The following is a 144179-nucleotide window of genomic DNA, read 5'->3' as shown; positions in this document are numbered from 1 at the left end:
ACTGTCCAAAATTAGTTCCAATTTTATTATGGGCACTGAAAACAGGTTATGTGGCTGATGGATAGCTACTTACATCCTAAAGGGATTGTCATCACAATCTCCCAGGACTAAAGTCTTGTTCCTGTTCTGTTTTGTAGTTTATGTTTAAATGATCTTGCGCAGGACTATAACAATACATGAGCAATACCGTAGATCTTCACCGCGTTCTAATTTATTGGCCAAAAGCACAGAGCTTTAGCTCCATTCCTCAAAAGCTCACTGAATACCATCTTTAAAGAAAGAGGCTACAAGTTGTTCATCATTAACTGTACATACCATCAGATTGTTAACAAAGTTACACCTGCTATTGTTAAAATGAGGAGAAAAAGAATCAGGATAACGATACCAATGTTCACCTTTGAAATTCATATTCATCAGTTGAGTTCCCAAACAGACCAGGGTCAGAATCTTTCCCTTGTCGGGCGGGCTCAGCGGGAGTGAGCGGGGGCAGACAGGAACCCAACCGCTGCCCACCATCAGCTCCGCCCCGCGATTTTACACAGGTGGGCCAATTAAGGTCCGCCCAGCGTAGGACGCAGCTGCGGAATGAGCAAGAAGAGGCGGGCGGGGGGCTTAATGTCCTCTGGGTCAAGCTGATTCATATCCGGCCACGGCAGCCATTCGAAGGCTGCCAGCGAAGGACGTTGACCTCATGGGGTACAGCGCTGCGGGTGGACACGGCAGGCGGGAGGGCAGGTCGGCGGGGCACTTGGTCCCGCGTTTCTCTGATGAGTGTCTCTCTCCGACCTCCTGGAGGAGGTGGCAGCCAGGAGGGAAACACTTGTCCCCAGAGACGGGAGGAGGAGGCCCCCCCACTGTACCAAACATGCACGGGAGGAGGTGGCACCCAGGGTGAGCTCCCATGATGTGGTGAGGTATACATGGGTGCAGTGCCGCAAGCGCTTCAATGATCTCCTGCGATCGGGAAGGGTGAGTACCGTGTTGGCATGGGTCACTTTGCAGAGCAGTTATGATCTGCCCATCCACCCCTTGGACCTCAGAGGTCTTAGAGTGTGGGTGGCAAATGTCAATGAGGCAGCAGCTGGCCAAGGGGGTGAGCCCTGGCTGCTTGGACTGAGTGTCTTGCGGCTCCAGGGTTACGAATCGGCTGAGCCCTGCGAGGTGTTCCTCAGGTGGGGTTGGCCAGGCTGAAATGGCGCTGCAGGTACAGGGTGGACTAATCAATGCTCCTCTGTCCTTTCAGGAGAAGACAATGCTGAGAGGCTGCGGACTGGCGGGGGTCCACCCCACCTACTAATCCTCACTCGGTACGAGCAGGAGACCCTGGAGCTGGAGAGGCGCCGTGCGCCTGGGTCAACCGGCCACGGTGAGGTTGGGGTGCCACAGGGAGGTAAGAGTGCAGTCCACTGAGGTCAGAATGTCTGTAAGAGCAACCATTCCACTGTAGCTTCTATATTGATATGAGCCTCGAACATGGAATCCCCACTGATAATGGAAAGACGAGGGCACCCTGATCCGGGTGCCAGGCATCACAGTAACAGTGTAATGACTTCAACTAATGACATGTCTTTCTCTTCCTGTCAGGCTCACCAGCCGCCCATCGGGGTGAGGAGCCTGAAGGCCCAACTCTGACCCCAGAGGACATCACAACGCACCCACGTCACACCCTCTCTGCCAAGCAGGCACCAGCGCAAATCCCAGCACCTCAGTGGGCTTTAGATCAGAGGCTGGTATCTCAGTGCACATTGGTGAGGGCACTTCACACTCGGTTGAGGTGCAGGCGGAGACAGAGAGTGTGCAGGGCACCGGCAGTCAGACGATTGCTGAGGACCAGGAACATGCTCAGTCGGTGGCTGATGATGTGTCTCTGGAGTTGTCCCTGAGGCAGCAGATGCTGGAAGTCCAGCAGGGTGTGCGGGAGGATCTGGCAGAGATACATGAGGGAATGCATGCCATGGTCTCCGATATGGAGGAGTCCTTGTGGAGCATGAGCAATGCAATGACCCTCATGGCCAAGCGCACTGCCTCCTCCATAGAGAGAGTGGTGACTCTCATGGAGAGGCTCATCCAGGGAATCAATCAGGGATTCCTGGGGATGTGGTCGGACCTGCAGCCCTCACAGCGGCAATGACCTCAGCTGGCCAGTGACAGTGTGGGAGATGGATTGGGTACCCAGTATCCCAGCTCGGTGCCCATCCAGCAGGGAGGTCCACAGCAACCTCACGTTGGCGCATGAGCTGCCTGTTGTCTCTGCGGGCTCCTCTCAGGGCGCTCCAGATGATGGCAGCAGCTCCTCCGCCCCTCTGCCAGTGACCGTGGCATCCGATGAGGCTGCGGCGACTGTGGAGATGCCAGCTGTGGCACTGGCTGCTCCGGCCCAAGCGGGGCCAGAACAGGCTCCACTGGCCAGAGGACAACCACCAAGGTCATCAAGGCCAACAGGGCAGCAGAGTGAGCAGTCTGTCTCCAATGCCGGTGCCAGCGACGGGGAAGTGCCTAGACGTAGCACCCGTAAACACTAACTTAAAGCACCTTAATCAGAACATGGACTGACCATGGGTGATATTTGTTTCCTCCACTTTTACGTTAATTGTTCAAAGGTGTGATGGACAAAACCTCTCAATTTCATTTGTATAATGTATGCCAGGCACCATAGCATTAAATGTGTTTTTGTACAACAAGCCTCTGGGTGCTTTATTAGTTCTGCAGGTGCAGGGTAACCTGCATGGTGTTATAATTGACTTGTTTCTCATTAAACTTTATTGAAATGGCACATAGTGTATGTTGTTGGCCAAGCAAATGTTCCTGTCAGGAATTGAGCATGGAGCCTGCAGCATCCTGGGTGTCCCTGCCTCCCTGGAGGTTGCCCGGGTTGGTGTCTATGCCCACAGTGTTCTCCTCACCGTGCTCGTCTTCGGACTCACTACTGGACTCATCATCTGTTGCGTGAGCAGCTGCATCAAGATCTTCTTCCTCCATTGCATCCCCCCCTTTCCAGCACCAGACTGTGGAGAGCGCAACATGCAACCACTATCAGTGACACACGATCTGCGGGGAATTGGAGTGCACCCCCTGAATTGTCCAGGCATCGGAAGTGCATCTTGAGAAGACCTATGTCCTCTCTACCACCACCCTTGTGGAGACGTGGCTCCTGTTGTACCACTGCTCCACCTCTGTTCTTCGCAGAGGAGCGTCATGAGCCACCTTCTGAGGGGATAGCCCTTGTCACCCAACAGCCATCCATTCAGTTGGGCTGGAGCACTGAAGAGCCCCGGCACCTGGGAGTGTCTCAGGATGTAAGCATCATGGGAGCTGCCTGGGTACCTTGCACAGACTTGTAGAATCAGCATCCTGTGATCACACACTATCTGCACGTTCATGGAGTGGAAGCCCTTCCTGTTGATGAAGGCACTGGGCTCACCCACTGGCACCTTGATGGCCACATGTGTACAGTCTATAGCACCCTGGAGACGGGGCAAGCCAGCAATGGCTGCGAAACTCTGGCTCGCTGTGTCTGGCTGGCCTTGTCTGTGTGGTAGTAAATGAAAGTCAATGATGCCTGAACAGAGTGTCTGTCACCAGCTTGACACAACTATGGACAGCTGATTGGGAGACTCCACAAAGATCCCCCACTGACCCGGGAAAGGGCCAGAGGCAGAGAAGTTGAGGGCCACCATGACCTTCAGAGCCACTGGCATGGGGTGTTCACCCACACAGTCAGAGCTGATCTCAGGCTCGATCCTCTGACAGATGGAGGTCACTGTCTCCCTTGAGAGGTGGAGCCTCCTTCAGCGTTGAACCTATTGAGGTAACTGCATCGCCGTCTGTAAACCTGGCAGCAGGATAGTGGCGTCTTCTGTGGCCCCTTCTGCCTTGGACTTCCTGTTGGTCCCGCACCCCTTGTGCCTACGCTTCTCCTCCCGCAGGTCGCTCCTCTGGAGGCTGAATAGGGACACAAGTCCTCCTCCCCCTTCTGGCCCTCTCTCCCTCCTCAGGGGAGGTGCCTCCAGCGGAGACCACAATCCCCATTACCAGAGTAAGGGAGGGCTGTCTGATACCTGAAAGGCCCCAAGTGGTATGAATCCTCCGGGGGCCTGGGAAAAAACACTGAGTGCTGAAATGAAGCCTCTTATTTCTGTCAAAGCAGCTCTGAAGCGAAATGAGGATGTCCTGTTCACACAAGCACGCAGCAGCAAGTTTTAAGCTAAAGTACAAACTACTGACATCAATAAGCCCACTCACCCCTCTTATCCTGCTCGAGGATGAGGTTTTTGAAAATGCGGCCTACCCGCCTGCCTATTTAGCCCTTGCGATTTTCAGGCCATAAACCCTGGAGACAATTGGTGTCTCAAGGGCCTTAACTGGCCACTTAATTAATAGTGGACGTGTCTCCGTCTTCAGTGCGTGCTCACCTAGTGAAACATTGCGAGGGTGCGGGTTGGCGTCGGCACGCTCAGCTGACGTCAACGCGCTTTATTTCTCGCTCGGACGGACGTGTCGGCCGCACACTCGCACGCCAACCGAAAAATTCTGCCCCAGAAGCTTTTAATGTTTTTTTAATCAGGTAAGTGGGACAATCAGTGGGAAACGTATACAACCAAAATATATTCCAACGAGTTTTCGTGAATTGCTCAGTTTTCAACAGGGTGAAATACTTTAAGGTCAGAATCACATGTTGTCTTTGCAGAGGGTGCTGTGTTGTCATATTAAGTAATGCAATGTGTCCCTTCAAGAGATCTAACCCTACTTTTCAGAGGCATTACTGTTGACATGAAGTCTCCTTGATGGCAGGGCATTAGACGGGGCTCACTAGGTCATGCATCTAATTCTTTGCATGCGACATCATTTGAGGGCTGCAGATACCTGGGCTCCCATTCTGAATTACACGAATTAAGATGAGGCTCCCCATACCCCCCTCACCGCACCACCCAACCCACCCCTCCAACCCCCAGCATTCAACCTCATGTGGCTGGCCTGGTTTGGAATAATTCTCAAAGCAAGTTTGCGGCTGCTCCTATAGTCTTTGCTATTGAAGTGCACCTATTTTTTTTTAGTGGGGTACATCTCTCTCCTTCTGCATTGACCATACCCACATATTTTAATCTTCTTCTATTTCTTTCCGCATTTTTGCCAAAGCCTTTGTTTAGCAAAGCCCACATTTGCTAAAGTCTTGCCAATTACTTCTGCATTACATGTTGCACCGAACACAATTGCAAGACAGGAAATTCCTTTGGCTGTTCCCTTGGTTCTGTCTAAGTTGGGTGAGGAAGTGCAGTTCCTGAGGGCAAATGACAGTTACAAATCCAAAGACAGCTCACACATCGTGCTCACTTCCCTAAGTACCCAGAGACCTGTGTTCAAAGGCTGTGTAACTGATTCTGGGTGTCTCAGTTGGCCCCTGCCATCTCTGATTCACTCCAGGCAGACCACAAGAATGTTAAGCAATAGTTCCGTTGTCTGGTTTGCTCAGACCTTTACATCCTAGTCAAAATCCCCAACATCGTCACTGTCTGCTGTAGCTTTGCCATCCTAAAAGGCGTGGACAGCAGTTTATGGGTTGTGAGCTCACAGGAAGAGGGCAAGGAAGAAGAACACAACATGGATATAATTATAAGACCAGAAGGCGATAAATTTAGGAGCAGGAGTAGGCCATTTGGCCCTCGAGCCTGCTCTGCCATTCAATAAGATCATGGCTGATCTGACCTGCTTGAGGCCTTGGTTCCACTTTCCTGCTTGTCCCCTTTAATCCTCGACTCCCTTGCTGATCAAAAATCGGCCTAGCTCAGCTGTAACTATATTCATTGATCCAGGTTTCACTGCTCCGAGGGGAAGAGAATTCCAAACGCTAACGGCCCTCTGAGAGAAGAAATTCCTCCTCATCTACGTCTTAAATGGGAGACTCCTTATTTTTAAACTGTGCCCACTAGTTCTAGATTTCCCCATGAGAGGAAACATCTTTCATCAATCTTTGAGCCACGCATTCAACTTATTTACCCTACGTCAATTTGCTTGTGACTTGGGTAATAATCGAGGGATTATTATCTTTGTGGTTCTGCTTTTTAATTTAGCCCTTTAGTTGCTCATGCACCCTTGTCAGAAACTCTTTCCTATTCCTTTCTATGTCATTAGTACCCAAGTGGACCATGAAAACTTGATCCTTCCCCTCCCATTCCAAGTTATTGTCCAGCCACAAGGAGATGTCTTTAACCTTGGCACCAGGTAGGCAACAGAGCCATTGGGACTCACACTCTCAGCTGCAGAAAACTGTATCTATCATCTTAACTATATTGTACCCTACTGCCACTACATCCCTTTTAACTCCCCCTACTTGAATGGCCCCCCTGCATCATGATGCTGTGGTCAGTTTGTTCATCCTCCCTGTAGTCACTGCTCTCATCTGCACAAACCTCAAACCTGTTGGACAATTGCACGGACTGATGTTCCTCAATTGCTACATTCTGGATTCCCATACCTGCCTCTCTTACAGTCACACCCTCCTGTCCCTGACCATGGGCCAAACCTGAAGTACCTAACCTAAGGGATGTGACTGCCTCCTGGAGCAAAGTGTCCAGGTAACTGTCCCCTTCCACAGTGTCCGAAACTCAGACTCCAGCTCATGAACTCTGAGCCACAGTTCCTCAAGCTGCAGGTTTTTACTGCAGATGTGGTTGCCAAGCATCACTCAAATATCCACCAGTGCCCACATGCTACAGCTGCAACACATCACCTCCCTGCCATCTTTATTTTGTTTCCATTTAACTAATCAGCTTTCAAGTTTAGAATATCACTCAACAATTATCTATAGTTATATTATGAACATAAATAGTTGCCTATAAATTTAATGTAATACTTATATAGCTCCCCAGTGCCAGTTTAAACTACTTCTCCAGTTTGGAGGGGAAAAAAGGTTAAAACTCACCAATCACCTACCTGCATCCTTAATTAATGCCTGCAGGTAAGTGGATACACAAGCAGGAAAATTGGGGTAAATTCTGTGTCCAAGAACTACTTTTCTTAATGGACACTTCCTGCCACTTTAAAAAAAAATCTACTCATGGAATGGGGGCGTTACTGGCTGGGCCAGCATTTATTGCCCATCTCTAATTACCCTCGAGAACTGAATGGCTTGCTAGGCCACTTCATAGGGCATCTGAGAGTCAACCACATTGCTGTGGGTCTGGGATCAGGCCAGACCAGGTAAGGATGGCAGATTTCCTTCCCTAAAAGGACATTAGTGAACCAGATGGGTTTTTACAGCAATTGCCGATGGTTCCATGGTCATCATTAGACTTTAATCAAATTCAAATTTTGCCATCTGCCTGGTGGGATTCAAACCCGGGTCCCCAGATCATTACCCTGGGTCTCTGGTTTACTAGTCCAGTGACAATACATCACCCCCTCCCCACTTCAAAAGCAATATTCTCAAGATGTGGGCTTCACTGGCTAGGCCGGCATTTATTGCTCATCCCTAGTTATCCTGAGAAGTGATAACCTTCTTGAATAGCTGCAGTAGTGGCAGGGAATTCTGAAAAATTAAAGTCAATGCATCCACTAGCTCTCGGGCTGTCAGGTCAGGTCTAAAAATGGACGACCTGCGTCCTAGACTTTTAAAAGAGCTAACGCCAGAGATTGTGGATGTATTAGCTTTTATCTTCCAAAGTTCCTTTGACTTGCAGAGTGCAAATGTAATCCTGCTATTCAAGATAGGAGGGAGTGAGAAAATGGAAAATTATAGACCAGTTCACCTGACATCAGTTGTAAGGAAAATGCTGGAATCTACTGTTGCATGGTAACGGCGCACTTAGAAAATCATGAACTGATTAAGCAGAGCCAAGAGGTTTATGGAAAGGAAATCATGTTTGGCAAATCTTTTAAGGGTTTTTGAGGTTGTAAACAGCAGGGCAGATAAGAGGAAACCAGTGGACGCAGTATATTTGGATTTTCAAAATCATATGATCAAGACATTATTGTACAAAATTAGAGCTCATGGAAGTGGGGAAAATATATTAGCATGTGCTAAGAACTGGTCAATGGACAGGAAACACCATCTACTCCCTCAGGTACCATGCCCCAAGAGGGCACTAACAACCATGGACTTGTCCACAATTATGCTTGGCAAAGCACTGCTGTGCAGTACCTTCTGCAGTATGACTGACCATGAGACTCTCCCACTCTTACCACAAGGCATATTGGATTTACAGGCTGATAATGAACCTGTTTGGCTACATTATGAACACACCTTCTGTGGCCATTAAATCCTGAAGTGGGACTTGAACCCAGGGCTTTTAACTGCAAGGTAGAGACACTACCCACTGCGCCACAAGACCTCCCACAGGCAGAAAGCAGAGAGTAGGAATAATTGGGTCATTTTTTGGGTTGGCAGGAATGATTTTCGCTAGAATTTTGAAGGTGACAAACTCAGAGAGAGTGAAAAACTGATAACTAAATGCTTAACAGGAAGCCACCAAACTACAGGGTGGATACAGCTCGAAAAAAAAGGCCAGCAAAGTGTCTGTGGTTTAAAAAAAAAGATCTGTTTAGCGATTAATGTTCTAAAAAATGAGCTTGTCACATTGTAACAGTGTTCTCTCTCCAGTGCAGAGCATGGGATGGTACCTCTAGGAATACGTCTGGCCAGAGCTGGTCACCCTAGAAGTTGGAACACTGGAACTTTTGCCTTGATAGATATTTTTGATCATCTTGTCACCAGCTCCTCCAGCATGTTGATCGCTCTGTAGAAGTGATAGATAGGATATGATGGTAATGAATTTACGTGTTAAGGGAACTGCAGTTTTATTTTTACACTATATGTAGGTAAACGTACCGTTTATGATAATCAGAAATGGAGATAAGAAAGGTTTCTATGATATCTGGTTTTTACTGATTTGACTGATTTCAAGTAGGGTGCTATAAAGTCTTAGCTTGCAGAGCGAGGAAGAAGAAAAGTCATTCAAGATTCCTTTCTTCTTGATGCTGGTGATCGCTGCTGCGCAGCAGTGTTCCTGACTGGGATTCCACCCGTAGTCAACTTCCATATGGAGAATAATTACTTGGCCGAAATAGATAGAATTTTCATTCCACCAAGATTGCCAAGTGGTTGCCAGGAGACTTGACTGCTGTAAGAAACCCAGGAAATACAATCAGAGAGACAATAAAACATTATTCTTTGCTCGTTTATCTCAGAAAGAAAAAGCTGGGAGACTCAGAGTCAAAAAGAATTCAATCGAGCAATGATGAGTCTATCTCCTCCTGTTCGGTAATGGGGCAGTGGTGCCCAGTTTGGGTGGAGGAGGTTAGGCGGCCAATGGCAGGAGTGTGGAGTTGGGGCAGTTGGAGGCAGGAGCTCATGTGATGGTCCCTCCAGAAATATGTCTGGCCAGAGTTGGCCACTGGGCTGCTGGAACTGGAGCTCATTGCCCTGCGTAAGATCGAGGCGAACAGGAGAGAAAATGGGCAAGGGAATAGAATCTCCAAGAATGGGAACTAGATTTAGAAAGAGCTAATGAACTTCGACAGTGCTTGAGATGAGACATATGGACTGGGAGTTATAGCTACGAAAGAAAAAGGTGATTGAACATTTTGGTGAATAGATGTGATCTCCCATGGTATTGCACACAAAGTCATGGCCATGTGAAATCTTCAAGGGAAATGGGGAAAAAGAATAGGGAATTTTGGACCAGGGCATCATTTTTTGCATTCCATTCATAATTCCTGTGTTTACATTTGTAATGGTACAGCCTATGCAACCTTGCCATGCTGCCATTACATGCCCCAGTTAGCTCAGTTAGTAGTGCTTTAACCTCGGAGTCATAATAGCCTAGATCTTCCAGGCTCTGGATGGCCGTACCCCAGAGTTACCTCGGAAGATGTGCTAGGGGACCCCTCAGACGTCCCAATGAAAGGACTCTGCAGGAAATGTCCAGGAAGTTTCAACATCTGGTGGGAAATTCCTGTGCATTAGGAACCCTCCAAAAAAGTCTTCAACTCAGAGTTAGAGTCAGAGACTTAGAAGGGTTTTGACTCACTTGACTGGATAGTTACCCAGGAAATGTCAGACAGTAAAAAGAAATATCTAACTCCTGGGTGACTATACAATTGACATGTCCCCCCACAACTCACTCCCAATCCTCTGACCCCTCCCCGACCCTTCAACTCTCCCTCGACCTCCGACTCTCCCCTAATCCTTTGAACCCCTAACCCTCAGACTGCCCCGATCCTCCAACTACCTCCCGTCCCTCTGACTTTCCCCCAACCTGACCTGACCTCACCCACCCATCCTGCCACCTAGCACCCTGCCCAGGCTGCCACCCTACCCACCTCGCCACACTAATAACCATAGCACCCTACCCAGATGGCACCCTACCCACTTACCTCACTCACACTCATTCTCTAGCACAGCGAAAAGCTAATTCAATTGCCCAAAGCTTTCCTCTGTGTTAGTGAATGGAGCCTTACCAAAATACAGCAGCTAGCACTGTAAAAAGGCGGCGTTGTTTGGCTTCCCCTGACGTTCCTGCCCAACGACGAAGGAATTCCAGAAGAGGGGTGCTCCGCATTTCTGAAGCGGCCTGATTCGGAGCTCCGGGTGAGAAATGCAGAGCTCCGGCGCTGTTTAAAAAAAATAGAAGTGGGGTGGCAATCCATCGGTGTTTGGCACTCCTCGGAAGATTCATCCCAAGGTTCTAGGATCAAGTCCAACTCCAGAGCTTGACCACCAAATCTATTGCTGTGCTGTTGGAGGCGCTGCCTTTTGAATGAGCTGTTTAAAACTTGGCCCCATCTGCCTGCTTGGATACAGGCAAACGAACCCATGGTGCAATTTTGAACAAGAGCAGAGGAGTTCTCCCTGGATTCCTGGTCAATACTTACCCCTCACTCAACATCACAGAAACGGTTTATCTGATCATTATCACATTGCTGTTTGTGGGAGCTTGCTGTGCGCAAATTGGCTGCTGCATTTGCTGCAATGACCACACTTCGAAAGTACTTCATTCACTATAAGGCGCTTTGAGACAGCCTGTAGCTGTGGAAAGTGCTAAATAAGTGCAAGCCTTTCCCACCACCAGTGCTAATGCAGTGCTTTCACTGCAGTCAGATGGCAATTAGAGCTTACATCTCAGTTTTTCTCAAGTGTAGAAGAGGGATTTATAATGGAAAGAGCTGCCAAATGTTACAACAGAGAAAGACATTTTCGTTCGTTCCTGCCCCCTTCAATTTTGACAGTCTTTTTATGCAAGGCTTAGACTTGCGATGCAAAGCTGAATGGAGAGTTGGAGGACGGGGCTAATTATGACAATTTAAAAATACAACTCTTTGAAGTCGGTTGACCCAGCTCCTATTGTCATTCCAATATTTAGCTGTGCAACCTTTGGCTCAGCACCATTTGATTATCTTGTACGCCAGCTCTCAGGGGAATCAGCAGTACAGGGCCTGCAGTCAAAGGTACATTTACTGAAGAGAGGTTGGCTAAAGACTGCACTTGTCATCATCATGTGGCTAAGACCTGGGGACATTATTACAAGGTTTTAGGGATGAACATTTGGATTGATCTAGACTTTAAGTTCTGAATTGGGTTAGGGAGTCAGCTCCCCGGACCACTAGGGAAATCAGAGACAGATTAGCTTCCTTCCAGGGCCATCAGAGCGATGGAAGCCTCGGACTGAGATACTGTCCCTCCCCCACCCTCCATGCCAGGTGACCAAAGGAAGTGATTCTTTGCATTTACAACCTTAAACCACTAACAAAAGAAGCGATTGACCCATCGGACCATCACCAATTATCACTGGATAATTGATTTGCATTGTAATTATTAATTCTTTTTGGGAAAAATGAACAAAACTCTGGGCAAGATTTCCTCTGCAGCTGTTGGCAACAGGAGTCTGTGAGGCCTCTGAAGTGAGTTACTAATCGATGTCCTCACAAGTGAATAAAACGCGTACAAGTAAAGCACGTGCGACACAAAGAAGATCTTTAGAACGGGAGGGAGGGAAGGGCTTGTGTAGTGACAGTTATTATATGAGATAACACTTTTCCTGATGCCATTTCATGTAAGGTTGCAGTAGGGCGGGTGGAGAGGCGGGTGTTGTGGGTTGGATGAGGGGATGTGGCGACTGTATTAATGTCAGAAGTGTCTTCATTTTGGTCAGTTCAACTTCATCAGCAGTGCTGTCAGCATCAAGAGAAAGGTGATCTCCAACCCCCTGGCAAACCTTTCTGATGGTTTTATTGCCTTTGCTGGGAAGGAGGTGTAGGTATTTGCTGTTCCCTGCATCTGCAACCTGGGCATGAAGTGCCCCTTTCAATTTCTTGCATGATTTTAAACTATTCCCTGCCTCTTGCAGTTGTAATTTTGTTACAATAGGAAGGCAAAGCAACTGCAGCAACCAATCTCAGCTTGGTCATACTCCGCACGGTTACTTTAGCTGCCCTGCTCACGGAATTACACTTTGGGTCACTGTAAACCTCAGTGCAAATAACACGTAACTCTCTTCATTTCCTCAGTATCACTTTCCCATTACTTCCCTGAACAATCGAACCATTTGCGAGAGATAAAATGTTATTCGTAGAATAGTAAAATTACACGTAAGATACTAGGGGAGTAATTGGTGTGCATCGTGCCCGCTTTTCGGAATAGAATGGGCACAAAGCAATGGGTCAGTCTGTGCCCGATCTGCAGAAGCACTGCCCAAACTCCACAAGAATCAGGATATCTTCCCCCACTTCCCCACCAGAGCCCGCACCAACATTAATATTTCAGGCCTTAACTGACCAGTGAAGCAAGTGGCCCAAAAGTGAAGCCTTTGCTAGGGTGAGCTATCTGTGAAGGCATTGTGGTATAAGGGTCTGGTGTATACAGGGTTAATGGGGGACTGGGTACAGTACTGCCCACACAGAATGCTATAATCACTGCTTCAAAGCCATTCGCTGTACTTGAAGTACCTGGCGATGTTTGGACACTCAAATACATCCCAGTTTTCCTCTCTTATTGAACTATGAGTCAGCATGTGTAAATTTTTAAAACTTTGGGTGCAAATTTCCATGCCCGCTGGCGCTGAGTGTGTTCGGGGGTGTGAGCGGACAATTTGGCAAGGAGGCCAAAAATTGGTTTCATGATGTCGTGAAGCCAGTTTGCGATTGCCCGCTCAGCCTGTCGATGGCAGGGCCGCGTTTCCCAACATCAGACGTTGGGAACCTCATTGTAATACATCTGCATGTTATTATAAGGCCAGCCTGCTGGAATCACTTCCCCCCCGCCGGCCACACTGGATCATCTGCCCACGTCGGTGGGGAAACACGCAAGTGCAGAACACGTCTCGGCAAGTGAGACGTGCAGAAGTCAGGACTTATCGCCAGGGCCTTGCTCACGTCGCGGACATCCGAGGAGCAGAAGATGCTGGAGCCCGATGCCCACGGCACACTGGAGGAACGTCCACGGCAGGCTGGGTGGATTCTCATGGACACGGCTCTGCTGTGAAGCAGCTCACGGGAGTTGGGAAGTCACTGTTGAGGATCTGCTCACAGGGTCTGGAGAGGGAGGTCCAGCTGTGTTTGGGAGAGGAAGATGTACTGGGAGGTGGGAGAGGAAGGCCTAGCATTGACTGGGAAAGGAAGAGGTGTCTGGAGGGGGCAGGTGAGGTTTGGAGGGAGGGAAAGAAGGTGTTGCGGGCTGAAGTTCTGGGGGGGGGAGTAGAGGGGAGGGTGTACGGGGGAGGAGGGGCTAACAGGAGAGAAGATGGCAACTGGGGTGGTAGATGTAAGGGGGGGTGGAAGGTGTAAGGGAAGGAGTTTGGAGTGGGAAGGAATGCAGAGAGGGGAGGGAGTCCAGGGAGAGGAAGGAGTACAGAGAGGGGAAGGAGTAAAGGCGGAGGAAGGAATGCGGAGATGGGGTGAATCCAGTGGGGGGGAAGGAAGGAGTGTGGAGAGGGGAGGGAGTCGGAGGGGAGAAGGAGTGCAGAGAGGGGAAGGAGAAAGGGTGCTGGAAGAAGTAAGGATGCCTGAAGGAGGCAGGAAGAAGGACTGAGCTGGGGGGGGGATGTCTGGGGGGAGGTAGGTGTTACAAGGGGTGAAAGGGTTCTGGAGGAAAGGGGTTCCCAGGGGTTGGGGGGGGTGGAAAACAGATTTCAAGGGGGAAGGGGTTCTGGGGAGGTGAGGGGTCTGGAAGGGGGGATGTTCAGGCGAATGTGCAAGGGAGGGCTCCGATGAGTCCATAATATCCTCCTGGGGAGTGAACTGAGGGTGGGTGCCCAAGAGGGAATGGAGAGAGAGACCGAGGGCAGAGTGAGGCGGTATGTTGGGAGGGCGAAAGTTTGACGATATCGGTAGAAGGGACGGTGTGGATGGTTGATGGGGACCCGGAGGCAAACACGGACCCGGGGGGTGGGAAGGAGAAGGTCAGAGAGGTGAATGTGGGTGGATGTGGGATTTTCAGGAAGGAAGGGAACATGCATGTTCACCTGGACATCCCCGATAGAAAAGGATTGTGGCTGCTGGGCCAAGGAGGGGAGGTGGAAGGTGATGCTGAGGTGGGGAGCGGGGAGGTCAACTGTAATGGGGGAAAGGAAATGGGTGGCTGGGGGAGGGGAAAGGATGGGGAAGTGAATGAAATACTGTATCACCACCATGCTGTCCAAATCGAAAGTGAAATGAGAGTTGTGGTGGGTGAGATCAGGTGCTGCATGGGAGATCGGTGGGTTGGTGGAGATGCAGGTCAGCTCAGATGGACAACTGAAAGGGAATCCCAGCAAGCAGCATTGAAAATGCTCTGGTCATTGAGGTGAGTGTAATGGAGGAAGGATCCGTGTGCGTGGGAAAGTGCTTGCACGAGGCTCCAAAAGGCCCTGCCACATACAAACTTCTCCCTCCAGAATCACTCGTTGACCAGCTGCCCCCTCTGTGGTGACAGAGGATGAGGTTGAGGGGTCACAGGCAAAGGAGACTCGGAGGGAGAGGGCAGCCTCTGAGGTTCCTGAGTGGATGATCCAGGGGTGTCCAGCTGCTGCTCCTCCTCCCTTCGGGTGCCCGGGGGCCCCAGCCTGATTCCTTGAGAGGAAGGAGCATTAAGGGAGGGACGTTGAGGAGTCCCATTTTCTTCTTGCATTGCTACTGCAGGAACTCACCCATGGCTCCAGTGATGGAGTGTAGGTCTGCACAAATCTCTGCGTTCTGCCGGACCAGGGTCTCCATGGCATCAGCCATCCTTCCCATGGAGACCTCCATACGCGCACATGTGGGCACCACTTCATCAGAGAGCAGGCGGACGCTCTCCTCTGACTCGCGTGCCACTCTGTTGAGGGCTTCCAACAGCTTGATGTTCTCTGCGTGATGTTCTCTGCTTTCTGCTGACTCTCCAGGATGAGTTGGGAGGCCAAACCCAGAGGCTCCTCGTCTGACTCAGACCCCACAGAAGCTTCTTCCCCAGCAGTCTGCCGAGTCCCGGGGAGCTCGGCTGAACCTGCCTCCTCCTGCTGCGGACACATGTCCGTGCAGTAACCATCAGATTGTGAACCCGAGCCTGCTCTAGATCTATGTCCCACTGAGGTGTGTGTTTCTGTGCTGGTGGAGGGAGTGGGTAAGCGCTGTGTCAGGTCTTCCAGGCTGCTTATTTCCAGCTCTTCAATGGAGGAGGTGTCCTTTTGGCTGGAGGTGAGGATGTGGATGGAGCTGAGGGACTGTGGCTGAGGGTGTCAGTTGCTTGGCAGTAGAGATAAGTTGTGCATTGCAGCAGAATCAAAAGCAGGAGAGAGAGAACTCACAGTTGTGTTGAGAGGGATGATGTGGTGCAGGATCCCCACGAGGGTGTTTGCCGCTGACTTCACTGTCACCGCAGGCAGGGTCCATGTCCTCACCAGTCAGCATGATGGCACACTCCTCAAAGTGCCCACTCCACCCCCGGTCTGGGCTGATGTGAGCCAGTTTCTCCTGCATGAAAACAGATGGAGAGAGTGTGAGCAGGACACATGGCACTGAGTGGAATGTCTGTGTGGTGAGCAGAGCCATGGACGGGATAGGACATGAGCTTGAGGTGATGTGAGTCTGACAGAGATGTGAGGGTGTGTGTGAGAGTTAGTGGCATTGTCCCTTGAGGTGTGAGATCCCTGTGGATGTGTGATGGGTTTGTGGGTGTGTAAGTTGAGTGTAATGAGGAAAGTGACTTACCCTGGTGGAACGGAGACCATTCACCCTGTTGCGACACTGGGTGGCTGTCCTCTTTTGCAGGGCATTGGCGCTGACCACCTCTGCCACCGCCTCCCAAGCCGGATAGATGATGTTGCTGCCCATCCTGCAGCCAGAGCAGGGGTACAGGACATCACGGCGAGCCTCCACTATGTCGAAAAGCTCAGGGCCATCCTGTCTGCTGTGCAGCAGTCCTGGGCTTTAAGCACTGAGAGGTGTGCGTGCGGCCGCACTTTAAACGTGGAGCCCAGTGTGGTGAAGCGACGAGACTATGGCAGGGTGGGTGAATGAGACTGTGCCCACCATTGAAACGGTGTGTTTCCTGGGAATGTATAACCAATGCGCCGGGTTTGGGACGATACGGCGTGAGAAGCCGCCATTGCGGCTGACGGGTAAAACATCGTTTTACCCAGCTGCTAACGCATTTATTGCAAATCTGGGATGATTCCGCCCTTCATCTCCATTTTAATTTTATAACACACTAATTTCCTAGATGGCTTGTTGCATCATTGAGATGTAGGGACCAGGATGATTTCAAAGTCGGATTCCTATTCTAAATTATCTGATCTCAACTGGGACATGTCAGTTGATTTCAATTGTCTGCCTCAGACTTGATCTTGGGATAGTCAAAACTAACTTTTTAATGTTTGTTCTTGGGATGCGAGCATCGCTGGCTAGGCCAGCATTTGTTGCCCATCCCTAATTGCCCTTGAGTAGGTGGTGGTGAGCTGCCTACAACTGAGTGACTTTGCCATTTCTGACTGCAGTTAAGAATCAACTGCATTGTTGTGGGCCTGGAGTCATATGAAGGCCAGACCAGGTAAGGACGGCAGGTTTCTTCCCCTGAAGGACATTGGTGAACCAGATGGGTTTTTGTAACAACCTGGTAGGTTCATGATCATTATTAGTGAGACTAGCATTTAATCTAGATACTATTCTGTATTCTTGGTCTTGATATCCAGTACATTGTCCTCTTGAGAAAGTGTGCATCTATAGATACCAGGTGAAGACTGCAATATAGCTGCCTGCAATGCTATCCTAAAATGGTCGATGACATTGTGTCAGGGCTCTGACATAAGGAATGGCCGGTTGGATGAGGCAGCAGAGGGTCAGGCCAAACCATGGAAACATGTCCAGCTTGAGAGAGGGAGGAATAAAATTGGAAGGGGACAAAAAGCTTTTGAAAAGAGCAATATTTCAAAATGGTACATGGTACACTGGGCGTGAGGGACTGAGAGATTGATAGTATGAGATAGAGTGAGTTCTGACGGGGACATACTTAGAAGTGGGATTTGGCAGCAGATATTCTGGGGCTAGAGCCTCAGGAAGTCAAGCTGACTTTATCATGCAGTGCATGCTCTGCAGGGTTTAAACAACAGGCAGGCTACTTGTGCGATTACTTAGGGGTCTACTTGGTACTTGGTAAGGTTTTCCTTTGTATTCTTCCACCAGGGAATTCTCACAAGGGGTGCAGAATGAGTGCAGTCGATAGTCATGTTAATTAAAAAAGTTCAACAGATTTTCCTTAAATGAATCCTCAGAAGGCACGGAGATTAAGGTATGTGCAAGATTGTTCAGTCTTTAATTGTTCTTAGGGAAAAAGGAGTTAGCAAAGGAAATAGGTTGAGGTGGATACATTGGGGTCTACTGGTTACAAACTCTTCAAGCTTGGTCACATTTGAGCTTAATGTACCGCTTAGAAATATTTAATTGTTCATTCAAAATTTTATATAGGCATGTCAGCCTATGAGCTTTTCTTCAGTCCTGGAGACTGTGCCAGTTTAGAGACGTGACGAAGTGGTATCATCGATGGTAGACCATCCTGTTTATGTTTAGCCTTCTGGGAGAGAAACAATGAATGTCAACAGCAAAATACTCAGGCAAGCTTGATCCCACTTGTATATGAAGAAAGGTTTAGCCAGTCCAGTGAAAACATTAGAATGCTGGTCATTCTTTAGTAATCTCGGAGGACAAAAATTACTCAGCAACCTGTTGCCCTCTGATTTCATTCATGAAAGATTACAGACCTCTGGAGAGATTTAGCAAGCAATTGTAACCTTTTAGTAACTATTTTGTCATTTTCCTGTATTTGCTAACAGTCATATTTAAGAACCTACTTCTGGGCGACATCAACAGAAAACGTTGATATTATTAGCACATTGTGTTTCTCAGACAAGATGTTAGTCCTAGATTCTTCCATCATATTCACCTGCAAGGAATAACCTTAGTGAAAATAACTTACTTTTTTGCTAATATACACTTTTATTCCAACCTCGATCAAGATAGCTTCAAATTGGACGGATGCAGAATGCACAAAAGAGGTTACAAGCTAAAATCTGGAAATTGAGGACATGTAAAGTAAAAGCATGAGGCAAATCGACATGAAGGAGCTCGACTGGTTAACATTTCAGATGCAAACATTCCCTGTACGTGCAGAATTTGGAGGCGTTTCTGAGGCACTGACAAAATACCAGCTTTTCCTTCTTTTCGAATGTGTCAGCATGCATCATTATTTTTTTAAAAATTCGTCTCCATTTTAATTTTATGCTAAATACAAGTAACATTTTAATTTTCTAGATGGCTTGGTGTGGGGCACTGAGAGGTGGGGGACCAGGAAGGTTTCGATGCTTATTCTGAATTAGCAGATCTGAACTGAGACATTCCGGCTGACGTCAGTTCGCCTGTCTCAGGCTTGGTCCTGTTGTAGCCAAAACTAATCTGTATTCCTGATTCTGATCCCCAGGATGTGACATTCCCCGTAATGAAAAGGTGGCCTCAAAAAACATTAGCCCCTTCCCTCTTTCGAATGCTGACCTAACCACGATATATTTCCAGCATTTCTCATTGGTGATGCAGAAAATCTACAATTACAAGTGTTTAGGGAATATAGTTTGTCGATAAAAGTAACAATTTGTAAGGTGTAAAGCTCACGCCAAACGCCAGCCTTGCATGAGTCGCTAGACAACTGGACACATGACTGTAGCCTGTTAGGGAAGGGAGTTTGCCGTTTTTCAGTTATTTTTTGACACATGTCACTACTCGCTGTCCTTTCATATTATGTCTTAACCATGTTAAAGCAGCTGGTATTTTTAACCATGGTCTAACGCTGTCATAGCTGCATAAACACTCACAGTTATGCATAATTACCATATTATGTGTTTCAATCCAGTGAAGTTTTAAGAGGTAAAATAATTATATGATTAATCACCCTTCATCAACAAGTAATCCACTACAATATGTTAATATCAAGAAAACCTAGTGCCACCTACAATATTTCTTCCATAAAACAGCTAGTTCCTGCACTACACTCCAATCAACCTAATACAATATTAATTTCAACATTACCCACCTCCTCTCTCTCTCTCTCTCCCTCTCTCTCTCTCCACTTCTGACATCATTGGTATGCATGATGTAGCCTTGAGAAACAGTCATTGATGTTGAATGCATGTTTGTAACTGACCTGAAATGCTCAATGAAATTCCTCGATGTGATTCCTAACTGATCAAGCGTGACATCAGGAAAGCAGCCAAAAGGATTTCGCCGTTCGTTGTTCCTGCTTGCGGATACAAGGGCTAAATGTTTAATGGGCTGCAGCAGTTGACTGGGATTTGTTGCAGCAGATTAGCTATCCCATTATTACTTGGTGGTTCCTGTGATGCAGAAGGCATTCAGCTACGTCAATCCTGTGGGAATCGAGCAAAAGACTGTTGTATCATTTGAAGAAAACAGGTTGTCAAGGAGTAGGGGGAGGGAGGTCTAATTGGTATGCTATGGAGTCCTGGGCAATCTGTTAAGGATTTCAGAGTCAACCCTATAGAAGCCTAAGTTCCGACTGTATTTACACCAGAATAATGTTTTTTTTTCCCCCAAATCCCCGTTGTGAATTCATTACAGCAAAAGTGCAGTGATGCTAAAGGTTCCAGTTTGAAACTGACACCTGCTTAGACTGCAAGACCTAAGTTATACTGCTGGCTCTCTGATCAGACGAGGTGAAGCTCTACTGGCGAAATTGTGAAAATCCCGGCTCACTGACTTCCAGATGCCGATTACGTTTTCATGTTAAGAAGTAGCCAATGGAACAATGTCAGTTAAAGTCAAAAGTGGTGTGAGTTGATGCTTAGGGAGTTAAACTGCCCCGGAAGTTCTTAAAAAACACTTATCAGTCGCAGATGTAATTAAGCCACTGTGAAACTGAGTTATCGTGAGACTTAATAGCTTATGGTAGTCTTGCTGCACTTGTCTTACGTTGATATGGTGACATTGAATTTTCGTTTCTCTGGGCTCCAGTTCATTTTAATCCACCCACTCACTGACAGTGTTACGAATTGCACTGGTCAGCGATAGATATTATCAGTGTCATTGATCATTCCCACAAGCAGAACTCAGATGCCACACAAATAGGAGTTCACTCTTCTTGCCTAATATTTAACAAAATAATAGCACAGGACAATGACTGGATGTTATGAGTTTTGCAGCTTCTGACATATGCACTCTCCAGCCATAAAGTAGCTCAATTGAAAAGCACTCTAGTAAAATGACTTACAAGTATAATCTAGCAAACTGGTTTAGGTTATGTGAAATCTATGAATGAACTGGAAACGGTTTTCATAGTAAGATTCAATGCATTCAGGTGCCTGTACTATAAAGGTCTAAGAATAAAGTCTCTGCTTTTGGGCATAATCACTGATTCCAGTGTACACTTTGCCCAGAATTTTGAGAAGTGTATATCCCCATGTTTCTGCTCGAGCAGAAGGTAAAATCTATCATTTAATCAATAATTGGCATCATAAGCCAGAGTTTCTTTCAAAAATCAAATTTATTTCAAAAATCAATTTTGCTTTAAAAAAAACTTCCTTGATATATCCAAGAGTGATAATGGTGATGTTTGATTAACACCACTGAAAATGACTTTACCTCAAGATATTTGCATTTTAAACCACAGTCGCTACTCCAATACCCAGGAATAACCCAATTTTAAATAATAAAATAATGACTTTTAACAAATATGCAAAACTACTTTCTAGTTAGATTAACCAGTAATAGTAACCAGTTACTTAAAATGTTTAAAAATAAATATTCAAACCTTTGAAAGTGCACCAGTTAGTGTCTTTGCTATCAAAAGATCCAGTTTAATCTTTAGAGCTCCCTCGGAGGCCTGTATAAGAGTACAGTCTGTGGCAAATCCCATTGGTAATTAATTCCAGTATTCGTGGATGGGGCTTGATTCTAGCCTGATGTTTCTAAAACTAACGCAAAAGGTCATGGAAACTGGATCATGCACTTAATGAAATTTATACTTCTGCAATGTTTTGCACCAATTGCACCTACAATTCGATGAACTGCATCGTCAAAACCAGTGCAAATCAGCAAAAATTCCAAACTGTAAGAAATGATACATCCCCATTGGCATTCTAGCCAGAAACTCGCTTTTCAAGCTTGTTATCCTTAAGCCTCATCTCCTCTGTTGCAATCCATTGATGGCCATGCTAAGACATAGAGGGGTGATTTTCAAACGCGGGCTGACAACTTCTTGACTGAAAAACTAAGCAAGCAGCAGAGGAAAATGGGATGGGCACCTCTGACCCCAACTAATTTCTTCCACCCTTGAAACATATGACTTGCTTGATTCCATTCTCACTCTGATTTTTAAATGGGCACCCAGCACTCCAGCCCAAGACTGGTGGGAAATGGTTAAAAATGCCAACTGGGGGTTCTACTCTGGTTTTAGTACCCCAGTTGCAACTTTCAATTACATATGGGAAGATCCATGTATGCTGGGCCATGTTGTGCTAGACATTACGTGGCCTAACCTTAAAAGGGGCCTTTTTTAAAATTCCTTCACAGGATGTGGGCTTCGCTGTCTAGGCCAGCATTTATTGCCCATCCCTAGATGCCCTTGAGAAGATGGTGGTGAGCTACCTCCCTGAACCGCTGCAGTCCATGTGGTGTCAATACACCTACAGTGCTCTTAGGGAGGGAGTTCCAGGATTTTGACCCAGCGACAGTGAAGGAATGGCGATATATTTCCAAGTCAGGATGGTGAGTCTTGGAGGGGAGCTTCCAGGTGCTGGTGTTCCCATGTGTCTGCTGCCCTTGCCCTTCTAGATGGTAGTGGTCATGGGTTTGGAAGATGCTGTCTAAGGAGCCTTGATGAACTCCTGCTGGAGTCTGGTCCATAAAATACCTTGGAAAGTTTTGGGAGTCGGTTTTAGTAGGGCTCAGCAAGTAACAGCTCCTTTGGGCCCAAGACTATGACAGCAATTCAGCTGTGCTAGCTGGTTTTTGGCCCCTCTTGGTCTCAGCACCCTGCAACTAACCCCCCCCCCCTCAACACCTCACAACACCCACCCCCACCGCTGCCCCTCAATGTTGGCTGGTTTTGTATAGAAACTGGCTGATTTCTGGTCTGCCAAATCTGGCTCACCAGTTAAATTCAACCTGAAAATTGATAACATATGAACACCGGAATGTGAACAGGAGTAGGCCATCCAGCCCTTTGAGCCTACTCTGCCATTCAATTAGATCATGGGTGATCTTCTATCTCAATGCCATTTTTCCCACATGATCACCATATCCCTTGGTGACTTTACTATCGAGAAATCTTTCAATCTCTGTCTTGAACATACTCGATGACTGAGCCTCGACAGCCCTCTTGGGTAGAAAATTCCTCTGAGTGAAGAAATTTCTCCTCATCACAGTCCTATATGGCCAACCCCTTATTCTGAGACTGTGTCCCATGGTTTTAGGGCCCCCCCCACCCCAAACCAGGGGAACCATCCTTCCTGCATCTACCCTGTTGAGCCCAGTAAGAATTTTGAATGTTTCAATGAGATCACCGCTCATTCTTCTAAACTCTAGAGAATACAGGCCCAGTCTCCTTAATCTCTCCTCAAAGGACAATCCTGCCATCCCAGGGATCAGCCTGGTGAACCTTTGTTGCTATTATTAGATGGTGTAAAATTAGACAGTGAGATGATCACATGAATCTTTAATGTGCATTTACCGAATTCTCTTCTGCAACATTTAATGGAGGTGGGTAAGTTAACGTCTCCATTAAAGAAGTGGAAACAAGAATTCTGTATGGATAGATTCAACATTCATACAATAAGGTTACTCAGTTGTTTCTTGTCTCATTTTAATGGGAATGGTACTTTTCTCCCAGATACCTTTTGGATCGAGGTGTTTTTGTTCCTCCACCAAAAAAGTTAATATTTAATTTTAAAGGCTTGACCTAATACCCCAACCTCTGTTGGTAATGTTACAACTATGGTTACGGTACCAAGAGATGATATGATATCTCACTTATGCTTCCCTCCCAACAGGTACAGAGAGAGCCAGTTGCTCACCAACAGTGGAGCAGTGATGGGAAACATTGACAGGTTAAAACTTAGAATCAATGATCAACTGAACTTCACCTCCATGGCATTCCTGAGGTAAGGAGGGCCTTCAGCAATGGGTTTGGGTGATCACCGTGGACACACTGTCAACTGCACATCCATTTCCTCTGTCCAGAAATGGACCTAATTTTCTCTAGAAGACATATTTGCTGTCCATTTCTAGAGTCTTTCCTAGATAGTTAACCTTTCCAAAAGCCTGCAATCTTTTGTACAAATATAAGTTTGTCAGACTTTCTTTTAGATAAGTTTCAGATTTTTAGCATAACCATGGGCAGAATTTTCCCTCTGGCATGTGGGGGTGGGGCCCTGCACGTCCGCGCGTAAAATGACGCACGGTGACATCGGGCGAGTGTCCCAACGTCACTGTGCGCCATCACAATATTTCGTTGGGCGGGTGCGCAGCGGATATCATCGCGCACCCGCCATTAATTAATGGGCCACTTAAGGCCCTTGACTCACCAATCGACGCCGATTTTTCGGCGCCCGTGCAATCTTCGGGTCGGCGCACGGGCGCAACGGGCAGGCAGGTAGGAGACATTTGTATCAACCTCATCCACGGGCGGGATAAGAGGGGTCACTGGGGTCGCGAGTGTGCACTGTCAAGTATTTATTTGTGAAAGTCTTTGAAACTTGCCTGTGTGATCTTCAAAATGCATCCCAGCTGCTATGTCTGGACTCTTCACCCTCAGGTCAGCACTCTGCAGTGAGGAATCTTTTTTGGGGCCTGCATGTTTCAGGAAGCTTTCCCTTAGCCTGGGAATGGGAGCTGAACTGTCCACTGGAGGCACCTCCTCTGAGGAGGAAGGGAGGGCTAGAAGTGGGAGAAGACCAGGAGTGCACAATCAGCCTCTAGGGGAGCCACCTTTGGGAGGACAGGCGCAGGCACAAGGGGTGCATGGCCAAGAGGTGGACCAAGGTGGAAGGGGCCACAGAAGACGCCACGATCCTGCTGCCAGGGTTTACAGGCGGCAAAGCAGCTACCTCAATATGTCTGAGGTGCAGTGCTGAAGGAAGCTCCGCCTCTCAAGGGAGACAGTCAACTATATCTGTCAGATGATTGGGCCTGAGATCTCCGCTAACTATGTGGGTGGACATCCCAAGCCAGTGGCTCTAAAGGTCACAGCTGCCCTCAACTTCTATGCCCCTGGCTCCTACCAGGGCTCGGTGGGTGATCTTTGTGGTGTCTCCCAATCAGCTGTCCACACTTGTGTCAAGCAGGTTACAGACGCTCTGTTCAGATGGGCATTGACCTTCATTCACTTCTGTTGGGACCAGGCAAGTCAGGCACAGCGAGCCAGAGGCTTCACGGCCATTGCTGGCTTCCCCCGTGTCCAGGGTGCAATAGACTGTACACATGTGGCCATCAAGGTGCCAGCAGGTGAGCTCGGTGCCTTCGTCAACAGGAAGGGCTTCCACTCCATGAATGTGCAGATAGTGTGTGATCACAGGATGCTGATTCTACAAGTCTGTGCAAGGTACCCAGGCAGCTCCCACAACGCCTACATCCTCAGACACTCCCAGGTGCCGGGGCTCTTCAGTGCTCTAACCCGGCTGGATGGATGGCTGCTGGGTGACAAGGGCTATCCCCTCAGAAGGTGGCTCATGATGGCCTCTCCGCCATCCAAGAACAGTAGCTAAGCAGCGGTACAATGGGAGCCACCACTCCACAAGGGCTGTGGTAGAGAGAACCATCGGTCTTCTCAAGATGTGCTTCTGATGCCTGGGCCACTCAGGGGGCGCACTCCAGTACCCCCCAGATCGTGTGTCGGTGATAGTGGTTGCATGCTGCGCTCTCCACAATCTAGCGCTGGAAAGTGGGGACGCAGTGGACGATGAAGATGTCGACGCACTGTCTGCGGCTGCACACAATGAGTCCAGCAGTGAGTCCGAGAATGAGCACGCACAGGGAAATGCTGAGGGGGTAGACGCTGACCCGGGCATACTGCAGGGAGGCAGGGACACCCGGGAGGCTTTAATCCAACAAACCTTCAGCTAGCACACCACAGATGGACCCCTAGGACAAGCCTGGGCTGTAGGCTCCATACTTAACACCTATGTGCCAAATCTTCCAGGTTAGGAACAGTAGATAAGGGCCTGGTTAATAAAGCTGAATGTCCCACCAAGCACGCCTAACATTTTTGGAAACCATACACATGCAGAAGAAAAGAGGCACCCTCAGCCATGGTCACATGTCTGAATTTAATATCACAGGCAAAGATACTTAATTAACCAAAATGACAAGGATGTTCCAAATCAAAGCAAATCATAAAGACCTCATCTCGGGCCAACACAAAAGCACCAGTGATAAACCTGTGGTGTGTCTAAGGTGCCTTATGTTTACGTTTCCAGGTGCTACGTTTTGGTGCTGCCCCATCACTGGGAGTGGCATCTGAGCCAGCCTGCTGACCCTGCTGTCCTGTTGGCCTCGATGATCTTGGTAGTCGTCCTCTGGCCCGTGGAGCCTGTGCTGGCCCTGCCTGGGAGGGAGCTGCCAGTTCCACAGCTGGCATCTCCCCAGATGTTACAGCCTCACCGGATGCTACGGTCACTGGGAGAGGGGCGGAGGAGCTGCCGCCCTGACAGGAGCTTGCAGAGATGCCCGGCAGCTGCTGCACCGATGTGAGGTCGCTTCGGGCCTCCCTGCTCACCGTGGATGGATGGGCACCGAGCTGGGAAACTTGGTGCCCACACCATCTCCCAAACTGGCACTGACCAGCTGAGGTCAATGCCGATGTGAGGGCTTGATGGTCAGTGCACATCCCCTGACGGGTCTCCTGGAGGAGCCTCTCCACGAGAGTCACCCTCTCTCCACAGAGGACGCATGGCGCTCGGATGTGAGGCTCATTGCTTTGGTGTAGACTCCTCCACTACGGAGACCAAGCCAATCATAGCCTCATGTGTCTCCCCCAGATGCTCCCACACACCTGGCCGCATTTCCTGCCCCTGCTGCATCACGGACAACTCCAGAGGAACATCATCAGGTACCGACTGAGCATGTGCCTAGTCCCCTGCAGTCCTCCGATTGCTGGCGCCATGGGCACTCTCTGTCTCTGCCAGCTCCTCCAGCGACTGTGAAGTGCCCTCACCACTGTGTCCCGGGACACTAGCCGATGTTCTAATTCCCACCGAGGTGCCAGTATCTGCGCTGGTGCCTGCCTGGCAGAAATGGTGTGACACTGGTGAGACTTCAGGCCCCTCAGGTGTGAGAGGGGGCCTCTGCTGCTCCTCCTCCCGGCTCTGGGAGCATGGGTTCAAACCACATCCTGCAGCTGGAATTTATGATGGGCTGAAGGGCCTTTTTCTGTGCTGTAGGCCTCTATAACCATTGCTTTACGCTAATGCCTCTTTTGTACCTTTACACAGAATGAAAAGGTTGAACATGTTAAAAAGGTTATTCATTGAGGCTGGAGGGGATACTTCCAGATTCCGATGACAATCCACTAAAGGTGCACCAGCCAATAAGGAACTGTCTCATTTTTCTTTACACTGCCTCTGTTCCTGAACAGCAAGATGATGATGGGACTTTTGCGAATGACTGTGCAGTTCCGCACAAGCAAATGTTTTAGCCTCTCTGGGAGGAAATATGCTCCAATGTCAGCATTCAATGGATTTATCGAAAACTTTCAACTCCCTTTGAGGGAAGGCTCAAACCACTTCATAAAGTGAAGTTTAGATGGTCAATGATTCTAAGTTTGAACCTTTCAATGTTACCCATCACTGTTCCACTGTGGTTGAGCAACTGGCTCTCTCTGCACCTGTTGGGAGAGAAGCATGAGTAAGATATCTTACCATCTCTTGGCACTGTAACTATGGTCATAGCATTACCAACAGAGGTTGGGGTATTAAGTCAAGCCTTTAAAATTAAATGTTAACTTTTTGGTAGAGGAACAAAAACACCTTGATCCAAAAGGTATCTGGGAGAAAAGTACCATTCCCATTAAAATGATACAAGAAACAGCTGAAAATTACTATGTGATCTTATTGTATGAATGTTGAATCTATCCATACAGAATTCTTGTTTCTACTTCTTTAATGGAGACATTAACTTACCCACCTCCATTAAATATTGCAGAAGAGAATTTGGTAAATGCACATTAAAGATTCATATGATCATCTCACCATCTAATTTTACACCATCTAATAATAACAATAGAGATGACGAAAGCCTTAACTGCAAGTGGCCAATGTTGGATGGTAATGGACAGTCATTACACATTGAACTCATCACATTAGAGAGGCCCAGTACAGTCCTCAGCAAGCATAAACTGGACAACCTTGGCTAACATTAGAGCCTCCAACCTATATTGAGTGATGTGATGGCACATCATGAGAATGAGGGGAGCTCTAATTTCATCAGATGGAACTGGCAGGGAATAAACAAGGACTCATGCCTGACTTTAACACTTCACAAAATGCCCATCAAGAGACCAGGGAATATTTGACTTGTGGCCTGCAAAAGGCAGTAAGTCCCAGTGCAAGAGCATAAACCCAGACTACAGCCTTGTGCAGATCATGATTGCAATATTGTGGATGAGCTCAGTGCTGTTAGTATTGTGGTCTCTCGTGGTCTGCTGTCACCATATATGTTGAAGGTCTCGATGTAGACCTCAACAGATCTCTCTCTATGCTATCCATGCTAAGCATGATATTGAGAATAACTAGGGTTCTGGTTGAACACAATTACATGAAGTTTATTACTAGCAGCGACTATATACAGCTCTATATAGGCCTTGATCTAGCCTGGGCCCTAACAGTTACACAGGTTGGTTACTTGGCTATATGCCTGACTCATAGGGTACACATGAAGTTTCACTGATACAGAGTCACAGAGAGTAGTGAACAGCTGTAGCAGGTATCACAGGCAATAGTGAATATCTAACATGGAAGCTGTACCTTTTGTCCTCCAGCCTTACATATAGGGATGGCATAGCGATGTCACTGTGCAGCTTCTTAAAGGTCCATGTCATTGTCTGTATTGGCATGCATACAATATCACAACAGTTAGCAAGATCTTTTAAACCATCCATAGAGTTAGAGAATCTTACAGCACAGAATGAGGCCATTTGACCCATCATACCTGTGCTGACAGTTAGAAAGAACTATCCAATTAGCTCCACTCCCCTGCTCCTACCTCATAACACTGCAATCTTCTCTCATGTTTCCAAAGATCATAGAGTGTTGTAGCACAACCTTAAACCATTTGACCTGGCTGGACCAGTTATCTCCATGTGAGCCACTGGACAAATGCGAGGTAATGCATTTTGGAAGGTCTAATACAGGCAGGAATTACACAGTAAATGGCAGAACCCTTAAGTGCATCGACGGGCAGAGGGATCTGGGTGTACAGGTCCACAGGTCACTAAAAGTGGCAACGCAGGTGGATAAGGTAGTCAGGAAGGCATATGGCATGCTTGCCTTCATTGGCAGGGGTATTGAGTATAAAAGCTGGGAAGTCATGCTGCAGCTGTTTAGAACCTTGGTTAGGCCACACTTGGAATATTGCGTGCAATTCTGGTCACCACATTACCAGAAGGATATGGAGGCGTTGGAGAGGGTGCAGAGGAGGTTTACCAGGATGCTGCCTGGTCTGGAGGTTATTAGCTATGGGGAGAGGTTGGAGAAACTTGGATTGTTCTCACTAGAGCGACGGTCATTGAGGGGCGACTTGATAGAAGTTTACAAAATTATGAGTGGCATGGACAGAGTAGATAGTCAGAAGCTTTTTCCCAGGGTGGAAGAGTCAATTACTAGGGGACATAGATTTAAGGTGAGAGGAGAAAACTATAAAGGTGATGTGCGGGGCAAGTTTTTTACGCAGAGGGTAGTGAGTGTCTGGAATTCGCTGCCAGAGGAGGTGGTGGAAGCAGGTACGATAGTGGTGTTTAAGAGGCAGCTTGACAAGTACATGAATAGGATGGGAATAGAGGGATACAGACCCCGGAAGTGCAAAATGTTTTAGTTGACGGGCAATATGATCGGTGCAGGCTTGGAGGGCCGAAGGGCCTGTTCCTGTGCTGTACTTTTCTTTGCTCTTTGTTCTAGTCTCATTTCACTCCCTTGTTTGATCCCATAACTTTTTTTCTAAGTTCCCATTCCCGTTGCACTACTTTTTAATATTTGTTGATGGGATGTGAGTATCGCTGACAAGGCCATCGTTTATTGTGCAACCCTAATTGCCCTCGGGAAGGTGGCTATTAGCTGCCTTCTTGAACTGCCGTGGGCCATCTGATGTAGGTATACCTACAGTGCTGTTAGGGAGGGAGTTCCAGGGTTTTAACCTGGCTTCATGGCCCTAATGGCTATTTCTGACTAGATTCAGACTCAGAGCTCAGCAATAATTTTTACTTGACCCTTGGAATGATGTACTTGAGGTCAGGAGGTCAGTTATATATTGACAAGGATGGGCAAGCCATTACAGAATAAGTCATCCCACAGAATGCTGAATGCCAGATCAGTGTCACATAAATATGGTTGTGACATTGAATTTTAGAGAAGTACTGAAGGATATATTCTGCGTAACAATCTCACCGACCGCAAATTCTAATGCAACACCGAATATTCCTCACCACAATGCTCAACATCAGTAAACAAAAGCTGCATTAAATCCTTTCACATCCTCTGACTGGAGGTTTCTCTTCTTAAATCAAAACACATTCTCACAAGTTGTTGTGGGATCTTATCAGATGGTGCAACATTGAAATTATCATTGCTATCTCCATGGCAATGGGATTTCTTCAGTTTTAACACTTATTCTCCTTGTTTAGAGTGCTATTTCAGTGCATGTGACAGGAAGTACGTTGAGAAATACATTAAAGCCTCTCGTATAAAAAAAATATGAATTCCAGCAATGTTTGAGTGTGAAACTAATAAAAGGCCTATTTAGGGCTGATAATAGGTGGGTTGTCTCCGTACACAGCATGATGAGTGCTCTTGAATATTAAATATGCTAAGAGGATTAAACACAGAGGGTAGGCACAGAGGCCGGAACCTTCCATGGAGTAGCCGGATTGTCACTTTGCTCCTAGCTACTTGCCTGAAAATGAAGCCGCACTTTTCTTGCCCCACCTTCCACTCAGGACAGTGGGGAAAGTTGCGGTGCGTGGGTCACTAGGCCTTGTGTCAAGGGCAGCTGAGTTGGAAGAAAATCAAGCCACGCCCCCTTTTTTTTTTACAACGCTAGCTGCCGTAAAGCAGGTAAGTTTAAAGGTCCAGTCACTTTGAGAAGCCAGCGAGGAGGTAAGTGTATAAGGTAAGAGGGCAGGATTGGGGGTCGGTGGGGTGGGTAGAGCAGTCGCTGGGGGTGAGGTCAGGTGGTCGGGGGGATTCAGTGGGGTGGTGGTCAGTGTGGGCGTTGGGCAGCCATTGCAGTGTCAGCTGGGTCGGGCAGTCAGTGGAGGGGGGATTGGGTGGTCAGTGGGTGGGTCAGAGGAGGCGGTGATCAGTGGGGATGGTGACCAGTGGGGGGGCTGTGGTCAGTGGGGTGTTTAGGCGGTCAGTGAGGCACCAGATGGTCAGCGGGGTAATCATTGGGGGGCTCAGGTGATCGTTGGGACAGCTAGCAAGGGTAGTCAGGTTAGGGTGGGTAGTCAGGGGGGTAGTCGGGGGCGTGGTGGAATTGGGGGTGTGAATAGTCGGGGGGTTGGGAGGCCAGTCAGGGGGATTGGGGGTATAGTCAGTGGGTGTAGTCAAGGGGATATAGTCGGGGTGGGGTAGTTGGGGGAAAGCTAGAGGGTGGGGAGGCAGTTGGGGGCATCCCTTGGGGTGTCGGTGGGATGGTGTAGTCTGGGGTGTGTCAATAGGGGAGTAGTCGATGGGTTCCGTGGAGTGTCCGGGTGAGGGGGGCACGAGGGGAGTCCTGTGGGGGGTCCGGCAGGGAGGGTGGGATAGGGTGATGGAGCCAGTGTCAGCACTATAGTTCTATAGTCACCCAGGAGTTAGAAGTGGTTTTAATTCTTCTAACTTTTTCAGGGTAACTATTACTGTAAGACTGTCGGAAGCATCCGAAGTTTGAAATTTATATCGTAGTTTCAGATGGTTCCGATCGCAGGACAATTACCCAACAGAAGCTCGAACTTCCTGGACAACTGTCTTGCAATCCTTACGTGGGGGCTTCTGGGGGTGGGAGGATCCCCCCCAGCGCATCTTTGGGGTAACCCCAGGTTATGGCGCACAAAAGCTCGGAAATGATGGGCCAGAGAAACAAGGTCCTCTAGTGATACGATCAAGAATGAGGCAGGGAGGAATAATCTTAAAAATTAGAACTAGGTCATTTAGGGAGGAAATCAGGGAGCACTTCTTCACACAAAGGACAGTAGAAATCCGGAATAGTCTCCACACACTGGACCTTTAAAAACTGAGATTGATAGGTTTGTTTTAACGAAGGGATCTGGAGGTATGGCAAAAAAAATTGAGATGAGGCATAGAATCTAGTTGAATGGCCGGCAGGCTTGAGGGGCTGAATGGCCTGCTCCCATTCCTATGGCCGGGATTTTCCGCTCCCGTTGGCGATGGGCATCATGGTGGGCGGGAGAGGAAAATATCGCGAGAAGGCCAAAAATCGGTTTTACGGCGCCATAAAACCAGGTTGCGATTGTGCGCGCTCCAGCCATCGATGGTGGGCCGCATTCCCCACCGGAGCAAGTCGGGAATGTCGGTTCAATATCTTTGCCTGTCGTTATAAGGTCTCCTCGCAGGGATCATCCCCCTGCGTTGGGTGGTCCGGGCACATCGACGTGCTTTTGGAATGACGCGTTTTACAAGGGGATATAAGTGACGTGCAGCAGGTAACCTGCACTCCACTCGTCACTTTGACGTTAGCTCACCTACCTCGCATGGCGTGGCGCACCCAGGAATCAGCGCCAGGCTTCGCTGGCAGCACCGCTTTGCTTCCAGGGGGTTGTGACAGGCGAGTCTCTCGTCACCGGGCCGGTGCTAAGGCAAGGGTGGCTTCTCATGTGCTGCAGGGCTAGGCCTGGACGAGGGAAGGCAGTGGGGTTGGGGTGGGGGTGCAAGTGGCCTCAGGCAGGAGGAGGGGCTGCATGGCTAAGGGCTGTACTGGGGCTAATGAGTGGGGAAGGTTGCACTCAGACACAGGGCTGGGGAGAGGGTGTGTTGCAGGCTGGGGGTGGGGTGGAGGGGGAGGGTGGTGGAAGTTGAACCGTGTAGGTGGCCTCAAGATGGGGATGGGTGAGAGTCCACATGGGTCATAGGCACATCCATGTCAAAATGTTCAGGGGCTAACAAACGGGCATGCACCATAAGCACGACGGGATCGAGGAGTACAGGGGGTGGATGGGAAGGTCTGTGAGGGAAGGGAAAGCAGATCATGGGACGATGGGAGGGGTTTCCATACTCGCACAAGGTGGGTGCAAGCTGGTCTGGCAGTGAGAGTCCTGCACCACCATCTGCCAACCTGCAGTGATGACGCGGTGCAAATGAGGAGAAGCTCTACTGGTGACGGCTCTGCGGACGGATTGGGTGACAGATGCATGTACTGGGTGTGTGTGGGGGGGATGAGCAGGGGCTGATTACATTGGACACAACTGGACTGTGCGTCCCCAAATGAGTAGAGAGGCACATCTCAGACATGGTTAGGAACCTTTCAATGACAGCGCAGGGAATCGGGGAAATGAAGCGATGATGCCCACTCATGCGAGGCCTAATCCCTCAAAGTGACACTAATCGATCTCCTTATTTTAACCCTGTGCTCGCAGTGTGGAAATTCCCCAGGGTAATAATGAACTCCAGAGCAATTGGATGAATGGGCAAACTCCAGAAACCTGTTCGAAAGTTGGCGCCGGATGGTTCACTGAAGAGAAACTTCAGGCCCCCCCTCAAATCATCTCATTTCCTGAATGAACATTTACCCTCATGTTTATTCCCTAGAGTGTAGTATTCGAGTGCAGTGACTGAGGCTCCCAGTACCTAGGCTGAAAGCAGCACATCCAAGCATCTGGCCAAAGCAATATCATAGCGTCCAGTCATGTTGTGGGGGGGAGCTTGATATGCACTGGCCATCATTTCAGGGCTGATACCCTCTGACATGAGAACAAAGCCCTTGAACCCACATTCACTGATGAGTCATTGACAGAAAGAGGACCCTTGGAGATGCTATGGACTCTTCTCCTGCAGCCTCAACTTCCTCGAACTCAGCATCCTCCTCCCCTTCGAGCTCTATCTTGTCAGAGGAGACATGCAGCTCCTCCATCTGCCAAGGTCCCCCCCACCCCCGCTTTGCAATGTCAGGCTGTGCAGCAAGTCAGGATAATCCGTGAGACCCTCTGAGGACTGGACTGGAATGCTCTGCCAGATCTGTCCAGGCATCGGAATCACACCTTTAGGATCCCTATATTGTGCTCCATCAATCCTCAGCTAGCGGCATGAGACTCCTTGTGCCTCCTCTTTCCAGTAGTCTGAGGCCTCAGAACGGGCATCATCAGCCACTTCCTTTGCGGGTACCCCTTGTCACCGAGAAGCCAGCCCTGGATCCTGGGTGGTCCCTCAAAGATGTCCGGTCTACTCAAGATGTCTGAGTCCTGGACACTTCCTGGGTGTCTGCCACAAACCTGCATGATAATCTTCTCGTGGTCACAGTTCAGCCGTACACTGAGTGAGTGGAAGCCTTTCCTGTTTATGTATAGCAGTGCCTGTGGTCAGGAGCTTGTATAGCCACACGGGTGCAGTCGATGGGACAGTCCTGCACCTGTGGGAATCCGTAAATCTCAGCAAAGCCCAGTGCTCTGGTGACCTGGCTTGCTTGACCACTGTCGAAGTTAACGTAATTGTGAGCCTTGGCCAAAAGGGCGTCTGTGACCTCATGTATGCATTTGTGCATGGACGCCTGAGAGATCCTGCAAAGGCTGCCATGGAGTCCTGGAAGGAGGCACTGGAATAGCGGTTCAGAATGGCCATTACCTTTGGAGCCACTGGCAATGGATGACCTCCCAGTCCCCAGTGGCACCAGTTCCTGAAGAATGTGGCAAATGTGAGTCACTGGATCCCTGGACATGTGGAGCTGTCGGTGACACTGGTTCTCACTCATCTGCAGTTAAGACTTGCAAATTTTGTAGACCCCGGGTCTGGCGAGACACCTGCACACAATGTCTCTGTGAGCGTCAGCCCCTGTGTCCGGAGGAGGCCTGCTGGCCCTTGGTCTTGAGGGGGTAGCTCCCCCCTTTGGCGATCTAGGTGCCTCCATCTCAATCTTCTCCTTCTCTCCTGCCTGGAAGCAATAACGCAGACAGTGCTAAATCCAGGATCCATCTTCCAGATGGTCTCCTCTCTGTAGCATCATTGAGGAACAAACGAGTGTCAGCATTAGTGTCCAAAGGGTCCAAGGTGTAATTGTAATTCCTCTCATTTCACCCCATGTATTTCAATATAAAAGTATCATCATACTCACATTGATAAGTATCACCAGGCTTACATTATCCTGATCCTTTGAAAGATGATGAAGCCTCGGCAGAATGCGTCCTTGCTGAGATGAGGTACTAACTGGAGGAGGGAGTCCTGGCATCAGACATCAGAAGGTGCTGCCTCTTTCAAGCGTCTCTCCGGCATCTCAGTCACAATGGCAGCCTACAAGTGCCAGGAGCTGTTGCATGGTCCTCAGTGGTCTCATAGTTGTATGCCTTCAATGTCAAGATCAACAAGATCCATCTCAAACAAAGGAACTATGCACCCTGTGTAACATCGATGGTGAAGCAGATAATTCACACTTGGGACAAGGCAGCCAATGACATTCTGCTGCTGTGAATCCACTTAGAAATGACTCAGTCAACTGTGATGCATTCTTCCAAATCACACTGTCAGCCAGCACTCTCAGTTAGGGATCCTGGGCTGCATTTACCGTCATTGATATGGATGCGGACCACTTGAGCATGACAAGGTCAAATACTTGCCTGCCAGACATTAAAATGGCTCTTCTTTAACACTGATATTGTGCCATCATGACCAGCCCTCATCCTTGCCAAGTCCACAATGTGCACACGCCATGAAGCCCTCACGGGCATGCATCATTGCTAATAAAGAGCACACTTCAGCTTCACTACATCCTTGCTCCTAACCCATTGCTCCCTCCACGTTGTCTAAAACAACCATGTTGCTTCCAGAGCCTGTTCAAAGCCTCTATTGGCCACCAGGAAACACCATTTGGAATTAGCATCAGTGGCCTCGGCAAGTGCTCAGGGGAGGGGACGCAGAGCGCTGCACCCCCTAGTTTGTCACAAGATCCTTATCCCCCCCAGGACACACTATGGCAGGGTGAGATACGTTCAAGGTTGGAAGGTTGAGCGCCAGGGCAATGATGTGGCTGAGAGGGGCCGAGCTGTGTCACCTTGAGGTGGCCAAGCGAGTTATTGGTGAGCTTAGCAGATATACACCCTGAAAGTCCAAAACGCAGTTGGCCGACATCAGCGCACACGAACTCTGAGTATGGACTCATAGCACGAAAACCCTGCGGAGAAGAGAGCACACGGATTTGAACAAGATTTGATGCCTCTCCATGTGTGAACACATGTTTCCTTAGGTGCTGCACCTTCACCTTTCCGACGAGATAGGAGGACGCCTCTGCCTCAATCTTACTCAGCCAAGAATAAACATGACATGACCCTGCAAAGCATGTGAACGAGGTTCCTCCCACAAGCACAATTAACATTAAGGTTGAGACATCACTGATGCTGAGAATGATGTGCAAAAGGGACACACGTTGTGGTGATATGGAAGCACGCTACTTAGATGAGGGGCCAAAGATAGTGATGTGAATGATAAGTGGGGTGAGGGGCCATGGTATCTCACCCGATTGACAGCAACACAGCTCATAAAATGGAGGCAGACAGAAGAGAAGATGTGAAATGGGTACATTTGTGTATGTTATATACATGTTGTGAACACCCATGCCACCGCTGTGCTCCTGAATCTTTTTAACTTTCTTAATCCTACCGCCATGTCTTGGTGCAGCTCTGACATCGGTAGCGGAGGTGGAGGCAGCCTGCTGACTGCTACGTCCTGTTGTCTGTGATGACCTTGGTGAACGTCCTCTGGAGGGCCGAGAGCTGGAGGGCCCCAGCCTGCTTTGGGTGTCCAGCTGTGGGGCAGTGGCACCCTTCTTGGCCTGTGGAGCTCGAGCTGCTGGGGTCACAGGAAGAGAGGATTGGGATCGGGCTGGACCCTCCTGCGGTCACCTGGCTGGGTGGCCCCTGGGTGGCCACACCTCGGGGTGTGCAGCTGCTGGTCCTCCTCCCTGTGGGTGTCTGAGGGACCCTGGCTGACTCCTTGAGGAGAAGGGGCAGCTGGAGTGAGATCTAGGTGCTCTGCATCCTTCTCTCGTCTCGCCCACAGATGGATGCCACCAATGGCAACAGCGATGGGATGCTGCTCCTACAGCAGTGCAGGACTGATGTCCTGGACCAAGGTATCCATGGTGGCCACCAACCCGCCAGTGTTGGCCTCTGTGCGTTGGCATGCCGGCGCTATCACCTCAGACTGAAGGCAGGCGCACTCCCCCATCGTACGTTGCAATCTGAGAAATGCAGCCGACATCCCTTCCTGGTATCCCCTTGATTGTCACCGCAGCTCCAGCAACTGATTTAGGACCAAGTCCTGTGGCTCTTCATCTGACTCGGACTCAGCCGAATCGTGGCCTCCAGCAGTGCTCCAAGTGTCGGGGACCTCGGACATCCCTACCTCCGCCTGCTGTGGACCAGATTGTGCGCTGCACTCACCAGGTCATGACCCCCAAGCCTTCTCTTGAACTATCTCCCACCGAGGTGGTTGTCTCCGCGATACTGGAGGGCGTGGGTGAGCGCTGTGATGGGTCTTCTATGGGTGTTCTCCTAGGGGTTCCTCATCTGATGTGTTGTCGGGGCTGGAAATGAGGCTTGTGGATGGCATCAAGCACTTTCCAGAGGTGCCTATGAGAGAAAGAAGAGATTATTAGTGCTTGGCAGGAGACTCTGTGTTATTTATTATGAGGAGTTGAACATAATAGGATATTATGCTTTAGTTGTACAGGGTATTGGTGAGACCACATCTTGAATATTGTGTGCAGTTTTGGTCTCCCTATTTAAGGAAGGATGTAAATGTGTTGGAAGTGGTTCAGAGGAGGTTTACTAGATTGATACCTGGAATGAGTGTGTTGTCTTACGAGGAAGGGTTGGACAGACTGGGCTTGTTTCCACTGGAGTTTAGAAGAGTGAGGGGTGACTTGATTGAAGTATATAAGATCCTGAACGGTATTGACAAGGTGGACATAGAAAGGATGTTTCCTCTTGTGGATGAGTCCAGAACTAAGGGGCACTGGTTTAAAATTAGGGATTGCCCTTTTAGGACAGAGATGTAGAGGATTTTTTTCCTCAGAGGGTTGTGTGATTTTGGAACTCACTGCCTCCAAAGGTGGTGGAGGTGGGGGTCATTGAATATTTTTAAGGTGGAGGTAGATAGATTCTTGTTAGGCAAGGGAATGAAAGATTATCAGGGTTAGATGGGAATGTGGAATTCGAAACACAAGAAGATCAGCCATGATCTTATTGAATGGAGGAGCAGGCTTGAGGGGCCGAATGGCCTACTCCTGCTCCTATTTCATATGTTCGTATGTATGTTCATATGATTCTAAAACAGGACAAAGCACTCACGGTGTGGTCGTCTGAAGGATGAGCTGGTGTAGGATATTCACTTGGGTTTGTGCCGCCAACCTCACCATTGGCGCAGGCACTGCCGATGTCCTCTCCGGCCAGCTCGATGGCTTCACTGTCGAACTCTGCGAAGACCTTGATGTTGGGCACTCCGCCCCTGGTGTGGGACCACTCCCTTTTATTACAAGCTGAAGCTTGCCCTGAATAAAGACAGACAGAGAGGGTGAGCAAGACACATGCCAGGGCAGATGATAAGGATGCCTAGCATGTGTGGGTGGTGAGGGGACCCATGGACAGGATGAAGATGCGATCTTCATAGTAGCTGAGCCCAGATGGAGATGTGAGGGTGTGTGTGAGAGAGTGAATGGTATTGTCCCTTGAGCTGGCAGTGAGATGCCAGTGAATGGTGTGATGGGCAGGTGTTGAGAATGATGAGCTGGTTGACTTACTCTGGCAGGATGGATGAGTTAGTTCATCCTCTTCCTGCATTGGATGACTGACCTCTCCTGGACCACGTTGGCACTGACGAACCGTTGCCACCGCCTCCCAAGCCGGATTGGGCACCTTGCTGGACCTCCTGCGGCCGTCACACAGCGGGCGCTCCAGTGAGGCATCACTGAATTGGGGACTGCCAAATCCTTGGGGTTCGGGGCCATGCCTTCAGTGGAGCAGCCCTGGGCAGCCGACGTTGCGAAGGCTGCGCGCGCCTGCACTTTAAACATGGCGCCCGGAGTGAGGGGGCGCTGAGCTGACAGCAGGGCGGGCGAATCAGAGGCTTCCCGCCAGCGACCTGGCGTGTTTCCCGCGTGCTCATAATTAATGAGGCGAGGGGTGAACGATGAGGCGCGAGAACCCGCCATTGCGGCCAACGGAGGAAGAGCGCCATTTTTCACACCCGCTCCTGCAGTTAGTGCAATGGGGGGGAAGGTCTCGCTCTACGTGTTTAGTCGCATTCTCAGAAACAGCAGCGGGGGTGAGAAAACTTGTCATCGTTGGATGCTGACATTGGAGATGTGCCAGTGTTTCAGGCTGAATTATAAATGGCTTCTGTCATCTCAAATTTTCATTGCAATATTTAATCAGATGGATTTTGAGAAATCTCCCACTTTGGATCCCAAATAAAATTAGCATTTCTGCAAATGATGTAAAATAAAAAAAGTGAATATTTTTTTAATGATGTGTTAGTAAACATTGAAAATTCAATTATTGGACTGTCGGTGGTTCTTAATGTTTGCTATTTTCTTCCTACATGAGTTTGCTATGTACTGGATACGAGCTTCATACTTTCAAACCCATGTTCTTTCTTAAAAGGAGTCTGGAAGAAAACTTGCAGAGTGAAACCATATGGGAACTCTGAAGCTTTCTCTCGAAAAAAATGGGGAAATTTGAGAATGAATCAGATTTGTTGCTTTCTCTATGTTATTTACTCTGTGTACTCCTTAGAATGAAGCCATCTGTATTCTTAGTCAGCCAGCTCCAGCAAGCCGTGGTTTGCCAGCAGGGAATGACTTTTGTAGTCACTGGTCAGGGAGAGCTAGACAACAAAACGTTCTGAATGAAAAGGAAACACATTGAAAATGCTCAAAATTTGAAATAAGAACAGAGAATTCTGAAAGATTCTCTCGACCTCTACAACGAATGAAAGTTTCAATGTGGACCTTCTGAGGGTGTGCCTCTGACAATATTTTCAAACATTTTACTGTCCATGCTTTCCTTTTATATATTCTTTAATGAGACGGGCTGGGCCAGCATTTATTGACCATCCCGAATTGCCCCTTGAGGAGGTGGTGGTGAGCTGCCTTCTTGAATCACTGCAGTCCATGGGCAGAATTTTGACCTCGATGGACGGGTGGGCCCCACCGGCTCAGAGGTGGGCAGACAGCCAACCCCCGCCGCCGAAATGGGCCCCGCCGCCATTTTGAGTGGGCGGGCCAATTAAGGCTCACCCAGCGGCCTGCCCGACGGGAAGCGCTATGCACTTCCTGTGTGGGGTGGGGAGGGAATCCCCAACTGCCAAAGTGCGCTCTCTCACGCATGCGCACACTGCTCCCTGAGACTAAATGATGTCTCAGGGAGATTAGTGACAGTCTGAAAAACTTTAAAAATAGAAAAATAAAAATATTATTAACATGTCACCCTCATGTGACAATGTCACATGAGATGGGACATGTTAATAAACTTAACATGACATTTATTAAAGTTTTTAAAAAGGTACATGAAACTTTATCCTGCCAGTGGATGAGGTTTCATGTTTTGTCAGAAGCCCGCCGGGGCTCCTGGCCTGCCCGCCAGCCTTAAGGTTGGCCGGGCAGGGCCTTTAATTACTTTGAGTGCCTTGTCAATGGCCTCAATTGGCCATTGACAGGTCGGCGGGCAGACAGCTGATTTCGCTGTCCGCCCGTCTTCCTGAAAATTTAAAGGGACCGGGCTGACATTGGGGGTTCCTCCCGACATCATCCACGTCATTTTCCCGTCGGCGAGCAGGCCCCGCCCCCAAATCGCCAACGGGAAATGTAGGAACACCCACAGTGCTGTTAGGGAGGGAGTTCCAGGATTTTGACCCAGCGACAGTGAAGGAAGGAACGGCGATATATTTCCAAGTCAGGATGGTGTGTGGCTTGGAGGGGAACTTGCAGGTGCCTTCAATTTTAAGGTTCTGTTATAATATAGGCCCTTGTCTGAGTGGTACAGAACTGGCAGGTTCGAATGATAGTGTAGACTCTGAATTTCTATAACCACTTTACAGTGTAGTTGGCCCCTAAGGCTAAATAAAAGAACTTACATTTATATAACACCTGTCACATCCTCAGGACTTCCCAAATCACTTCAAGGCCAATGAACAACTTGAAGTTCTCACACTTCACTGGCTGTGAAGCACTTTGGGATGTCCAGAGGTCATAAAAAGCACTAAGTAAATGCAAGTTCTTTTGAATGTTAATTAAATGTTAATGGCATTGGGAAACTGCCAGGGCTGATGGCACTTTGCTAATATTTTAATGAAGGTTTAAAAATGTTTCCAGGCTGTTCAAGATAAAGCATGACCTTTGGCACTTGGATTCCTAATGAGCAATCCTGGTAGGTAAAGTTTCACACCAGGCATCTTCCTTATGCTGTGTTTAATCAAGGTATGGTTGCCTACACTGGTTGGGCATATTCCTGGGCTTTCAACCACGTGATGAGCCAATCCTTTTCCCTATCTCCAATATTTTTATAAATTAATATAAATTAAACCTTACCTGAGGAGAGGACCAAAAGGAAATTTGGCGCACCAGGGAAAGGTTAAATTGAGGCCTAGGCTTGGGGCTTATTACTTACCTGAAGAGAGAAATGGGAGCTGGAGTAGGCCTGGACAGGCTGGAGTTTGAAAAAGTGAAATAAAAATCAAACTGTGACATTGTAGGAAGACTGTGAGCTGATTGGTTGGTGAGTATTGCTGCTGTGTTTCTCTTCCTTCAAAGTTAGTCTCAGCAGCTGGGAAATTACCAAAATTATTTTTTTTAAAACTAAGTGTTAAGTAAAGCATTCGATTCTGCTATATTTAAGCAACATTGTCAGAAGGGAAGTGAGTCCTTTTTTTAATTGTAAGGTTTTTTAGTACTAGCAAGGTTCATTATCTAATAGATGGAGGAATGGCAGGGCAGCTCCAACCTCTCGAGCGCACATCTTGTGCTATGTGGGAACTCCAGGATGCTTCCTGTGTCCTTGGTTAGCATCAGTCATAGCAGCTCAAGCTCTGGGTTTTGGAGCCTGAGATGTCACGGCAGTGTATCCATGAGGTTTAAGGCTTCATGGATAGTACTTTTATAGATGTGATCATCCTACAGGAAGTGAGGGAACGAGAAGACGAGAAGAAACAGCCAAGTAACGCAGGAGTCCTCGGGTGCATCTCTCTCTCCAATCAGTATTCAGTCCTGAATATTGATGAAAGTGATGGCCCATCTGGGGGGGGTGCAGTTAGAACAAAGTCCTTGGTACCACAATTAGCTTAGCTATACGTCGGGTGGGGCAGGGGGAAGGGGGGGGCACAAATAAGACTGGAAGAATGATAGGGGATTTAATAGCTAGGGGAACCGACAGGTGTTTCTCCAGTTGCAGACATGAACCAAGGATGGTATGTTGTTTCCCTGGTGCCAGGATCATGGGTGTCACTGAACGGCTGCAGAAAGACTCTGGGAGGTGAGGGGCGGGGACAGTGGCTGAATAGCCAATGGTTGTGGTCTACATCAGTACCATCGACGTAGGGAGAAAGATGGATGTGGTCTTGTGGTCAGAATTTGGGGTGCTAGGTAGAAAATTAGCAAGCAGCTCCTCAAAAGTAGCAATTTCCAGCTTACTCTCAGTGCCATGTACAAGTGAGTATAGAAATAGGAGGGTAAAGCAGATGAATGCTTGGCTGGAAAGATGGTGTAGGTGGGGTGGGGACTTTAGATTTGTGTTACACTGGGACAAGTTCTAGGGCAGATGAGGCCTGTACAGGCCGGACAGGTTGCACCTAAACTGAGCCAGAACCAATTTCCTTGCAGGGCTATTGGATCGGGTTTAAACTAATTTGGCAGGGGTATGGTAAGCAGGAGGTAATATTAGAGAGGAACACCAAGGAGCACAAAATATTGGGAGAGATAGGTAGCATGAGAGTAGGAAATAGTCAGATATCATTTTGGGTTCAGAGTAAGGGGGAATATCATGAAAGGTCTGGGCAGAGTAGATAGGGAGATACTGTTCCCATTGGTGGAAGAATTGAGAACCAGAGGGCACAGATCTAAGATAAATGTCAAAAGAAACAATGGCGACATGAGGAAAACATTTTTCATGCTGTGGTTAATTAGGATGGAATGGAGTAATTCGAACGCGAATGGAAAACAGTTTCCAGTGGCGTTCCACAGGGCTCAGTATGGGGGCCCTTGCTGTTTGTTGTGTATATTAATGACTTGGACTGAAATGTGGGAGGCATGACCGGGAAATTTGCAGATGACACAAAAATTGGCTGTGTAGCTGATAGTGGAGAGGGTAGCTGTTGACTCCACAATGATATCAATGGCTTGGCTGAGTGGGCGGAGAAATGACAAATGGAATTCAATCTGGATAAGCGTGAGGTAATGGATTGGGGGAAGGCAAACAAAGCAAGGGAATACTCAGTAAATGGGGAAGTTGAGAGGGGCTAGGATCTGAACTGCACTGCCTGAGAGTGTGGTGGATCAATCGAGGTATTCAAGAGGGAGTTAGATTATTAACTGAAAAGGAGGAATGTGTAGGGCCACAGGAAGAAGGAGGTGGAGTGACAGTGGGCTCTTTCAGACAGCCAGTACAGACACAATGGGTTGAATGGCTTCCTTCTGTGCTGTAACCATCCTGTGGTTCAAAGAGAGTAAACAATGAACACCCAAATTATTTTTAACGCCCCTGTGATTTCTCTCCCAGACTTTGCTCACAGTAGTTTCCAGAAGGTTAATCTAATCCCTGGAGACTCCCGGTCAATCCTGGAGGGTTGGCAAGATTGTTACAAGGGCATAACCCATCTTGGGCCCCTGACGATATTGAGAAGCTGCTAGCCTTTCTTTCAGTGATTTGTGAGGTAATTGACGTCCTGATCTGTTACACATCCCATTACACTCCACTTTACCCTATATGAACAGCTGTGCTCAGGCATCAGGCCCACTGGTACTGCCAAAAGGTGCACCTTTTCATGGTGTCAATGGAATATTTATTGTCTGCATTTAATATTAATGTCTGAATTATGAAAAATAATGGAGTGTAATGTATTTATTGTGAGCCTGGGTAAGGTATAAACTTATAGATTTTAATGATTGCATATTAATATAATTGGTTAGCTAAAATGGAGAGAATATTTTGCTTAAAAGTTCTTTCGTACTACACAGGAGCAGTCTCCTCAAAACATTAAAGGGAGACGGGCTGGGAGTCACATCACCATTAAGATTTGCATCATTGCATTAAACATTCATAAACAAATGAGAACATCTGCCAATTTTCTTTTTGATGATAGCAATGCTCCTTTAAGGGCAATTAGAGCCAAGCAACTTGGGATGAGGGGAGGTGGTGGCGTAGCGGTATTATCACTGGACTCTTATTCTAGAGATGCAGAGTAATTCTCTGGGGAATCCCACCATGGCAGATGGTGAAATTTGATCCCAATAAACATCTGGAATTAAAAGTCGGATGATGACCATCAAGTCATTGTTGATTGTTGTAAAAACCCATCTGGTTCACTCATGTCCTTTAGGGAAGGAAATCTGCCCTCCTTACCTGGTCTGGCCTACATGTGACTCTAGACCCACAGCAATATGGTTGACTCTTAAATGCCTTCTGAAGAAGGGCAATTAGGGATGGCCAATAAATGCTGGCCTAGCCAGCGACGCCCACAACCCATGAATGAAAAAAATATTCAGTTCAGGCATAGGGACTGAATTTTTAAAATTCATTCATGGGATATGGGTCTCACTGGCTAGGCCAGCGAAGGTTAGAAGGTTACCCTTCTACATGTAGCTGATGTAGATGTCAGGCTTTGAATTTTGAATTTTTTTGACAACTTGTCTCCAGTCATTAGTTACCAGCAGAAGTAGAATCTTTGCAGTATTTTTAAGGCCAATTTTCAGCATGGTCTAAATGTAGCTCTCTGAAAACCAACAACTGGAGCTTATTAGAGAGAAGCTAGCTCTTGGGCTCTCTTCAATCGAGTAGAATGGGCCTATATTCTCTGAAGTTCAAAAGAATAAGAGCTGATATCATTAAAATATATAAAATTGTGCTTGACAGAGCAGGTGCCGAGAGGTTGTTTTACCCTGACTGGAGAAACTAGCAACCTAGTGTTGGGATGAGGGTAGTCCATCTAGGACTGAGATGAAGAGAAATTTCCTCACTTAAATATTTACGGATCTTTGGAATTAGAGGGCTATGGGTGCTCAGTCATTGAATATATTCAAGAGTCAAATCGATAATTTTTGGACAAGGAGTGAAAGGATATGGGATTAGAGTGGAAAGGTGGAGTTGAGGTAGAAGGTCAACCATAATCTTATTGAATGGCAAAGTAGACTCAAGGGCTACTCTTGTGCTCCTGTTTCTTATGTTCTGATGACTGTTGGGGTTTGGGATAATCTCAAATAGGGATGACATAAAGGCAAATAATATGCATTAATAATAATTGCATTTTCTTCTGGTACTTGTAAGCATAGACATTACTTTCCTCACAGCACATAGGAACAAAGGATTATTAACCACAGGAGTGGGCCATTCAGCCCCTCAAGTAGATCATGGCTGATGTGTAGCTCAACTCCATTTACCTGTTTTAGCTCCATATTCTGAGACACACTTACCTAACAATAACCTACCTCAGTCTTGAAACTACAATTGTCCTCACATCCACAGCCACTGAAGAGAGAGGGTTCCAGATTTCTACTAACCTTTGTGTGTAAAAACTGCTTCTTGATTTAGTTGCTGAATGGCCTAGTTTAATTTTAAGATTTATGCCCCCTTGCTCTTGAACATACAAGTAAGGATTTAATGCTTTAGTAATGCAGGGCATTGGTGAGACCACATCTCGAATATTGTGTGCAGTTTTGGCCTCCTTGTTTAAGGAAGGATGTAAATGTGTTGGAGGCGGGTCAGAGGAGGTTTACTAGGTTGACCTGCAATGAGTGTGTTGTCTTATGAGGAAGGGTTGGACAGACTGGGCTTGTTTCCACTGGAGTTTAGAAGAGTGAGGGGTGACTTGATTGAAGTAGACAAGATCCTGAACAGTATTGACAAGGTGGACGTGGAAAGGATGTTTCCTCTTGTGGGTGAATCCAAAAATATGGGGCACGGTTTTAAAATTAGGGGTTGCCTTTTTTGGACAGAGATGAGGAGAAATGTTTTCTCTCAGAGGGGTGTGAGACTTTGGAACTCTCTGCCTCAGAAGGCGGTGAAGACAGGGTCACTGAATATTTTTCAGGCGAGGTAGATAGATTCTTGTTAGGCAAACAGATCAAAGATTAGCGGGGGTAGATGGGAATGTGGAACTCGAAATACAAACATAGAAACATAGAAAATAGGAGCAGGAGTAGGCCATTCGGCCCTTCGAGCCTGCTCTGCCATTCATTATGATCATGGCTGATCATCCAACTAAATAGCCTGCTCCCACTTTCTCCCCATATCCTTTGATCCCTTTCACCCTAAGAGCTATATCCAACTCCTGTTTGAAAACATACAATGTTTTTGGCCTCAGCTACTTTCTGTGGTAACAAATTCCACAGGCTCACCACTCTCTGGGTGAAGATAAGTCTTCTCATCTCAGCCCTAAATGGCCTACCCTATATCCTCAGACTGTGACCCCTGGTCCTGGAATCCCCCACCATCGGGAACATCCTTCCTGCATCCACCCTGTCTAGTCCTGTTAGAATTTTATAGGTTTCTATGAGATCCCCCTTCATTCTTCTGAACTCCAGCGAATATAATCCTAACTGACTCAATCTCTCCTCATATGTCAGTCCCACCATCCCAGGAATCAGTGTGGTAAACCTTCGCTGCACTCCCTCTATAGCAAGAACATCCTTCCTCAGATAAGGAGACCAAAACTGCACACAATATTCCAGGTGTGGTCTTACCAAGGCCCTGTGTAATTGCAGCAAGATATTCCTGTTCCTGTACTCGAATCCTCTCACTATGAAGACCAACATACCATTTGCCTTCTTTACCACCTACTGCACCTGCATGCTTACCTTCAGCGACTGGTGTACAAGGACACCCAGGTCTCGTTGCACATTCCCCTCTCTCAATTTATAGCCATTCAGATAATAATCTGCCTTCCTGCTTTTGCTACCAAAGTGGATAACCTCACATTTATCCACATTATACTGCATCTGCCATGCATTTGTCCACTCACTCAGCTTGTCCAAATCACCCTGAAGCATCTCTGCAGCTCACCCCCCCACCCAGCTTTGTGTCATCTCCAAATCAGCCATGATCTTATTGAATGGCAGAGCAGGCCCGAGGGGCCGAATGGCCTACTCCTGCTCCTATTTCATACATCCGTATGTACGTTTATATACTCTTGATACCCCAACCAGAGGAAATAGTTTCTCTATGACCATATGATCAAACCCTTTTAATATTTTGAACACCCCTAAATCTTCAATACATAGGGGAATGCAAGCTAGGTTTACACAACAACGCATACTAAAACATCTCATGATTAAATTCAGCAAAAATACCAGAGTGAGCAGATGTGAACTGATTCAAATGCATTCAGATTGTCTGTTACTGCTGCAGGACACAGGTGTTTGCATTATTATTAAACTCTGGTGCACTATATAACGCCTTCAAGGTGTAACCACATGAAAGAAGCATCTCCATATCTGAAAACTAGTGCTCAAAATCTGTCATGACCCAATTCAGTCAGGAAGTGCTTTGAAATGTGATTTTCAAAGATACTTTAAAGAATATTTCTTGATCTATTTAAGAGCAGTAACTTGGTGCAGTTCAGTTGACACAGCCAAAAATTGATCTATTACAGAAAAAGCCTATTTAATCAGTGTCAAACTATCAACTGTGAGTGACCCGATTTTAAATCAATGAAAATCTTTCTTAAATTGTACAAAATTCTTGTAATATTGGGGTACATTATTCAGCTTTTTAGCAAATTGAAAAGACAGTTATATTCAAAAACTTTTAAAATTTTCCTGTTTACATTTTTGCACCTCAAAGAACCAGATTTTTTAAAAAAGCCATTTTACCGTCTCCTCGATCCAAAGGCTTGTGAATGAGCACAATTAGTAGAAGCTTGTAATGGTGATTAATTCACTTAAGGACATGGCCCAAGGTTTGTGGATGGGGTCTGGTTCCAGCACAATGATTTTTTTAAGCTAGCTCAAAAGATCATAGAAACTCGATTTATGTTGAATGTAATCTGCGTTTGAAATTCTGTTACCCTTTGTGCGCCGATCTTGGCTGAATTGCATCGACAAAGCAAACGCAAATGAAACACCAATAGTTTGGGATCAAGAACAGAATAAGAACAGAAAGCAGCACAAGAGTCGGCAGAGAGAAGCAAGTTGGGAGTGGATACTACGGGCGTGTTAGTATAACCTCAGATGTCAGAATAGAATTCCACATGTACACAACTGAAAACGTGTAACAGGGGCCCTCGCGTACAGACACCCCTTCCTCTCCCACCACCACACATCTCAAATTCGGATGGAGCTCGGGTTGCCAACTCTCCGGGATTATTCTGGAATTTTCCGGAATTGAACCTTAATCTCCAGAGCACTGCTGCCGGGAGGAGTATTTAACAGAGCATTTGACAAAGTTCCTCCCGCCTGCCTCACCTCAGGATTTCCTGACCCCCGGGAAACTCGTGGAGCTCCAGGCAGTTTTAACTCGGGGTTACAATTGGAATGTAGGAGCTGGATTTAAATGTGTGAATTGGGTGCCCTGCTTTTTCACAGGGGGACACTCGGATATTCCAATATCATAAAAATGCTCTGTGTCATGTGTTGGGGATGTGTTCCCCATTTTTAATTCTTTGATCAGCACCACCTACTTAACCCACCACCCCTCCCCCTGTCCGACATCTGACCCTCTCCGCCCATTGTGGAGGAATTAATATTGTGGCTAATGTACCAGTAGAAGCAGCATGAATATTCTCAGAGACAGGGCCAGCGGGATTATGAGTTTGTTGGTAAAATGAGTCAGTGCAGGAACTTTGCCTCAGCTTAACTTATTCCCACATGCTGATGAATATCATGAGTTTATTAATTTGACCCATGAACCAAGAAGAGGAGATTGATTCAATAGCAAAGAACAGAAGAAGGGCAGACAGAGGGGAAATAAAACAGATGAGGGTAAAAGGTGAAGGAAACAATTTTTCAGAAGCAGTGCATCCTTAAAAACTGTAATTCCACTGGGGACAAATATATGTATAGATATATATACATTAATACCGTAAAACAATTTAATTGCTATGACAAATTACTAAGCATTAAATAATTTAAATTTGTAATACATATTTTAAAATGATTATACACAGCCCTGGTATTGTATGTAAATACTTTGTAAATGTGGGCAGTTGGAATTAATAAGTTATATTTAGTGTTATGAATCGTGTACCTTGAGCTAATCAGTAGTAATAGGTATATTTAGGATTGCAATCTTCCTCAAACCATCTGATTATTAATGGAAGATTAAGAAAGAAAAGTGAAAAGGAAACCTGTGCCAACACCTGCATCTTAAAGAAGAAAGCAGCTCAGGTAAAGATTGGGTTTTAAAGGAAATAAAGGAGTCAGACTGTGATGAAAAGGCCCATTCTAATTGTCCTTATGAGGCTGTCCTGCAAGTTTTCAATCACACTTTATCTGTACAAGCCTGACAAAGCTGGATACATGTCCCAAAACCACTTTCCACACAGCCTATCTCGATGGTAATTGATGATGGTGTCGAAGGGAGGGTCAATGATGGACATCTCAGTGGACACCTTATGCCCATTTTAAACACTGGACTTCTTCTGTGACTGGGGCATCCGCTTAATGGAGTAACATAGCACAACATCCTGCCCTTTGGCACTTTGTGTCCTGCAAAGAGGCCTTTCAAATCAATGACTGTCTCCAGAAGAGAGTAATCCAGTCAATCAAGTCACTTCTTTACCTTTTTTAAATTTTCCCCCTTAAAATCCTCAATGGCCTCGAATTTGTTGGAGTGGAGCAAGTCCTGATGAGGGCTTGAGTTGGACTCTTTTTAATCACACTTCAACTGCAATTATTTTTGCATTGTAATTGCTGCAAGTGTGAGTCATGGTTTTTTGGACTTTGCTGAGTGATGTCCTATCTCTTTAACCAATAACATTTCAGAATAGGCTAAGAAGCAGGATGATTGATGGAAAGCAAATTAGATACAGAAAGAGAAATAAAGAAAGGGAAGGAAAGGCTGGATGAAGTAAGAGAAAAAGTTAGAAAGGAGAAGTTAAAGAAATTTTCACAAATTTAAATATAAAAGCTGCAGGAACAATTTACCACCTTCAGGAATGAGACTTCACAGCTTTAATTGTTCCCTTTCTGAATTCCAGAGCTTGGAGCCCAGGCAGTTGAAGACACAGCCTTCTGTTGGAGTGAGGGAAGAGACTAGAATTAGTGAAGAGCAGAGATCTCGGAGGGTTGAGGGCAGGAGGCAGGTTACAGAGATTGGGAGAGTGAGGCCATGGAGGCGTTTGATCACAAGGAGGAGAAATTTAAATCCGGGGGGTTGCTGGACTGGGTGCCAAAGGTCAGTGGGATGGTCAAGGGTGATGGCCGAGGGAGATTTAACATGACATGGTGTATTTATTCACTTCAATCGCTGCACAACACTTTGAGCAGCTCCCTGCTCCGAGGCAGAACGATGACTACACCTCAAAGGCACAAGGTGGTTGAGGAGTCCACATTAAGGCGGCAACGCTCACACTTGCTACAATTTGCCATAAAATTCAACTTGGACAGGCAGGTGGACATATTATCACCGCCTTCTGAAATACCCACAAACAAACAGCCACACAATCTTTCTATAAGGTTATCCTTTAATTATATGTGAGTTCAGAAACACTTAAACACTAATACTTAAAGAGTTGTTTGTGATGGAGGAGTTTATTATCTTTTTTAATAGTGAGTAATAACCCAAACTAGAGTTGGACAATTTGCATTCTATCTTTATGTACACATTTATACGTGAGATCCAACATTATAAATCACATATTATGAAAGTGGAATTAATTAATCCCGATTCGGATCATGAGCAGAGCAGTACAGGTAACATAAATAAAAAAATAGGCGGTGAAAGCAAAAGGAGGTTGAGGTTGGGGATGGGAATGAGGCCCCTTTGCTGTGGGAAACCTATTGTTACCCAGAAGGTTACTGGCGATGACTTAGAAAAAGATCCCTCTCCAAAGCCCAAGATTCAATGTAACAGAAACAGAAAATGCTGGAAAAACTCAGCAGGTCTAAAAGCATCTGTGGAGAGAAACTAAGTTAACCTTTCGAGTCCGTATGACTCTTCATCAGAGCCAAACGGACTCAGAATGTTCACTCTGATTCTCTCTCCACAGATGCTGTTAGGCCTGCTGAGTTTTCCAGCATTTTCTGTTTTTGTTTCAGATTTCCAGCATCTTTGAGCTTAAGATTCAATGTAAATTGTGTCAAAATATGTTACAATACAGCATGTTATGAACGCCACACTTAGCTCATCGGAGAGCGGGAGGCTGGGAACTCCAAATCCCGACAGGCCTCGGAGTTTCCGTGCATGCACTGGATCAGGAGTGGGCTACACACGCGCAGTTCAGCATTTTTTGAGTTCCTTCGGCCTGGTGAGCCTGCGCCTAAAGGAAAATGGTGTGAAAACCCAGGTCATGTGACCGGGTGCGGCATTCCATTGAAGACAAGCATCCAGGCAGGGTTACTGGGAGAGGGGGGGATCCCAAAGAGGGAGGGGACAGGGAGAGGTCCCAAAGGAAGAGTCCCAGACACGGGACTGGGACATCCACAGGCCCCAGTTCAGTTGAAAAGATCTCCTGGATAGCAGGCTAAGTTTTTCTCACTGGAGTTGTGTCAGGGGCCAGGTGTATAATGTGAAAGGGCTAGGATGAAAAGCGCTGACTACTGAACACTCTACTGCTCCATTCAGGGTTTCCTGTTGTAGGTGACAGGAGGATGTAGAATACTTCCATTACATTGGCGTGAAAATGTGGAAATAAGCTATCCAATATATTTTTCCATCATGTGGCCAGTACATTATTGGCATCTGGTGTTGGTATGGTAGTGAAAGGGTTGTCCAGGCCGGAGCAGGAAAGCTTGTCCAATCTATCGCAGGGCAGGTCCCCAAAGCCTGTCACACACATTACTCACCAATGAACCAGGAAAAATTCCCTAGTAAAGGCTGGGGAGTTGGATTAATCTTTACAGAGTGTATTAGCCCTGGTAACTCTGCTGGACTTGGGGGCTATCACTGTGGCCAGTGGAGCTCTCAGTCTGTCGAAGAGGCAGCAGCAACTCCAATTTTGCATCGACCCAAACTGTGTACTGACACTTGGGTGTGAAGCCAGTCACATTGCAAGAGACGTGAGCAAGTTTTCAAGCTGCATACCCCATGTCCCCTGGTGCGAAACAACATTTAAAAAGCTATCATAGAATCATTGTTGTGGGGTGGGTGGGGTGGGAGGGGGCGGGGGTTGGTTTTAACAGGGGTGGGTGTGTGGATTTGGGAATAGCCAGAGCAGGAGTTAAGTCATGGAAAATTACATGTGCATCGGGAACATGGTCCCAACTCAACATCATCTGGTTTTACCTCTCGTTGTGTTAGGCTGCATTCACGGAACACCCATGGGAGAGGTGAGTCACTCAATTACAGTGATATTAACCTGGCTTGCAATTTAACTGTAGGCCCATAGGTTTCCCTAGCTTCCTAGAACTCATCAGTAAAGGCAAGAGGAAAGTACAACAGCTATTAGGGGCGCTGAAGACATGACAGGGAAATATGCCAATCAACTGCCCTGTAAAGGCATGTCAGATTCATAATTCTAACCACGGACTGTATCCAGTTCTGAATTTTCTGGTATGCCCTTTTCTTTAAAAATGGATAAAACAAAAGATTGCTAAGATAGCTGTCAAGGACCAGATGACTTTTGCAATTATTGGACAAATCTCTGGAAAGTTCCTAATTGAATGACTATGGGTGGAGTGCCAACCCCTTGACTGGACAACCAAGTCGAAAGCATTTGTGGAATTCACGCTTTGTATTACATGTGGACTTACCCAAAACACAAGTTTAGACTTCCTGTCACCGAATTCGAAACTCAACAGACAGCTGTGGAAACCAGTTAATCATAAGCAGGTGTGAATGGCCCCCATCCACCTTCCATTGTGCAGCAATATCTTTTAGTCATTCTGGGTGACAATAGCAGTAGTGATCAAGTGATTAAAACTATCTTTAGATAATGATTCTTGTTATCTCAAGAACCAGGGAAGAAACCAAGTCAGTCTGTGAATGAGTGCAGAAACAGCAGCAGCAGAAAAGGACAGCAACATCTATGCCTTTAAAACCTGGACACTGCAATATCTTAAAGTCTCACAGCCTGTTCCTTTTCAAGTCCACCAGTTCAAAAACTTAACCTCCTTGTAAGCAGAATACAAGTAACTAATTTTGTGACCAAAAACAGAATTACCTGGAAAAACTCAGCAGGTCTGGCAGCATCGGTGGAGAAGAAATCAGTTAACGTTTCGAGTCCTCATGACCCTTCGGCAGAACTGATTTGGATTTCCAGCATCCGCAGTAGCTTTTAGCTTTTTGTTTTTAATTTTGTGACCTGTTGAACAATCCATCTCTGAGTGAATCCTGCAATAATCCTGATATATGACTCCGGCAATTTGACTCCACCTAGGCTACCCTTCAGGAGTGAAAACACCTTCTTCACTGGGCCTGCAATATCTGCCCCTCTCCTAAGGTGAGCCAAACAGGTCAACTATGAACTGTTCCTTCCTTTGTAATTGGTAAAAGTGAACTTTCCTCTGAAACGGAACTTTTCTCAGGTGTGCGTGTGTGTGTGTGTTTGTGTGGGTGAGTGACATAGCATTAGAGTTTTGGGGTGAATGAACGAATAAATAATCCTCTTTATTTAAACCCACAAAAGCTTGCTGCTAGTTATTCCATTGACCCCCAAACTCCAGGAGCAAGAAAGATCCAAATCTCCTGTTTCAAAAACGCGCCTTTTCCAGATAGGGAAAGGAATTGAGATTTCAGTTTTCTCTTATCCCTGTCCATAACACAGCTCACAATTTATTTCTTATCTGCTTGTGACCACAGATGAGTGAGATGAACAGCAAGAGCAGCCACAAGCTGTTGCTGATAGATCTGCTTCCTGAATTCTTAACACCTCCAAGCAGAAATATGGTTGGCTTCTCAGAAAAGGAATATCCACTTAAAACGTGGCTGATGGCACTCATGGGGAACCCAAGCAAGAATGTTACAACAAAAGCCATATGACAACCAGGTGTGTCAGCAGAAGAGCCATCAACATGCAGAAGTAATGCTTCAGGTGCCTGGAAAGATCTAGAGACACCCTTCAGTATGCATCAGCTGTTACCTCCATGGTGGTCATGGGTTGCTGTATGTTGCATATTTTACATCTCTCGTCTATGCAGAGATGACACTAGCTTCACAGGTTTCACTCACAATGCTTTAAAATGTCTATTCTATGTTTCTAGCTTGAGGTTCTAGCTATTTATTCTGAGTCCACATCCAGGCTTAACTAATCAAGAGCAGTGAACATTAATATTACACAGACCCACATAATCAAACACAGAACAATTGAGCGTAACAGCATGCTCTGCACAACATTGTACAGCAGTAAATTTTGGACCTGCAGCAGGAACAAAGTGCAGAACACAGACCCTCTTCAGAAAATTCCAAGGAGGAGGAGGATGCAAAGGAGGAATGCAACACCTAGGGACATAAGAGGAGTAGGCCATTTGGCTCATCAAGCCTGCTCTACCATTCAACTAGATCATGGCTGATCATCTACCTCAACACCACTTTCCCACACTATCTCCATATCCCTTGATCTCAATAGTATCCAGAAATATATCAACCTGTGTCTTGAACATGCTCAATGATTGAGCTTCCACAGACCCCTGGGGTAGAGTTCTAAAGATTCACCACCCTCTGAGTGAAGAAATTCCTCTTCATCTCAGTTATTAAATGGCCTGCCCCTCATTCTGAGACTGTTGCCTGGTTCTAGACTCGCCAGCCAGGGGAAACATCCTATCTGCATCTACCCTGTCACGCTTTGTAATCATTTTGTAAGTTTCAATGAGATCGCCTCTCATTCTTTTAAAATTTAGAGAATACAGGCCCCGTTTCTCAATCTCTCCTTGTTATGACCAGTGCAGTCGGTAAAGCGGAGTTATTTAAAATTCACAGAGGAAAACTTTAAACAACTGTCATAACCTATAATTTTAAATGTTATGTTTGAGGTTTGACTCTAAATTCAGGAATCAGACCACCAGTTCTAGAGGCTTTACATTAAACTAATTGAAACATTTTATTAATTCACGCTGGTTAAAATATATACACATGGCTACAAGTTACAACTATCATAACTTTTAACAAATTCCCAAACGAATCTCCAATTAAGGCAGCAGCAACCCATAGACTTAACCAGACACCAGGCAAAGCATTTTCACCTGACAAACACAAAATGAGGTTCTTTTCACTGTGGAGCCAATTGGAGGCTTGCTGCTGCCTTTTGATCTTGCATTGCCTCTGCTGTGCACACCCGAAAACTACTGAAATTGTACCTACCACCACTGATTGAATTCAAATTCTCATTGTCTCACCAGTTTCTTTGAACTTTACCTTTTAACAATGAAACCCCATTCGTTGCACCAAATTTTATTAGTAATATCAACATATTGCCTGGTAGCTGCTAGAAAGGCGTCAGGTTGTCACCCCACTCCTTGAATGCTCTATTCATAAACTGCAAATACACTCTACTTCTCTGTTTACATCTCAAACTAGTACATATCAAAGCACCCAGGCTAGTTAGCTTTAATCCAATTAAGGCACACCCGCAAACCAAACCTCTATTTTAAAATAAGAATATTTTCCAAGACATGATATACATTAATAGCTTCATGTCATTCCTCATAAAACAATCCCAACATCCCAGGAATCAGTCTGGTGAACCTCCATTGCACTCCCTCCATGGCAAGTATACCCTTCCTTGGGTAAGGAGACCGCAACTTTTCACAATGCTCCAGGTGTGGTCTCACCAATGCTCTTTACAATTGCAGCAAGACATCTTTACTCCTCTGCTCAAATCCCCCTGCGATGAAGGTCGACATACCATTTGCCTTTCTAATTGCTTGCTGCACCTACCTACTAGTTTTTAGTGACTCATGAAAATGGTCACCCAGGTCCCTCTGGACATCAACACTTCCCAACCTCTCACTCTTTAAGAAATACTCTGCCTTTCTGTGTTTTCTACCAAAGTGGATAACTTCACACTTACTCACATTATATTCTAACATGGTGAATGCATCAGCAGTGGTGCACATTGCCACCTGGGATGCCCCTGTTGCCTTCATTATTGTGCAGTTCACTTAGGTTCCACCAGTACACCCACCTGATAACCACATGTAAAAGCCCTTCCCTTTCCACCGCCAGTGAGATTAACATAAGGTAGCCCCGCCAACAACCGAGCTTCCTTTCCACATCCCACCATTGCTCATTGTCAACTATTGTCTTATCGTGAAACAGAAGTGAAAAGGCCACTTGCCAGGCAGCAACTTAAAACGGGCAACGGGAAAGTGGCAGGAATAAATAATATTTATGCGACCCGGAAATAAAATAGAAATGTGCCAATATAATGTGGTGTGACTAACCCGTGTATGTCTTTGTGCTCCTACAAATCTTGACTCTTCCTTTTCCTAGCGCCTCTATAATGGCACAACCCCTGTGTCTTCAGCAGGGGTAAAGGCAGGGCTGCTCACTGTGTCCTTGGCCAACGTCCTCTGAAAGTCCCAACAAAGACTGCTCCACATGTAACTCTTTCGAGTACATTCACAGTTCTCTTTTTTTTTCCCAGGAGTGGGACATGAACCCACAACCTTCTGACTCAAAGGCGAGGGTCCTATGAACTGAGCCACAGCTGACACCTCCTGCTCCACACGTACATGTACAGGGGCAGACTTGGAATCGGGACACGAGGTAGCAGTGTTTTGGGATGTTAAAATCTAGCTGATAGGACCTAACAGGAGGCAATTCGGCCCATCGTATCAATGGGCTGACCAAAGTGCTACCCAATTAGTCCCACGCCCCCACTCTCTCCCCTCCCCCCCCCCACCAAACCTGCAACTTCTTTCTCTGTCAGGTATTTATCCATTTGCCTTTTGAACATTACTATTGAATTGACTCCCTCCACCCTTTCATGTAGTGGTTTGCAGATCAGAATAAATCACTGCATCAAAAAGATTTTTTCTCAAAAAGGAGAACCACTTACAACATTTTATCATTTTTTTTTTTAATGTTTGCCACTTTACTTGATCCCATTAAATACCAGCCTGGAATTTCCACCATTTCTCCCGATCTCCCGCCAGAAGACGGGCAGAAACAGCGGAGGGGAGGCGCAAGTGACCATTGCACCGTTTTATTGGAGTCTCTCGCAAATGCTACCTTGGTGGGTGGAGCACCACACGGGAGGAGACAGTGCGATGAGAAACAACAGTCGGCTTTCAAGAAATGTAAACGCACAGATACATTTGCCTGTCACAGTTACCAAATAATGGACTGACTTGTCCGTAACTCCTGAATTGGTGCAGCTCTCCAGACCTTGCATTTCATTTCCCATGGACACCCCATAAGCCCAGCTCAAAGGAGGGCAATTACCACTCAGTTTGCACTTGTTAGATTTTGACTTAAGCTTTGTGGTGCATTTTAATAACAAGTTTAATGGCGGCGAAAATTGGATTTACACCAGTGCTAAACTCGTCAGGTGTGAATCGAATGTAAAAATCAGAAAACTTCTATTATAAACAGGAAATGCTGGAAACAGCATCTGTGGCGAGAGAAAGAGAATTAACATTTGATGTCACTGTCAGACCTGCTCAGATTGGGTATTGTTCCTTTGGACAGGCTCGGCATCAGAGAGGAACATACAAAATGCTAGCAATATTCCTGTATTTTGAACCCATGTTTTGCAAGCGTTTATTTTGTAAACATTTGCACTTCCCTTCCCTCTTTCATAACCTTCCTTAAAATTAGTTTCTTTGACCAAGGTTTTGACATCCATTTGGCTAATGTCTCATTCTTTGACTCTACGCCCACTTCCTTGATTACAGCTCTGTGAAGTGCTTGGGAATGTTTTTCTGTGGTATGGGTGCTATATAAATGCACGTTGCTGTTGCTGACATAAATTCTTTAACAAGTGGGATTTTAGCCCCTACATTTGTACTGCCATAATCCAGAAGGGGACAAATTGGAGATGAATTGCTTCTCATTGTAAAGGGTAGGTGATGAGAAGAGTGATAAGGTGACAGGCTGTAAAATCATTTTGATAGGGTAAAGGCTGTTGAATACCAATTTCTAAATAAAGTGCTTTCAGTGGCCAGAACATGCAAATTTTGCTTAATGCCTTTATGGTAAAGAAATCACTTTGTTTCAACAAAAAAAGGAAGTGTTGATCTTTCACATTATTCACAGGATGTGGTTGCTGTTTCCTTATGAGTATGTTGCATTTTTACACATCTTACAAGCTACAGTTCAACCTTTAAAGGATAGTTGCTCCAAATTGACAAATGAAAATGGTTCTGTCTTTCGACTGGCTTAAGGTTTCCCTCGCCCTCATTCTCTCACTTGGTAAGTAAAAAAATGTTGCTTTTGTTGAAAGAAAATGCTTTCATTTGTTGAGAAGCTATTCCAGGTACATCAAAAAGTTGTAGTTTACCAGCTCTGCTGGCTGTGTTGTATAAACACCACTGCATTATGTTCAGACATTCTGGCTAAGTGCATAAAAAAAAAAGCAGAAATAAAGCAGCTATCGATGTGGAGTTGTTCCCAATCCAGCAAATTTTCTGTTATGTGACATGCTGCCTAGTTTTTTTTTAACCTAGTCATTTTTTCGAATCTTGAGAGGATCTGCTAACTTCTTGATAGCTTCAGTGCAGAAAAATCCTACAAACTCATTTAATTGTCGATGGCCATTCTGGTTTGAAGTGCGCATTTAGAAAATTTAAGGTTCATTAACAACTGGCAAAGTTTTATTGAATGCAGAACTAGGAAAACCCCTCGACTAATCTTAAAGTGAGGGCTTTGGGCTCTTAATTAAGAAGTTTGAATTGGGCAACAAAATGGAAGATATTAAACCAGCTCGTTATACTTTAAGTTGACTTTCCATTGACTTCTTTATGAATAAGTTTGTTCACTTTCAGCCATTTTAAGTTGGCCACTTGTGAATTCTTGAATAAAGAAGTAAGCGTTAATTGCATTTGTGTGAAAAGCTCTATTTTGTTGGCCTTCAGTTTCATGCTTTTTTTCTATTCCAAATTCCATCTTTGATGGAAGCCACTTGGTCCCCCCTGGCAAAGGAATGTACCAGCTACCATTCTAATAGTGCATTAAGAAAGCGATTTGTTGCACCAGCCCTATGGGTATTGCTGGGCGCTCCCTACAGCAGCCAGTGTGCATGAACTAGCCAGTGGACATTCTGCATTTCCTGGGGGTTCTCTATGCAGTGCCAACCTGTGCCTGTTAAACAAAATACATTGAATATTCTGTTCCCGCTGCTTCAGAAAGCATCCTGCCAATGCAATTGATTGTGGTTTGCTAAATCAGTACTCTCAAGGTCTGAGAAGGGAATCCCAAATCTTTGAATGTGGTGTAGTCCAGATTACTGATTCTTGCTGATTAGCGTTTCACTTGAAACTTGTCCTCAAGTTTACCATAATTTCCTGACCCTGACTTAGAATGGCCTAAACCTTTGGGCCTTTCATATAGGTAGAGCTTTTTTGCAGAGGCTTCATGCCAGGAATGCAGCCTCCCAAGATTTATCCTTCGCTGCTTTGTTCCCATTAAGAGGGGTAAGTTGCTTCAATAATTTTCTTTGTTCCTTGCCAGCTCACCGCAGGGAGTGGGAATTGCACTGCAATGTGCTCCTATTTCCCGTGGAGAAAGACCGGACAATTTTTCCATTTGACCTCCTTCCATGCATGAGCCCAGACTTAGGCTATTTAACTGTGGAGACCATCACAACTGAAAATGTCCTTGTCTGCTATCCACATGCACATTACAAGAAGGGATCGCTGCGCAGCAGTCAGGAGTAAGGGATCATGTAACCATTTACCTTCCGAACTGGGATTGAGGCAATTGCTCAGTCTGAGACTGACTACCTCACCACAGATCTGAGACCTGCCGCCTAACAATGACTCCTTCCACTCTTTCTCGCCCTTGAATAATGTCAATCAGGATGTGAAAAACTCTAGGGGCTGAATCTTCCGGTCGGCGTGCAGGGGCAGGCCCAACACTCCGACGCGTAAAATGACGAGCGATGACATCGGGCGTGCGTCCTGATGTTGTTGCGCGTCTTTGCGATATTTCGTTCGGCGGCCACGCGCCGGACTCGGCTGCTCGTCCGCCGAAATGTCAACGGCCTATTAAGGCCATTAAGCACGTAATTAAAGTATTTAAGAACCTTAAGCTTGGTGGGCAGGCAAAAACCCCAAGCGGCCTTTGCGTTTCTCAGGAAACCTCAACCATGGGTTGGATGAGGTTTCCTGAAGCTTTTATAAAAGCAAATAAATAAATTTCCCACCTTTACAAACATATCCCAACTCATGTGACACTGCCACACGAGGGGACATGTTTAAATAAACGTTAACATCGTTTATTAAAGCTTTTTTTATTGAGGTGTCAGCTGTGGCTCAGTTCATAGCACCCTCGCCTTTGAATCAGAGGGTTGTGGGTTCTTGTCCCACTCCTGGAAAACCAAGAACTGTGATTGTACTCGAAAGAAGTTGCAATCTGTGACTGTTGGTAACTCGAAAGAGTTTCAATCTCCCTGAGGTAGCTCTGTGCCTCAGGGAGATTGTTGCTCTCTTTCACGCGCATGTGCAAAAGAACCCAGGCCCTGACTCTCCCTCCTCCTCCTCCCCACCCCCCACAAAGCCTGCACAGGTAGTGCTGAGCATTACCGGTTGTGCGTTACGCTGGACGGGCCTTAATTGGCCCGCCCGTGTAAAATGGCAGCCCGCAACCGATCGCGGGCGGTGATCGGCTCCACGCCCACCCCTGCCTGCTCCTGCTCAGCCCGCCCGCCATAGGAAAGATCCAGGCCTTGATGTGTGCAACTGAATTCATTGCGCTCCACTGGATTATCATCAAAAGTTCTGTTGTTTCCTTTATACATAATGGTTGTGCTCATCAGCCATTACATGGACTTTTATCCAAGTGTTGCCATGTGACTTTGGAGAGACAGTATCTCTTCCTGAGAGAGGACAGCATGTCTGGGGCTCGTGGGTCCCCTGTCACTCTTGGGGGTGGGGGGGTGGCACCTCTGCGATCTTAGTGATCTGCTGGATGTCAGATTTCCGGGCTGTTGTGAAATCCTGTACTTGTGCACTGTCACCCACAGCCATGATGGGAGCAGTGTGAGCTTGCAAGGCTGACCTTGCTGGACTTCAGTCCGAGCTTTCACTGCAGCACACAAATGCTGGGTGGCTGCTGGCTTGTGCTGCCATGTCCATCATCAGATTCTGCAATGTGGTTGGGTCCAGGGTGTCGTGATGCAAAGGATGGGCTCCAAAGTCTGTGCATAGCTCTGTGCCCTGTTGACTCCTCCATGCTCCTTGACATTGACTGCAGGGTTTCAGACAGGCTTCCCGATACACCATGGTGGTATTTTTTGTGCACACCCATCAGTGTTATTCTGTATGCTGCCCCATCAACATGCTCACCTGACTCCTCCACGGCAGAGCTCATGTGGGTCTTTGTCCCCTGGTGAGCCGGCACTTGTGCTGTCCTTGCCCTGTCATCTGGCAGAAGCCCACGTGTGCCGCTGTCTCACCACATCCCTATCCCACCCCAGCGCTAGTCTCTAAGTTATGTGCAATGTCAATATCTGAGCTGCTGGTTGCAAATTGAAATTTGACTGCAGGTGCATCTTCGCCATCATGGTCTCCTTGCTTTCCTCCATTGCCTGAGCAGGTTGCACATCTTGCAGCTGCGCCTGTCCCCTTCCAGTTAGCTCCTGCTGCCTCTGATTGTGCATCACCTTGAAGTGCAAGAGAGAGGGAAGTGTGTCAGTGAGTGTCCTCCAATCTGTTTGGCTGATGCGGCTGGCATGGTCGAGTAGCTGGCAGTGTGTGTGTGAGCTGTAAGGTGTAGATGTGAGGCTTGTGACTGTGCGATGTGTGTGTGTGTGAGGGCGTAGCGAAGCATATGAATGTCAGACATGAGACCTGATTGATAGCGATTGTTAGTAGGTGAGTGATGCGGGTTTGGTAAACTGAGCAGTGTCTGAGGCGATCGGCGGCATTTGAATATGCCCACACTGACCTTAACTGCTCGGTGAGGGCATTGATTTTCTTATGGCACTGCATCCAGGTCCCAGGTGCTTGGCTCCTGTGGGCCTCCATGGCTCTGTGCTCCCACTGCCTTCTGAAGGTGTGCCTGAATGCTTCCTGGCCTCCTGCTTTTACAGGACATCTCTCCTCCTTTCTACCTTCGGCATCAAGGCCTCCAAACCAGTGCCATGCTCTCCCAATGCTGTTCCTTAATACAATAGTTCTCAGCTTGGGGTCACTTCATGCACAAATGCCAGCACTTGCCCCAGCCATAATACAGCTCCCCTTGAAGAGGCATGGACTAGTTATTGGTAATGCAGGCTAACCTGAAGTAATGCTTAGCCAATCATGATGTTGCTAATGCATGTTAGCGCTGGCTAGACGCTGAAATCACTGAACTAAGCAGGCTGCACAAAGTTGGCACACACCCAACGGGCATGGGTTAATCACACATTGTAATCCTTGTACCCATTCTCGGGTTGGGGGGGCGGGGTGGGGGGGTGGGTTCCCCTATTTGTCTTAATAGCATATCTCTATGTTGCACAACCTGACAATAACAGTGTTATTTGGTAGGTGTGATTCAAAGCCGACAATAGCAAGTTCACAATTAGTACCAAACGGCCGTTAAGTCACAATTATGTTATCTGAGATTTTATAGCTTACCTGTTCAGGTCACGTTTGAATTCCGATGGGATTTCCGATGGAAAACTGGCATAATTTTTTGAATGGTTGAAAAGTGAGAATTAATTTTAGGCTAATTTTAATGACAAAATCAATTAGAAAGAAATTGCATGACTTTACTTAAAAATATCACATTGCAAAAAAAAAAATCAAAACTGCATTCTTTGTAATGAATATGAATCGTGTAATTTGTTAATTAAACACAAGGGGGTAGAGTTTCCACTTTGCGATTTTTCACTTCACTTGCACCCATTTTGAAAAGTGCTCTTCCACCTGGAGTTGCTGCTCAAACACATTTGTATATCAACAAATGCAAAGTCTGCTTTGAACTAGTGCACGAGCCTTTTAAAAGATATATATTTTTAAAAATATTCCTAGATATAAGAAGATAAAAAAATAAGAACAGGAATAGACCATACATCCCCTCAAGCTCGATCCACCATTCGATATGTTCGTGGCTGATCTTCTACTGGAGCTTCATTTTCTCACCTGCTCCCCATATCTCTTAATTCACCGAGTGGTCAATAATTTGCTTATCAATATATATTTTTTAAAAGTGGTAACTTATTAAAGTTTGATTAAACAGCTGAAAACGAGTTCATCATAAGAAATAAACATTTTAAATCATTGTTAATCCACCACCTGAGTTACCTGATTTTAAATGACTGTTGAATGAAAATGAAAAAACTATAGTTCGAATGGGGCACAGTAATTCACTCTTTAGTAATTTTTTTAAAAAACCATTCCTTTGAAATCCCACACCCATAAAATAATAAATTTAAGAAAAGACCCAGCTTAAGATGTAGAATATTCTTGAAGGCTTGCAAACGTTTGATTTGCACTCTGTACTAAACCCCAGAGTAAAAAAATTCTTGTCAAGGAATAACCTTATTGGCAAAAAGGACAATCACTAATTTAGATTAACTAACTAACTAGGTTTATTGGACAACAAAGATTGATAGTTAACATTTCACTATGGCTTGATACTCTGTCTTTCCCAGGGCTTTTGGGGTCTTTTCTTCTTTGTTCCTTGAACCTGGTCTCTTGACTCACAACATTCTTCAAGATTTTAACTTTGTCAACTCAACTTTAACAAACATGAAAAATCCCTTTGCAGCTTTAAGACTTCCAACTTTAGTTTCCCAGACTACCTTCCGTGCTAAAGCTTCCAGTCCACCTTAACTGCTGAAACTACACACTTCACGGCTGCTTGCTAAGTGTTTCTCTTTTTTTCCTCTCCGATGGAACAGCTTTCTAACAAAGACTGCAGATTTCCCAAAATGACGAAGACTGTACTTGACCACTGATTTTCCCAAGCCAGACTTTAGCTGACTGAACAATTCCTCAGCAGCTAAGTGGTCATACATTTTCTATTCACTCTCTCTTAAGAAAATTACCTATAGCCCTAATACTGGATTCTAATACTGACCTCTGTACTTGATTCTTACAGTAATCCTCAACCTGTGACAATTACTTTAGTCACTAGTACTCTGCCTAATATTGGATTTTTACGGCAACTTCTCAGCCCTTGACAAATGCCCGTCAACTGGCAATGTCCAATGCTAACTTCCTAGAAAGCTCCCTACTCCTAACTCTTCTCTCCCAACAAAATACCCAACAAGTGTCCTGTGACAAATGCTATCCCTTGGCCAGTGCAAAGACCTCAGTGATGCTCCCCTATTTTTATACCCTTTTTGCAGGCAGCTTTTGCAACGTCCAGCCCAAGTATGTGCACCTGTGTCAAATAACAACTTCCAACCAAATGTTTGTAATTCTTAACCAATAGGAAGAGTGCTTCTAGCTTCCCTACAACAAAGCTGTACCATTTTGACCAGAGGCCCTGGTACATCGAGCCCTCAGGCCATTCTTCTAGCCAATTAGCAATGTACCTTGGCTTCTGTTCACTGCCAATGCTACACTCAGTGGAGCCCAAATGTGCCCAAGCTTTAACTTCACATGTTCTTTCTTAAAGCTATATTGCAGTACTTGGCACTTAAAGAAATGCCAACTTAAATATTCTTAACAACAGCCCAATAATACATACAAATTAAGACTTTTTTACCACTAAGCTTATGTACAGTGCAATTTGATAATTTAAGTCTTGTTAATGACACGCGTGAGTTGAAATCTAACACAAATAAGCATAATTAGTTGAACCTCACAATGTTGATTCACTCACTGTGGGATCTTGGCCAGTTGGCAGACCTACAGTTCAGGTCGTGTGCTCAAGGCTTATGAAAATAATGTGAAGGCGCATGAATCAATGTGAAAATCACTCTGAGGAGAGGACTATGGAAATGATGGGTGAAAGATAGCCCCAGAGAATAAAATTCAATATGCTGCAAGTCTGTTCTTTGAAAAAAGTAGCATGGATGTTGTTGCAATCTCGGTAGAGGCGAGTAATTGTTTTTTTAAAGTAGAAGTCTGAAATCCCAGTGGTTTACTTAATGAATGAAGCCATAAGATTTCATGGCCTCAAACAGAAGAATTTTTATTATACAAGAGTCAAACAAAGCAAATACTAAATACTGTCTTAGCTGATCACCTGTATTCTAAAACCCAAAGTCAACATTAGTTAAACATGAATTAACAGGTGAATTGCAGTTGATTATAAACTAGAAATTACATATTAAATGGCAGATATAACTAAGACAAATCTTACAAATTGGCGCAGCTGTCTATTTAGCATATAGGTCATCAAACTCAGTCACAAAGTCCTTAAAAACTCTATCTTCCTTATGAAGAATTTCAGCCCCTCTTCTTCTAGTATGCAGCCTGATCCCCAGCTGACAGCAGCGCACTACCAACCCGAGTTCTACTAGTACCTTCATCACCAAAAATGGCACATGCCTGCACAATGGCCTCCAATAAATCTGGAATGGTGTAGATCCACCAATGTTATCTTCAAGTAAAAGAAACAGCTGCAGCTACTGTGAATTCGCTTATTCTCAGTTTCTGGATTTCGCCTCTGTCTTCTTCACTGTGCCTATACTGCACCACTGGAATCATCAACTGCTACTGAGCTCTGAGGGATCTCTGTGTCCTTTTATATGATTTCAACCAGGTACAGTCTCCCCATAAGTTTTGGTTTCCAATCTCAGTTTCCTTAGAAACTGGGAGGGTCGCCTTGCATATTTGGTTTCCCTTTTCAATTAGGGTCCGTCTCAAAAAGATACAAGCTTTGGAACTACAGATTCCAAAAATATCTATGATTCAATATTCATAACAAAGTTAGAGATTGCCTAAGGCTGCAGAAATTTAACATTTTATGCTTAACAGTCACTCTTTTCTTTCTTCTGGCTTTATGCATTATGGCCAGGATATTTAGGTTGGCGAGCGGGGGCGCGGGGCCCACTCGCCAGTGTGTAAAATGACGCGGGATGACGCCGGGCGGAACTCCTGACGTCACCCCGCGTAATTTCCATTTTCAGGTCGGCGGGGGCGCAACTGAATCATCTGTGCGCCCGCCAACCTGTCAACGGCCTATTGAGGCCATTCAAAAAGTAATTGACTTAATTAATGGACCTGCCCGTCCAACCTTAAGGTTGGCGGGCAGGCCGGGAGCCCTGGCGGGCTTCAGAAAAAGCATGAAAACCTGATCCACGGGCGGGATGAGGTTTCACGTAGGTTTTTAAAAATTCAATAAAGGTTAGAGTTACAGTGATGGACATGTCCCAACTCATGTGACAGTGTCGCATGAGGGGACATGTCAGGGAAATTTTGTTTCTGCTCCTTGACCATTTTTAAATTTGGCGCCAATCTCTCCTCGGCTGAGGGATTCCCTCCCCCTGCCCGCACGGGGAGCGCAGAGCACTTCCTGGCGGACGTCATGCTGGGCAGGCCTTAATTGGCTCGCCCACGTAACATGGCGGCGCGGCCCCAATCGGGGGCGCCGATTGGAGGCGCACCCGCATGCGCCCGATCCTGTATTTTCCCCCCCCTCCAACGGGGGAAAAACTCTACCCTATGGCACTCAAGGGGAGATTTCCATTTGCGTAACCCCAGCAAGTGCTACAAGCATGTGGTCAGGAAATTCAGCACCATCCTAGCCAGGACTTTCCATCCATTAAGTTTAATCGTCAGAATATCTTGGCGGCAGGTGTACAGTTTCCTGTGCTTCCAAAATGCTCTCAGGTGGCAAATTCCCTCTTTCGGCACTTTTTCAAAAGTACAGACATCACAAGATTTAATCTGCTCTCGTCATATCGGTTCAGACAAAAAAGTCCCCTCAGCCCATTTATCTCATCTTCTGAGAAAAACAACCCACTCACCTTATGATCACAGCAGCTGGCTGTTTCTGCGGTGTCCTGGTAACCTAGTTCAACTGTTGGCTAATCTCCATGTAAGGAAACGCTTCCTTATTCATCAATATACCAAATAACACTCTTCTTAATCAAAAGAGGTTAAACGTTTTCCAAAAAAAATGGCTCCCCAATCTTCCTGGGATTTCCCAAGCACTGAGGCTTAACCTGACTTTATATTGCTTTTTAACCATTTTTTTTCCCTCATGGAGTGTGGGCATCGCTGGCAAGGCCAGCAATTTTTTTGCCCATCCCTAAGCCTTTAAGAAGGTGATGGTGGGCCACCTTCTTGAGCCACTGGTGCAACTGGCTAGGCCATTTCACAGGGCAGTTAAGAAGTGACCACATTGCGCTGGTCAGTCTGGGGACACATGTAGATCAGACTGGGCAAGGATAGCGGGTTCCTTCCCTAAAAGGCATTAGTGAATCAGATGGTTTTTTTTTTAATGACAGTCGATGGCAGTTTCGTGGTCATCATTACTGAGATTAGCTTTCAATTCCAGATTTTAAATTCCACCATGGTTGGATTTGAACCCATGAACCTGGCGAGTTAGCCTGGGTCTCCAGGTTACTAGCATGGTGACATCATCATTATGCTGCCATCTCCCTCAGTTCCCAACAAATACAGACACTTCCATACACCTTCTGTCTTGCTTCTTCCATGGGAGCAGAGGGGACTCTACTCGTCAACACCCCTCGCAAACATATTTCAGCATCAAATTGCATTGTGGATAGTATCCTGAACCAAGAATTCAAATTGCCTTGTTCTATATTCTTTTCTTTAAAAGGAAAACGTCTAAACAATAAGACGGATATGAGAGCAATGTTTTTTATTGAAAAGTGAATTTGAGCCCATTGTGAAGGATTATGTTACTTTATGTAATGTATTTTATGCTCCAGTAACAATGTCCTGGCTCATTCTTTACTAGTCATGTAATTCAATTCTAACAACTCTTAATGCTACAGCCACCATAGCTCCAAGTCACTTCAATATTTGTCCCATTTTGCATTCATTCAATATTATAATTATTGATAATAATAATTAATATATCAATTAATTAGTTAATATATTAATGATATAATAATTAATATTATTGGGGGCAGCGATGACATAGTGGTATTGTCACTGGGCTAGTAATCCAGAGACCCAGGGTAAGGCCCTGAGGACCCAGGTTTGAATCTTATTTTTATTTGAGTTCAATAAAAAAAATCTGGAATTAAACGTCTAATGATGACCATCAAAACATTGCTGATTGTTGTAAAAACCCATCTTGTTCACTAATGTCCTTTAGGGAAGGAAATCTGCCACCCTTACCTGGTCTGGCCTACATATGAGTCCAGACCCACAGCAATGTGGTTGGCTCTGAAATGCCCCCTGAACAAGGGCAATTAGAGATGGGCAACAAATGCTGGCCTAGCCAGTGACACCCACATCCCATGAATAAATAAAAAAAGTAATATATTCGTTACATATCAAAGTGTATAAGTTTTGACACACTCTAATATAATTTGATCATACAATATTCACCTCCCAAATCTGTTGCCCAGTTATTCCTTTTAGCTCTTTTACACCAGGGATTTTGATGTTGTGGGTCATCCTGGCTGCCAATTAACCTTTTAAATGTTGAAAGGCCTTTTTAAGCCTTAAGCACAAAGACTCAGCCTTGGCTCAATCAGTAGCACACATGTCTCCAAGTTGTGAGCTCAAGGTCCACTGAAGCTTGCAACGCATAATCTAGACTGACACTACAGCATTAGCACTAAAATAAAATAAAAATACTGCAGATGCTGGAGATCTGAAATAAAAACGAAACAAAAGCTCAGCAGGTCCACATTTTGAGGCCAATATGAGAAGAGTCATAACGTTAACTCTGTTTCTCTCGTCACAGAAGCTGTCAGGCCTGCTGGGTTTTTGCAGCACTTTCTCTTTTTACTACAGTATAACATTCAGCTAGAGCTTCAGTGTCTTTTGGGTAAGATATTAAACTAGGACCACACCTGCACAATTCAAAGAAGAGCAGATGAGCTATTATAGGGATACAGAAGCAGAGTAGGCCATTTAGCCCCTCGAGCTTGTTCGAACATTCAATGTGATCAGGGCTGATCTTGTAACTTCACATCCCCGCCTTTTCACCCCACCAGCCTCCGCACTCAAAGGATCATCCTCCGCCATTTCCGCCAACTCCAGCATGATGCCACCACCAAACACATTTTCCCCTGACCTCCTCTGTCAGCAGTCTGTAGGGGCCGTTCCCTCCGTGACACCCTGGTCCACTCCTCCATCACCCCCAAATTCCTCACCCCCTTCCCACGGCACCTTCCCATGCAATCGCAGAAGATGTAGCAACCTGCCCCTTTACCTCCTTCCTCCTCACTGTTCAAGCCTCCAAACACTCCATCCGGATGAAGCAGCGATTCACTTGCACTTCTTTTAGTTTAGTCTACTGCAGCCGCTGCTCACAATGTGGTCTCCTCTACACTGGGGAGACTAAATGTAGACTGGGTGACCGCTTTGCAGAACACCTTCGTTCAGTCCACAAGCATGACCCCGACCTTCCTGTCACTAGCCATTTCATCTCACCATCTTGCTGTCATGCCTACATGTTCATCCTTGGCCTGCTGCAATGTTCTTGCGAAGCCCAACACAAACTGGAGGAACAGCACCTCATCTTCCGATTAGGAACTTTGCAGCCTTCTAGACTTAACATTTAGTTCAACAATTTCAGACCATGAACTCTGTCCTCCATTTTGATCGTTAAATTTTTTTTTCCCACCTCCCTCACTCCACAGGACCATCTGTAACTTGTTCTTATGTTTTGCTTTCACAGAGCCCTGACCCTTGTTCTACTATTAACACATTCTGCTATCATACCTTTATGCCACTATCAGCACCTTCTTTAGTCCTTAACACAATCATTAACACTCCCTTTCTTTGTGTCCTTGACATCTTTGTCAAATCTCTCCTGAGCTCTCACCTATCCTGACTTTCTATTTTGCTCCACCTGCTCCACCCCCACTCCCTCTCGTCAACAACATAAAATCCGTCACATTTCTACCTCTCTTCAGCTCTGAAGAAGAGTCATGTGGACTTGCAATGTTAACTCTGTTTCTCTCTCCACAGATGCTGCCAGACCTGCTGAGTTTTTCCAGCATTTTCTGTTTTTAATTTCAGATTTCCAGTGTCCACAGTATTTTTCTTTTATTCCACTATTTAGTTCACTGCCACTTCTCTCCCGGGAATGCCTACCTTGAAGAAGTACTGCTCTTCTCTCCAGCGGGATTTCTATTTGTCTCTTTCGCCCTGTTCACCTTCATTGCTTTCCAGTTCCCTCCTGGCGTTTGATAAGGTGTTTACCAAAATTTGCTTTCACAGCCACATCTCCTTCCTCAGTGACTGACTCTGTCTCCGATTACCCCACATAGATTCCAGCTGAAGTTCTATTCCTCATGTTTCGAATCCATCCAAGATTACAGGCATCTCCGGGACATACAACATTCCTCAGACTACTGTTCTCGCCGCATCCTGAGGTTCATTCTCAGTGCCATGCGCCACCACATGTACACACTCGACCTCTCTCTCCAGCAGCACCCTATCTCAAAGCTATCCTTGTCTCCAGTTCCATTTTATTCTTCATCTCAACTGACACCTTAACAAGAAACTTTTTCTCAGCCTTTCAGGTGTTAAAGAGTGTAGGAAGTTCCAACAACTTATTGGTACCAATGCCCGTCCAGGACCCTCCACCCCTTCCCATCCCTCTGACCACATCCCTTCTTCTATTCCCAGCTCTTGCTGTATATTCACTATACCCTCTGACCTTCCCCTCTCTGATGCTGAACGTTCTGTGCTCAGCAAAGGACTCAGTTTCATACCCTTAAGCCCTCACCTCAATGAATTTCGGGCTCAGCATGACGCTGAATTCCGTCCACCGCCTTCATCTCCGTGCTCACTTCTTTGGGCAGGAGTCCTCTCCCCGTTCAACGGATCCTTTCACCCGCCTCCAGTATTCTCTCTCCACCTGGACCCCTCTCTCTGGCCTCTTACCTGCTCTCGATCTTTTCATTGAGAACTGTCAGTGCGACACGAGCCATCTCAATTTCTCTGCTCCTCTCAGCCACTCCAATCTGTCTCCTTCTGAAATTGCCGCAATCCGTTCTCTTAGGTCCAACCCTGACTTTGTTATCCAACCTGCCAACAACGGTGGTGCTGTTGTTGTCTGGCGCACTGACCTCTACCTCGCAGAGGCTGAGCGTCAACTCGCAGACACTTCCTCCTACCTTCCCCTGGACCATGACCCCACCACTGAACATCAAACCATTGGTTCCCGGACTGTTACTGACCTCATCTCCTCTGGAGATCTTCCTCTCACAGCTTCCAACCTGATAGTCTCCCAACCTCGGACAGCCCACTTCTACATCCTTCCCAAAATCCATAAACAGAACTGTCCTCGTAGACCCATCATAGCAGCTGTTCCTGCCCCACGGAACTCATTTCTTCCTATCCTGACTCCCTTCTCTCTCCCCTTGTCCAGTCTCTTCACACCTACATTCATGATTCCTCTGACACCCTACGTCATATCAACAATTTCCAGTTCCCTGGCCCCAACCGCCTCCTTTTCACCATGGATGTCCAATCCCTGTACACCTCCATCCCCCACCAGGATGGCCTGAGGGCCATCCCACCAACCTCCGCATTCAAAGGATCATCCTCCGCCATTTCCGCCAACTCCAGCATGATGCCACCACCAAACACATCTTCCCTTCACCCCACCTGGTGGCATTCTGTGGGGATCGTTCCCTTCGGGACACCCTGGTCCACTCCTCCATCACCCCCTACTCCTCAACCCCCACCTATGGCACCTCCCCATGCCCACGCAGAAGATGCAACACCTGCCCCTTCACTTCCTCTCTCCTCACCGTCCAAGGGCCCAAACATTCCTTTCAAGTGAAGCAGCATTTCACTTGCATTTCCCCTAACTTAGTCTACTGCATTCGTTGCTCCCAATGCGGTCTCCTCTACATTGGAGAGACTAAACGCAAACTGGGCGACCGCTTTGCAGAACACCTGCGGTCTGTCTGCAAGAAAGACCCAAACCTCCCTGTCGCTTGCCATTTTAACACTCCACCCTGCTCTCTAGCCCACATGTCTGTCCTTGGCTTGCTGCATTGTTCCAATGAAGCCCAACGCAAACTGGAGGAACAGCACCTCATCTTCCGACTAGGCACTTTACAGCCTTCCGGGCTGAATATTGAATTCAACAACTTTAGATCTTAAACTCCCTCCCCCGTTTCTTCCCCCTCCCTTTTGTTTTTTTCAATAATTTATATAGATTTTTCTTTTCCCACCTATTTCCATTATTTTTAAATCTACAACTGTAATACCTTGTCAGCCTTTCCACCCCACCCCCACTAGAGCTGTACCTTGAGTGTCCTGCCATCCATTCTTAATTAGCACATTTTCTTAGATAATATCACCACCTTCAACACCCCTTTGTTCCTTTTGTCTGTGACATCTTTTGAATATCTGCTCCTATCACTGCTTGCTTGTCCCTACAACCACACCCCCACCCCCCCCAAACTTCTCTCCCCCCACCCCCCCCCACCTTAAACTAGCTTATATTTCACCCCTCTCCTAACTATACTCAGTTCTGTTGAAGGGTCATGAGGACTCGAAACGTCAACTCTTTTCTTCTCCGCCGATGCTGCCAGACCTGCTGAGTTTTTCCAGGTAATTCTTGTTTTTGTTTTGGATTTCCAGCATCCGCAGTAGTTTTTTGTTTTGGCCTGAGGGCTCTCTGCTTCTTCCTTTAACAGAGGCCCAAACTATCCCTATCACCACGACTATCCTCCATGTGGCTGAACTTGTTCTGTCATTGAACATTTTCTCCTTTAACTTTGTCACTTCATCCAAATTAAAGGTGTGGCTATGGGTACCTACATGGTCCCCAGTTAGGCCTGTCATTTTGTGGGGTATGTGGAACATTCCTTGTTCCAGTCCTACTCAAGCCCACAACTCTCTTTCCAGCACATTGATGACTGCATTGGTGCCGCTTCATGCTCTCGCCTGGATCTGGAAAAATTTATCAATTTTTGCATTCAATTTCCACCCCTCTATCACCTTCACATGGTCCATCTCTGACAGTTCCCTTCCCTTTCTTGACTTCTCTGTCTCCATTTCTGAGGATAGGCCATCCACCAATATTCATTACAAGCCTACCGGCTCCCACAGCTACCTCGACTACAGCTCCTTACACCCTGATTCCTGTAAGGACTCCATCCCATTCTCGCAGTTCCTTCGCCTCCGTTGCATCTGTTCTGATGATGCCACTTTCCAAAACGGTGCTTCTGACATGTCTTCCTTCTTCCTTAACCGAGGTTTCCCCCCCTCTGTGGTTGACGAGGCCCTCAACCATGTCCAACCCATCTTCCCTCACTCCTGTCCCTCCATCCCAGAACCATGATAGGGTTCCCCTTGTCCTCAATTTTCACTCCACCAACCTTCGCATTCAAAGGATTATCCTCCGCCATTTCTGCCAAATCCAGCACAATGCCGCTACCAAACATCTCTACCCTCACTGCCCCATGTCAGCATTCCTTAGGGAATGTTCCCTCCGTGATACCTTGGTCCACTCCTCCATTACCCCCAACACCACATCCCCTTCCCACGGAAGTTTGTATGCAATCACAGAAGGTGTAACATCTGCCCCTTGACTCTCTCCCTCCTCAACATCCAAGGCCCCAAACAATCTTTTCAGGTGAATCAGTCCTTCACTTGCACCTCCTTCATTTTGGTCTACTGCATTCGCTGCTCACAATATGGTCTCTTTTACATCAGGGAGACCAAATGCAGACTGGGTGACCACTTTGCTGGAACACCTTTGCTTAATCCACAAACATGACCCCAATCCTCCTGTCACTCACCATTTCAGTTCACCATCTTGCTCTCATGCCTAACACGTTCATCCTTGGCCGACTGCAATGTTCCAGCGATGCCCAACGCAAACTGGAGGAACAGCACCACATCTTTCGATTAGGCACTTTGCAGCCTTCTAGGCTTCACATTGAGTTCAAGAACTTCAGACGGTGAACTCAGTCCTGCATGTTGATCCTTTTTAATTTTTTGTCCCAGCCCCCTCTCCCCCACAGAGGGCCATCTGTAACTTGTTCTTATATTTTGCTTTCACAGAGCCCTGCCCATTGTTCTGCTATTAACACATTCTGCTATCTTATATTTATGTCATTATTAGCACATTCTTTCGTCTTTAATACTACCATTAACATTCCCTTTTTTGTGTCCTTGACATCTTTGTCAAATCTCTCCTGAGTTCCCACTTATCCCTGGCCTTTTAATTTGATCTACCCGCTCCACCAACAATATAAAATCCATCACATTTCTATCTCTCTTCAGCTCTGAAGAAGAGTCTTACAGGCTCATTAACTCTGTTTCCCTTTCCACAGATGCTGTCAGACCTGCTGAGTTTTTCCAGCGCTTTCTGTTTTTATTTCATATACCTGCCTTTGCCCTGTATCTCTTAATGCCTCTGGCTAATAAAACTCTATCAATCTCAGATCTAAAATTTACAACTGACCTCACTGTTCTGGCCAATAGATATCACTCAACCAACATTAATAAAACTGCTTATCTGGCCATTTATCTTGGTGCCTAAATTGGCTGTGATATTTTCTTACATTATATAAGGGACCACACTTGAAGAGTACTTCACTGGTCATGAAACATCTTGGGACATCCTGAGGTCATAAAAGTTGCTATTGAAATGAAAGTTCCTTTTCCCTCTCTGAGCATGTTCACCTGTCCTCTATACTTGCAATGGGGGTTTTCTATGAATATCTGTAGCTGTGCTATAAGGGTGGAGTTGAGGGCTATAAGCATGTAACAGCTTAGATCAGTGGTGGGCAACCTGCGGCCTGCAGTCTGCGTATGACCCATCAGGGTTCTGAGTGCATTTTGTTGCCTATGCGCAGTGTTGTCAGGTTCCGCTGCTTTCTGTCCGCGTCATTTTTTTACGACTGGTATTGCTAAACTGATATGCACGCAAAACAAGGGCACGTGAAGTAAGGTGTGTGCTGATTGCCCTCAACATTGACTGTGAGAGCCGTGCGCTCCCCCAACCAAAGCACTGCTACCGTTCAATCGGCACGGTCCCGCAAATTCTAGGTATGTAAGCGCGGTTGGCAAAATGACCCTATCCCGGGACGCCACCTTGGTTACGACGCCAGTGGACGTGGGAGGCTGCGCTTTTTTATGTGACTTGTGCCGGTAATTTAATTTGCCCCTAATTACATAATGGATCGCCTTGTGTTGAAGCGGCGTGTGATAAAGGAGGAGAATCAAGTGCAAAACCAAAAGGTACAGGGGAAGAAGTAGCCAAAAAGAGGAAAATCGATGATGAAGAAGGAATGGTAAAAGAGAGTAGGGAGCTGGATTATTTTGTTATTGAGCAGAAAGGGAGGCCAATTTGCTCAATTCGCAATGAGGTGATGTCAGTTCCAAAAAAATACAAGGTTAGGAGACATTATGAAACACACCATTCCTCTCACGTGAATGAGCAAGCATTTTCTATAACTCGTTATGAAATATTTGGCATGTATTAAATTATTTAATCTTATTCATGGGGTCATGGTTAGTGCGCATGCCCGATTTCAATCTTGCAGCCCACTGAGATGAAGGGGGGGGCCACTCATGAGGCCCACACACGAGCCAACGTTGCCCAACACTGGCTTAGATTGTTACTGAATTAAATAAGTAACAAAAGCTTATTTCAAGATGACTCATTCCCTTTTCCTGCCATTCCAGGTATTTAGGATCTGTTTGCGTAGATATTGAACTCTATTGAATTGGGAAATAAATTCCTAGTTATTCATTAAAATCTAATTAGATTCAGTGGAACTTTCCATTCTGCCATATGTGTCATGTGGCATAGACAAAGACAACAAAGACATAAATTTGTTTATAAAGAACATGTTTAGGATTTCTTGTTGAAAATAAGTCATCCCTAATGCCTTTTTCGTGGAATCATGAATGAGTAAGCATTTTCAATAACTCATTATGAAGAGTCATACAGACTCAAAACGTTAACTGTATTCTACACCGCTGATGCTGTCAGACCTGCTGAGTTTTTCCAGCTATTTATGTTTTTAGTACTAGTAGATATAGCTCAGTTCATTCCCCTGTAAGAAACATATCTTTTTATTTCTGTTGGACTATTGTGAAGAACATATCTTTTATTTTCTATTGGACTGTGGATTAGAATTACAATGGTGGCAGGTTGAAAGACATGTCCACTGGAACAGTGTGAGAGATATATATAATGTTGCAGTCCTGGAACAGAGTGTGCCATGAAAGACAGGATGGTGCTGGAAAGGACTCCTGGACCAAGGGAGCTGCCTGACAACAGCATTTTAATTGGTTCCTTAACCGGGTGACCAAGATTTTGCGTGAAGAGCAGGGCAGCAGAAAGCTCCTGGTCTGCAAAGAAAAAACATTTAAAATCTCTCTTCCTCATATCTCTATAACCTGCTCTCTGTCTGAGGAAAGCCCTGTAAAAAGGGGAAAGGGAAAATCACTGTTAGACATTGAAAAGCAAGTTGTCAACCAGTGAACTAAATACTGAAAGTGCTGGAAGACCACCTCGTGTCATCAACAAGAACTGAAAGGAGTTTGGAAGACATTGATCAAAATCAACCCATCGATCCCTGTACTCCAGATTGGTGCTATTGAACTGTTTTATACCACCCTTAAAATCCATGTTTTGTGTGTTTATTTGGTGTGTGTGTATTGGGATTTAAGTTTAAGTTTAAGAGGGTAGCGTTTAAGTTAGCAGTTCATATTTCTTTCTTTTGTCACCAGTTAAAGACAAATTATTCACTAAACAGTTATTTACTTATTAAGTTTACAAATCTGGTGCTCGTATTCTGTTAACCTAAATTAAACAGTTAGGTAGAATTGGAGCAATCTGGTTGGTTGGTCAAACATGTCACATTTGTCCCAGCTTGGGAAACAGTGGGGTTTGATATTACAGCGCACTGTCCCCAGTGAGTCGTGACAAAGTTTGCAGGCTCGGGTCCTGGATCTTTTGGAAACAAAAGGCAAGGTCGATTTGGGTGTAGATTTAATAAATAATAAAAACTAAAAGGAAACACCAGGTTTCTACTATTAAAAATAAGAAGGCACTGGAAAATGCTAAAGCTTACCTGCAAGTGGAAGAGATGACCCTGATGATTTTACAAGGGGTCCCAAAAGCCAGGTTAATCGAATTAAGAGTAGGATTGCCTGCCAAAGCTAGGAAGGCAGAGATAATCGAAGAGATGGCACAGCTTTTGAAATTGGAAGGAATACCCAGTAGATTGAGTTCTCCAAGGGGTGGTTCATTGGGATGGGCTCAAATCCAGTTGCAAATTTAAAAAATTGGAACTAGAGACAGCAGAAAAGGAAAGAGAAAGGGTATTCCAAAGGGAGTTAGAAATGACGAAGTTAGAAAAGGAGGAAAGCGAAATAGAGAGATAATTCCAGCTTAAAATGCTGACAGTTAGAAAAGAGACACCAGTAGGTGAGGTGGGACTTATTTCCAGATCAGAACCCATTGGGGAGATGTTTAAATTTGTACAAGCTTTTCCGAAGTTTGAGGGATATTGAAGCATTCTTTATTTCATTCGAGAAGATAGCTAAACAGATGAATTGGCCAAAGGAAAACTGGACATTGCCCATGCAGAGAAAATTGACAGGTAGAGTAGAGGACATTTATGCTTCACCATCAGAGGAGGTTTCTAGGGATTATGATGTGGTGAAAAAGGCCATTTTGGGTGCATATGAGTTGGTCACTGAAGCATACAGACAAAAGTTTCAAAATTTAAGGGAACAGCCTGGGAAAACTTACATTTAAAAGGATTAAGCAAAGTAGTTTTGACAGGTGGATATGAGCATTAGGAGTTGAAACTACCTATAAAGTTCTCAGAGAGACCATTCCCTTGGAAGAGTTTAAAAACTCCCTACCTTCTGTAATAAGAATCCATGTTGAAGACCAAAGGGTTGTAACTGCTAGACAGGCAGTAGTAATGGCTGACGATTATGAGCTGATCCATAAAACTAAACCTTTTTTCCATCACCCCCATAAATTTGAAAGGGATAGAAAGTGGGAGAGTGGGAGGAAGGCAAGTAGCCAGGATAAAGAATGGATAGCTGGGAATGCCTTGAGATCTCCTCCCCAGATCAGGAAGGAAGGTGCTGAGGGGGGAGTTGAAACTCAAAGGCCTAAGTGTTTCCATTGTAATAAAGTGGGACACATTCATTCAGAATGCTGGAAAATGCAAGGGAAGCCCTTGGGACTTACTGGAGTTTGTAAGAGTGAGTCTGAAAAGGGAACTCAAAAAGAAAATGCCAGGGATCAAATTGTAGCTTTAACTACAAATAGGGGTCTGGAGGTAACCATTGCTGTGAATGCTGGTGGAGTGAATAAGGTAAATGAGAGATATAAAGCGTTTTTGCCTAAAGGAAAGATAACTCCTTTTTCATCAAATGATACAGCTAAAGTCATAACTATATTAAGGGACACAGGAGCTACTCAAACTGTCTTGCTGGAGAAGGACCTAGTTTTCCCTCCAGAGAGTTCAATGAAAACTAAAGTGTTGGTAAACAGGATAAGTGGAGGGTATATCTCAGTTCCATTGTACCAAGTGCAATTGGAGTGTGATTTGTTGTCTGGATTGGTGGTTGTAGGAGTGGTTAAGAAACTACCCGTGGATGGATTTGATTTACTCCTGGGGAATGATTTGGCAGGAGTGAAGGTCATAGCTTCGCCCGTAGTTACGGGAAGTCCAAGAGAGGCTAAAGAGATGTAACAGTTACAAGAACAGGCTCCTGGTATTTTTCCATCGTTTGTGGTGACATTGTATGTGAGCAATGGTGAATAAAGTCCATCACCAGGATTCAAAGTAATACCCTGAGCAGACGTTAGAGTAGCCAAAACTTTCTTTAAGGATGAGGGTAATTCAAAGGAAGTGTTTGGCAGGTCTTCATCAATTGAGGCTCAGAAAGCAGATCCAGAATTAAACAAGTTAGAACAGTCAGCTCACACTGAAGCCGAGGCAAAAGGAGCTCATTACATTAAAAGCGGAGTTCTGATGAGGAAGTGGAAACACCCTCACAGACCTGCGCATGAGGAATGGACGGTAGTTCATCAGACAGTGGTACCGCCCAAATATCGTAAGGAGATATTGCGAGTAGCACATGAAATCCCAATGGCAGGACATGTAGGAATACAGAAAACCCAAGCATCGATAAACAGGCATTTTACCTGGCCAAGACTTCATAAGGGTGTCGTGCAATTTTGTAAAACGTGTCATACATGTCAGTAGTAGGTAAACCTCAACATGTAATCACACCAGCACCTCTAGTACCCATACCAGTTTTTGATGAACCATTCAGTTGGATATTAGTAAGTTGTATAGGACCATTACCCAAAACGAAAGCAGGACTTCAGTATATCCTTACAATCATGGGTATGACAACACGCTATTCCTTTAAGGGCAATTACAGCTAAGGTGGTCGTGGAAGTTAACTCCGTTTTTCACACATTATGGCCTATCAATTGAAATACAACCTGACCAAGGTTCTGACTTCATGTCTAAAATTTTCCAGGATGTAATCAGCAATTTGGGTATCAAGCAACTAAAGTCTACTGGCTATCACCCACAGACACAGGAAGCTTTAGAGAGATACCATCAGACTATCAAAACCACGATTAAGAGCTATTGCCATGGATACCCAAAGGATTGGGACAAAGGACTAGATTTCTTACTATTTGCTACCAGAGATTCTCCAAATGAATCTACTGTAATTAGTCCATTTGAACTGATCTATGGTCGTGAAATAAGAGGCCCATTGAAAGTGATTAAGAAAAAGTTCTTAAAGCAGAAAGATTAATTCTCCATGTTGGATTACGTGCCCATGTTTCTAGAAAGACTCACAGGAGCATGTAAAGCAGCACGAGAACACTTAAAAATTTCCCAAGCCAAATGAAAGAATAGGCAGACAAACATGCTACAACTAGAACATTTTTAGCAGGAGATGAAGTATTGATATTATTACCTTTGCAGGGTGAGCCCCTGAAAGCGAAATTCCGTGGCCCCTATAAGATAGTTGGGAGAGTTAGTAAAGTGACTTATCTGATAGATACTCCTGAGTGTAGGAAGAAGAAATGGTTATGTCATATAAACATACTGAAGCAATATCATCGCAGAGAAGAGGATAAGACAGAGCAAGTGTGCCAGGTGGTAGGAGTAGTGGAGGATGACAGAAACAGTAAGGGCAGGGTAGAAGGAGAAGTAGACAGTGCCCAAAGTGAACCTCCTACAATTCGACTCGTCAATACGACAATACTGGGACAGTTAAACACTGCGTTCTCTTATTTAGAGGAAGGACCAAGGGAAAATCTAATAAGATACTTAGGAAGTATAAGGGAATTTGTAGGGATACACTTAGATGTACTACTTTAGCTAAACAGGACGTGAACATAGGAGATTCAGTGCTAATAAAACAACATCATTATCGGTTGAGCCCAGGAAAACAAGTTCAGTTAGAAACAGAGATCCAATATATGCTGGACAATCATTTGAATGTTCTGTTGAAGGGTCATGAGGACTCGAAACGTCAACTTTATTCTTCTCCGCCGATGCTGCCAGACCTGCTGAGTTTTTCCAGGTAATTCTGTTTTTGTTAATCATTTGATTAAGCCTAGCCAAAGTGGCTGGAGTTCACTGGTAGTATTATTCCTAAACTGGGTGGATCCACTAGATTCTGTATAGACTACCAGAAAGTGAATGTAGTAATGAGGACAGGTTTGTACCCAATTCCTCGGTTAGAGGATTACATTGATAGGGTGGGCATTGCCTCATTTCTTTCTAAAATTGATCTATTGAAAGGACACTGGCGAGTGCCATTAACATCAAGGGCTAAAGAAATATCCGCCTTTGTTACACTAAGTGAGTTGTGTCAATACCTATTCATGCTGTTTGGGTTTATAAACACCCCAGCTACATTCCAGAGACTTGTGAATCAAGTCGTAGCTGAAGTACCTAGCTGTGTGGTTTATTTATACAATTTTGTAACATATACTAACAAATGGGAAGAACATGTAAAGCAATTAGAGGACCTGTTTAAGCAATTGTAATTGGCTGGCTTAGTCATAATTCTGGCCAAAAGCGAACTTGCAAAATCAAGGGTAACTTACCTAGGTCACATTATAGGACAAGGGCCAGTATTGCCAAGAATAGCAAAAGTGAACGCTTTAATAGAATTTCCATTCCTAAAACTAAAAGCGAAATCCTGAGATTTTTGGGAATGTGTGGGTTTTATTGGAAGTTTGTGCCTAACTTCAGCACAATAGCTGTACCTCTCACCAATTTGTTAAGAAAACAGGCAAAAGTAGTATGGTCAGCAGAATGCCAAGCAGCCTTTGAAAAACTGAAGGAAGTCTTAATAAATGAACCAGTGTTGGCTGCTCCTGACTTTGTCAAACCTATTAAAATGGCAATTGATGCTAGTGACTTGGGGATAGGTGCAAGATGATCAACGAGGGATAGGGAAGCCAATGGGGTACTTTTCTAAGAAACTAAATGAATATCGGAGGAAGCACTCTACAATAGAAAAAGAAACTCTAGCATTGTTGTTGTCTCTTCAACACTCTGCAGTTTATGCCGGACACGATATCAAAGGGACGCTCGTTGAGGCGTAAAATGGTGCAGGGTGACGTCGGGCGTCATTTAGATTTTTAGTTCGGTCAACTGTGCACCTGCCAAACTGTCAAAGGCCTGTTAAGGCCATTAATGAACTAATTAAGCCCATTGAGAAAGCTGTCTGTCCAACCTTAAGGTTGGCAGGGGGCAGGCGAAGAGTCCAGGTGGCCTTTGCATTTTTCATGGAACCTCATCCACGGGCGGGATGAGGTTTCATGAAGGGTTTATAAATTAAATAAATTTTTTCATTAAAGTTCATTGACATGTCCCAGCTCATGTGACACTGTCACATGGCTCGCAGGCCCCAACTCAGGCAACCCCACCCCACCCCACCCCCCACCCCACAGCCTGCACAGGGAGCACTCATTGCTTCCAGGTGCGTGTCACGATGGGCCGGCCTTAATAGGCCCGCCCACGTAAAATGGTGGTGCGGACCCGATCGGGGGCGCCGATCGGATCTGCGCCCGTCCACGCCCGCCCCCGCACAACCCCCCTGACGAGGGGAGAATCCTACCCAAAAAAACACTAATCTACACTGACCATAACGTGCTGGTGTTCATTGAAAAGCTTAAAACTCAAAATGCGAGAGTGTTTAGATGGGAGTCTATTGTTTCAACCATTCAATGTAAAGATTTGTTCACATTGCTGGTAAAGATAATGTGAACGTAGATGCATTGTCTCGGTTGTAAAAAACGAAAATAAGTTAAAGGGGTAAGAAATGCTGAAGATTGTATAAGGTTGTATAAGGAGGAAGAAGGATGAATGGATGTAAGTCTTATGTTTTTGTTGTCCATGTGTCACATACCTTGTGATGAAATGAATTTTTGAAATGGCGTTTCATCTCTTTTAAGGCTGGAATCATGTGAGGAATATATCTTTTATTTTCTGTTGGACTGTGGATTAGAATTGTAATGGCTGCAGGTTGAAAGACATGTCCACAGGAACAGGATGAGAGGTATATATAATGTTGCAGTCCTGGAACAGGGTGTGTCAGGAGTTATGACACAGCAGTTGGTAAAGGCTGAGTTATTTAAAATCCCAGAGGAAAACTTTAAACAACTGTCATAACCTATATTTTCGATTGGTATGTTTGAGATGCAACTCTGAATTCAGACATGAAACCCATAAAGCATCAAGAGGTTTTTAATATAAATTAAATTAAACATTTATTAATATAACAACAAATTTAAACACATACACATGTCTACAAATTACTACCAAAATAACTATTAAACAAATCCCCAAATTAATTACTCCCTGGTAATCTTCCCTCAGGCAACAATGACCCATAGGCTTAAACAGACACCAGGAAAGGCACATTTTACCTTATGAATTCAAAATGAAGTTCCCTTCAATTTGGCTCCTTCACACACTTGTAGGCTTACAGGTGGCATCCCTTTGACCCACATACAAAACTCTTTCTGTATGTACCTAGCCTTCTCTTTGAATGTAAATTCTCATTGTATCACCAGGGCCTTTGAACTCCACCTCGTCTAACAATAAAACCCCTTTCATAGCACCAATTTTATTAGTAACATAAATATATTGCTTGGTGTCTCCTAGCTAGGTGCAAGATTTCACCCCAGTCTTTGAATGGTTTATTCAACAAAATGCAAATGTACCCTCTACCTTGCTGTTTAACAGCTTGGAATGACTATGCATCAAAGTGCCCAGACTAGCTGTCTTTAATCCAATTAGGACACACACACTCACACCTACAGACACAGACCCTATGACAAATCCAATTTAAAATAATTTCCAATAACATTATACACATTAACATCTTCATGACACATGAAAGACAGGATGGTGCCGGAAAGGAGTCCTGGACCAAGAGAGCTGCCTGACAATTGCATTTTAATTGGCTCTTGGCCAGGTGACCAAGGTTTTTTATGGAGAGCAGGGCAGCAGAAAGCTCCTGGTCTGCAAAGATAAAACATCTAAAATCTCTTTTCCTCATGGGCAGAATTTTTCTCTCTTCGGGCGGGCGTGCGCCTGACCTGAATGAACGTAAAAGACGCGCGATGTTTCAGTCGGCAGGCGCGCAGAGAAGTCAGCAGTGTGCCCACTGACAATTTAACGGCTTAGTAAGGCCCTTAATCAATTAATTGACTAGAATTTTTCGCCAAGCGGCCTTTGCACTTTTGGCGAAACCTCATCCGCGGGTGGGATGAGGTTTCGACCAGTGATTTAAAAAATGTAAAACCTTTTAAGACCCATATTTAACATATCCCTGCCCATGGGACAGAGTCACATGAGGGGACATGTTTTCATTATTTTTAATATCTTTAGTTTAAAAATCTTCAGCTCCCTGAGGTGGCTCTGTGCCTCAAGGAGCTTTCATTGTGCGCACCCGGGCGCATGCGTGAACTTCCGCGCTCTTCCTCCTCGCCCACCCTACCCCGGCAGCTCTGGTCACTGGGCAGTACCCAGTGCGCGATTCATGCTGGCTGCCCATTAATTGGCCAGCCAGCGTGAAATCGCGGTTGGCTTCCTGAACGCTCCCGGACCCGCCCACCAAGCTCACCTGACGACTGGAAAATCCCCACCCAATTCTCTCTATTAGGCGCTCTCTCCCTCTCTGAGGAAAGCTCTGTGAAAAAGAAAATGGGAAAACCACTGTTAGAGACATTGCAAAGCAAGTTCTCAACCAGTGAACTAAAGACTGAAAGTGCTGGAAGACCCACCTTGTGTCATCAACAAGAACTGAAAGGAATTTGGAAGACATCGATCAAAATCAACCCATCAAATCCTGTACTCCAGATTGGTGCTATTGAATTGTTTTATCCCACCTTTACAATCCATGTTTTGTGTGTCGTGTGTGTGAATGTGGTTTGAAGAAGGGGGTAGAGTTTAAGTTATAGTGTTGGAAGTTAGCAGTTTGTATTTCTTTCTTTTGCCACTGGTTAAAGACAATTGGCTCAATAAACAGTTATTTACTTATTAAGTTTACAAACCTGGTGCTCGTATTCGTTAACCTAAATTAAACTGTTAAGTAGAATTGGGGCAATTTGGTGGTTTGGTCAAATTTTCACATTTGTCACAGCTGGGGGAACAATGGGGCTTGACATTACAGCGCACTCTCCCCAGTGAGTCGTGACACCTCACTCAACCCAAATAGGAAAACTCATTTCTTTACACCACTACGAGGTGTTATCTACTGTTTGATTACCTGATCAATACAATAAGGTGCAATAACTCTAATTAAATAACTATTCTTAAAGCCTATTTGCAACTTCCCTATAAATCTCTTGCAATCTATTTTGTCTTCCTGCAATAGATTGTCCCAACTGCACCTTTTGTTCCTTTGTTTCTGTTTAGGATGCTTTTTGTATGGTTTTTGTGTGTAATATTTTAACTTAATTTGCTCTACATGTGCTCAAAAGTCAATGGATGAGTATAACTAAAACAAAAACAGAATTACCTGGAAAAACTCAGCAGGTCTGGCAGCATTGGCAGAGAAGAAAAGAGTTGATAAAAACAAAAAGCTAAAAGCTACTGCGGATGCTGGAAATCCAAAACAAAACAAAAACAGAATTACCTGGAAAAACTCAGCAAGTCTGGCAGCATCGGCGGAGAAGAAATCAGTCAACGTTTCGAGCCCTCATGGCCCTTCGGCAGAACTGCAGCATAGTTTCAACAAGGGAGAAATATAAATTGGTTTAAGGTGGGTGGGGGGGGGAAGAGACACATTGAGGGTGTGGTGTGAGCAGATAATAATCAAAAGATGTCACAGACAAAAGGGTCAAAGAGGTGTTGAAGGTGGTGGTCTTTGTCTGAGAAAAGTGCTAATTAAGAATGGAAAACAGGATATTCAAAGTACAGCTCTAGTGGGGGTGGAGTGGAAAGACTAAAGGTTTTAGTTTTAGATTTAAAAATAATGGAAATAGGTGGGGAAAGAAGAATCTATATAAATTATTGAAAAAAAAGCGGGTGGGTGGGGAAAAGAAACGGGGTGGGGATGGGGGGAGGGGGAGTTTAAGATCTAAAGTTGTTGAATTCAATATTCAGCCCAGAGGGCTGTAAAGTGCCTAGTTGGAAGATGAGGTGCTGTTCCTCCAGTTTGCGTTGGGCTTCACTGGAACAATGCAGCAAGCCAAGGACAGACATGTTGGCAAGAGAACAGGGTGGAGTGTTAAAATGGCAAGCGACAGGGAGGTTTGGGTCTTTCTTGCGGACAGACCGCAGGTGTTCCGCAAAACGGTCGCCCAGTTTGCGTTTGGTCTCTCCAATGTAGAGGAGACCGCATTGGGAGCAACGAATGCAGTAGACTAAGTTAGGGGAAATGCAAGTGAAATGCTGCTTCACTTGAAAGGAGTGTTTGGGCCCTTGGACGGTGAGGAGAGAGGAAGTGAAGGGGCAGGTGTTGCAACTTCTGCGTGGGCATGGGGAGGTGCCATAAGTGGGGGTTGAGGAGTAGGGGGTGATGGAGGAGTGGACCAGGGTGTCCCGGAGGGAACGATCCCTACGGAATACCGTCAAGGGGGGTGAAGGGAAGATGTGTTTGGTGGTGGCATCATGCTGGAGTTGGCGGAAATGGCGGTGGATGATCCTTTGAATGCGGAGGCTGGTGGGGTGATAAGTGAGGACAAGGGGGACCCTATCATGTTTCTGGGAAGGAGGAGAAGGCGTGAGGGAGGATGCGCGGGATATGGGCCGGACACGGTTGAGGGCCCTGTCAACGACCGTGGATGGAAAACCTCGGTTAAGGAAGAAGGAGGACATGTCAGAGGAGCTGTTTTTGAAGGTAGCGTCATCAGAACAGATGCGACGGAGGCGAAGGAACTGAGAGAATGGGATGGAGTCTTTACAGGAAGCGGGGTGTGAGGAGCTGTAGTCGAGGTAGCTGTGGGAGTCGGTAGGCTTGTAATGGATATTGGTGGACAGTCTATCATCAGAAATTGAGACAGAGAGGTCAAGGAAGGGAAGAGAAGTGTCAGAGATGGACCATGTGAAGATGATGGAGGGGTGGAGATTGGAAGCAAAATTAATAAATTTTTCCAGGTCCCGATGAGAGCATGAAGCAGCACCGAAGTAATCATCGATGTACCGGAGAAAGAGTTGTGGGAGGGGGCCGGAGTAGGACTGGAACAAGGAATGTTCCACATACCCCATAAAGAGACAGGCATAGCTGGGGCCCATGCGGGTACCCATAGCCACACCTTTTATTTGGAGGAAGTGAGAGGAGTTAAAGGAGAAATTGTTCAGTGTGAGAACAAGTTCAGCCAGACGGAGGAGAGTAGTGGTGGATGGGGATTGTTGGGGCCTCTGTTCAAGGAAGAAGCTAAGGGCCCTCAGACCATCCTGGTGGGGGATGGAGGTGTAGAGGGATTGGACATCCATGGTGAAGAGGAAGCGGTTGGGGCCAGGGAACTGGAAATTGTTGATGTGACGTAAGGTATCAGAGGAATCACGGATGTAGGTGGGAAGGGACTGGACAAGGGGAGAGAGAAGTGAGTCAAGATAACGAGAAATGAGTTCCGTGGGGCAGGAACAGGCTGACATGATCGGTCTGCCAGGACAGTTCTGTTTGTGGATTTTGGGTAGGAGGTAGAAGCGGGCCGTCCGAGGTTGGGCGACTATCAAGTTGGAAGCTGTGGGAGGAAGATCTCCAGAGGAGATGAGGTCAGTGACAGTCCTGGAAACAATGGCTTGATGTTCTGTGGTGGGGTCATGGTCCAGGGAGAGGTAGGAGGAAACGTCTGCGAGTTGACGCTCAGCCTCCGCGAGGTAGAGGTCAGTGCGCCAGACAACAACAGTACCACCCTTGTCAGCGGGCTTGATGACAATGTTGGGGTTGGACCTGAGAGAACGGAGTGCAGTGAGTTCGAGTCCTCATGACCCTTCAACAGAACTCTTTTCTTCTCCGCCGATGCTGCCAGACCTGCTGAGTTTTTCCAGGTAATTCTGTTTTTGTTTTGGATTTCCAGCATCCGCAGTAGTTTTTTGTTTTTATAGGATGAGTATAACTGCCTGGTTATAAAGAGGAAATGTAGGTATCAACTGTGGCTCAGTGTTAGACTGAGTCAGGAAGGTTAGGGGCTTAAGTCCCACTCAGGTGACTTGAACACATAGTCTAGGCTGATAGTCTGATGCAGCGCTGAGGGAGTGCCGCGTTGTCAGAAGTACCATCTTTTTAACATGAGACATTAAACTGAGGCCCCGTCGGCCCATTCAGGCAGACATAAAAGATCTGATGGCCTTAACTCAAAGGAGAACAGAACCATCCTTAGGATACAGCGAGTTGGGGTGACTGCCCCAGGCCCCAGGCTTTGGTGGCCCCTTGCTTCAACATCACGGTGTCAGAGGTAATACTATTCCAAACTAGTTAGCGTCGTTAAAGCGGGCACATAGCGCATAGAATCTGACCTGCAGGGTAAGTCACTCACTGGCTGTGTTTATTTTTGGTCCTGGGCAGTTGAAATCCTCCACTCCTTATTTCATTTTCCTTCCAGTCCGCATTTGCGGCTAACATTTGCTTAACGCTGGGAGGTGGGGCAGTCATTTTTTTAAAAAATTAAAGTCAAACTATTTATTGCATCTTGTCCGACATTTTTTTTTCCCCACAAGTTGAACGCGGCGAATGTCCTCACTCTGACCTTTAGGCCGAGATCCCCAGTGGGCGGGGCCGGCGAGCCATTGAAATCTCCGTTCGCATCGGAATGGGGACCGGAAGATCCCGCCGGAGCGGGGGGCCGGAAAATTCCGGCCTTAAAGTTTGCTCCAGTTGGGGTGTGGGGTGTGTGTCAGTAAAAAGGTTCTGACGGAAGCCCGTAGAGCCCATGGATTTCTCCTCATCAAAAGGTGCAGCCAACAATTATGTTCAGCCTTGGAAGCCAGGTGTAGTTTTACCTGCGACACAGTCATCGCAGTCAATAGTGCCGTAAGCGCTTGTACCCGAGTGCTCAGTAGCTGGGGCGCTGCTGGTGCTGCCTTTCACACACACACACACACTCACACTCGAGGGCCCAGACATCAGAGGAAACTTGTATCAAACTGTTACAGGAGCCCATGCAGTGTGATTTTCCCAGGCTCCGCACACCTCGAGGGACAGCCTTGAGAGCAGGGCCAGTGTCCTGGCCAGTATAAGTCACTCAACCAACACTTTGATTATCTGGTCTATATTTGTTGTTTGTGGGATCTTGCTGTGTAAAAATTGGCTTCCGCGTTTCTTACAGCACAACAGTGTTTACACTTCAAGAGGCACTTAGTTGGCTCCGAAGTGTTTTTCGGACATTCCAGCGTGATGAAAGGCACTATGGAGATGCACATTTTTCTGTCCTTTTGGACAGGAATTCAGTGGAATAAGGCTTATTGGCAGCCCAGGGTTATGTGCAGCATTTCCAATGTTCTCTTGCCACCTGGTGTAAAGCTGCTGATGAAAACAGGGGTAAAGCTTCAATTACTTTACAGTCAGGCCTGAACTGAACCGAATGTCGGAGCCAACTCAGATTTCATGGGTTTAGTCAAGCTGAACATTTGCTGATTCAGTCAGAACTTGGCTCAGCTCATATTTTGAAGAGGAAAAAAAGCGCAAGTGTACATTGCTGGGGCTTTGCACGCACATAATACCCTGCAATTTCGAAGGAAAAAAACATTGGCTTCCTTACAAGTGCATGGTTTCTTTTCAGAGACTTGCAATATATTGCTCCCATTTTGGCTGGCTGGATTAGTCTGGGCTATGCGGAGCCAAACCAAACCTTGGAACCTTGGCATGTGGCCATACCTCCAGACTGCATTATTCTTACTTGGGGATGAAACAAACTTGACAGTGCTTGTATGAAAGTAAGATTGCATGGAAGGAATTTTCTTATTGCCCTGAGGCAATTCCCATCAAAATATTTTTATGTAAATACAGAACTCCTGCCTTGTTTAGAAAAAAAATACAACATAAACCTGGCTCCTCAATGCAGTTCACCAGTTTTGTTCACGAAATCTCAATGATGTCTGCTGGATCATTTTTGAAGATATTCTGCTTTAGAAAGTTGCCAAGAACATTAAACAGTAATGCGCTGAATGAACTTAGAAAAACAGAACAGAATTTTTTTGTCCAAGAGTAACATTCAATGTCACTGAATGGCAGCAATTAAGCAAGCAGTCAGGATGTTTATCTTAGGTGCAAACTGACAAAGGACAAATGTTTCAAACCAATACATCATGGGGGTGAATTTCTGCTCCCTCTGTGGAACTTCCATCCTCCATGACTCAAGACAAAGTTACATTCTGGTAATGGGGATAGTGCTACGCATTGTCCTATTGTGTATGGGGTTGCACACATAGTGTCCTTGTGATGAGTTAGACTTCCATTAATTACCCCTTTTAAAAATGGCGTTGTGCCCACTGATAGCCTATGAGTCTCCGAGGTCTGCCTTTTGAATTTCCATTGTTGCAGGTATAAGTGCAAAATCGAACACACCACTTGGGAGCTTCTGTGCTGCCTTTGAAAAGATAGTTTGACCTGCACTCCTCAACACCAGACAAGTGTGCAAAATGTTAAGAGTGAAACCGAGTTTAGCTTTCTCACTTCACTCTTGAATACCTTCGCTCTGCGTCTTTGTAATATTTTGCCGGACATATGTGAAACTTGGACCATTCAACTCCAATCTGTGCCTAGTTGTCACCAAGCCAGGGAAGGCGAGCACACTACACCATTCCTTCAGAACTCCAAGAACCCCTGGATGGCCTTGCCAGCAGAAGAAATACGCTCCCGGGGTATCGGTGCCACCAAGTTGTCCAATTACCCGTACCATCTGGATTGTAGTGGCACTGACACTGCCAACTCCCTCACCCACAGAACTACAGCACAGCACAGCAAAAACAGTTCTGTCATTCTCAGCGAAGGCTGGCATTGTGTTAAATTGGCTTCGACAGTTCCAACCCAGGTCCTATACCTATTAAATTCCCGCCCATCAACTCTGCAGGAATAACAGGACCAAATTCATTCATCCCACTCTTGATGGTTCTGTTGCCTACATCCCATTCTATGACAAATCATTCTTGACATTGTTTCCCCAGCACTTCCTTAGTCCTCCCATGGTGCCTGTGCGATCATAGCCACGAAAAGTATCCTAGCTGTTTTCATTCTTCCAACACACCCAAACCATCACAGTCATCTTTCTTGCAACTCCTGCGTAAGCGTTTTTTCTTGTCTAATCTGTGTTCTTATTGTAGCATTCTGAATCACGTCCCAGACTTTAAGGGCACGGTACTCCTCCACCTGATCTCCACTGTATCACCAAGTTCCCTGCTGGAAGATATTTGTACACCAGAGGTCATTTCAGAGATAACATCAGCTATCAACTTCCATTGAAGCCGTTTCACTAAGGAATGAAGCAGTAAATGTGGTCTGTTGAGCAGCAATGGCTGGAATTTGAAGCTGTTCCAAGATCCGAGTTCCAGCTCCTGCTCTTCGGTTATCGGGTCTGCCACAAAGTTGGTTCATTCGGGGACTTCCACTGCACTCACAGCAAAGTCACGGTCCTTGAGTGGGAGCAGTTGCAAGGAAATTCCTGGCTGATATCTTCAAAAAAAAAAGGTCTTATCGGAGTTGGAGTTATGTAACATTCTCCTCAGAAAGAACTTGCAACCACACTGGGCCGTTCACGCTCTCAGGATGTTCCAAAGCATTTCAAAGTCAATACTTCCCCTGAAGTGGAAAGCACTGTGGTACCACATAATCTTTTAAGTCCCTCTGAGCGAGCGACTGGGCCTTTACATTAACATTGCTTGCGCCTTACAACAATGCAGTCTCTCAGTGCCGCAGTGAAGCAACTTAGAATGGAGGCAGAAAATCGCAATCCTGGGGGTTATGTCAGAGTTTATCAGTTCGTCAACAGGGCAAATTTATTAATGGGGCATGTAATGCAAGCACCATATCTCTGGTGCTCATTTGCCCCCTAAAGCCAGGAACTCTGGTACCCATCCTCCATGGTAAGGGTGAGAAAGATTGCCCAGGCCCCTGATCATGGGAAAAATGATCCCCCTGTCAGGAAAATCATGCGAAAGAGCGCACAGATCTCTCTGATCCTCAGGGAGATTGGCTCGGAATTAAAATTTTTAATAGAAATAATTTTTAAAATTTCCCTGACATGCCCCCATCATGTGACACTGTCACATGAGTTGGGACATGTCAGTAACTTTTATTGAAAGATTTGATAAAAATTTAAATACCCTCATGAAACCTCATCCAGTCAACCTTAAGATTGGGCAGGCAGGTCCATTAACGACCTTAATTAGATTTTCAATGGCCTCAATAGGCCGTTGATAGGTCGGCGGGCGCGCAGCTGACCCCGCGTCATTTTACACGTCGGCGAGTGGGCCCTCCTGCTCGCCGATCAGAAGATCCTGCCCCATGTCTTCTTTGACCTCTGGATAAAGACAGATATTTTGCAAATGCCTTTTTTTTTAAGGACCCAGGCCATTTGCTTTTCCAGAGCCTGTTAGTCTCAACCACTTGGTTTGCAGACCTCTGGGTATCAACTGAGCCCGCAGAACAGGAAGAATCAGCATAGTGAGCCCCAAGCAAGGGGGCATCCTGTTATTATTGTTGTGGGTCTTAGATGTGGTAGTTGTAGGTCTGTACTTAATGAAGATGCTGGAGGCAATGCACTGTTAGCAATTTCTACCTTTTATTGAACATTATGCTATTTACAGTATAAACCTAGCATGAGGCTCTACACAGAACCAGCTCTCTCCATGCTTTGTTGTCATGTGATCTTACATCACTGGTGATGTAGACTATATGTTTGCATATTTAATATTAACCCTTTCTACCACAAACATTATCCAAGGCACTGGCATATGAACATTCTTCTCACATTTTATTCACACTAACGCACTTACATTATTCAGAAGGTGGTGTCTGGCATTTTCTCATCCATACATCCTGTTCTCTGCAGCTTTCCTGCCATGACTAGCAAAAGGCTGTCTGATTTCAGTGCATTGAGAGTTTGTTTGGAGGAAGTGAAACTCTATTTTGTGAGACTGGTCATGCTGCACAAATCTCCAAGAAACTCGGAAATAACGCTTTGGTCATTTCAGTCTCTCCTGACACCCACCAAATAAGGTCACAAATGTGGCAAACAGAAGTTACATGAGGGAACCGTACAGTTTGGTTTAGCAATAAGGGCCTCTATTTACCATTGGTTAAGAAAATAAGGCTTGCATCTATATAGCCTCAGGGTGTCCCAGAATGCTTTATTGCCAATTAAATAGTTTTGAAGTGTCAGATATTGTTGTAACGTAGGAAAGTGTTTTTGAAAGTGGCATCATCAGAACAGATGCGACGGAGGCGAAGGAACTGAGAGAATGGGATGGAGTCCTTACAGGAAGCGGGGTGTGAGGAGCTGTAGTCGAGGTAGCTGTGGGAGTCGGTAGGCTTGTAATTCTCTCAGTTCCTTCGCCTCCATTGCATCTGTTCTGATGATGCCACTTTCAAAAACAGTTCCTCTGACATGTCCTCCTTCTTCCTTAACCGAGGTTTTCCACCCACGGTGGTTGACAGGGCCCTCAGCCGTGTCCGGCCCATCTCCCGCGCATCCGCCCTCACACCTTCCTCTCCCTCCCAGAAACATGATAGGGTCCCCCTTGTCCTCACTTATCACCCCACCAGCCTCCGCATTCAAAGGATCATCCTCCGCCATTTCCGCCAACTCCAGCATGATGCCACCACCAAACACATCTTCCCTTCACCACCCCCCCACCCCCGGTGGCATTCCACAGGGATCGTTCCCTCCGGGACACCTTGGTCCACTCCTCCATCACCCCCTACACCTCAACCTCCTCCCACGGCACCTTCCCATGCAACCGTAGAAGGTGCAGCACCTGCCCCTTAACTTCCCCTCTCCTCACCGTCCGAGGGCCCAAACACTCCTTTCAAGTGAAGCAGCATTTCATATGCACTTCCTCAATTTAGTCTACTGCATTCGTTGCTCCCAATGCGGTTTCCTCCGCAGTGGAGAGACTAAAGGCAGACTGGGTGACCGCTTTGCAGAACACCTTCAGTCTGTCCGCAAGCATGAGCCAGACCTCCCTGTCGCTTGCCATTTCAACACTCCACCCTGCTCTCATGCCCATATGTCCGTCCTTGGCCTGCTGCAATGTTCCAGTGAAGCTCAACGCAAACTGGAAGAACAGCACCTCATCTTCCGACTAGGCACTTTACAGCCTTCCAGTCTGAATATTGAGTTCAACAATTTTAGATCATGAACTCTCTCCTCCATCCCCACCCCCTTTCCGATCCCCCTTTTTTTTCCAATAATTTATATAGAATTTTCTTTTCCCACCTATTTCCATTATTTTTAAATGTATTTCCATCCATTGTTTTATCTCTGCCCTTCAGCCTATTTCGATCCCTTCCCTTCACCCCACCTCACCCCCACTAGGGCTATCTGTACCTTGCTTGTCCTGCTTTCTACCCTTAATTAGAGCATTCCTTAGATAATATCACCACCTTCAACACCTCTTTGTCCTTTTGTCTATGACATCTTTTGGCTATCTCCCCCTATCACTGGCCCTCTATCCAGCTCTACTTGTCCCACCCCACCCCCTCCTTAAACCAGCTTATATTTCACCTCTCTTCTATTTTTATTTACTTCTGTTAAAGAGTCATACGGACTCGAAACGTTAACTGTGCTCCTCTCCGCAAATGCTGCCAGACCTGCTGAGTTTTTCCAGGTATTTTTTATCTTTTATATGATGTTGCTTGATGGAAAAATATTGGCCAGAACACCAGGGAGAACCTTCCCCCACCCTAGCTACCTCTGAAATTGTGCCATGAGACCCTTTGCCATCCACCTAAGATTACAGTCAGGGTCTTATGTCTCATCTGAAAGCCAGCATCTCCGACAGTGCAGCACTCCCTCAGGACTGCATTGCAGTGTCAGCCTAGATTATACGTTCAAGTCTCTGGGGCTTAACTTTCATCATTCTGACCCAGAGGTGAGACTGCTACCAATCCTCTGATAACAGAGCCAGTACGGGTTTGCTATAGCGGTTGTAACTTATAGGTCTTACTTGGATACCCTTGGCAACCAAAGATACTGTTCACTTAGGACTACATTGAAATTAGCTCTGGTGTAAATTTGGATAGTGTTGCTTGTAGTACATCCATATTGGCTCCATATCTTAGAATGACATAGCAACCATGATCACACAATGAGTTATTACCCAGTCAAGGGCCAGGATAAAATCCCAATGGGAATTCCTTATGCCAACCAGTATTGACCTAGTTTTGATGCCGCAATATGATACAGTGAAACAGTGTTTTTTAAAAATAGTTCTTGTGGTTTAGCAAGGAGGGTGGGAGTTACAAAATGTTAAAAGAATGAGAAGTGCTGATTGAAAGCAAAATACTGTGGATGCTGGAAATCTGAATTAAAAACAGAAAATGCTAGAAAAACTCAGCAGATCTGGAGCATCTGTGGAGAGAGAAACAAAGTTAACGTTTCGAGTCTGTATGAGTCTTTATTTGAGAAGTACTGATTGTTCAGCACTGGCAGTCACCAGCATGAAACTTATTATTGCACAACACAAGTACAAAATCCAGTAAATCAATGAAATACCACACAGCAAGCATGTATGGAGAACCACAACAGACATCAATTCAAGAACGAGTTGACAGAATATGCAGAGCTAAATGTTAGGCCCATGAGTGTGAGTGTCATAAGCAGCTGATAAAGTTAGATTCGTTGCATTGTTAGATTTGTCACCTTGTTCTGTTAAGTAAATTCTGAAGTAGTTTGATCATCCTGTGTGCCAGTTTTGAGACTGATGTCATTCTGGTGATGAATTGAGTGCCATTGTACTTGTTGCTAGTTCATTGAGGTTGACCAGCTGATGCATCTCAATACTGACCAGCGCCGTGCAACATCTCTGAGTAATACCTCAGGCATTCCCCCTTTTATTATGGGCCATTTTACTTTGTAAGCGGATAGTATTTTAGTTTAGAGGCTGACAGGTGCTGTTTGATATGAAATGCACAAAGCATCAAGCAGCCAGGCCTGAAAAGGATTTCCAACATTAAGCACCTTTGACATCTGATTCCAGTATTAGTTTGACTTGCAGTTTGACCGCTATATTGCTATTTGCAGTAAGCATAGTGAGCTGCTATTTTCACAGCAGGGTGGTACAGGGCAAGATTGTATAAGTGTTTAAGAAGACATAAGCTATAGAGAGAAAAATAAAGACTTTCCCTTATATAGTGTGTCCCAATGTGCTTTACAGCCAAGTATTTTTGAAATATCGTCATTGTTGTAATGTAGGAAATACAACAGGCCACGTGTAGACAACAAGCTCCCACAAACAGCAATGAGATAATGCCTGGAAAATGTGTTTTAGTGATGTTTATTGAGGGATAAATATTGGCCAGCTCACTAGTGAGAGCTGATCTCCTGCTCTTTGATTAGTGCTATGGAATCTCTTGTGCCCACCTGGGAGAGCAGACAAGTCTAACACCTCTCAGGCAGCTCCAAAAAAAGTTTGAAGGCTTTAAAAATGTGACACAAAGATGAGAAGTCAATTCTAGCACATATGGTGCAGGCAGGAATGGGGGAGGGGTGACAACATGCAAATTTATGGCCCTGATATGTGCTTGCAATTATGTAGGGGGAACAAAAATCAGGCTCCACATGTGCATTAGATAAATCTAGATCAAAATGTCAAAATTGTATAACACATTTTACATGATTGATTTGACACTGGGATCCATGACTTCACCAAATGTCAAATGCTCACAGCAGACTGTTTGTATGGCATGTAGCATTAAATGTTTAAGCAGAAGGAGCTTGCCAAATTAAACTTTGCTGCTGTGTTATAGCCTTAGCCCCTCACGCTGTTATGTTCACACTTTCCATCGGCAATGCGCTAGCGAGAGGGCATCAGAACTTAACAGCTCAGGATTCAACCAGAGGTTCACTGGTACGTTACAGACATGTTTCATGATAATTACCTTGTCCATAACATTACAGCTATAACTGAACTTCCTACACTTGCCGCAATCAAGTATACTGCACTCGGTTCTCCGTGCACAACTGAGATTTACAGAGAGGGGAAGAATCTAGTTTTTAGCAGCTGCACTTTAGCATGTTTGGAATTGAAACAATGATTTAATATTTTAATAAGGAATCATTTGCTGGATTATTAAATCCCACTTAGCATTGATTAAAGTCAAAACATTATCTGCCCTTTACTTCCCTTCACTGGCATTCCTTGCTGTCAGCCAGGATTTTAGGTTAATCGCAGCACTTCCTCACAACAGCTATCAATGCTTCTCTGTGAGCACCGTGTCACTTTTCACTTGCCCAGATTGTGTGCAGCAAATTGATTCCCTAAATGCTATAAGGATCTGAGGGGCCATTTCTCCAGGAATATTGGGAATTGTTAATGCCTGACAGGGTTTTTTTCTGTGGCGTTCTGCATATCCGAAAGGCTAAACCTCCAAAGTGCCAGATGTATATTAATGTGCATTATATATGTCTATAAAGAGGTCTTGCATGGAGTATCCATATTTCCTGTGTGTCACACCATTTCCATCAGTGTGTTTGGATCACACTATTTCTGGCACACTGTAAAACATCCCATGTATTATGCTCACCTCCCAACAGAACCTCCAAATTGCTATTCCATGGAAAATAGCCCTGTTCTCCATAGCATCATCAGAAACAGCCCGTTAATGATATCGTTCCCGTAAAGGTTCATGATGTGGACATTGAGATAGTTGCTAACCACGAGTATCCAGGTATTAAGGTAGAATAATAAGTTGAGTTGGAGGGAACAGTGTATAGGTGTGCTGGCCAATGGACACACATGATTATACTACCTCAAAAACTTAAAATACCTTTGAGGCGATCCCACAATTATGAAATTCTTCTATACAGCCGTAGTTGAGCATGCTATCCTTTTGGGATGTCTTGCCTAGTACTGTTGTTTTAGGAAAGCAGACTCTTTAAGGGTACAGGGATTATTGAACCAGGCAGGAAGGTTATTCAAAGAGATCTTTTCTGATGGAATTCACCCACGAAAAATTTTGACAAGAGTGTCATGAACAATTAGAATCACCCTTTGCCTCCTTATTACTGCTACTTGCATTCAAAAGGCTACAATCCCTCAGATGCAGGACAAATCAGTTCCTGAACTCTTTTGTGCTATTCTCTAGAAGAACTTTTAGCAGGAGTTTGATGTATGGATGAGGATATGCACTTATTGGGACTCACTGGCTGATTATTTTAATGCATTAGAATAGGTTTTCACACCTGTGATGGGGTCATTTTCTTCCCTTTTACTATTATTTCTCATTTCTGTGTAATTTTTTAACAAACGAACAATGTACCCGAAATGAATTTCTGTATGGACAATAAACTGGAAATTCAATTGAAATTGGATTGAATTACCAAAATGTTCCCCCTTGCTGCCGCTCCCACTTCACCTCTGTCCCAATTTGAGCCTCAAACTTACTTTCAAAGGTAACTTTCTCCTTCCTGCTCGCTCTACCAGCTGACTGGCCATTACTCCCTCCTATCCTCCGCCTGTTCCCAGCCAGAAGCAGGGGCTGGCTTTAAGCTCCTTTCTGTGCTTTTCCAATTATGAGAAGTATTTCCTGTGCTAAGCCAGTGGTGTTCAATACATTAGCTGCAAACCACACCTGCCTAGTTGGCAGTCCAGGAATGGTTAATGGCATTTCAAGATTCGTAAATAAAAAAGGAATAGTAGACACTCACTGGGCTTGTTATCTCAAACTAATACTCACGTGTGGTGTGTGCATATGGGCTCTAACCTTTTTGAGAGTTTGTTGGTAAAATGCTAAGGCGAAAAGCACAGTGTGCAAATGTTTTACTTCCTTGGTCACTCATGGTGCTAGATGTTTGTTAAGTAAATACACAGGTATGAAGTAGATTGACCTGTATCGTCGTGTGAATGCATGAGTTCTATACTGCAATTAGTGCATCTGTCTGAACAGCATCAGCATACCCGCACCTGTGCCTGGATCAACAACTCGTATTGGTCTAAACTGCACTTAAGCAGCTTAAAGCAAGTTTTAATTTACAATCCTACAGGTCTCTCCTATAACACTGAGCCTCTATTATTTAAGGCATTATAAGCTCCATGTAAGCTTTAAATAACAGCAGTTATCCCAGCAAGATTCTGAAGATACCCTTTCCTTTTGTAAACCTTCTGAGGAGGCAGGGAGGGAGAGGAATTGATCGCCTGTAATCTTCACTCACCTTTGGTGCACTCTGCCCCCAATCTCGCCCCTGCCTTGTGCACCCATGACGTCTCCTGACCATTCCCATGCCCATTCTGTCCTTCCTCTTCTCAGAACAACTACAACTTTCCCTAACTCTGCACCCACCCTCGACAAAAATCCTTAGGGAAAATGTGACTGCAGGGCTGGTCTTAAGTTCTAAACATTAGTAAAATGAAAATAAGCACTTTAATGAGAACTTTTACCAAGTTGCCTGGCGAGGTTGCAAACATGAGTGCATTGCTTTTCCCAGAGACTTTCTATTGCAAACTCCCCGGTCCATCCCTCAACACCCCCAGGCCCATCAACAGCTGCTGCTGTGCTTTCACATCTTGCAAAGTCTCCTTTGTCTTGTCTCAGAATACTTCAATCAGTAGTAATATTGTTGCTTACGTCAAAATGATTTATTTATTATAGCCTGCTCCACTCATGCATTCCACAGTGCTTAAGGATTATTATAGTGATTGAAACAACAGTGAAGCCAATTTTAGTTGCAAACCCAGTGGAATCAAACACTTGCAATGTTCTGAACCCCGCACTAAAGTGCAGAATTTACAGGGTGATTTTACAGGGTTTGGAGCCTTTTCTACCTGGAACACATACTAGGAATTCAGGAGGATATTCCCCACCATTTTCCACCCATTCATTTTTATGGATTGAAATTGGAGCCCCTCCTGGTGGGAAATTAAGTCCAATATTTGGGACGCGATTTTGCTGTTATAGCTTACTTCTTGTACCTTATCAGGCAAATGCTCCACCAATTGTTCTTCTTCATGGACTATCTTCTGAATATTGAGGCAAACAGATTCCGCTGTTTGATCCCCACACTTAAAGAAAATACTCCCTTGTGATCTCCTGTGGTTTGAAAACTGGCAGCAACCATTTCCAACATGAGCTCACTTGCCCCATCACAGCTTTTGAAATCTGAAACTGAATTCTCAAATCGGGAAGCCTGAGAGGCCTGGGTACAAATTCAACTTAGTGTAGAGCACAACAAGTTGCCCCCCCCCACCCCGCCCAGGTCTGCCACTAAGCGACAATGCCGTCCAGAGAGGACGCAGCATTGGGAACTGATAACAGTATCCATACTGCAAGGGGGTGTCATCTAAGTGTAGGAATGAGCCACACTGTTACCAGTGTTGGTTGGAGATATTCCTGGAGGTTCCATCCAACTCCGCCGTCCCGTGTTAGTTTCCTCCTGGGTCATTCACAACAGTGTCCAGGAGACGAATTCTTTGTCTGCCCCTCAAAAAATGCACATCCCCAATTTACTTACATCTGTGCTTTCAAGATCCCAACTGTCTAGCCTTTGACTCCCCATTCTCCACGACATTTCCACAGCTACCTGTTATATGTTGTTGCATTATCTGTAAACATCTGAGAAGAGCTAGAAACTAATAAGCTATGAACTAATTGTTATGTGTAAGTATTCCGGGGGGCCACATTTCACAGCTGCACTGGAGACCGATGTGATGTGTAACAGAACCAGTTCAAACCGGTCCTTCTTTTTTACAAGGAAGCATGCCAAGTTAAAGATAGGGAGTTCTGATCTTTCCAAGCTTAAAGTGAGATTATTACTAACATCTGGTAACTAAAAGGCAATAAGAATACATAGCGCTACCAATCTGCTCAACCACACCCTCACCTCCATCTTTGATGCCCTAGTCCCATTGAAACAGCTACTCTTTCTCACCCTGGCTATTCCCTCCGGTACAGCCCTCTTCTCTGCTCCCTTAAATCCAAGAGACACAGACTTGAATAGATATAGCAGCCAACTGGCTTAGCCATTCACCGCCAATATGGCTGAACCACATAAAGCATTATCAGGTCCTGCTCCCATCTACCAAAACTGCTCACTAGTTCAGGATCATCCTGGAAGGCAAAGATAACACCAGGCTTCTTTTCTCTGCAAACCATTTTTCTTAAATCCCCCCTGCGTCTTCAACCCTCATCTCCAGAATGTGTGAGGCGCTCATGGACTTCTTTGTCAGCACGTTCACCGGCAGGCTGGCCACTAATCAAAGGTCACAGATTTAAAGTAATTGGCAAAAGAATTACGGGGGGAGATATGGTGAATTTTTTTCATACAGAGGTATGTTAAGATCTGGAACACATTACCTGAAAGAGCGTTTGAAGCAGATTCCATAGAAATTTACAAAATACATTTTTATTTATTCTTTCATGGGATGTGGGCATCGCTGGCAAGGCCAGCATTTGTTACCCAGCCCTAATTGGCTCGTGAGGCCATTGCAGAGGGCAGTTAAGAGTCAACCACATTGCTGTGGGTCTGGAGTCACATGCAGGCCAGACCAGATAAGGATGGCAGATTTCTTTCCCTAAAGGACATTAATGAACCAGATGGGTTTTTACAACAATTGACAATAGTCTTCATGGTCACCACCACTGAGACTAGCTTTTCATTCCAGAATTGTTAATTAAATTTAAATTCCACCAGTGGCCTTGGTGAGATTTGAACCCACATCCCCAGAGCATTAGCCTGGGTCTATAGGGATTACTAGTTCAGTGACATTACCACTACACCACCATCTCCCCCAACTAAATATGCATTTGGTCTGCATCAGCAGAGAACCAATTTACAATCTGTAGTAAGGACACCTGCAACATAGTGCCAGTGCCAGTGTTTGCCAAGGTTGCCAACTCTCAACTGTTAACCCTGGGGCTCATTCCCCTGAATGCTTTGCAATATCAGCCAATGTGCTGTGTACGTGGCAGGAATGGTAGCCGCTGTGTTGCTTGGCATTGCCACCACTTTGATTATTTTTCCTTCTGAGGAGCATGATATGATGTTGATAGCAGTGGGGTGAAAATCATACCAATTCTACAATGGGCAGCTGGTCATCCAAGTTCCAACCCCGGTGGCAGAGTTAAAATTTAACTCCATTAAATTTGAGGTCATCGTCGGAGCAGCTGGAGGCGAAGTTAGGAAAATAGCGTTTTTTGGGCTGTTACGACAGAAAATGCTCCACCAAACATAACGAGGGAAGCAAAGTCCTCAACGGAAGTATAGAATGGTGTAGCACTGAAGTAGGCCATTCTACCCATTGTGCTTGCTCTTAAGAAAGCTATCCAATCAGACCCAATCCCCTGCTCTTTCCTAATCTCTGCAAATTTCTCCTTTTCAAGTATATATGTAATTACCTTTTGAAAGATACTACTGAATCTGTTCACTTTCAGGTAGCGCATTCCAAGTCATAACATGTGCAAATCATATTCTCATTGGTTAGGACAGAACTTGAGTCTTGCTGAGATAAGGGACATCCATGTTGAAGCTGTTCATCTTGTGCTCAGCAGGACAATTCGTAAGAATATCAAATGTAAAGGGAACAATGATTTGCACTATCTGAGAAGAAAGAGCTGATTGGTTGGCAAGTGGACTCTCATTGGTCAAGGCATTGCCTGAGGAATGAACCAGCAAACTTATTTTGTTTAGCTGAAACAGACACAATGTGTGAACATGTTCTTTCTGTCTGAAAAGAACAGGGCCCTGTGTATTAACATATGTAGCTTCCAGTACACACAAATACACCACACTGTGAGCCCAACTGACAATTTTAAATTGGTTGTCAGCGTAATTCTTAGCACACTGAGCATTATTTAGCAAATGTTGCCCAATCGCGGAATCACATTTAATGTTGGACACTGTTTTTAAGTGTGGGCTGGTTGGATACGGTCTGTACTTTGCCCATTGTGAACAGTGGAAGGGACATGCTGTTTTATATGATTGCCAATGTATTTTGGGATGTACACTGTCACTGAAATTCATATGCCACATTACCCAATTGTGCGATAGGCAGAATGTCTTTTTGGCTTGGAGGCAGCATCCTGTTAGTGGCGAATACCACTCGTGTTGCTACTGCACAGTAGCAACGTGAAACAGCTAGCTTCACCTGTTGCTCAAAGTTTTGAGATACCTTGCCCTTTCAGGGTAATCTGAGGTAGACTGGGCACTTTTCAGGACCGAAAGTGATGGCCTTAGGCCTGTTCATGAGTTTGCGCAATATACAGTGTGAAATAATCTGATCAGGGGCAGCCATTATCCCACAAGGGTGCCTTTGATGTGCCCTATTTTGGCATCAAGGAAGCAGATGGCCTGTGCCCTATTTACAAGGTTGCTGATAAGGCCAGTCTTATAATGTGTGGAACTGTAAGGATCCTAATGCGTATTTTGATCAGAGAAGGTAGTCTTGTGGTAGACCAAGGTAGAGAACCCCCTGGCAGATTTTTCAACTAGTACATCAAGGAAAGGGAGTTCATTTGACTGCTCCATTTCAAAGGTGAATTTGAGCACAGGATGGAGCCCATTAAGACATGTGAGGAAATTATTACATGTAGCTGAGGATTTAAATATAGCGAACATGTTGGAAATATGCAAGGGGTAGGCGGTTGGATGTCATTCCATCGAAGACATGTTTCTCATGGAACCCAACAAAGATGTTTGCAAGGGCTGGGCCTGGACAGGATCCCATGGTAACACCATCTATTGGGCATACATGGTGTCATTAAAACTGAACTCAACTGAGCAAGTTGCTGAGTTCTTAAGTTCGAGGAATACTGATTCACTTATTCAGACCCTAGTTGCCAACCAATTAACACTCTCCTCTCATATAGTATAAATTGTTGTTCCCTTTACATTTGGTATTCTTGAAAATTGTCCTGATGAGTGCAAGATGAAAAGCTTCAACAAAAGAAGTCTTTTTTCCAGCAAAACATATTTTTCTCATTTCCCCTGCCATTAGCTTATGAAAGGAGAGTAGGTGTTTAAAAAAATTAAAACTTAAATGGATATAGAGAAATGGCACGACAATGGAAGCCTCTTCAGAAAGTCAGCAGAGGTGTAACAGGGAAAGTAACTCTTTTATTAAACTCATTACCAATTCATTGCCCCATTCGAAAGGGGCACTACTAACCCACTGTAACAAAAACAAACAAAACAAAAACATACCGAAACTTTAAAGAAACCTTACTAAATTAAAATGTCATCCTCGGGGTTGATAATGTACCCTAGTTTTCCCACCCCCACCCGCACACCCCCCTCGCCACCCGCCACCACCCCCCAGAGCTCACCGATTGTGGGAGACATCAAATAGAGGACATCGCGTGCTTTCTCTCCAGGGACACCCGTGCATGGACATAACCACAGAAGAGAAGCAGGCAGTCAGGCAAATCGCCTCCTTCTGTGTTGTAATTGAGTTTACTTTATGATGCAAAGCAAACTTTCACCCTTGTGGTTGAGTTTTAAAGCGAAAGAAACTTCTGCAATTTAGGACAAATCAAAACCAGGCTGCTCCCACCATATCCCACCATGAAACAGTTAAAAAGTCCTGAATGTTAATCCAGGAAGTTGGTCGAGGACTGAAACAAGGAAGAACAGCTGCAAGACTTTCTGCAGCCTGAGATATCTGCACAACAAGCTGTGGATCCAAAGAGAGGCGAAACTGGAACAAAGATGGAAATAGGGGGTGAGAGAAAGAGAAAATGTATAGTGTTATGCTATAACTGATCATTTCGCGGCAGTTTTACATGAGTATCTGCTGCTACTGCCTTGTACTTTATTAGTGCTGTAGTCAATGTGTTATTTGCTTCTCTGTATCCAGACCAGGCCACAATGAATTTGATTAATTCAAATATAGCCATCCTTCACCTCGAATAGTTATTGTCTGTTTGGAACCTGGAGAGGTTCTTCAAAGGTCTCAGATTTCTCCGAATTTTGCAGCTTGAAAGTTTGATTCGTCTCCAAGTTGCTTCAAAAACGAGGGAGTCAGGAACCTTCCCAATTAAGGCTGTCTCAAAAGTTCTTACAGCTAAACCCAGTGAAACGTATGTTTTATTCAAGTAACTATAAGAATCTAAACTCAATCCAAGTAAATAGTTCTCTTGGTCCTCGGCCAAATAATCAAGCTCTGTACAATCTTAATAATTGCACTCATATTTAACCTGAAATTTAATCACCCATTCCAGATACAATATAGCCTTTTCCTGTGTAACGATATCCTGCTCTCACTCCACCTCCCCTCCTTGATCTCTACTTAATTACATAATTATTTGTGTTCACAATGTAGATGGTCCAGACCACAATTTTGATTGTACCTCCCCCATTATAGCTGGCAGCAGGTGGTAAGAGTCAAGTTAGAACACACCTGAGGTCCCAGCACACCCGAGTCTACCCAAAGTCATCTCACATCACTTGGCTTGCGCACTTACTGCAGTGCAACTTTGGCCTGTATGCAAACCACATTTCTAAAATGTGCCAGCAGACTGTTGGAGCACTGGGCAGCTCTCAAATCCAATGTGAAATCTTTTTAGTGTCAGAAAGAAGTTCTTGTCCCCTCTCCCCCTATCGTAAAAACTAACTGCCTAAGCACCCATGCACAGAGTCTCTTTGTTGTGAATCTCCAAGTGACCTGCAGACACCAGTTTAAGACGTAGGAGCAGAAGTAGGCCATTTGGCCCATCGAGCCTGCTCTGCCATTCAATGAGATTGTGGCTGATCTGATAATCCTCAACTCCATTTTCCTGCCTTTTCCCCATAACCCTTCATTCCCTTACTGATTAAAAATCTGTCTATCTCAGCCTTGAATATACTTAACGACCCAGCCTCTACAGCCCTCTATGGTAGAGAATTCCACAGATTCACTACCCTCTGAGAGAAGAAATTCCTCCTCATCTCTATCTTAAATGGATGACCCCTTAGTCTGAGGTCATGCCCTCTGGTCCTAGACTCTCCGACAAGAGGAAACAACCTCTCAGTATCTACCCTGTCAAGCTCCCTATAGCTAGAATCTACTGGCTACACTTTGCACTATATTGATACAGTATCCACTATACAACGCCATACTAACACGCTGCCTGAGGCCAGTAGTACTAGCCCATTCTCCAGCCAGGCAGAGCCCTTTACATTTTGCTGAGCTTCTGGAATATCTTGGGTCTTGTTTGAGAGAAAATGGTACAGATATCTCAATACATTTATTGGCAGAGCAAAGATATTTGAATATCTGAAGAGTGGGGAGGGGAGAGTCCCCAGTCTTTGAATATTTAATTTGAGGTCAGGATTAAAAAGTGTCCAAGTGGTCCGACAATCTCCTTGAGCATTTTGAAAACCGGCTTTCGCCCTATATTGGACTGGTGTGTCAAAGTGAAGGAATATGAGAATGTTGCCTCTAGAGGCTCTCACTGCACTCCGCTCGGAGTTTCGGACTCTAGGTTTACATTGTAATTTTAATGTCAGTGCAAAGCGGAAATTACTAAGCTTGCTGTTTAAATGCATCTCTGGTTCCTTTTGCAGTAGAGTTCTTACTGGAAACAGTAAATTATTTATAATTGGAGCTGCCGCAAGCCAATGTTTTAGGCATGAATTGTATATTACGTGCAACGCTTTCCTAGGAGTGGGGATCGTCGACCACTCCTGCAAGTGGATCTTGTACCTGCTATGAGGTTGTGCCTTTGCATGCTCAATATCTAGGAAAATGTAGTGAGACTTGAAAGTACGTGCCTTGCTGGAATATTTTAAATGCCTTTGTAAGACAGGTGAATGTACAATCCTTAAGGTCAAGGCTCAGGCTATAAGCCAACACTAACAATTGCTTAACATTAAACAGGTAAATGAATAGCATTTAGCACAACAGTATATTTGTACCACTTATAAACTTTGTTGCTTTGACATTTCAAAAAGCTTAACAAAGATGTTTCACCTTTCTCCTGAACATAAAATTGATCCTTAAAATATGATTGCTCACTTCTTAAGTGGTGAAATGCTATCATTGAGCTACGCACTGTCTGGAGGAAAAGCAACCTCTTAAAATTCTCTAAACATACATGTGACTTTAAGCCCAACGACATTCCCAACATTACAATGGCAACTATTTGCAGGCAGTCAGCTACAGAAGTGTTGTGAGGGTGGCTGAGTTGCTACAATTAATGATAGAGTTGATCTGCAGACAGTTCTTGGGTGGAAACATTGAGTTTATTTACAATATACTCAGCAGCTACTACACGTGTGCTTTCAACTCCAACTCTATCTCTGCACTGGCTGCAGAGGTAGCCTGCGCTACTCTCCTATTGGTCATGACAGATCATGTGATCTTTCTTAACACGTATTATTCTTAAAGGTACATTATACGCTAAATAAAACCATAATGACTACAGGAAGATAGTCATCATCCATCCACCCCGGTGCTTACCTACGTTGGCTCCCGGTCCACAATGCCTCAATTTTTAAATTCTCATCCCTGTATACAAATCTGTCCATGGCCTTGCCCCTCTCTACCTCTGCATCCTTCTCCAATCCCCTGAGATCTCTATGCGCCTCCAATTCTGGCCTCTTGCCCAACATCCGTTTTAATCGTACCGCTATGGGTACTTGAGTTTTCAGCTGTTTAGGCTGTAAGCTCTGGGGTCCCCCCCTTAAACCTCTCAGCCCCCTTTCTCCTCCTTTAAGATTCTCCTTAGCACCTCCCTCTTTGACCTTTGGGATGTTTTACTATGTTGAAAGGGCTGTACAACTACAACAACAACTTACATTTTTATACAACGCCTTTAAAATGTCCCAAGTGCTTCCCAGGTGTGTTATGACACAAAATTTGACACTGAGCCCGTAGGGAGAAATTAGGGCATGTAACCAAAAGCTTGGCCAAAGAGGTAGGTCTTAAGGGGCATCCTAAAGGAAGGAAGCGAGGTAGAGAGGTGGGGAGGTTTAGGGAGGGAATTCCAGAGCTTAGGGCCAAGGCGGTTGAAGGCACGGCCGCCAGTGGTGGAGCGATTAAAATTGGGGATGCTCTAGAGGCCAGAATTGGAGTCGTGCAGATGTCTTGGAGGTTTGTAAGTTGTTGCTGTGTTTGTCCTTACCACTTTGAATAGCTATTGATTTTGATGAAATCAAGATGCCTGTTCAGCAGTATCAATGACCTCTCATACACCGTAACACATTAAACCCCCTTTTGCTGAACAGGGATAAATTGAAAATGTAAATGGATACTGTTTGGCTCACCAGACAATAATGTGGACTTCTACAGCTTGTAGAAACAGCTAGTCATTACCCTTGTATTGTCCAGCAAAGTAATAACCCAACAAATATACCATCACAGAGAAATGTTTCATTTTTGTTATAATCCGTAAAACAGGTTGAGATTTCATTTAAATTAACTACAGAGAATGAAGTAGAGTCTACAGCACAGTGACAGGCCATTCTGTCATTTATACTCCACTCAAGCCCTTTCCCACCCATCTTCATCTCACCCTATCAGCATATCGTTCTAATCCTTCCTCCCTCATGTGCTTATGTAGCTTCTCCTTAAATGCACCGATGCAATAATTGAGCTCCGTTAAAATCACAAGCAAGAATTTCCTTTCAAGAGGGAGCTTCTTTGCATCATGTCTTCACAAATAACTTTTTTCCCCATTGGAGAATATTGGAAAGGATCAGCAGACTGAAAACCAGCCTGTTGAGCCACATTATACAGACTACTCCATGGCCAACAAGTCCTGGAGTGGGACTTAAACCCAGAGCTTCTGGCTCAGAGGCAGGGACACTGGTACTGGGCCATAAGACCTGCACAGAGAGCCAGCTGAGATGGGCTGAGAGGCTGGAGGGCTTATAAAATGGCGATGGCAGGTGTTGGGAGGGAAGCCCGATATCTTCCAGTAGCCATGGGTTATTCCCAGAAGTTCCAACTTCGTACAGAGCTCCTAATATGTATATAATAGCTTTAAATAAAGAATAATGGTCTTAAATAGTTATTTGGTAGTACAAAACTTGAGTATTGCTGAAAAAAAGAGACATCAAAGCTTTCTGTCTTACACTCATCAGGATTCTTCTCAAGAATACCAAGATAAGGGGGGAAAGCAACAATTTACACTATATGAGAAGAGAATACTGATTGGTTGGCAAGTGGACTCTGATTGGTAGAGGCGTTGCCATGGAGAATGCACCAGTTGATAGTGACTGACAGTTAACTGCCAGTATTGTTTGAAATTTAAACCAGAAGGCTTGACCCAGATTGGTCAAGGTATTGCCCTAAGAAAAAAGTCAGTGAATGGCTGCCAGTTATTTTGTTTAGCTGAAACAGACGTAACATGTGTACATGTTCTCTCTGTCTGCAAAAAAACAGGGTCCTGTGTATTGATATATGTAGCTTCCAGTACCCACAAATGTGCCACACTATGAACTCGACTGACAATCTTAAATTGGTTGTCACCATAATTCTTAGCATACTGAGGATTGTTGTTGTCCAATTGCGGAATCACATCTAATGTTGGACACTGTGATTTTTTTCAAGCACGGGCTGGTTGGGTATGGTCTGTACCTTGCCCGCTGTGAGTAGCAGCTGGGACAAGCTCTTTGATAGGATCCGCCAGTCTTTGGAATGTACGGCCTACATACCTAGCATCATACTGGCACTGAAATTCATATAGCACATTACTTATTTGTGTGATAGGCAGAACGTCTTTTTGGCTTGACGGCAGCATCCTGTTAGTGGAGAATACCACTCGTGTTGTTGTTGCTTAGTAGCAGTGTGAAACAGCTAGCTTCACCTGTTGCTCAAATTTTTGAGATACCTTGCTCCTCCATGGTAATCTGAGGTAGTCTGGGCACTTGAGATACCTTGCCCTTTAACAAACTACAGTCTCAAGCGGCTTACTTTGAGAGAATAGACCAGCACCAAAGAACCCTGTCTAGACCCCAAACGCACAACGAAACAGATGACAGTCCTGGCAGGTGCCTGTTAATCGGCTGGTAAAATGCCCCCCTGTAGTCCCATTGTCCGCTGATGCAGGTTTGGGTCTCGCATTTTGTCCCAACAGTAGGACTTCATTCTTGCCAGTAAAATTCTGGCCAATAACAGGGCTTCTTTTGAAGCTGTTACAGGTAAATTAGGGCAGATTTTGTCCCTTGGCACTTGGGTGTCAAGGACCTTTTTGGGTGAGGTGCATCTATGAAGAAAGGATGGGTTCATCGCATGCCTAGTCCACCCAGTTTTAAACCCATTTAATTGAACAGATGTATACAATAGTGGGCGGAATCCTTGTCAGGTGTCATCATGTGAGAGGAATGTGCTGTTTTCATTGCAAAGAAGAAGTGGATAACTGTGCTGAATGGATGATTGATAGCTTTGTTCTGTTGATTATTTTTAGAGATGTTTTCAAATCCATTTTATTTTGCAGACTATTTCACATCAAGAACATCTGCTAATGGAGCAGCTAAGAATGAAGATGAAATAGGTAAATAATTGTTGCTCTGTTCAGCTTCCAAAAATACTCCCTCTCTTGTCTGATTCTGCTTCACTCAGATAAAGCCTTTACATGGCTCTCTGACTTTGTATAGTCCAGTCTCAGTGAATGCCTGCAACTTCCTCTTTGTAGAAGCTGTCAGAGTATCCAAACTCTCGACTATATCTGCTGTTATTAGATTTACCCCAGAACCAAGTCCAGGATAACAAACATGAATAATTGGTGGAAGTTAGGCTTTAGGCCTCTTGGGCTATATCTACTCTTCTTGGGCCCCTCAGCCCTGCCAAAAGGCCATCTGCAGCCTGAATGTTTCAGTTCTGATGCCTGGACCCAACTCAAACTTTGACCTTTTTTTTTATTCATTCACAGGATGTGGGCTTCGCTGGCTGGGCCAGCATTTATTGCCCATCCCCAGTTGCCCTTGAGAAGGTGGTGGTGAGCTGCCATCTTGAACCATTGCAGTCCATGTGGTGTAGGTACACCCAAAGTGCTGTTAGGAAGGGAGTTCCAGGATTTTGACCCAGCGACAGTGAAGGAACAGTGATATATTTCCAAGTCAGGATGGTGAGTGACTTGGAGGAGAACTTCCAGGTGCTGGTGTTCCCATCTATTCAATGCCCTTGTCCTTCTAGATTATAGTGGTCATGGTTTTGGAAGATGCTGCTTAAGGAGCCTTGGTGAATTCCTGCAGTGCATCTTGTAGATGGTACACACTGCTACTACTGTGCATTGGTGGTGAATGTTTGTGGATGTGGTGCCAATCAAGCGGGCAGCTTTGTCCAGGATGGTGTCAAGCTTCTTGTGTGTTGTGGGAGCTGCATTCATCCAGGCAAATGGGGAGCATTCCATCACACTCCTGACTTGTGCCTTATAGATAGTGAACAGGATTTGGGGAGTCAGGAGGTAAGTTACTCGTTGCAGGATTCCCAGTCCCTGACCTGCTGTTGTAGCCACAGTATTTATATGGCTTGTCCAGTTCAGTTTCTGGTCAATGGTAATTGATGTTGATAGTGGGGGATTCAGTGATGGTAATGCCATTGAATATCAAAGGGCAATGGTTAGATTCTCTCCTGTTGGAGATGGCATTGCCTGGCACTTGTGTAGCACCAATGTCACTTGCCACTTGTCAGCCCAAGCCTGAATATTGTCCAGGTTTTGCTGCATTTGGACATGGGCTGCTTCAGTATCTAAGGAGTTGCAAATGGTGTTGAACATTGTGCAATCAACAGCAAACATCCCCACTTCTAACCTTATGATGGAAGGAAGGTCATTGCAGCTGAAGGTGGTTGGGTCGAGGACACTAACCTGAGGAACTCCTGCAGTATTATCCTGGGGATGAAATGACTGACCTCCAGCAACCACAACCATCTTCCTTTGTGCTAGGGTATAACTCTAGTGGAGAGTTTTCCCCCTGATTCCCATTGACTCCAGTTTTGCTAGGGCTCCTTGATGCCACACCTGGTCAAATGCAGCCTTGATGTCAAGGGCAGTCACTCTCACCTCACCTCTGGAGTTCAGCTCTTTTGTCCATGTTTGAACCAAGGCTGTAATGAGGTCAGGAGCCGAGTGGCCTTGGCGGAACCCAAGCTGGGCATCAGTGAGCAGGTTATTGCTAAGCAAGTGCTGCTTGATAGCACTGTTGGTGACCCCTTCCATTACTTTCCTGATGATTGAGAGTAGACTGATGGGGCGGTAATTGGCCGGGTTGGATTTGTCCTGCTTTTTTTTTTGTGTACAGGACATACTGGGCAATTTTCCACATTGCCGGGTAGATGCCAGCATTGTAGCTGTGCTGGAACTGCTTTGCTTGGGGTGCGGCAAGTTCTGGAGCACAAGCCTTCAGCACTATTGCCAGAATATTGTCAGGGCCCATAGTCTTTGCACTAACCAGCGTCTTCAGCTGTTTCTTGATATCACATGGAGTGAATTGAATTGGCTCAAGACTGGCATCTGTGATGCTGGGGACCTCCGGAAGAGGCAGAGATGGATCATCCACTCGGCACTTCTGGCTGAAGATTGTAGCAAATGCTACAGCCTTATTTTTTGCGCTGATGTGCTGGGCTCCTCCATCATTGAGGGTAGGGATATTTGTGGAGCCTCCTACTCAAGTGAGTTGTTTAATTGTCCACCACCATTCACAACTGGATGTAGCAGGACTGCAGAGCTTAGATCTGATCCGTTGGTTGTGGGGTCGCTTAGCTTTGTCTATCACTTGCTGCTTATGCTGTTTGGCACGCAAGTACTTTTTCTTTCCCGGGTGCTCATCGACTGGCTGCGAATTTGCTGCAATTGGATATTTCTGTCTTTGAAGCATTTCTAATTAATCTGGGGCATGCTATGCATTTCTTTGTGTCACCCCTCTGGACTGCAAACTATGGGCAGAATTTACTGGTCACTGCAGTGGGCCTGCCCACCGGCTACAGAGCTGGCGGCATTCCTGCTGTGGCCAGTTCCGGGAGCTCCAGTGAGATTTAATCCCAATCCAGCAGTCTGCTGGCTGCGTGAAGAGGCTCTCATCTCCGAGAGCTGCTGTCCAATCAGAGGCTGGCAGCTCTTGAGTACTGACACCGCCACTGGGGGCTGGTGGCCACAGCTGGTACTGCGTTAGGCCCTGGGGGAAACGATTGTCATGGATACCCCTGGAACACAGGTAAGTGGGGTAGGTTCACCGGGGCCAGTCAGGCAGGCCAAGGCGAGGATGGGGGAGGGGCAGAGGGCAGGGAGTGTCTTCCTGAGGGGGCAGCCTTTGCTGCCAGTGGGTCTCTGCATTGGGCACAGTGTTTTTAAGCAGAAGGGCCCCTCCTGTCAATTTGCAGGCATGCTCACCAGGGTATACCTGGTGGCTTTCCCATATCACAAGGCTTTCCCCCCAGTCCCTTCTTCCCTACTGCTGGCAGAATACCAATAGCAGTGTGTTGAGGCCCGTAAGTGGCCACTTAAGGGTCTCAATTGACCTCCTGGCAGGAAGGCCGAACTCAACTCTTCCCGTCCCAGACTTAATTTGGGGGTATTGGGAAGGAGATGGGCTCTCCACCCTGAACTTTCCCACCCCATTAAATGCCCCCCCACCGCACCCACCATCTCCTGCCCCCCAGCCCAATCCCAGTAGGGACATTAAATTCCACTCTGTGTGTAATTTCCATATTGTCACACTTTTGTGCTGCAGTTATTTAAAGAAGAAAGATTTGCATTTATTTAACCCCTTTTACTATCTCAGGATATCCCAAAGCACCTAACTGCCAATGGAGTAGTCTTTGGCATTCAGTGACTGTTATAATGTAAGGAACTTGGCAGCCAGGCTGTGCACAGCAAGTTCCCAAGAACAGCAATGTGGAAATGGACGGAAAATCTGTTTTACCGACATTAGCTGAGGGATAAGTATTGACCAGAGCACTGGTGACAATTCCCCTGCTCTTCCAATAGTGCCAGTGGATTTTTAATGTCCACCTGAGAGGGTACATGGGACCTTGGGTTTAGTGTCTCATCTGAAAGATGGCATCACCAACAGTGCAGCACCCCCCTCAGTATTGCTCCAGAGTATCAGCCTAAGTCTCCTGCTCAAATCTCAGGAGTGGGATTTTAACCCACAACTCTGTGACTGAAAGTTCTGATATTTCACAAAATGCTTTACTGCTATTTTGCACCTTTAATAAATATAAAACAATACGAAATACATTTTTGAACTGCTCCTGCCCCACACTGAGTGGGACAACTAATTTTCCCTGAAATACATTATTTCCTTAGGGAAACCATTATTAAATCCATTCAGAATAGTCACTCATTACTATTTGTGGGAGCTTGCTGTGCATAATTTGGCTGCCAGTTGTCCTACATTATAACAGGGACTACGTTTCAAAAAGTGTTTTCCTGGCTGTAAAGTAGCTTGGGGTATCTTAAGGTTGTGAAAGACGCTATATAAATGCAAGTCCTTCTTTCTCACCCCAGTGTGAATCTACCAGGTTGCACCATTGCTGCATGAATAACACAGCCCCACTCTCTCTCCTCTGTTTCTCATACTCATCAGCCATATTTTGTCTGTTCTTTTCTAGAAATCAAGTATGCCTTACTGGGTGCTGGAATAGGAATATTTCTCGTCATCTCCTTTGTTTTGGTTAAGATTTACATGATTAATAAACACATTTATGAAAATGACTTAACAGGTAAGATGACAAGGCAAACTTAATGGGCAACTTTCCTTCCAATATTAGCTTGATTGAAGCATGACTAAGTCCCCTCAGGCACAAACATGTCAGCTTTAAGTGTCCAAGTAATAGGCACTGTCTCTGTCAGAAATGGAAGCAAATATATTGTTTCACTTTATGTTGCTCTGTTCATGATTTTCTCTCAACTGGCATTCTCACAACCCCCATCAATGCAGAACTATCTAATCCTCTCTTCCTCCAACTACTGTTATATAGCCAGGATCCCCAAATTGGTCTCTGATCAGACCCGTAATCCATCCCACACCTCACCCAGGCCACATTTCCTGCATTCCTGTTTCCTCTTGATTAAACCTTCAACTGGGTATCTCGTTAACGATGCCAGAAACCCACGAGCAGATAATAAGATGGGATGCTTTCAAAACCGAGGCTATGGAAGACCTATTTATTCGTATTGGTCCACAAGGAATCAAACACAGTTTGAAGAAACTTACCTTGTTCAACTTTTTCAGGCCCTCCATCCAAGAAAACTGATCACTGTTTCCCCACTCAGCCTTCAGGGTAATATTGTAGTCAGGCCCCAATGATGTCAATGGAGCCTGATCCACCCTATCTAATAAAGAGCCTCGATGGCTTTGGATGTCCTTCTTTTGTTCAGTTTTTGGTTGGGATGGGAAGTCAATGGGTAAATCCCTTGCTTCATTGTAACTGTCCCTCACCCAGTTCCTGATGGTTGAGAAGTGGGATGGAGAGGGGAGGTTAAAATCTCCCCTGAAATAGTCAGTGTTCTGACCAGATTTCAGTCTGATGCCAGCAAAGATGTCAAAGGGCGGTCGACCACCACAGACAATTCCAGGGAACAAGCTATTGTTGTTAAAAGCAAAATACTGTGGATGCTGGAAATCTGAAACAAAAACAGAAAATGCTGGAAAAACTCAGCAGGTGGTCTGGCAGCATCTGTGGAGAGAGAAACAGAGTCAACGTTTCCAGTCCGTATGACCCTTCTTCAGACTGTTCTTTGCTTTGTCCATTGCTGCAGTCTGGCTGTTTGGGTAGAGTCTAGGTGAAGGAGTTTAGTATAGGCAATCCTGTGTTACACATCCATCTCTAGTAAGACAGTCAGTGGTGCACCATTAAAAGAGGCCCTCGTTGTTTAGATACCAACATCTAACACCACTAATTAGTTAGCAATGACTCACTAATCCTGCAAGACAACACTAATGCTTACATCTGAATAAGTCCTGCAGTCTAGCCAGATACTGCTTCCAAATGAGTGCTTATCTCGGTACCTCTGAGGAGTCCAGTCATCAGCAAGGCACAGTGAGCACTACAGCATGGACATGCTCAATCTGCCAGTCCAAAACAAAGTTATGAGTGAGATAAGAAGTTCTTATAAGCCACTTACAAATCACCATATACAAATCAAACTTTTGTGGATTACATTCAAACATTACTGAAAATGCTGAACTTGGAAAAACAAGTTCTGAGCATTCTCCCCGTCCTTTCTCAATGGTAAGGCAGCAAAATGCCAAGACATTACACTGTCCTTGAAAACTACAATATCCCACTGCAACCAGTAGCAATCACTAGGTGACTGAGCTCTAATTACCTCTAATATTATGTCTGACGAATAGCTAGCAGTGAAAGACCTGGCAGTTGCCAAACCTTAGGTTCCTGCTGACATTTCTAAACCATTCAGGGTTTATTCTGTGGCTTGTGGTATAACTGAAGCTGCTGGACTGGAATTTAGTCCTATGTCTAATACTGTCATAACCAATATTGAGACATGGAAATATGTCTCATGTCCATGCAAACAAAAGAAAAGTTCAGATGTTCAGTCAACCCATTGGAATTATATATTTGACCAAATGTCAGCTTGTGTAGGGTGTGCAAACCTTGCTCAGGGCAAGGTGCCACATTTATTTGAAGGACACGTTTCATCCCTTAATGAATACGCACCGAGACACCAGAAGGCTGAGGCATACTTTTGAATCATGTGATTTGATAGATCTCAATTTTGATGGCGCTTTCAGTCTGTGGGCCATCCCATTCAGTACCATCAACTTGAATTTAAATTCAGTCTCTGATAGAACGCATGGATAAAAATCCCGACGCCTAGCGCCACATATTGTAAAACTGCACATTTGCAGCCTACAGATGACCTGTTGTTGGCTGAGGGTGTCCAGTTTTTCAATATGCACTCTCGGATCACATCAAAAGACAAGGGCATAGGAATCCCTCCCCACCTATGCCAGCTTTCAATCTTTTGTTCAGTTGCCGTGAATTTTATGAAGCAACTGCTTTTCCAACGTGACAATGTATTAATTATTCATAAATTCCCAAGGCAGTCTGTCTGTGATCATCTTTTACCATGGAACTGTGGTTTCCCTTGCAGTTGGTTCCAGATCTTGACCATTGCAAAGGAGGAAATTCAAAGAGAAGTCTGGGTGTTTCCCTGCAGAAAGAGTGTTAGGGGGTGTTTTGAAGAGCAAAATTAGGAAGTTAAAAAAAAGCCTCCCACTTGACAAAGGGACAACCCTCCTCCTGTTAAAAATGTCAAGTCACTGTGATTCCTCACCAACATGTTACTAACTGGGTAATATTTTGACAAAATGCCCGCATTAGCACCTGGAAGGAAATAGTACCCAAATGTTGCTGGGATATTAGGTAGAAAAGTAACTGTTGCATTGCTAAATATACACCATCGCTCGGGAAGCAGGTTGTTGACCTTTGGATTGCTAGTCCATTAACATGACTACCACACTGCAACACCACCTACTCTGCAGTTGGTTGTGTGGCAGTTGACTGAGAATGCTTGAGACTAAGACTGGGTAACTCAAAGGTATGGTAGTGCAGTAGTAACAGTAAGAATTGGACCTCATTGTGCCAATTTCTAGCTGGAAAAGAAGGGTCTATAGGACAAAATTAGAGGATTAACCTTCCATGCCTGAACAGTGTGGGAACCAAGTCAGGTGCCAAGTCAGGTCTGTAGAGGCCTACTTGGCAGCCCCACTGAACAGGAGTTGGGCCTCTTATATATACTGATAAGGAACCTAATGTCTGTTTTAGCATCCAAACCAGGATTTGGTTTGTCCTGAGCAAACTTTGGGCCTGCTGCCATCAGGATTACCTAGACTACATGCAGCCCAACCAGTTGGCCTTATGGGAATTGCTGGAGGTTACCAATGAAAAGGTTCCTTACAAAAGTGCTCCTCTTGGTTCTGTGTTTAAGCTGTGTCCTGATTGCCTCCTCCCCACTCAGACTCACTCAAGGCCCTTTGGCACAGCAGCTGAATTCGCAACTCTCCTCACCCACCCTGCGCGACCAGCAAATAGCCTCTGGAGTCACGACTGGTGCCTGCAGCTCAATGGCACTGATTTAGTGAGGTGGGCAGACTATTTTGTCTTGGTTCTGGTTTCACGAAGTGGTACAATGCACACCACAATTTGGGTGCAACCCAATTTCTAGGCCAGAGTCATTGGGCCAAAGAGAGGAAAATCAGCTTGAGTTCCCACTCCTGACCTCTGCTGAATACTCCCATATTGGGTCAGGACAGTATCAGACATGGCAGTGGTGATTTCCCACCTAGATAGCCTGTTGCCTATTCCTACAGTTAGATAAGTGGCCAGACGGGTGAATAATAAAGGGGATTTGGGTAGCTGTTGATCAGTACCCAGCACAACTCTCATCTTCCAGTGTGTAAAAGAAAAAAGTTCGGGGGTGGGGGGTGGTGGGAGTGGAAATGGAAAAAAATGTTTTAAATACTGCATTACTTTGCTTCCCTTGGTGTGACCAAAACAAATTGATGTCTTCAAATCTATTTCCTGTTTAGTTCCCTGTTGTGTTATATGCATTATATAATATTTACAGCATGGAAACAGGCCATTTGGCCCAACTGGGCCATGCTGGTGTTTGTGCTAATCATGTTCATCCTCCTTTCCTTTTTCATTTAACCCAATCAACATGTCCCTCTACTCCATTCCCCCTTATGGTCTTGTCTAGCTGCCCTTTAAATACCTCTACACTATTCACCTCAGCTATTCAGTGTGGTGGTGAGTTCCACATTCGAACCAATAAAGAAGCTTCTCCTGAATTCCCTTTTGTATTTATTAGTGACTACCTTACACTTGTGGCACAGTGGGTCTTGTCCCTGCTCCTGAGCCAGAGGTTCTGGGTTCAAGTCCCACCTGAGTTAAAGGCCAAGGAAAGTGCATTCATAACATGGCCGAACAGACTGGGCATCAACCTGCAAACCCTTCCAGCACAGGCCAAGGGCAGGCAGCAAGAGCCAGAGAGATTCCTGGTTATCCATGTGATGGAAAGAAATTGGAGCCTCTACCATCACTATCCACAGCTCAAGACCACCACATGCATGTAAAAGTGTATGTTGCCACGGCAACCTGGACTCCCTGAGTGAACTGTAACACACCAACACCTTATGGCCCCTATTTCTGCCCTTGCCTGCAACTGGAATCGTATTCTTTATGTCTACTGTGTCAAATCCTTTCATAGGCCAAGGTCTTACAGTCTCCAGATAGTCAGAGACTGAAGATACCTTGTAAGATACGTGTGGGACCCATTGGAAGTCCCGACATAAGCACATCTCTGGTACTTACGGGAGAAGTTTAAACGTCCGATTGCGGGTTTTGTTCTGCCCGAATTGCTCTGTGTTTGGCCAGAACCATGCATATTTGGTCTGTTTTCCATACACTTACCCTGGTTTTACACAGATTTACTTAGTTTTTCATAGCAGGTATAAAACCAGTGAAACTCTAAGTAAATCAGTTGGAGTGTCAAAGCACTGTGGAGCCCACAGCAATGGTCACCATCCCACCCCCTCCCCGTCAGACAGTGCTCACCCCCGAACCCCTAACTGAACTCCCGACTAGCCATCCCCACCCCAGCCACCCGACCACCCCCCACACCAATCACCTGGTCCCACGCTCCTTGACCACCCCTGACCACCCTTGACTCTAACGCCGACCTCACCCCAACCACATAATCCCCCTACCGCCGACCACCCAGCACCCCCCCCCCACCCACCCCCCTGACCACTTAACCACCCCATCCATCTGACTCCCCCACTACCTACCACCCAAGGCCTCTCCCACCCATCCTTCCCACTTATCTTCTCTCCTTTCAAAGTGGCTGGGACCTTTAAACTTACCAGTTTACAGCAACTAGTGCTGTAAAAAGGGGCAATAGCCTCACTTGCCCCGATGTTGCTGCCCTGCACAGCAGTGACTCCAGGAGCTGCTATGTTGCACATTTCTCAGCAAGCCCGGGCCTGAAATGTGCAGCTCCAGTCTAGGGTAACTAAAATGGAGCGGAGTGGAAATCCAACGGTGATTGCCACTGCACAGAAGCTCTGGGCCCCGATCTTAGCGAGATCGACAGCAAGAGAAGTTAAGAAGAAAGCATTTAATTTTTAAATTTAAAAAAAAAATCTCCCACGCTTATTAACATCCGAAGGAATGAGACTTATATAAGTAAACGTTCAATACCAGAGAAATTGTTTGACAGTCATTAAGACTTATCACGCTAATAAATATTTACTTACATGGGAATGGACAAGTCATGACTTCTTCTGGCAAGTTTAGTGTATATATCGTGTGAGGCACAGCATATTTGTGCTCATATCTGATTATGGTTAGCTCAAAGTAGTGAAGTAGCACTGACTACCACTTGTGATAATCTATTACTGTCCTTGTTTCAGATACTCCATCCAGACAAAGCCATTCATTAAGGTAAGAAGTTGAAATCTCTTTAGACAGAGTAATGGTCTTGGCAACATCAAGGCTGCCAACTGGATTGCTCAGTAGAATAGTTTTGTCTGACCAATGTGAAGTATTCACTCAAATATCCCAGTTGCATGTCTAGTTTGAATAATATTTCAGTATCAAGTTGCATTTAATTGTGCCTTTAATGTTACCAAAACATCCCAAGGTGCTTCACAAATGTAAGGAGAAAAATAAATCCTGAACCCTTAGGGCAGGTAACCAAAACATAGGCAAAGAGTTTTAAGGAGAGTCTTAAAGGAGGAAAAGATAGATGAAGAAGTGGAGGGGTTATGGAGGAAAGTCCAGATGTTGGGGCCTAGACTCCAGAAAGCATGACCCATAATTGTGGGATAAAAAGATGAGGTGCTTAAGAGGTTAGAGTCAGAAGAACAGAGTGTCCGGGGGAAGGGATATGGAGTAAGAAATTCAGTTTGAGATCAACAGGAAGCCAAGGTTACAAAAAGTCAGAGACAGTGGCCATGGATGAGGATGAAATCAGTGGCGAAAAAATGGGTTTTATAATTGGCGGCTAAGGATGAAGGGCTTTGGCTTTCCTAGCTCTGCTGGATGCTGGTTAGTCTGTCAATACAGAAGCAGTGGAGGGGGCTGAAAGATGTGGTGGGGAGTTGGAGCTGGCCCCATGCATGAAGACGATGATGTCAGAGGCAACGCATGGATGAGGATTTGGAGGGGTAGGCATAGATGCATAGGAAATCCTGAGGGCAATGGCAGCAGGAAGACTAACCATTCTGGGATGTATAATGACTACAATCAGACAGGGGCAAGTGAGGATGGTCTCACTGAGATAGATAACGGGGGAGAGATGTTGGAGGAGGATGGTGCAATCAGCTGTGACTGGGAGAGTGGATTTTTCAATGACAGAAGTTAAAGCAGCGATTGGTGATTTATCTCAATATATTGTCCTATTCCCTTAAGAGTTGACGGATTGTCATGAGTCATAACTATGAGCCTGACCAGATGGATCAAAATGATCTTCTCTGGCCCTGAACATATATGTTCTTACACACTCCATACAGGTTAATATAGGTGCACTGTCCACCATAAGGATAACTGGTGTTGGTTTTATGGCATTTGCTTGTAAGACCAGGGGCCAGATGGGAACCGATATTTTATTTAAGGGAATGAGCAGCACAAAGAGTCACAACAGAGGGAGGGGTATGTGGTTTTAAGTGGAGGGTGGCAGGATGGGTTTTCCTCTTGAGGTAGGAGGGTTGGAAGTGAAGGGTTGGATAGGTGGACTCACAGAAAGTGGGTGACAAATATTTTGGAAGCATTGGGTTCCAGATGCATCCCATGGAAAACCTGTACCAACCAAGATAGAAGTCCCACAGTTATGTTAAACATAGGATGAATTTTATGGGAGCAATGGGAGTAGTGTATTCTTTATTCCCCCCAACCCCCAACCCTGGTAGAAAAGTCAGTCAGCAACACACCTACTTTAAAAAGGGGCTGCCCTGCAGCAATAATACACTGGGGCCAGCCTTAACAAGGTGGGAGTGGGACTTTGGCCCTTCAGGGATAGGAAGTCCCGCCCTTGAGAGCTGCCAACCAACCTGATTGGCTGGCAGCTGAGTAGCACCAGGATGCGGTAGTGGCCACTGCTGGGACTGCAAGGGAGTTCTGGGAAGAAGTTCCATGGATGCCGGACTGAAAGGTAAAGTCCAGGAGTTTTGGTCTGGGAGGTATTGGAGACCCTAGCGAGGGGGGCAGGGGAAGCTTTCAGGTTCTGGAGGATGGGTGGAGGGGGGTGGAGTGGGAGGCCAAATCAGGGGTACCATCTTGGAGAGGGGGTGCCCCTCAGGGGAACACCCAAAGGAGGCGCATCCCCTTCCTTCCCACCTTTTAGCTCAAGTTGGCAAATTGGCAGGCTGGCTCCTTCTGCCTTCTGTCTTCCACTGTCCACGGAATTAGACGGAGGTGGAAAGAGGCCTTGAGTGGTCTTTAATTAGCAACTTAAGGACCTCAATAGGTCAAAGGGCGAGCGGGCTGCCTGACGCCTTACCTGCCCACTGTATTTTGGGGGTACATCCGGGGTGGGCGGTACAGTGGTGGGCTGGCCACCCTTTATTTTATGTGCCCTGCCTTCAAATATGCCAGTCAGTGGCGTGAGGTGGTGGAGGGGTGGGGGAGGGGATGTAAAATTCATGTTCATATGCTTAAAGGGGAAGTGAGCAGATGCTATATGTAACCTTGCAACTATAGGTTATAGGTTCAACATAGACCAAACAGCCAGAGGTGGAGAGGATACGGTCAAATTGACATGTCCACTGCACATATTCTTGTCATATCCTTGCCTTCAGATCTTTGCAAAGAGGTCCCAGAGACTACAGTCATTATGGTCGGTTTCTCTAATCTTTCTGCTCTCGTATGCTAAGTCTTTAGTAACATTGCGCTTCCAGATGAGAGGGGAAGCTAACTTTCTCACAGGGGCTAAAAGTTACCACGGGCACTAACAATCCCGGAGTATGGGTTATACTAAACATAACACATGCATCTTTTACTAAAGCTAAAGTTTCTACGCCTGCGCACACCACCCTCTCGAGAAGGAAAACTGATTTAATTACCTCCAAGGATGTTAAGGGCTTGGGCGCATACAATTTCCTGAGTGGCGGAGTGGCCCTTTCCCACCCCCCATCCCATCTGCTCACACTGCGCTTGGTGAGTACAGACAGAACATTCCCCCCGTGTGAGGTTTAGCTTCTCATGACACGATGTGGGATAAGACGCCCTGGGCATTTTTCTTAACTTTTTTGCATCAAAGTATAAAAGAACCTTCGTGAACCAAACAACATCAAGCCAGCCCCAAAATATTCCTCACAGGAATATCATGACAGGCTTGTCAATGGTGCCCTTTGCATTCAAATAACCTGTCAGTTTATTTGTTCATGGGATGTGGGCATCACTGGCAAGGCCAACATTTGTTGCCCTCCCCCCCCACAATTGCCCTTGATTTGAGTGTCTCGCTGGGCCATTTCAGAGGGCAGTTACAAGCGAACCACATTGCTGAGGGTCACATGTAGGCCAAGCCAGATAAGGATGGCAGATTTCCTTTTCGAAAGGATATTAGTAGATCAGATGGGTTTTCATAATCACTGTTACTGAGACCAGCTTTTAATTCTAGATTTTATTTATTGAATTTAAATTCCACCAGCTGCCATGGTAGGAGTTGAATTCATGTTTAGCCCGGGCCCCTGGATTAAGAGCTCAGTGACATTCCCACTACACCACCATCACCCCCTAAATGTCAATGCTCACCGCCAAGTCTAATGCATGATCAAAACAGCATTTGGATAGCCTTCACCTGCAGACCTCTACCCCAGTAAAGGAATCAATGCCTTCGGGGGAGACACAATTAAATAACATGAGAATGCTAAGAAGAAAATGCAAATAGGCCAATGGAGAGCATGACCTTGGTTAAAATTAAATACCCAGCTGGTGGCTGCATTAATCTATTTAAAGAGCCACTCATCATGACTATGTTGTGGTGATTAATCCTGTCATCAGTCTTCTCTTGTGGTAAGTTCAGGTTTTATGAGTAATATAACCCAGTTTTGAAAGTGATTAGCCTGTGGAGGCACAGCTCAACACTGCGTAACAGTAGCAGAAGCTTAGGCTAGGCGAAGACATTTGCACAGATTATGTCTCACTGACTTCAATTAATTGGTTGCCACAACTAGGTTGGCATGAGACTTTGTCGCCATGTCATTCCCTCTGCCAGCAACTACAGCTGTCTACCCATTATCACTTGGCCCTGCAGAAAATACCATTCGTTTTGCTCCTTAGAGCAATGCAACATGGGAGAAACTAAGAGGGAAAGGCGATTGCATTTTAGAAAATTTTAAATAGAGTGTACTTACCATTTCAATTTAAATTGTGAACAGCAGAAATAATCCCTTTATTACATAGCCCAGTGTGATCATTGGATTCATCGCCATCCAGAGCTACGATATTAGCTGGGCAGGCCATTGGCTATTCCATTGTATGCACCAATGGTTAACACTGTTATCCAAATATCATTAGTTCAAATTAGAAGTTGCGCGTTAAAGAATATAGGTACAGTTAAAGTCTGCGATACCCGCAAAATACTTTTAGCATCGAGGTAGGCCTGATGTGGCGATAAGTGAATATTCCATACCAATACAGACCTTAGCACAAGAACTACACCAATTTCTGGAATATTGGCAGAAACCAAAGCTGGTGCATGGCACACCAGTCACACCACTCAGGCTGTACCTGGACAAGTGCAAACAGATAGCTGTAGATTAATAGTAGGACAATACAGAGCTCCACAAGAAAAGCTGACATTGAACACTGTTCGCTAACCTCCCACTTTTGAGGAAACTGTGAAACTCAGACTATCTCTGGTAGAAAAGAGCTGACTCTCAATGTGGTTGAGTGAGCTACCATATATTCTTTAACTTGAAGTTTAAGAAGTTGGCTCCACACTGGCTGCCAAAATCGCAGCAAACTCCTGATTGCAATGAAGTGGGGAACATTACAAGCAGATTTCAAATTGCCTTGATACAAAAGATTGTGATGCACTATAGTAAAGCATTACAGTGACCAGCATACATTGTTTCTCCTTAAATGGGAAAAACCTCGGTGAGGAACCATGCAGGTCATCCCCAAGGCTCAGAGTGCAGGCAAACATTTGCCATCCACAAAGCAGTATTCCTGATAACATTGATAAAACAGAGTACAGGAAGTTACGATAGGCGCAACTCACTCACTCACTTTTCCAGAACCGCTTCATCCAATTCAGGGTGACAGACACAACTGAGCAGAGATAACTTCTTCACTGGGTGAAAAGCTTTCTCTTGTATCCTATCCAGGGTATTGAGGGTGGGGGTGTGATGGTGGTATCATAAGAACCAGCTGTCGCATATGGGAGCGATGTCCCCCTATTAAAGAATCTTGGGCTTTAAGGGTTAAGAGATGTTGCAAAAGTCGCTTGGCCGAAAGGAGGAGATAGAGGCAGCTTTAACTTAGCAGCGAGGACAAGTGGGAGTTTTATCTGGGACAGAAACTGAACATAACGTTTTCAGTTAAGTTGGCAACACTGCCAAAGTAAACTCTGCCACACAATTTCCCAGTATACTGTGCAGCCTTTTCCTAGCCAATTACATACCAATTAAATAATCTTCATTTATTTTGTTATCATTTTAATATAAGGCAAATCCAAGTGGTCTAGCATGTGGACATTATTGGAACCTTGATGAATTACATTTCAGATCAAAAGGCAATGAGAACGGATTCTGGGACAAGGCACACTGACATTTGGAAAACTATGATCAATCTGCAAAATCATTGAAACACACCTTTTTTTAAATTTACTGATAGCTGAAATAGGCAACACTGAATACAACTTGCAGTAAGAATGCAGGATAGAGACTGTATTCAATCCTGGCTGTGGGACACTAATCTCACACTGCTGTCAATGTGCTCCAGCTGCAGTGCTGTACTCCAGTTATTTTTGAGTTGCTAATCCAAAATTCAGACAGACGCACATTAAATTAGATACAAGTTTCCTTGAAGCAGGCAGGCTGCTTCTGAGAAACCGTTTAATAGAGATATCCTTCATTTGCCGCAGAAATGTCGCCATATCAGGAGCCAGTCAATAAAAATATACTTGACAAATTCGTGCTGCTGGGCCAATGCTCTGAGTTGGAAACAAACACTTGAAAAATGTTTCCTCATGAATCATGGATCCTCTGCATGTGGGTCATGCTTACAGCGAATTGGATGATATTTGGCTTTGTAAATGGGAGTGGTATGCTGCATGCGTTATTCTGCTGCTGAAGACGAAGTTGTCTCCCTTTAAAACCACAAAACTCCAATTGCTGTTAAGCAAACACTTGGGACCAGATTTTCAGAGCCTGTTAATGGCAGATAGGGAGATGGACAATATCCAAGAATGCCGGAGCTGGCCGGAATGCCGTTTTCCCAATGCCATTCCCAACTTGGCAAACGAACGGTCAAATACCTCCTCAAAAAATATAAGTGTTCCACAGAGCAAAGTAGGAAGCAAACAGTGTACCAGCAGCACTATTACAGTGGCCAACGCACTGGTGAAGCTGGTGCCAGGTTATGATTGTGTGCACAATGTTCCAATAACATTCTGTAGGCTGTCTCGAGAGTATTTGAAACGTGAAAACAAAACTCTGCTACGTTGATTTGTCTTTTCCCCCATTGGATGAACAGGTACAGCAGGGTCCAAACATCAGCGGATCGGAACATTTTGTTTTGGAATTGGACGGGAGGGTTGGTGTGGGGCGAGAGGTTTCAAGGAGGTTAAACCAAGATAAGAGAGAGCTTAGACAAAACTGCTGCTCAATAAAATACAACGCACTGCATATCATGCAACTGCTCAGTGTCATTAGCTCAGTGTCATTAATACGGATCTCCCATCACTCTCCCATCTTGTTGGACACTTTACTGGATTTTCGCACAGGTTTTGGGACCCCGACATCGGGATTAACTAAGGGTCCCGAGCCCGCACTTGCCAGCAGCAATCTCTCAGGCAGTGTCCTCCTAATCTAGCCACCTCTCATTCGCTGTCCCATTAAATATGGCAGGCAGGCTCTCGATACTGCAGACCCAATCAGAGGGCCAGCAGCCCTAGAGACGCAGCAACCCCCGCCAGGAGAGGAGGGCGCTGATGGGGCAGGTCGGGGACCACGAGGGCACCTCAACATGGAGGGGGTCCTAGCTGGGCTGTACAGCAGTGAAGACATCAAAAGATCTAGAATGGCCATGGTGGTATTATCATAGTGGTATAGTCACTGGACTGGTATTCCAGAGACCCAGGGTAACGCTCTGGGGACCCAGGTTTGAATCCCACCACAGCAGATGGTGAAAATTGAACTCAATAAAAATCTAGAATTAAAAGTCTGATGATGACTTCAAAACATTGTTGTCAAAACCCCTCTGGTTCACTAATGTCCTTTAGGGAAGGAAATCTGCCATCATTACCTGGTCAGGCTGACATGTGACTCCAGACCCACAGCAATGTGGTTGACTCTTAAATGCCCTCTGGACGAGGGCAATTAGGGATAGGCAATAAATGCTGGCCTAGCCAGTGACGCCCACATCCCCTGAACAATTAAAAAAAACAGAGCATTGAGACGGAGGGAAATCCCACTGCTGGATCTGGCTTGGCCCCGATTGCAATTTTTCATGCTTGTTGCCCCATCGCTGGGGCCTGGAGCCTGGGGCCTGGGGCCTCAGGCTCCAATGGCCACCTGGCCTGTCGCAGGGAGGCCACATGTGGTGTTGCAGTGACAACACCAGGTGGGTGGGGGCGCTCTGCCAGCATTACAGTGCCACAAAATCTCCCTAATGGGAGCCTTGAAACGTGTAATTTTCTGCCCACCTCCACGGAGCAGGCAATACCCAGGCTGCTCCCAAGAAAGCTCCCCGACAGCAGGAATGTGCCAGGGAGCCTTGCCAACGCGGCTCCCTGCTACTTTCCCGGCCCTCCCCATCTCCAAGCCCGCCATCGCGGGGTCTGGGAAAATTCGGCCCATTATTTTTTTTCTTTTCACAATACGGAATTTAGGGGGAAACTTCTGAACGTGGTTAGAATGTGGAACTCGCTACCACAGGGTCATGTTGAGACTAGTTTCGTAGATGCATTAAATGGGGGACCCCGGGTAAACACATGAGGGGGAAAGGAATAAAAGGATATGCTGAGAAGGTGAGATACAGCAAAGGGTCAGGAGCCCCGAGAGGAGCATTGGCACTGGCATGAGCCAGCTGGGCTGAATGGCCTCTCTGCTGTTCATTCTACATAATTCTTTCTCTATTCATCAATGGTGCACCTATCATTGTAACAGAGGGCTTTAGCAATACCGTGCTGGGGTAGCACAACCTCTGTAGGGTTCCCCTGCACCTGAGTGAGAGAAAGCAAAAGTGACACCAATTGCCAAGCGCTGTGCACACAGGCTTCTGATGGCAAATCTGAGGTTGCAGCACAGACGACTGCGATCTCAAGCAGAGACCTCCTGCTCAGGGAATTTCCTTAACCCTGGTGCAATGCAGAGTACGTCAGCTTAAACCCCACCATGGCAGTTTGAGAGTTTGAATTCGGTTTTTAAAAATCTGGAAATTTAAAAAAAAAATAAAGCGATGGTAGCAGCAAAAGAGATCAGCGGGCTGTCGGAATGTCACGAAAATCCAAATGTTTTATTAATGCTTTTGGGTCACCTTGAATTGGATTGGCTTAATTGCGACCCCAGTTCCTCGTCAACCTGGGTGACTCTTGAGCGCCCTCTGAGGTGGTCTGGCGAGCTGCTCGGGAGTGCTACTAGGAATAGCGGTGTGATAGAACCTTCCCCGCGCAGATGGCAGCCGGACACAAAGCAGCCTAACCACCACTTGGCCAAGGCAACCAGGATTGGGCAATAACAGTCAGCCTTGCCACCGCCACCCACAACCTAAGAATAGAAACAAAGTACAGTGATTAAAAGAGTACCACAATTGCTCAATTTCTGCTAAGTGGAACTACGTGCAGTTCTTATTCCTCTTCTAGAGTGGAGTCTCTCCAATGTTTCACAAAATTAATTTGACCTCTGCTTATTGTCAATTCTACGGGGAGCTCCGTGCAGTCAAATCCTCTTATTTTTATTCCTTCATGGGATGCGGGCATCACTGGCTAGGGCAGCTTTTATTGCCCGCCCCTCGTTGCCCTTGTTCAGAGGGCATTTTTTTTTCAAAGAGTCAACCACATTGCTGTGGGTCTGGAGTCACATGTAGGCCAGACCAGGTAAGGATGGCAGATTTCCGTCATTAAAGGACATTAGTGAACCAGATGGGTTTTTTTACGACAATCAGCAATGGCTTTGTGGTCATCATCAGACTTTTAATTCCATATTTTTTTTTTTACTGAATTCAATTTTCACCATCTGCTATGGTGGGTTTTGAACCCTGGTCCCCAGAGCATTACCCCGGGGCTCTGGAATGCTAGTCTAGTCAAAATTTATGCATTCAAAGGGAACTGAATATCCATAAAGTGCCCAGGTCACTGATTCTTGCTTTTATTTTCCCTTGTGTAAAGTGGGGTGCCATTTAAGCATCTTGAGGCAGAATGCTTTATATTGTCAAGGAGCCGATGTTGAGGACTCGCAGGACAACTCCTTCCTGACTGTATTCCACTGTGCCACCCGGTGGGTCTGTCCTGCCTGTGGGTCAGGACACACCCAGGGATGGTGATGGTGGTGTCTGGGACAGTGTCTGTAAGGTATGATTCTGTGTGAGTATGACTAAATAAGGCTGTTGCTGGGCTGGTCTGTGGGACAGCCTAGATGCTCGTAAGGTGGACTTCTCAGGGTCGACAGGGCTGGGTGTGCCATTGTCGCTTCTAGTGCCTAGTTCGATGCTGGGGGGTCCGTCTGGTTTCATTCTTTTTTGAATTTGTCGTGGTTTTAATGGACTTGCGAGGCCACTTCAAGGTCAGCCACATTGCTGTGGGTCTGGAGCCACACGTAGGGCAGACCAGATATGGATGACGGATTTCCTTCCCCGAAAGGACATTAGCCAACAACAATCGATGATGGTTTCATGGCCACTATAACGGGGACTAGCTTTTCATTTCAGGTTTATTCAATTCCACGGGTGCCATGTGGGATTAGAACCCATGTTCCCAGAGCATTCGCCCAGGCCTCTGGATTACCGCTCTGCTACGGCCGCTGCCTCCCCTTAAATAAGGCAGGCAGTTTCATCAGGAAAGCAACTGTCGATCACTCAGTATATTACTAGAGATTTTTCCTTCTTGCCCCTGAGACGAAACTCGTTGCAGTTTAAAGCTGTGTCCTCTGAGGAAATCCATCCATGAATATTGCAGACAGAGCATGAATAACACTGAGACCCAGTCTTAGTTATACACCCAGCAGCTTCTTTGTATGAAGTTTTATATTTATGAAGCTCCTTGGGACGATTTTACATGTTAAAGGCGCTCTTTAAATGCACGCTCATCTGCAAGACTATACAAATGCATTAGCGATGTCATTGAAGTAATCAATATAGAAATAAAATAGTGGTGGGAACAAAGTAACGTGCGTGTTAATCAATGATTGGGAAATGTTCAGTCTGGGGATTCTGATTGATCTATGTATGGGAACAGAAGAGTGGAGGAAGAATATCCTCTGTATAGCAGTAATAATGGAACAAGGTTTTATTTCAGCGTTAGCATTAGGGAGGTCAGGTGCTAAACTGCATAAATTCCTTTTAACCAATTATTATCTTCAGAATCTAAAGCGGTAGCTGAATTAATTTTTGGGGAAAGGGGAAACATTTCATAATCTGACCGAAATCTGGATCATCTAGTTAAGCAGCAGGTCAGCCACGATCTCATTGGCTGCGGGACAGATTGAGGGGTTAAACAGTCTACCCCAGTTCCTACATTCCTGCCCCGCTCAATGTAAAATTCAAAAGTTACACATGGGGCATCAAAACCTCTTGCACATACATTTTGCAAGGTTAGCTGGTTAAACTGTTGGCCGACACTGTTCTCTCTCCTTAAAGTTACACTTTGTCAACAAAAGCAGGAGAAAACCGAAGAGATCAGTCAGCAATCATCATGTTGTTTTAACACATTTGACATTTTATATTACAGAGAAGAGAGAAACAGAATCGTCCAGAACTAAAAGTGGCAGGAGCTGTGAACAGAGAATAAACACACAATCCCACTTCCGTGAAGGAAGGAAAAAACAATGATCTGACTTACCACACTGGGCAAATTTAGATTCGTTATCAGATGTTACAGAGAATTGCAAAGAGTATGCAGCACAGAAAGGGGCCATTTGGCCCAAGCAGTCCGTGTCAGCATCCAGGTGCCACTCAAAGCTTCTTCCATCCATCCTCATCTACGTCTACCAGCATAACCCTGTGCTGCCTGCTCCCTTATCTAGCCTCCCCTTCAATGCCATTCATCTCAGCCAATCCTTGTGCTAATGAGTTCCACATTCTCGCCACTCTCTGGATAAAGAAGTTTCTTCTGAGTTCTCCTTATGATTTCTTAGTGACCATCTAATGTGTGGATGGCCTCTAGATTTGTTGAAACAATGTTACATTCCTGGCATATATAACCTAATACTTTCAACCCTAGAGTACTCTCAGAGCATGTGATAGGATTGCCTCTTATACACCCACAGCTGGTCACCACATATTATAGCAGTATGGACCTATCCTGTTGACCTTATTCTGCACCCACCACCCTTTACAACTTATGAATGCCGGGGAGCATGACACTCACACAAACAATTTCCTGTCAGTTTTTATACCTGGATATAATGAAGTAGGATCAGGGAACTGCATTACGAAATAGATTTTGGGTTAACCCTCATCGGATTGCAAGTTATTTTCCTTGGTTGCTCATTTTCATGGAAGGTTTTACTTTGCTATTTTGCTGCCATCACTATTATCTTGCCAGAATGATAACCAGACCCTAAGCTACAATCTGCTGGTCAATGCTAATGAATGGTATGTGTATTGGAAACATGTGGAACATACCACCAGATAAATTGTATGTATGAAATATCGTTGTACCTGTAGTGGTTAAATGTACAATAACTTGTGTGGAGCTCTGGCAGACTGACTGAGTGATCTGTTTCTGTGCTGTAAATGCTATGTAGCTCTTCATTACCTGTTCTGCAAACCTCATTCCATCAGTGAAAATAGTAGTCCAAAATGTGGCAGTACAAACCCTGACTGCATGGTGCTAATATTTAGCAGTTTTGCAGTTATTTTAGAAGATGTGTTCATTGATAGCCTCTTCGTTGGTTAAGAAAGCTCTCTTTCATTCTAAATGTTTTATGTAATGTAAGTAGGTGAACCCGGAACAAATGTTTTTTATTTCCTCATTAGGTATTTGAAGTATTACCTGTGATATCACGTGGCCTTGAGCCATTTCTGCTTTGTGTAGGTGATTGTAAAATGAATTCATTGTATTATGGTAGCATGCAAATTTTTGTGTACAACAGAATTACGGAATTGTGAATAGTGGGATATAAAAAGTAAAATAAAAACAGAAAATACTGGAAAAACTCAGCAGGTCTGGCAGCATCTGTGGATAGAGAAACAGTTAATGTTTTGAGTCCGTATGACTCTTCTTCAGAGCTAAAAGCTCCGGAGAAGAGTCATACGGACTCAAAACGTTAACTCTGTTTCCCTATCCACAGATGCTGCCAGACCTGCTGAGTTTTCCCAGTATTTTCTGTTTTTATTTCAGATTTCCAGCACGTGCAGTATTTTGCTTCAATACAAAAAGTTATTCAATTACTGAATAATCCCCATCAGTAATCAGAAACTTGTTTCAGACATTCCGTATTCTGATTCTGTACAGACCAACCAACACACTCTCACTCTGAGTAATTTCTGCAGCATTAATCACTTTAAGTCCACTTTCAGAAACAAACCCCCCCCATAAGGATCACAGTCAAAGTCAATCAGCAAACTTCAATCCTAAACTTCTTTTACAGGTTAAAAAAAGTTTCCTTTTGCAATAGCATATTTAATATTTTACAATTATTATGTAGTAGCACTCAAGAAATATATACAAGGCGTGATTTTAAATTCTATATATGCTGTGAGTAACTTAATGAAATGTATTATTAAAAGTTTATTTTCTCATTTGAATGCAAAGTTTGTACTCAGTTATGTACTCCTGACTACTTGTGATTTGTTAATTATGTTAAAGATCATTCATTAACTGAAGGGAGATGATGGTCCAAGTCGTATAATAGACTGATTGGGTGCGGTACTTCATTTCATTGTGAGCAGAGTTGGTGCAATGGACTCTCTCTCAAATGGATTTTAGGATCAGTCACAATACAAACACTGAGACTCTGAGTTATCAAAGTTGTATCCAAAACAAGCTGGAGTCACTCCAAGCGTAAATACAGCTGTTCTCCCCTGCCCCTCAACTCTTTGAAGTTGAAATTGTTTAATGGACCTTTATGTGCTTTCTTGCCAAATGGAGTCTCGAAATATCAGTGTGAAGGTGAAATCGACCAGTCTTTAACTCAATCCTCAGCCTGTCAAAAAGGAATTGGCACACTGGTCAATGCTGTAATTCAATTTTGTATTTTTTCCAAATTGTTTAATTTGGTGTTTCATCACACCAAATAGTGTGAATCACAGTTACAAAATCTACAGCTTTTCGGGACAGCTAGGAATGGCAGTAAGATTGGCCTTGCCAACATCACCCACATCCCACGAACAACTTATAAAAAAAATAGAAAGGTCAGTCTCCACCATTTTTCGACGTGCATGAGGTAACTGATCACAAGGTCCACCAAATCTACCCTCAAAGTATTTCTCAGTCTTTCTAATGTAGACAGCATCATTTGAACCCTTTAAGGAACTTTAATTGCAATGTAAGAAAAGTAGATACTACTCTAGATATGTACGTATATTCCATATATGTGTACAAAATAATTGTACTTCATTTCATTGTGAGCAGAGTTGATGAAACAATTGTACAATGGAGAAAACCAATGCACAGTGCCACATTCCAACATATTTCTATATTGACCCATTTTCAATTTTGTGTTAAACAGAGAAAGCATGCAATGTAAAGTTGAGTTTCCATCACATTCATTACTAGCAACATTACATATTTGTTTTGTGATACTCAATGTCTGAGAGAGGGTGGTCTCTCCAAGATTCTTCTAGTGATATAAGTCCCAATTATGACCTTCTGCATATATTGAGGGGGTGCTGTGGAGTGATTGAAATGCTCACCCCAATGACGTTGTGCGATCCAAACCCATTTTGATGATCAGGCTTTGTTTAAATTCAATAGCTGTGCTTCTCCAGTGTTATGGGGAGGGTGGGGAGTCTAATTAAACAGCCAAAACTATGATGAAAGCAAAATACTGCAGATGCTGGAAATCTGAAACTGAAACAGAAAATGCTGGAAAAACTCAGCAGGTCTGACACCATCCGTGGAGAGAAAAACAGAGTTAACTTTTTGAGTCCGTATGAGTCTTCTTCAGAGCTTTTTAGCCTTTAACCTCTTGAGTAGATATGACTTTGTTGAGAGCTCTTAGCCTTCAACCTTTTGAGTCTGTATGACTCTTCTTCAGAGCTTTTAGATTTGAAGAAGAGTCACACGGAGTCGAGACGTTAACTCTGTTTCTCTCTCCACAGATGCTGTCAGACCTGCTGAGTTTTTCCAGCATTTTCTGTTTTTGAGCCCAAACTATGGACCTGCTGCAAGTACATCTATAGAATATATGTGCACATGTGCAGGAATATCTACTTTTCTTACATTACAATTAGAGTTCCTTAAAGAGTTCAAGAGATACTGCCTACATTAGAAAGACGGGTAGGTAATTACTCTGCTTACCCGCCAATCATTATGTGGTGGGCATTATTTTCCAACCCTGATCTTTTTCCCCAAAGCTCAGCAACTCAATGAAATGATACTTTTTGTTTAAACAAATGTCTGTTTTTCATCCAATTATTTTGAGGTTCTAGAGGTTTTACATGTTGGGGATGTGAATATATTTTAGTGCATGTCAATGCAAACTTTTCCATTAACCCTTCCTGAAATCAAAATATATAACTAACTCTTCCTTTTCGGGGATTTGCTTGTTATTTTTAGTTTCAAGAGCAGCTTTCCTCTTTAAATTTGGTGTAAAACTGTTTTCGAAATGGAAATATATCCTTGTTTTCTGCCATGTGTAAGTAGTGCTGAGCGTACAGGATATTCTTTATAGCTGCGACAGATGTCTTTATGGATAAGCATGTCAGATGGTAATCAGGATAGGGGAGGGAGGAGGAGAGGGATTGATAAAATCTGCATCGGATGTTTGAAAATTGGTGCAATTCTAGCGGACCCCTTGACGAATCCAAAGGAAACTGTTATGTTCTTATCTTCTTAAGTCAAAGGGAAGACTGGGCAGATTTGGAAAAATTAAGACTTTGTAAAGGGAGCAGCGTACACAATAGTCATCCCGACGGATGCAAACATGCACATTCACAATTTTTCAATACTGGCTTACCTGATTCCAAAGATCCCTTTAAATAGCATAGTTTTCCTAATGGATTTGAACATTGTACCTCCCATGTACAACGGGCATTTTCATCCCTGATCAAATGTTCCACCGATTTGCACTGATTGACGAGGCTTCTGGTGGCTTCTGAGCCACTTGAAAATTGCAGTGGGCAGGCCTCAAGCAGGAAGCAGTAGATAAGTTAAAGTAAGTTATTTTTGCTTCACTACTGCCCCATTCATGATAGCAGGCAGTGGATACTTGATAATCTCTTTAGGCTGCATGCTGGAGTGTGACTGTACCACTTATCCCTAAACGAATGGCCTCGGGGGAGTTAATGCACTGAGTAATATAAAGGAAGAGTGACTGAGCAAGTCTCCTGCTCCTGTTCCTATCCTTGAGTTCTTGGGGAGCTGTGGCTTAGGTTCTGACTAATCAATATGGTCAGACCATGCTCTGTTTCAAGTGTTTTTTTTCACAATGTACTTTGAAAGACCTTGGTCCTGCTGGGGACAAGTGGTGTATATTCTTACTTGGTAACACATTACAAAATTCATATCCTGAGTTATATTTAGATGTAGCACAGTAATACCATTACAAAGCACATTGAGGTGAAGCCATACAATGTGCCCTGGTGCAAAAAAAAAATGCCATTCATCTGTCTGCTCTATCTCACGGTCCAAATTCAGAATGCGGTGAAACCCTATGAGAATATATTTTACACAAAAACAGCAAATGCTGGAAAAACTCTAGCAGGCCTAACAGCATCTGTGAAGAGGAAAACAGTTAACATTTTGAGCCCGTATGACTCTTCTTCAGAGCTGTAGAAGAGTCATACGGACTCGAAACGTTAACTGTTTTCTCTCTCCACAGTTGCTGTCAGACCTGCTGAGTTTTTCCAGCATTTTCTGTTTTTGTTTCAGATTTCCAGCATCCGCAGTATTTTGCTTTTATCTTAGGAATATATTTTATTTGCCTGGAGAACAGATATTGATCTTAAATGAGATCCGAGCTGAACAAACCTCTCTAGGTTTACACCACAACAAATAAATTAAGGAAAAGCCTGACGCGCAATGGGAATCGATATCCTACCTCACTAACGAAACAAGATAAACCTTATCCTGCTTTCATGTTGACGGACACCGAGATGTGAAAACCCCACAGACTCACTAATCTGACTATTAAGTTAGTGTTGTCAAAAAGCCAAGGAGTTTAGTATGGAACAGCTCGGGATTAAACCCTGATTAGAATTTATCTTTCAAATTATTTTTTTGAACAATAAACTTCACAGCAGTAATCGGAAATGTGGACTTTTTAAAATTCCAAGTCAGATGCCGTACAATTAGACTTGGTCCAGTTGAAATTATAAATGACTTTTCCCTGCGGTTTCTAATTATTTGGCCACAGAGCCAGATTTCCCTAAATTAGTCGCATTAGTTAGACCCATGCGTCATGTAGAGCTCTAGTTTCCAAGCTGATTCCAGCATACCCTGTTTATACCAAGCTTATAGCCTATCCCCAATCTTTTTATGACTTTAGAAGTTCTTCTTGTGGTCTGCGGTGTTTCTGGATAACAGACCAACGGTATAATTAATTAGCATCATTCAAGAGAACCCTTCAAGAGCTTGCTTGCACCTACTTTACCAACTTGCTTGTTAAGAGTACTAAAAATGTGATTATAGATGCAGCAAAGATAGTTGATACACTGAACATGTGATTACAGATGGGTCCATTTTCCAATTGCTTCCACATGCGAGTTGTTGAAAGTGATTCCTGCAATAAACACAGCCCTGAAAAATCATCCTGTCCCTCCATAAAACATCCCAGGATAAGGCTTCCAGCCAGCAGAAGCACGTCAACCCAGAGCAAAGAAAACAGTAAAAACTCAGAAGTAAGAGTGCTGGTCCAATCTGTTTTTTCCATCTGGGAATTGAGGTTAGGTGGGCAGGTGAGGTCTGGAACTTTGAATAACAATTCAGTGACCATGCTGTTGCTCTGATGACACACCATCGGAAATGAGGCACCTGGCTGTTCAACTGCAGGGGCCTCACTAGCCCTTTAAAAACGATATAAATGAGAACCAAGTTGAGCAAAAGTGCAAAACCTAAGAGTTTATGAACCACACCAGGCCTTTGCTGAATGGGACCAGCAAAACCAGATGTTCGTGGCTCCTTATGAAATGGATACAAGGCATTTCTTATAGATAGGTTACTCTAAACTGTTGACCTGCAATTAACTTCAAAGTTCTAGGGAGTGGATTCACTCCTCCCTTCCTTTCAGATTTAATAGAATAGGATGCAGAAAACCAAAATAAAACCATCAGCTTTTATGAGATGTGCAGACCCCATACCTGTCATTATCTCTACAGACTAAAGCTCATGGCCATTTTGGCAAAGACCTACCTCTAGAGGGTTAAAACCAGCGGGTTGACGGTTACAGAACTTAACCACCTGTACATGGCAAGGCTGCCTGCAAATAACTTTGACCAGATCATGACACTGACTGAGGCTGCCAAAATAATTATTGCCTTTAGATTTTCATGATCCTTTGTTCCTTCCTGAACAAATACAAAGGAGCATCTGAGATAGAAACCACCTCGTAGTACTGAGGTGTGGCAAACAGGCCACTCATGCCTTTATTCAGCAGGACCAAGCTACTCATCACGGCTACTACTCAACAGGAACAGGGCTCCGGCTGGATTTATATTGTGGGCGTTCATTGATGGGACCCGTGTGCCCCTACACACAGTGGGCAGAATTTAATAGAGCTCCGTGGAGCGGGTATGAAAGTGGTGGGGGGAAGGGAGGCAGGGTGGCTGGGGGCAGGAGAATCAGGTGGGAGTACTTACCTGCATTCTCTTCCTGGTGTCGGAAAAACGGTACTGAATCTGGTTGTGTGCGGGAACGTGGTAATCCCACTCGCTGGCAGCAGCATGTCAATTAGGCGTATCTGTGAGACACTTAAAGCCATTTACCATCCACCCCCCCTGCCCCCATTGACATTTAATGGTGGCTCAGGCCATTTGACAGGACTCGAATTGTCCCCAGTGCCTCGTGGAGGCTGCCAGTTTGCCTGCGACCTCAAAGGACCGACCCTTGTTGACAGCCATTCGGTGTCTACTCGAGGGACTCAGTATTGGGAAGTGGGTTAGTGACCCCCCACCACACCACACCACCCCCCCAGCCCTTGCATCTGACCCCCCTCCACCCCCATCACCGGCAACTCCCTGCTCAAAACTCCCATCCCATTCCACTCACCTATCCACAGGGGTGCAGCATCGATCCCTGGCCAAGTCCTTGGTGCACTGCCAGCAATGGAGAGCCGTTGGCCTCTGATTTTCCCCCCAGCCGGGGCCTCGGTCAAGCTGGAGGCCCAATGCTGGCCAGAAAAATGCCTGATTGCACTTAAATAGTGTCAGGCCTCCCAATCAGAAGCAAAGCAGGGCTCCCACCAGTTCTCCAATCAGTTGGGGGGCGTGGGAATGGAGCGGGGGAACCCTTGTCCTGGTAACTAAATACCACCCAATGTTTTTGTCCACATAAAATGCAAGGTGTCCCACATCGTCAGTGGGCAACTGGCCAGAGATGACCAACACTAAAACATGCTTCCCATGGGCAGCAGCCACAATGCTTTGTTGTAAGACATTCACCTTTGCCACCCTCCCTGAAGGTGAACTCCCCTTGCAGGCAGGAGATACAGTACGATCTCTACTACTGCATCACAATGTCTGCCAATTCTTCAGCCGTGTTGTTCAATTTGGTTTATAGGCGCTGTGCACTCAAACTCCTTGTCAGCTCCTGCATGGGTCAACCTCTCCTGCTCTGCCCCACTTAAGGAAGCTGCTGTAAGGTTGTAAATGCTTCAACAAAGCTCCCAAAGACTCCCATATGTATGTGACATCCCAGGTTGAATCCATGTCACATTATAATTGGGAGTCAGATTGAAAGTTCAGGCAAAAGTTGATATGAATGAATGGTGGTATAAAAGCTACACAAAGTTACATTTTCATCCTGTTAACGCCACCATTGTAACTTTCAGAACCTTACTTTTCTTTTAGCTGTAGATGCATTTCAGTGGGATTGGTTGGGCTGCACATATTGACATAATGGCTGAATTGGCAGTTTCAACTTTGACATTTTGCAGTTTTTGCAGGTATGTCAGCACTTGGTGTCAGGGTTTTAATACTTTGACATGAATTATATATATATATAATATTTATTTTAAAAGCAAAATCCATTGCTCATTAAAATATAGTATTAATAAATAAACACTTGGACTATCTACTCAGCAGTATTAACATGACAATATTCAATCTTCCGGTCTCTCCATGCTCCTAGCAATAGCGGATCAGACTGATGAGAGACGGACGCTAGTCACACACGTTTCGACTATGCCCTGCTGTTAAGACAGCCAGTCTACAAAGAAAAGCATTGCAGTGGGCTTGTACCTCACAGCTGCCCACCAGTGAATAAGGCCATGTTCCATTTCTGCGTAAGTGCTTCGCAACAGGATTTTATCATCTTTTGCGGGTTACACCAGTCTACGCGTTTTCCTCACTGTGTGAGGCAACAGCTTCAGAATAATGGCCAACTTTGAGCCTAAGTCAAAGCTAGACAAACGCACAAGGGAGACAGGAATAGAAGGATGGGCTGATAGGTTTGGATGAAGAGGGATGGGTAGACACTGGACACAAACACTGGCTGAATGGCCTGTTTCTGTGCTATATTTTCTATGTAGTTCTATGTGAAGTTGTAAGTGTATAATCAAGCTGAATATAAAAAAAGACTTGACGGAATTCTCTTTAAGGAGCTTAATTGCTTTTGCATTTTTGTCCCTCAAGTCTCTTTTATGTGGAAATATGTTATCAATAGTTATGAGATCAGTGGCAGCATGTTAAGACAGGCCCATCATGTATGGAAAACTAATTTCAATCTGCATAACTGTTGTCATGTCCCAGGTTATTATTAAGTTTCAGTCAATACTTTTAAATCTGGACATAAATGGGCTATTAAATTGGCTGCTGCAAATCATGTGACCGTTGGCATTTGAGCTACAGACAGTATCCAGTTTCAAACGGATGCCTAATTAAATATGGACTTTCACAGCCATCCAGGGAATTCACACATCTCTTTGTTTGAGAATGAGCCATCACAGAAGGACCTTCCAGAATGGTGAGATTTAATGCCCTGCCCTGAAACCAATCAAAAAGGGTATTATCAGAATGAATGGGTAATTCAGAAACAAAGGGCAGAATTTCCCCATAATGAAACTAAGTGTGGTGGTGGGCGGCCCTGCCCACTGTCTGTAATGGCAGCAACTCACACCCTATTCGGCACTTGGAGCCTCATTACTTATGGAGATACATATCGGACCGAGTGACCTGGTGGGTCAGGAGCTGATTTGTGTGCCCGCCGTCAGCTGGCAGGTTCAAAGGTCCGGGCGCCATATTTAAACAACAGTCCAACACACAATCTCACTCTCCCCAACCCTCCAGAGATGCCTGGAAGCCAGAAGAGGAAGGCCGAGAGCCTGGACAGAAAAGCAGCATCCCGCTTCACGTACCAGGCACCCCCGGCCTTGACCTGAGGGCTGCAGGCCCACAGCCAAGTGCTGTATCCCAGGGATGGCTGCAGAAAGCACAGCAGCTGGGAGACCATCGCGGAGCAGGTCAGCGCGGCTGCACCTGATGTGTCATCCAGTGCAGGAAGAGGATGAATGATCTCACCCGCTCTGCCAGGGTAAGTCATCCTTCAACTCCCTCCAATATCAAACCCACACCATGGCTTCAGGCACTCAAAAGGCTACTCTCTTCAGGGGTCTTACGCAACCATTAGCAGGGGATACATATCAACACTTATTCTCTCACCGAGACTTTCACATCATCACCATCCCATCCATCATGTTGCTCACACTCCATCCTCTGGCCCTCCAGAATGCAGCATACATGATGTACCAGATCTCAGGGCAAGTGCAGACATGCATGGCATTGCCTCTCATTTATTTGTAAATAGGAAACTCTTGGACGATAAACCCTAGGTCTAGCAATTCGCCCCCATTGTCTGGGTATCCCTCCTAACCCTCCTGTTCATGCTCTGTCTCCGCTTGATCATGTCCCTCCTGCTGGAGCTGTGCACGGAGTGACCTCTCCCTCCTTCACCTCCTCCATTACATTAGGACCCTGACAAAGGCAGATTTGAGCCCTGGATGCATATCTGCTTTTGCCTTCTCTCTGAAAGGAAATATTGAAGACGTTAATAATTCAAGAGGCAGGAAAGTGAAGCTCAGAGGATGACACGTTTGGAGATTGTAAGGATCTATAGCTTTCCCTGCCCTGCCTGCATGGTGGCTGATGCCGCCTTGTCCCTGAGACACTAGCACACACATACACGTCCAGGTGACCAAAAAGGCATCACAGATATGTAACATCACGAGCCCTGCGCAGGATGCTAAAGTTTAAGTGAAATGGTTGACCCAACCTAGCTCTGTATTCCAATATCTGATATGATATATTAATGACCAATCAGTTGCTCATGGTCAATGAGTGGATGCCCTTTGGCCCATTAGGAGTGTCACATCTGGTAAACACGTGACAGGCCTCATTGATGGAATGTCACATATGATACAGCTGTGCCTCCCTCACTATTGCCTGCATTCCCAAATACTACATTACTGTGTGTAACTCGCGAGATGCAGTGACTGTGATGTGAAGCCAGTGAATTCTGAGTAACAGTGCTAAGGAATCCATTGGCTTTAAGTGGCTTTCATCAGAAGGAGGTATTTCTCCATCCTAAAAGCTGTTCAGAAGGCCAGAAAGAAACAGAGGGAAACATCCCGACTCCAGAAAGACATGCAGAACCTGCTCCGGCTGCAGTCGATGGGGGTCGATGGCAACGAGGACCAACAAGAAGTGAAGAGCCAGCAAGCCTCGCTCTTTGACTCAGAGGCCTCCAAGATCAGCTTCGGGCCCAGAATTCCACTCTGTGGAGCAGGATAAGATGTGCTCATGTTTCTTCTTCCAGAAGGTACACAGAGAGAGCTCTGTGATTAGCAGCCTGAAGGAGGAAGAAGACAGCTCACTAAATTCATCACAGTCTGACATTTTGAGGATCAGCAAATCCTTTTATAACGGATTGTATGACATGAAGCCCACAGACAGCACAGTCTCCCAATCCTTCCTGTCCTCTATCACGGAGGTCTAAGACGACAGTACACGGGAGAGTCTGGACAAACCGCTAACTCCTGATGAACTGAATAAGGCCCTTGAGTCCTTCGAGAAGAGTAAAACTCCCGAAAGCGATGGCATACTGGTTGAGTTCTATTCGTCTCTGTGGGACTGGATCGGCCCAGACCTGCTAGAAGTGTACGAGGGTATGCTTCTGGCCAGCAGCATGTCAGAATCCATGAGGAAAGGCACCATCACCCTCATCTACAAGTGGAAGTGGGGAAGGGAGGAAATTAGAAATTGGTGACCCATTTCACTGTTGAATGTGGACTATAAAATTCTGTCCAAGGTCATCGCCAATGGGTCAAGCCTGCTCTGGAGTTGGTGATCCACCCTGACCAGACCTGCGCTGTGCCCGGCAGGAAGATCTCTGACAGCCTCGTGCTGCTCAGGGATACGATTGCCTATGTGCAGGACAGGGGTGTGGATACCTGCCTCATCAGCTTGGATCAGGAGAAGGCCTTTGACAGAATATTGTACACCCACATGGTGGATGTGCCCTCCAAAATGGGGTTTGGGGAGGGAATCTGCAACTGGATCCAACTGCTCTACACTAACATCAGTAGCACAGTTTCAATCAATGGGTGGGAATCAGAAAGCTTTCCAATTAAATCTGGAATCAGGCAGGGCTGCCCTCTCTCCCCTGTCCTGTTTGTGTGTCGCATCCCCTTTGCTGAGTCCATCAGGAAGGATCCGGGCATAAGAGGAGTGACAATCCCAGACAGTGGAGGCACTCAGGTCAAAGCCTCCCTGTACATGGACAATGTCACCGTCTTCTGCTCCGATACGCTGTCGGTGCGCAGACTGATCAACAACTGCCACCAGTTCAAATTGGCCTCGGGAGCCAAGGTAAATCATGGCAAGAGCGAGGCCATGTTCTTTGGGAACTGGGCTGACCAATCCTTTATCCCCTTCACCGTCAGGTCAAACTACCTGAAGGTGCTGGGGATATGGTTCGGAGAGATTGGGGCATGCGTTAGAAACTGGAAGGAGCGACTGGCTATGGTGGAAAGAAAACTGGGCATGTGGGAGCGATGATCCCTCTCCATTGCGGGTAAGAACCTGGTCATCAGGTGTGAGGCACTCTCGCTGTTGCTGTACGTGGCGCAGGTCTGGCCCATTCCTCACTCCTGCGCGATGGTGATCACCCAAGCCATCTTTCGCTTTATCTGGAGGTCAAAAATGGATCGTGTCCGCAGGGACGCGATGTACAAGCCTCTAGATAAAGGGGAAAAACATGCCCAACATCACCCTCATCCTGATGGCCACCTTTGTGTGTGGCTGCATCAAGCTGTGCGTAGACTCTCGGTACGCAACCACCAAGTGTCACTACGTGCTGAGGTTCTATCTGTCCTCGGTGTTGCGAAGGATGGGTCTGGCCACACTGCCGCAGAACACTCCAAGTAGTTGGACCGTGCCATACCACCTGTCCCTCGTGGAAAAATTTAAGTACAGAAACACCTTTGACCACAAGTCCATCAGGCAGTGGTCGGCACGTAATGTCTTAGAGGCCCTGCGGGAAAA

General features: G+C 45.4%; 1 protein-coding gene across 2 annotated transcripts; it reads left to right on the top strand.

Annotated features, from left to right (window-relative positions):
- The first annotated feature begins 58426 nt into the window (after positions 1 to 58426).
- LOC144668575 (transmembrane protein 273-like) lies at positions 58427 to 133070 on the top strand. 2 transcript variants are annotated; one of them, XR_013573518.1, is made up of 6 exons: positions 104408 to 104711; positions 110410 to 110466; positions 114525 to 114635; positions 120353 to 120383; positions 131050 to 132486; positions 132552 to 133070. XR_013573518.1 is itself a non-coding variant. In XM_078530740.1 (5 exons), exons 1-5 carry the CDS (start codon positions 58501 to 58503, stop codon positions 131078 to 131080), a joined length of 291 nt encoding a protein of 96 aa, XP_078386866.1. In that variant the 5' UTR covers positions 58427 to 58500; the 3' UTR covers positions 131081 to 131097. The 2 variants fall into 2 exon arrangements, 1 of the variants encoding a protein (XP_078386866.1); XM_078530740.1 differs by lacking the exons at positions 104408 to 104711; positions 132552 to 133070 and adding an exon at positions 58427 to 58561 and having other exon boundaries at positions 131050 to 131097.
- Positions 133071 to 144179: the final 11109 nt, after the last annotated feature.

The sequence above is a fragment of the Cetorhinus maximus genome, chromosome 27, assembly GCF_964194155.1.
Source record: "Cetorhinus maximus chromosome 27, sCetMax3.hap1.1, whole genome shotgun sequence".
Classification (NCBI taxonomy): Eukaryota; Metazoa; Chordata; class Chondrichthyes; order Lamniformes; family Cetorhinidae; genus Cetorhinus; species Cetorhinus maximus.
This window is presented reverse-complemented; position numbering and strand designations above follow the sequence as displayed.

What these genes read in the sequence shown, in the direction of transcription:
- LOC144668575 (XM_078530740.1), top strand. Translation starts at nt 58,501, where the DNA reads ATGAAAATGGTTCTGTCTTTCGACTGGCTTAAGGTTTCCCTCGCCCTC. An exon ending in TAAGAATGAAGATGAAATAG is followed by an intron (nt 110,467 to 114,524) that starts GTAAATAATTGT and finishes GTTCTTTTCTAG; the next exon opens with AAATCAAGTATGCCTTACTG. An exon ending in AGACAAAGCCATTCATTAAG is followed by an intron (nt 120,384 to 131,049) that starts GTAAGAAGTTGA and finishes TTTATATTACAG; the next exon opens with AGAAGAGAGAAACAGAATCG.